The sequence below is a fragment of the Mauremys reevesii genome, linkage group 21, assembly GCF_016161935.1.
Source record: "Mauremys reevesii isolate NIE-2019 linkage group 21, ASM1616193v1, whole genome shotgun sequence".
Taxonomy (NCBI): Eukaryota; Metazoa; Chordata; order Testudines; family Geoemydidae; genus Mauremys; species Mauremys reevesii.
The window spans coordinates 3316040-3445384 of NC_052643.1; the positions used below are offsets into that span (position 1 = coordinate 3316040).

General features: G+C 57.2%; 3 protein-coding genes across 10 annotated transcripts; 1 reads left to right on the plus strand and 2 right to left on the minus strand.

The window, feature by feature from the left end:
* Positions 1-7644: 7644 nt before the first annotated feature.
* HSPB7 (heat shock protein family B (small) member 7) lies at positions 7645-18530 on the minus strand. The gene is made up of 3 exons (XM_039508695.1): positions 18189-18530; positions 14122-14255; positions 7645-8712 (listed from the first exon to the last, which is right to left on the minus strand). The coding sequence occupies exons 1-3, from the start codon at positions 18349-18351 to the stop codon at positions 8527-8529; spliced, it is 483 nt and encodes a 160-aa protein (XP_039364629.1). The 5' UTR covers positions 18352-18530; the 3' UTR covers positions 7645-8526.
* LOC120387696 (chloride channel protein ClC-Kb-like) lies at positions 16376-51971 on the plus strand. Of its 6 annotated transcripts, none has more exons than XM_039508689.1 (20): positions 16376-17941; positions 33122-33292; positions 34569-34697; positions 36866-36994; positions 37983-38122; positions 39570-39647; positions 39839-39917; positions 41906-42031; positions 44052-44136; positions 44534-44635; positions 45155-45239; positions 45763-45936; positions 46664-46733; positions 47103-47213; positions 47765-47978; positions 48377-48510; positions 48977-49077; positions 49845-49928; positions 51053-51139; positions 51325-51971. In XM_039508689.1, the coding sequence occupies exons 2-20, from the start codon at positions 33169-33171 to the stop codon at positions 51370-51372; spliced, it is 2100 nt and encodes a 699-aa protein (XP_039364623.1). In that variant the 5' UTR covers positions 16376-17941; positions 33122-33168; the 3' UTR covers positions 51373-51971. The 6 variants fall into 6 exon arrangements, with proteins under 6 accessions (XP_039364623.1, XP_039364620.1, XP_039364625.1 ...); XM_039508686.1 differs by lacking the exon at positions 16376-17941 and adding an exon at positions 28066-28155; XM_039508690.1 differs by lacking the exon at positions 16376-17941 and adding an exon at positions 29787-29824.
* A 91-nt stretch (positions 51972-52062) lies between these two features.
* FAM131C (family with sequence similarity 131 member C) lies at positions 52063-73627 on the minus strand. 3 transcript variants are annotated; one of them, XM_039508692.1, is made up of 7 exons: positions 73497-73627; positions 62649-62767; positions 60463-60498; positions 59373-59466; positions 55963-56145; positions 54622-54732; positions 52063-54107 (listed from the first exon to the last, which is right to left on the minus strand). In XM_039508692.1, the coding sequence occupies exons 1-7, from the start codon at positions 73519-73521 to the stop codon at positions 53776-53778; spliced, it is 900 nt and encodes a 299-aa protein (XP_039364626.1). In that variant the 5' UTR covers positions 73522-73627; the 3' UTR covers positions 52063-53775. The 3 variants fall into 3 exon arrangements, with proteins under 3 accessions (XP_039364626.1, XP_039364627.1, XP_039364628.1); XM_039508693.1 differs by lacking the exon at positions 73497-73627 and adding an exon at positions 64173-64570; XM_039508694.1 differs by lacking the exon at positions 73497-73627 and adding an exon at positions 64167-64570.
* Between the last annotated feature and the right edge of the window lie 55718 nt (positions 73628-129345).

The following is a 129345-nucleotide window of genomic DNA, read 5'->3' on the forward strand; positions in this document are numbered from 1 at the left end:
AGGTGTATAGAGGGAGGAACCCGTGTGCTGAAGTGCATCCCGGGAGCCAAGCCGCACAGGTGTGCACAGTTGCTCAGCACACGCAGGATGAACCCCTAATAAGGCCGCTGGCTCTGTGCCGCTGCTGCCCCTGTGACCTGTCACACGCCCGAGCCTGCTCTGCCTGCCCCGCTCCCCGGGCCGGTTGTGAAACCGAAGCCCAGGCTGAAATGAGTCAGGCAGCTGGGACTGCGATTAACGCCTGTCTCCATGTGGCTGGCTGCCCTTCTGGCCGCCTGGCTGCTGGCAAAGACTGATTTGCGCAGGAGAAAGGTGGGACCGAGGGCTGATGTTCTAGGGGGTATTTAGGGAGAGGCCACCCACTGTATTCACCTTAGCAAGCAGCAGGGGGCTGATTCTACCCCTGCTCCTGTTCTACACCAGTATGATGCTGCTGACGTCAGTGGCGTCACTCCTGATTTACGGCTGTGTAAGCGAGGTAGGGGTCAGGCCCGGTCTGCCTCACTGCAGGGGGTCGCTGAAGGCGGGGACGCTCGGTCCTGGAACACAGTAGCTGCCGAATTGCAGCGGCGGAGTCCTGTCTGAACTGCACTCAGCCAGCCAGGGATCAAAAAGCCATTTGCTGTCTCGTAGGCTCATGCCTGACTGGAATCCGGGTGGCGTCTCGGGCTGGGAATTGAGGCTGACAAAGGCCAGGACGGTCCCTGCTGGGGGTGGTGGGAAGAGAGACGTGGGGAACACGTGGCAGGAGGCAGAGGCTCTGGGCCTGACTTTCAGCTGCTCGCTCAGAGAGTGAGAAGGGCAGGGCGGGACTGAGGGGCTGCGCTAAAGTCGATGGAGCTGCCCTGCTTTCCACCAGCTGAGGATCTGGCCTAGAGTGTCCGAGTGAAAGAATCACAGAATCTCGGGGTTGGAAGGGACCTCAGCAGGTATTTAGTCCAACCCCCTGCTCAAAGCAGGACCAAAGGCAGAGCGAGGGAGCGGGATGGAGGAAGCAGGAAAGAGAGGCTGATTGTCGCTGTGGCTGGCAGTGGTGTGTAACCAGGCACCAGGGTGCTGGGCAGTCCTGTTGCAGTGCTGGGTGGCCTCCAATCAGCAAGCCAAGAATAGGTCGATGGCCAGGTAGGCCATGGGCAGGGCCGGCTTTAAGCTGAGTCACCCGATTCCCCGGAATCGGGCCCCGCGCCGAAGAGGGCCCCATGCCTGCGCCTAAGCGGGGCCTCACTCCGGGGGGTCTTCAGCAGCATTTCGGCGGCAGGGGCCCCGCTCCGGGGGTCTTTGGTGGCATTTCGGCGGCGGGGGGTCCTTTGGTGCCGCGGAAAACCCGGAGCGGATGGCTCGCCGCTGAGTATTCTAATTGGGCCCCGCGGGTCATAAAGCCGGCCCTGGCCATGGGGTGCGGTTCTGGGAAGGCATTAGCGGACTAGCAGCCCTTGAATGTTGTGTCCAGGTGCTACACTCAGATGTCTGCCCCACACACCGACCTTGCCAGCTGACTCAGGATTGCGGGGCTTTGGTGTCCGGATGTGTGTGGGGGGAGATCTCGGCAACACTCAAGCCCAAACTCAGAGGTGAGAACGCTAGTGCAGAGCAGCTCAGAGATGAAGACGGACCCCGATAGACTCAACAGGACGGAGGGGCAGTGGTATGTGTGGGGAGCCCAAGAGATCGTCACGGGGGCACTGTAGGTCAGGGTGGAGGAGAACCAGCTGAGCTCTGGCTGGTGGGGAGACAGGCCCAGAATAGCCTGGGGCTGCAGGTAAGGAATACGGGGCCGGGGCGGGTCCCAGGGGCTGTGGGTTAGCAGTTCAAGCCTTTGGCCCAGCTATATATGGGATCCGTCACTTGCTTGACTCCAGGGTTGTTAATTCTTCCCTTTCTCGAGCCTTAAAGTTCACTAGGTCTGCTCAGAATTAAACTAGCAAAGCAAAACCAGACGCTTAAGAAAACGCTGTTTGTTGCCTTTTGGTGCTGCGCTGGGGACTGCGCGCCAGGTCAGTTCGGATGGTGAGCAAGGAGTATTGGGGACAAACGCCCGGCTGGAGTCTGATCTCAGCTGGCCCTGGGTAAATCAGGAGCAGCATCAGTGAGATCAGAATCAGGCCCCGTGTCTCCAGGGTGCTGGGCAAACAGCCTCACTTTCTAATTTTAACCCCCACAAGTGGAAATGAAGATAAAACAAAACAAAGGGCTGCCAGGGATCCAGCTTCACCCTTTAAAGAGCTGACGAAAGTCCCGGCAGCCTCCCGACGTGGGTGTATTCTGGCTGCTGCTCTGACACACAGAGGTCACCTTGCCGGCCTGTTGTCAGCTCCGGGAACTCACAGGGGAGCAAACTCAGAACTCTGTCTCCCTCAAGATCCTGGAGAGACTCGCCCGTCCCTGCAAAGGGAATCTGGATCCAAATGGGGAAGTTTGGATCCAGGGTTTGGTTTCACGTCATTATTGAAGGACAAGGTTTGGCTCTGGATAATAAATAGTGATGGGGATTGTGAAGAGCCCCACCGAATCTGGATCCAACCCTCCGCCTCCCAGGTGCTAGTGACCCAAAGCTATTGTTAGCTGATGGCTGTTTGGTGACCTTCGGGAATGAGTTGCACTGGTCCCAGGTCCAGTCTGTCCTGGGGATTTCAGCCATTGATGGCCAACCCCAAATGCAAACAGACAAAGCAGTTTGCACTGATGCTCTTAGCCCTGCTTGAAACCAGTGTGGCCTGTTTACACTAGGGCTTTGTGTAGGGGCTGACACACCAGGGAGGTTCGGGAACCTCCACAGCTGAGAGCACAAACTGCTACAGCTTGAGCTAAAATTCCCTAGCTGGGGCTGTAATGGACTCATCCTTGGGAGACTGAACATGGGGGTGTGGGGCATGTAACAGACTCCCCAGTGGGTTACATTTGCACTGGTGCAACTATACTGGGAGCTGAATCTGCAGAAAAGCCCCTGTGTAGACAAAGCCTGAGTTAGAGCGAGGCAGGGTGTGTGTGTGTGCGTGTGTGTGTGTGAGAGAGAGAAAATCTGGTCTCCAGCCACATGCAAACCCGGTTTGGATGCAGCCAGTTCACTGCCCTGTATTACCCACAGCTTGCCAATCTTCGCGTGGCTGGTGCTGAGTTTGGAGGGACCGTTTGCAAACAGAGAACTTTGCACCCAGAGCTGAGATTCAATTTATCAGGAAACTCACTTCGTTTTGGGTGGAAGCAGTTTGTAAACAAACGACTCATCCATTCAGAGAATAGGAACAACAGTGCTTGACTCAGGTGACCAATCCCAAAGCTTGCCTGGCTCTTGTCTCTACCCTACAGGTATCCACCTCACAAAATGCACCCCGCAGTTGGTACCGACTGGCCCCGTTTGCCCACAGTCTTAGTCAAGAGGCCAAGGACTGAACGGGCCATAGAGCTGGAACTCCCCCCGGAGCTGTAGAAGGGGTCCCTCCAGCGCAGGGCCGGCTGGGCAGGGTGTGTGGGAAGCTGGCTTTGCTCTGTGGTGACATTGCTGTGAGCACCACCAAACTCATTGCACTTGTGACTGAAACCAGAGAGAGGCCCAGCTCCCAGCACTGAGCCTAATGACCCCTCCAGCCCCCCCACTAGCTGCCTGTGAGTAAAATCCCCTGGTCATAAGGCGGAGTGAGCCGTCTGCCCTGGCAGGGGGCCATGCCCTGCGCTCCCTCGGGGTGGGTCCCAGGGCTGCCCACGTCACTGAATGTGCCGTTCGAGTGTCTCACGGCTCTAATCCCCCTGGCTGCGCCTGGGCCGGCTGCGCCTGGGCCGGCTGCTGCCCCTTCCCCTCGCTCGTCGCCCAGGCCTGCAAACTGAGCCCATCTCTGCCTTTCTCCTGGGAGCCCGTCCAGCCCCACGGATTATAAATAACCGACAGGTTTATAGCAGCCTCCTTCCCCTTACATGGCCCGACCCAAACAGCATTGCACGGAGGCCTGGTGCCCACACAGGGAAGCAAATTGTTTCTCTTCCTTCTTTCCCAGTGAGCCCACGGGGCCAGGAGACGGGACGGTTAAAGCTGGGCTCTCTCCCGGGGGGCGGGGGAAGCCCCCTCTCATCACTGCCCAGCTCTCATGGTCTCTTGGCATAGCTCTTTGGTGCTGCTTCCTGCAGTCCCAGGTCAGCCCAGAGCTCAGCTGGGGGTGGGTCTGTGTCCTCCTTAGGACCATGTGTGGAATTAACCCTGATTCTTATACCCCAAGGACTGGTTACAGCCAGCATGGCTAGATCTTGGGGGTCCAGATGCCGTGGTCTGAGGGGGGAGCCCAGACACTGGCTTACTGGGAACCATCTGTCTGTGGGAGGGGGCCAGGTGGAAGAGCTATTTGGCTGGCTAAGACCTCCTATGGGACCAGGCCCTATTTAATTGGCAAGCAGGGCAAACCCTGGGGCAAAGCAAGGTGAAGACCTGGGTTAGCTCGAAGGTCCCTCTCTGGAAGGGGCGAAATCCAAGTAGCCTGTGAGAAAGTGGGATTTGAAGTGGGTTTCCAGCCCTCCCCCCACCAGCCCCTGCTCGTGGGGATGTTCTCATGTCGGGGTTTGGCCATTTCTGGTTGGATCTCGGTTTCCAGCTGGGAGCCATTGCTGTGACATCCTAATCCACCCTATTAAGCATTGGCGGGGGAGGAGGGAAAGATGCCCAGTGTATCAGCTGAAAAGAGACTTGGGGGTTCTCCTGGGAGCCCCACCCGCTTGCTTTACTGATCCCTGCCACTTCATCGCAACTGGCAAGGAGCGCATCTCGCAGAAGAGAAATTCTCAGCACCCACAACATTTCCGATGGTGGTGGTGGGGGACGACACGGGAGTCAGGGGTGAAAGACTCGTCTGCCAGCAGTGAAAGGTCATAGAGGAGCGGTGGGGATGTGGTCGGGGAGGAGATCTCACCAAGGGAATTCAGACTAGTTATCCAGGCTGCTCTGGCTGAATCCGGGAGTTTATTCCCCCCCTCCCCCACTGGCTGCGTCCAAGCATGGAGCTGGGGGCTCTCTGCAGAGGGTGGGGGCAGCGTTACAGCCATTTGCAGTTCCTGGCGCCCCGGCTGCTCCCCTGGGTGAATCGGGTGGGGTTTGACCTTCCAGTGTCTCTGATGGGCCTGCGTCCCAGCCATTCCAACAGCTGAGGTGAAGAGCTCGGAAATAGACCGGCGGGGAAGGAGTGAGTCACCCGCTCTGGGAATAAACTTTTCGACAGGGCACGGCAGCAGGGATGGAGGGCAGCAAGTTGCCCACCCCACCCACAGCAGCAGCGGGCACGACGGGTGCCGTGGCTGCAGCCACCTGAGACTGTCTGATCAGCGAGAGCCCCCCGCCCCCAGCGAGCCAGCCCCAGGCACCGCCGAGAGGCAGAGCATGGCCAGAGATGCGGGGACAGCGACTAGGCAGAAGGTTATGACTCAAGGATGGTACCTGGGGCATCTGAAACCTGAGCCCTGGGACCATCCCTGCACTGATGTCCAGAGCCCAGAGGAGAGCTCTGAGCCAGCAGCTCCGCCCGAGGGCACCATGGTGGGCTGAATTCGAGGCCAGCTTGCACTACGAAGGCCCTCAAGTGGCTTCTCTCCAATGGGAGGGTTCAAGCCTTGCCTGGAGCCCTGCTGCTGCCTGGCCTCGTTCTCTGGTTGTGTTTTTGTGTGGTGTGAGCGTGCGTGTGCAGGGGTGTGTGCTCAGTGAGTTTCGGGGGTGCTGGCTGGATGACTTTGTCCATAAAGCTCAGCCATGGACTCCACGGGCGAGTTCAGTGCTTTGATCTCGGGGGCTCCGTGGGATGCTGGCGAGCTGGCCGGACGCAGTACGTGCCGTGAGGGTGGAGGCTGGCGCTGGGGTACCGCTGGCAAAGGCGGCTCTGTCAAGGTGCAGGCCAGGCTTGTCCAGCTCTGTGGCCATCATCAGCCCCAAACTCGCTGGGGTTCCGCAGCTCCCGGTGATGGTCATGAGAGCCCCGAGCTGGGGGGGTCATCTCAAGGGGATTGTAAGGAACAAGCCACTCCGCCAGTGGCGACCCCCTGACCCTCCTTATGGGCCGGCCAGATCCCTGTACTGTTGCCCCCAACGGCCACAGGAGCGTGTGGCACAGCCGGTTTGTCAGCCCAAACCAAGCCAGCTGCAGAGCCAGCCCTGGCTGCTGATGCCTGCTTAGGGTGTTGACTCCTAACAGGGCCCAGCCCTCCGGCTGCCTGCCCAGGAACGCCCAGGTATGTGGGAAAAGAGGCTATTGAACGATCGATGACTTGCCGGCGCTGGAGACGGACCAGAACAGGGAGAGGCAATGGCAGTGCAGGGTCCCTGCTCTGATGGATGCTCTGCAAGGACCCCACGTTCCAGCTCAATGTCCCATTCGATCTCTAGTCCCTCGGTCGAGGGTGCCCAGGTGGGCGTTTGTGATGGAGGCAGCCCCAGTGGGCTCAGGCTCCCCACACTCCTTGCATGTCGCTCACAGAGCAGTGGCGAGAAGGGGCCCAGCTGTGCCTTGGTGATAGGGAGATCCGGACGCCTCTGTCCTGAGAACAGCTGGATTGACGAGAAAAAGCTTCCAGCGCAGTGTGTGAGAACGGCGGGGGGGGCTGCTCCCCAGCACGGGGTGGCCGAGAGGAGAGGAGCCAGGGAGAAGCTGCGATGGCAGCCACTGGGGGTGTCACGGCTCTGCCCCGTTCCCCAGGCTCTCCGGGGGCAGACGGTAGCAATAGCAATGAACCAAGAGGATGCGGCAATCAGGAGTTACCAATCATTTATAACAAACCAAACCAATCTATATACAGAATAACTCCAGCGTAGGGCCAATGGGAAATGCAGCCCCCTCCCCCCCACCCCCATGTGTGATCGGCTCCATCCCTTTATTCAGTGTGTGTATGGATCACGCTTGACACAGGCCCACTGGGAGGAAGAGTCACCAGGGCTCAGCTGGTCCCGTGGGCTCCTCCCGGCTTTTTGTGTGGGGCCCTGGCTACAGTTGGATTTAGAGCTGCCAAACCTAGACTCTGCCAAATGGTGTCCCTTTCCATGTGTCTGTCCTTGCCCCTCTCTCTTCTCCGCCATCTGTACACATGCTCCATGTTGGACTCCTTCGGTGACCCTGAATCCATTGTTGGGCACTGGGCTGCTGTCTGGTGCTCCTAGGTTCTGTTCCCGGCTCTGACTCTTGTGCCTTGAGGAATGGGATTAACGGTTGTATAAACAGGAATGATTCCCCTCCCAGCACTCACACTACTGGTTCTGGGCAGACTCACCCTCCTGGGATTTGCCCCTCAATTCCTGAGGTGGCACTTGTACTTACAAATATAAATAAATCATAACCCAGACTCCCTCTCAAGCTGTTCCTACAGATTCCCTTCTGCCTCTAGTTTTCTTGGAGCTTTTTATAGTCCTGAACTGTATCTAATGAGACCCACCTGTTCTGGCTGCCATGGTGAGTCAGCTCTGTGCATCTTAAATACAGGGTCTTAAAGCCTGGCACCTGATCACAGTGCTACTTACTGAACTCTCAGGGCTGTAGTGAGGCTTGGTTGGTGTCTGTAAAATCCCCTGCTGCAGAGCTCTGCTGCACCGGGACTTCCTTCTTATCACCCTTCCCAGTGGATTTCCACTTACAGAGCAGCTGATGTCTCCTGGGAAAGGTGGCGAAACCTTATGTGCAGAAACACTTCTGCTCCCATCTCTCTCAGGTAGAGCTCAGTCCGAGGGATGAAACTGGCGAGTTCTTCTCATTAGGCCAAATCCATCCCTGGGGTAAGCTCCGCTGAAGTCAGTGCTCTCGAGTCTCCTCTCACACAGGTGTAGATCAGGAGTAACTCCATTCAGTGGGTCTACAGCAGTGTAAAACCAGGGTCAGAGAAGAATCAGGCCCAGTGAATTTAGTCTTATAAATGAATAAGGTGAATGCCTGGATCTCCCTATACAGAGATTGTTATTTGAACCTCCGGAGGGCTCGGCCCTCGGTCAGCTCAGGACCTCACTGCCTACTTCCCTAGGGTGGGACAACCTGCTACACCTACTAGCCTGGGACAAGGGTTCCAGGTTACACACTGGGGGCTAAACTTCCCTCCCAGTCGCGTCAGCACAAGCCCATCGGGCCAGATCCTGATCTCAGTTACGCTGGTGTAAATCCAGAGGAGCCAGGGCCAAATCCGGCTCTCACTGAAGTTCATGGCAAAACTCCTAAGTGGTGCCAGGGCTAAATCATTCTCTCATCAGAGTCAGGCGCAGGGGCCGATTGGAAGTCAACAGCAGAACTCGCGGGGCCAGCTCCTGAGCTGGTGGAAATGTGCATCGCTCCCCGGACTTCGCTGCAGTCAGATGAAGTCACTGGGGTCAGACTGCTGGATCTGGCCCCCAGTGACTTCAGTGGGACCAGGACTTTGCCCCTATGCCGGTGTAACTGTGATCAGAATTTGGCCCAATGTCCCTTGCTTTTGTTGAAGCTTTGAAAGACGCCCCAGCTGCTCTTTAAAGAGTTGTTTCTAGGGCATCTCAGGCCAGCTGCTTCCCCATATCCCACCCCGCCCCACCCCCCCGGCGCCAGCCACTCAGATTTTGATTTCAGTCCGGAAGGTCTGCTGGACGTGCTCTGTGTGTTTGGCTGGGTGCCGCCTGGCTTTGACGGTGAGGGTGCCATCCACACCCAGGGCAGAGGTGACGGAAGTGGGGTTCACGTCTTCAGGCAGCTGGCACTTGTGGGTGAAGGTGTTCATGACGGTCCCATCTGCGGCTAGCTGGAAGGGAGAAAGAAACAGAGGTGGGTCACGCTGGTGGCTACAGTACGGGCTGGCACGGCGCTCTTTGCCCCAGGCCATGGGTGAAGGAAGGTGGCCCCTGGGCCAAAAGGAGGTTGCTTCTTTAGGGCACAGTGAGAGAAGAGCAGGGAAAGCTGTCGTCTGTTCTGGCTCTGCCATTCCCTGCTTGTGATCTTGTGTGAGTCACTTCCCTGCTCCTTGTGCTTTCTCATCAGATTTACCTGCTCCCCAGGTTTGGCGGGAGGCACCTGAATGGCTTGGAGTGGGTAGGGAGGGAGACAGAGTCATGACCCCTGCACTGAACCAGAGCTGGCATAGAAAAGCCTGGTGCCATAACAACCCTTCGGCAGAGAACAGTCGGGATACCGGTCGTTACTACACAAGGACTGGGCGCCATGAAATATGAACACAGCAAATGCATTTCAGCGCCAGAAGCCTGCTCCGATTCCCCCTCTCCCCTCTGGCCAAGGAGAGCAAAACATGGACTTTCGCTGGCTGCGTTTTCAGTTTGGCTGAAAAGTGCATTCTTGCCCCCTTCCCCTAGATCACACTGAGATGAGGGGAAGCGTTCGTCTTTGTGCTGGACAGAGAAAAGGACCCAGGGGGCCAGTCCCGCAATAACCCCAACAAGGCAGCGGGTATTTAGGACCCTCTTTAAGACACATCACTGAGGGAGGAGGGAGAGGGAGGGAAGAATGTGGGGAGAAGGGGGGATACTGACTCCTCTGAGCTAAACCTCCAGCGGCCCCCCAAAGGTTCCTAAAAAAGTTAAAGACCTTTAACTAAACTCCAATACTGACACAATGACCCCTCCCCCCCCATATACCCACCGGAGGCGAGGATACAGCACATGGTAATCTCAGGGTGTTGGGATCTGGGTGTGGGGCACTGTGGGCTCCTTGTTTCCCCTGGGGAATGAGGGAGAGGGGAGCTGGCTGTAGGCCCAGCAAAGGGGTATGTGTGGTGGGGCGGGTGCAGGCCCGGGAAGGGGGGTGAGGCTCAGAGCCAAGGCGGCCCCACTGGAGGAGCAGGGTGCATGGGGCTTTTGTAGACGCAGGGGCTGGCTGGGGACACAACGGCTCTAGGCTGGGGGGTCAGCGGGGGTCAGCAGTGAGGTGAAATGCTGCTCGCAGCTTGCTCCCTCCACCAAGCAGCAGGGGGAGCCCCTCTACCCAGGGGAGCAGGGATTCTCCTGCCGGGGCTGAGCACGGACCCCCTTCTCCGCGAGCTGCCCCAGACGCTGGGCAGGGGGCACAGCAGGTGTGCAGAGGACGGGGAGGGGTGCCCTGTCCTGGCTACTCACCCATGCAAGGTGGGAGCTGTCGGCGGCGTGCCAGGGTCGCTGTCCGGGGGTCGCCAGAGGCCGCGGGGCAGGAGCAGCAGTGGGAGCGGGTGAGGGGACGGGACAGTGGAGCCTGGGCTGCTCCTGGGCGTGTGCTCTTGCTGCGCATCCCTGGTGCTGCTGCTGCTGCCACTGGAGGCGGCAGCGTGTGAGACGTGAGCACATGCTGGGGGAGCAAAGGAGGAGGGCTCTACGCCACGATCCCCTTGCAGCGCCTGTCTGTGCGCCTGCTTGGCCCCAACTATCCCGGCACCCCTGCAAGCGGCAACCAGACTTCGGCTGTCCGGTCAGTGTTTCTGACCGGACACTGTCAGGTGCCATTTTCGACTGGACTCTCCAGTCGAAAACCAGACACCTGGCAACCCTACATTCATTCCCGGTTGGAGAGCACAGACGGAAGGTGCTGGAGATGAGCAAAGGCCTGTTATTGTGGGGAAGGCCCGTCTGTGCGTCTTCAGAGGCACTGCCGGGCCGGCTCCACACACGCCTCTTGGAGTGGTTGACGTTGCTCTCACAGGTTGTGTGCAGCCTCAATGGTTGCGTATGAGCTCTCGGCCCGGAGGAGCTCACATCTACTCCAGCAACCAGCCTCTCCCAAGAGGTGCCACTGTAGGGAGTGTCAAAGGGGGTAGGGCTGTGGGGCAGCTGTAGCTCTCAGCACCTCCTAGTGGCAGAGGCTAAGACTGGGGTGGTTGTGAGCTCCCCAGACCGCTCTCTACAGCGCCTCCTGCTGTATGGGGCTGATTGTACTCCTGTGCACAGCCACTGCATCCTACCTTACAGCGCCTCCTGCCGGAAGGGGCTCGGGTGGCAGTGGCTGTAATCTCCCCATACCCAGTGCTTGTGCACCAGTCTCTACAGTGTCTCCTGCTGGGAGAGGCCGGGACTGGAGTAGCTGAGAGCTCCTTCCTAGCCAGAGCTCCTGCAACATACACGACAGCGCCTCCTTCTGGAAGAGGCTCCTGCTGCAGTAGCTGTGTATTCCCTTTCTCCCCTCACCCACCCAGGTATTGCATCGGAGGTGTTTCCAAACAAGGAGGCTGGAGCTGCCGTCCAAATGGAAGCACAATAGAGTCTGGGGAAGGTTACATCATTCTGCAGCTCCCACTGGAGTGATTAAGATCACATCGTTAAAGCACAGGGCACCTTATCTCCATGGATACTCTCCAGAACATAGTGTCCCCAGAACCTGGCTTCGGAGCGAGCAGATGTCGGTGCACACGAGCAGCACAGAGCCCTTGAATGGCAGAGAAGATCAGTATGTACCAGCCAGCCTGATAATGAATTTAGCACCAGGGAGAGGTGACAGCGCTGGAGAATGTTGTGCCCATGCCCTGTATATCCCCAGGCCGGGCGCAGCCTGGGCAGTCGCAGGGCAAGTTTCCCGGTATTGTCCCGTTGCCAGTGTGCTTTGATGCTGCCCTAGAGGGCCCTCCTCTGGGGCGGAGAGGGAGCATGCATAGTCTAGGGGTCTAGCCTGTGCTGGTCTCTGCTGCCAGTGCCGGTGGTGTGATTTAGGTCCTTCCCGAGACCCATCAAACTCATGTCACATGATGGCCTCCAAACTGCCCTTTAATCAGTGACACAGCCCTGTACCCGGTGCCTTATGCACACTCCATACCACATGCTCCTTGCCCCGAAGGCAGCTCACAACCGCAGTTAGGACAAAGCCAAGAGAACAGGTGAGGTCAGTTCGGATGTGAGGGCTACTGAGGGTGAGATGGGAAGGGAGCCAGCCGCGAGAAGAAGGGGGAACTCTGAAGAAGTGGAAAGAAGATGCCTAATAGGTGAGAGCAGCCTTCCAAAGGGCTGGATGCTAGAAGACACCAGGCCCAGAGTGGGAAGAGAAGAGAGACGTGAGTGGAGAAGGATCTCCAAGGGGTGGGTGAGGAAACTGAATCTGGTGAGGTGAAAAGGATCAGGTGAAACTAGCGTTCAGCACCCTGCGTCAAGTGCAAACCAGCGACAGGCAAAAGGATCTGGAGCCCAGTAACAGTCCCCTGAGCCAGGCCGGCCTGTTGCTAACTGCACTCTGGAGTGGTCCAGGAGCTCTGCAAAGTGGTGGTCCTGGCAGCTGCTCCAGCGAGCTGCAGTGGGAAGGACGATCCAGGCCTGGGAACGGGGCCCACGTGCCAGGAGGAAAACCCTGGAGCAGCTGGGGAGGGGTTAAAGAAAGGAAAGAACTGATGGCAGGTGGATTCTCCTCTAAATCAGGAGTCACTTCCCTGAAGTCAGCGGCGTGACACTAGCATATGTGAGAGGAGATCCATGCCCAGGTCTTCTGGCACTTCCAAAGCAGGCACAGAGACGCCAGCCTGCGTTCGCTCTGGGACGGCATCTCCCAGCACCCATCGCGCTCTGCCCCAAAGGAGCTGGCGAGGGGGAGGGGGGATGGTAGAGGGTACAGAGAAGGTAGCTGTCATTCCAGCTGCCACAAAAGGGTGGCACTTTGGGGCGGCGGCATAGCCATCACATCTTATCCCAGTGCCACCCCCCTAGAGGAAATGGGGCAGTGTGTGCAGCACAGCTCAGAGCAATCTCGGGCTTCCCAAAGTACCCACAGAGAGAGGGAGCTGTGGGAAGGGAGGGATCTGACCCAGCTTTCCAGTGCTTCCTCTGATGGGTAACATATCAGGCCTGATTCTGGTCTCGCTGACTTGTAAATCGCCAGCCACTCTAGTGAAGTCAATGCAGCCCCACTGGCATAAATGGACCAGAACCGGGCGCGCCTGCTCCGAACACAAGCTCTGTGTCCCAGATGCTGAACAGAACCTGCCCTGCCTGCTGCAGAATCTCCTACAGAGCCCTCACTGAGCACATCGCCCTGCTCCATCCTGGGGCAGCGATCTGTGCTGGGACGTGATGGGGCATGGTGGTGGTGCAGGGGCAGAGGTGTGACCTGACCAACGAAGCCCACAGGATCAGCTGTTAAAAGTGTAAACGAGAAGATTCCACTGGGACAAGCACCCCAAGCCCCAGATACTGAACTGAGCTTAGCCAGACCCGCAGGGTTCAGGTCTAGAGCTTGGCCTGGAAATCCCCCAAGATCAAGATGGTTAAGCCTCAAAAAAGGGCCAGGGCCGGTTTCAGACGGAGGGGCAGAGCTGGGGGTAACAGGCCCATTTAAAGGAACTGGACTCAGGGATCCTGTTCCAGGCCATGTGTTCCCAGCTGGGCCAATGAAGAGAGCGGGGCAGCACCTGGGGGCTATAAAAGACCAATCAGGTGGCTGGCAGGAGACGAGAGCTGTTAGAGAGAGGGTGGTTTCAGGGAGAAGGCAGGAATGCAGCAAGGGGGTCTGAGCCAGGGCGGGAGGCAGGCAGAGTGAGATGCCTGCTGGCTTGGAGCTGGGACTGAGGGCCAAAGACAGGGAGGCAATTGGGACTTACCCACTGATGTCTCCTTGCTGGAGAACTGGACTGAGAGGGCCAGGGGGAGCGAGGGATGCTCCCAGCAGAGAGGCGGTGGGGGGGTTCCCCTGGGAAGACCAGGGTTGCACCCCAGAAAGAAGGGTTGGGGTGAGGGTACTGGCAGAGGGCTGGAGGCGTGGCAGAAGACACTGAAGTCTGGTGAGAATGAAGCCAGGTTTGAAGGGCTGGGGGTGGTCTGGACGGTTTTGGGACTGGGGGTTAGGGATCGTTTGCACTATTGAGGGGCTAGAGGATAAGCTTCTGCCAAGTTGGTCAGGACTCAGAAAGGAAACTGGGGTGAGGGGCCACTTGCAGGGCTGCCCTGGGGGGAGGCCCTTTGTTTACAGCTGGGTTTGAGTTGTGGGGGTGGTGGCGCAGGGTCCGGCTCAGCCTGAGCTCGGGGCTGAGGTCTGGGTGGAGATTTGGGACAGGGTCACTGAATTTTGGATGAACACATGGCCTGGGGCTTGGACTGTACCCCCGTCTTGTCCTGCCCACCGTGCCCACGACTCCGTCAAGGGGACAGCTCCACCCAGGGCAGAGGGAGCGTTATGGGCTGAGGGAGTGGCCAGTGCTGCTGAGGGAGTGGCCTGCTCTCCTGTGCACATGGAAGGCCGCTGTGGTGGAGCCATTCACCTTCTCGGCGTGGACCTCGATCTGGTTGTTGGAGGTGGTGACAATGATGTCCTCGGGGGAGAAGTCGCTGACGTCCACGGCAAACTGGTAGGTGTCCCCCAGGGTCTTAATGTTCCCCATGTTGCCTGGCCGGGCTGCGGGGAGAGGAAAGAACAAAGTGAATCACTCCTGATCCCTGTGCAGGGATTTCTCCCTGTGCCTGGGGTGGATCAGGGCCCATCCCAGGGTGACACAAGAATCCAGCTCTTTATCAGGAGCTGCCGTATGCAGCTGTACAGGTTGGTATGGAAATCTGGGAGGGTTTCTTATCTTTGATTGGAGCAAAGGAAGATGGTTCCCTGCCCCCACCACTAGATATTGGGCATGATCCCAAACCCACTGAAGTCAAAGGGAGTTTTTATGGAGTTTGGATCAGTATTAGTTGACCCCTCTCGCCTTGTCGGTAACCCCAGCCTGGAGCCGTGTACTCACCAGAAAAGGGTTCTGATTGTCAGTACTATTAAAGATGTATGTCTCTTTATGGCAGTGGGGGGAAGAATGGTTGGAAAACCAAGGACTTGACTTTCAAAATTGCTTGTGCAAAGAGACTCATTGAACAGCGCATGTGCAAAATTGCTTGTGCAGTTGTGTGCTTGATTTGTGCACAAAGTTACTGTGATTGCATTTGCACAAGCAAAGGTGGCAGTTATGCATCTAACTGTCCGTCTGCATTTGCAATGACCAGATTCACATAGGAGTAAGGGAACGGCCACAATCAGACCAATGGTCCGTCTGGGCCAGTAGCCTGTCTGACCGTGGCCAGTACAGGATGCTTCAGAGAGGGGTGTAAGACCCTGTATTGGACAATTATGGTGTAACCTATCCATGGAAGTTCTTCCTGAACCAAGTTAGTGGTTGGCAAAGGCCCTGAGCATAAGTGTATTCTTCATATGCATTTTTATCCTCATTAAGGTAGCTGAATGTTCCCAAATCCACAGAAATGTCTAAACCCTTTTTGAATCCTACTGAGCTGTTAGCCGTAATGACAGTCTTGTGGCGGTGAGTTCCATGGGTTAATTATGCATTATTTCCTTGTATTAGTTTTCCATTGCTTGCCTCCTAAAGTCATGAGCTGCAAACCTTCAGATGCAACTATTCCAGGGTAAAGCTGGTGGGTTTTGCCCTTGCTTTGACATCGAAGGTCTCTTCAGCAAGGAGTTGCACATTGAAACGAGCTCACTTTCCTTCTTTCACCAACCCCAGTTTTGCCCAGATTTAGTCTGTTTTTACTCTGGGAACTTCCCTCTAAAAGAAATACCACAGTCCTCCACAGCCGTGGCCCCAGCTGTGCGGCAGGTCCCTGTTGTAAGCTGGGATGTTTAGGATCACCACTACAGAATAGTGCAGTGTAATGGGCCTGATTCTGCTTTCACTTTCCAATGGTGTAAATCTGGAATAAGTCCATTGGAGACAATGGACTTGTATTGGAGTAAGTGGCAGCAGTTCTGTTCCTATGTTGTGCTTTCAAGCTCAGCTTTCAACACCAGGATCTGCCTTATGATGAGTTTGCAGTTCTCAGCTTTGTTTGTCCTTTTTTGTGTGTGTGTGTGTGGGGGGGCAGTGGCATTATTTCGCCACCCCTGGAACTGATGGCTGCCAGGTGGGCCCAGGCTCAGCTGTGATGCTTGTACAAAACCCGTGTGGGACGGTTCTGCTGCAGTCGTTAGCTGGAGTCCCACTGTGCTCAGTTATCTGGTGAGGCAATAGAAAGCTGTGTTTTCCGGGGCTGAGTCTGTCCTCACTCAATCGAACGGCTCCCAGCAAACCACTCATCCCCCCGCTCCTGTCTGTGAATTGCCCACAATCGCACCCCGATTTTTACCAATTTGTCCATTTTATGCAAAAATCACCCAATAAACAGTTTATGGAGAACTTCCAGCCTTCCCTTTGCCTATGAATTGTTCACCTGGACCTGGTGCTGTTCGGTAGTAGGGGTGGACTTCACCCTGGTGCAGGGGGCCCCATCATGCGTCACTTATGCGCTTGAGTCACGCACAGACCCCTGAAGAGAGGTCAGTGTGCCCCAGTGGGATTGGTTGCCTGGGTAAGTCACGTGACATTGGTTCTCTTTCTGTTTCCTCACAACATGGATTTTTTTGGTTTCTTGAACAAAGGACTTTTGGCTCCAAGACTTGCTTTCATTGGCTATCTGGGCGAAGGGAACGTCCCTTGTGCCCAGGCTGGTGAAAACCATCAAAGCCCCTCGGGGACACTTAGCCAGATAAATCTCCCCAAATGCTTTTTCGTAGAGTTGGTCTGTCCTGTCCCTTATGGACTCTCTCTACTGGAACACTGCAGAGGGCCCCTGAGATGGGAGCAGAAGTTTTCCTCTATATTCCTCTGGCTCTGGCTCTTTCTGTTGTCCCCCTTCCCTGTCCATACAGATCCACTGAGAAATCAGGGGCATGAGGGTAAGGCCCCTGCCTGCCGCTGACATGCTGGTGAGGGCACAGAGGTGGTTCCCCAGATACCCTCAGACAACACCCCTTCTCCTCAGACAGCCCCCCTTCTCCTCTGACAGCCCCTATTCTCCATGGAAACCAAGGCTGCCTCAATTCCCGCCATTTCCCAACAGACGTCCCATTGAACACCTGCTCGGGCTGTCCCAAGGCTCTTTACAAGAAACACTGGGAGGTTCCCAGGGTCTGTTGGCCGCCAGCTGCACTCTGACCCAACGGGCATCCCCCCAATGAGTCCCGTACAAACACCCAGCAACCGGGGCCAAGCTCGGATCCCTTGTCTCACTGAGTCCAGCATGGCATGGGCGACGCGGTCTCTTTCCCACATGTAAAGTGGCAAACCAAGGATTAGGAGGCTCTGCAGACACTGTCAAGGCAATCTCTGGGGGAGTGAAGGAGTCGTGTTTCCTCTCCCCCTGAGCCCACCAACTTCTGATGTCCCATTGGGGTCTCCCTCAATGCAGCTGCATGGCCAATGCATTTACACGTAGGTCTGTCCCTCACCAACCTCTCATAGGGTAGCGCCTCCATCAGGACTGGAGTGTCTGGGGGCTCTTCCCCGGTTTGCACTCCTGCCCCACACCCTGCAGCGCAGCCCCATGGCCAGTGCTCCTAGAACATCCGCTGCTGGGGAGCATGGAAAAGTTTCTGCCCATCGTGTGGCTCCGAGTAGCCTCCCCGAGAGCTGGCATTGCCCATTCCTGACTTCCTGTTTTTCCCCTTGAAAATAGGTGGGGAATATGCTGGGAACAAGCAGCCCAGAGGAAACATCCCCCATGCTGGGAGGTCGGGACACTTTCTCCCCCCCCTCCCCCAGCTGACTCCTCCTAGGAGCCCAGGTCTCTGGCTGCAGGAGTCATGACTCCCCAGTTGCTGCTCCATGTTGTTCTGTCCAGCTCCCTGTGCTTGGACAGGCTGGGCTTGCAGCGGCTCTCAGCACCCCTACACTGCCCTACCAATCTCTACAGCACCCCCGGCAGGCCTGGAAAAGTTGGGAGCCCCCCCAGCCAGCACCTTGAGCTGGGATGTGAATGGCCGTGAGCGCCTCCCTATGCCCACGCGCCTGAGCCCTCCCCTAGAGCACCCCCTGCTGGGAGAACCGGAAATAGAGTAGGTGTGAGAGGCCCCCTCGTTCAGCTTGCTCTGTTGTGCCTCTTGCTGGGGGCAGCTGAGGCTGGCGTGTCTGTGAACTCTTCCACACTCAGCCCTCCTGCTCCGCTCCCTACCGCCCGGCCTGCTGGGGGAGGAGAGAACTAGAGGGGCCGGGAGCTTCCCTCCACCAGCCCATGGTCCAGCCTCATGGTGACTCTTCAGGAGCTGGGGTAAGAATGGCGGTGAGGAAAAAGCCCTTTAGTGCTAAGGGACGTGCACAAACTGGGAGACTAGACAGTTGTTCAGTAGAAGCAAGTTTTACCCCTATAGACAGAAGCAACCACCCGATCGCTCTGCCAACGAACACCCTTGATTCCCAGCCACCACCACTGCCGCTTCCCCCACCCACCTTCCCGTCCCACGCGCGATCAACACCACCAGATCTCGGGCCGCGCCCGCTGGCAGGTGCCAACTTGCCTGGGAACACCAGGGGCTCGGTGCGCGGCCTCAGGAAGTTCCCGAAGTCGTCGCCGAACAGCCCGCGGGCTTTCTCCATGTGCTGCTCCCGGGCGGGGGTGGGCGAGGAGTTCTGGTGGAAACTGCGCTCCGAGCGGAAGGCAGAGGAAGATTTCAAGCTCATTCACCTCCAGGGCCTTGTGGAGGGCGGGGGAAGGAGAAACAACCCACCAATCAACCAACCACAGGTGTGTGTGGGGGGGGAATCCTCGTCTCTCCTCCTGGATGAAAATGGGAATCGGAGCTTGTTTTGGGTGTCCCTGCCACTGTCCCCTTTATAGCAGGCTGGGTGGATGGAGCCAGCACGACTCAGAAGCAGCTGATGGGCTTATAAAGCCCCGTTAGGTTCTAGGCTGCCTTCCAGCTCTCTTGAAATCAGGCTAAATTTAGGTGCTTCTGCATCACTCGGGCGGCCGTGGAAACTTTCCCCTCCACCAGGGCTCCAAACAAACACAGCGGGGAGGAATCTGATCTCATTGCTGGCATTCCAGCCTGCCTGGATAATGCAGCTCTCGCTGGCTCCTGGCAGCACCAGGCTGCTGTGGGCTGATGGCCCAAAGAAAGGAAGTGTGTGAGGGAGCGATACGTGTGAGCTCTGATGGGAAAGGGATGTGTATCGCTGTCATAGTGTAATGTCCATTCTGGGGGACGATGGGACACACGGCTGCATTAATAATGCCCTTCTCTGGTCGGAGGGTCTGCAAACACCTCACCTCTCACGGGAGGTAGGTGTGTGCTATCTGTGTTAGACAGGGAAACTGAGGCACAGCAAGGGGACGGGACTGGCCCAAGGTCACCCAGCAAGCCGACAGCAGAGCCAGGAATAGAAGCCAGGCTTTGGCACCGTTTTCCTTGATGACCCGACTTTTCCCATCTGCCAGCCTTTGCTTGTCCCTAAGCACCTGGGAAATGTCCCAGGGTACGGTGCAAGGTGAGGTTAGTATTGTGGAGGGGAGGTCTGGGCTCTGCAGCGGCCCCTTCCAGAGGCAGTGGGTAAACAGGAAGGGCAGGTTACTGGCTGCCTTTTGCTCCTTATTCAACAGGCACAGTTAGGTCATAAATGAACCTGATGATTGTCACAGAGCGACTCAGCCCCCTTCTGAGCTGAGACTCCTTCTCCCAGGATGGGGTTGGGGAAGGAATTGGCATGAGCCGGGGCACAAAAAGGAGGATGGATTAATACTGGGGCGCTATGGAGCAGCTGGAAGGCTTCTGCTCCTGGGGAGGTGTGGCCAGAAGAGAGAATTTAGAGCGGGTAGATAGAGCATAAAGGATCTCGGACAATGGAGCTGCAAGGTAGGGAAGGAGCTAGGGTGGGGAAGAGAGGGGCAGCAGGCCCTGGGAAAGAAATAGTGAGAGCTCCTGAAAGAAGGCCTGAGACTGAAACTGAATCTAGGTCTGCCAAGGGGCTGAGAGTGCGCCAGGCAACAAACCCTGACGGAGAGTTTGGGCTGAAAGCGGGGAAGAGGGTCTGTGCCCCTGAGGCAGTCCCGGGGCCCAGGCATCCGGCGTGAGGAGGTGGACTAAAGATCCCAGCCCCCCGGTGGTGAAAGAACAATAGTTACGATGGTTGCGCTGAGTGCTGAATGACTCGGGAGTGCCAAAAGACTTGGCAGTAGTGATGGGTTCCCCCCGGGGTGCCACCTGGAACTGGGGTACCACTGAGTCCCCCGATCCACCAGCCTGGGCTCCCTTCTGCACTGTACTGCTGGAACAAGCTGCCAAGCCCTCCAGGCTTCAGCCTGCACTTTCACCAGCACACATACAGGTAGGGACGCACCCAGCTGCAGTTACATGCAGACGCTCTGACCAACCCCTGCATAGGAAGGCTTCAGCTATGGCACTTCCCAGCTCCTCCGGCACGCACCCCCTCTGGAGTATAGACCCAAAATTATACCGTCTTGTGCTGCACAGGGAACTGTACAGCGTACGCTCATGAAATCTGCCCCCTCCCTCCGTGTGAAGAGGAATATGCAACAGGTTTCTGCCCCAAGTTATGACTCCCACATACTAGGTTTAGATAAAGCAAAAACAAGTTTATTAACTACAAAAGATGGATTTTCCATGATTATAAGGATAGAAAGTAAAGGATCGTGTTGTAATTAAGTGATCCTTCCGGTGGCCACCTTTCCTGCCTCTCTAGCTGATACTGAGGCCAGTCAACTGTACAGAACGTCTTTAGTTTACTCTTACTCATTGGATCCGAACCAAACACCTTCCAATTCGCTAGAATGCATTCTAGGGGCGTACACCTTGCCCTACCGGCTGTACCCTGTCCCTGCCCCATACCATGGGCATGCCCGTGACCCATTATAGGACGCTTTATCGTCTAACGGGAATTACAACGGCTGGGCGTCCCCAGCCTCGGGCAAAAGTCCACACCACTGGACTGTTCCTACCTTATCCACGGGACCGGCTCCTCACCGTCGCCCACAACTGCTTCTCCACTACTCGAGCGCGTTGCACCGTTGTGTCCTCCAAGGTCGGCCTGACGCGTCTCTGCCGAGGCCCCCGGTAAAGGCACCGGTGCGCGCTGGGCGTCGGCTGTGACCGTCGTCCACCGGCCGTCGGAGGAGTCCGGGCAAGGCTAAATTTCAGCCTCGAGCCCACCCAGGGACGCCAAAACTGTTGCCGGCCCAAAGGGCCCGAGGGGGCAACAGCGGGGTTCGTTGCCCGGTGTGCGTTGCACTAATTAACACACCAGGGTGGAGAAGCAAACCAAGTTTATTTGAGCTTGAAAAAAAGGGTGCAAGGGAGAAATAGCAATTTTAAATTTTGCACACCCGCACGCAGGCGGGGTTTCAGTATTTATACCCCCTTTTGTTTTTTTTTTTATTTGTACTTTTTTACTGTGTGGGGGCTACTTTTTTATGCATATAACTTTAATTACAGCATTTGCTTTTTGCCTATTTTATTTAGTATTGGCTGCATTTAGTGCCAACCGGCCTTGCAGCTGCCAGCAGTTAGCACATAGCACAAAAGGTTACAAAAGTTTAGCAAGGCTAACAAAAGCGCTTTACATAAAAGTACTTTGGTTTACATAGGCCCAAAGCCATTTTTTTAAGTTACCTAAATTTATGCCTAGTAACACCAACAGTGGCATTGCCCTACTTTCTTCACACACAATGTCTTCTTCCCCCATTGTGCAGTACACTGATGGAACCTGACCTTCACCCCAGAGGTGGCTGCATGTCATTGATCTAGGGCTTTGGCATACTGGAGGATTTAGGGCAATCTAGAAATCCAGATTTTTCTTTGGTTGTGTCCCTCTTACTACAAGCCCAATGCTACGATGAGCCAGAAGGTGATGCCCCCCACCCCCCTGCTACAGTGCCATTCTGTTAATCAATGGGGTGTTATCATCTGCAACACTGCATTCAGAGCTGGTCACCCCATCTCCGAAAGGACAGAGCAGGATTACAGGGAGGGAATGAGAATGATTAGAGGCAGGGAAAAATGGCAGAGAAGAGAGTGAAAAGAGTGGGACTGTTTGGTTAAGAGAGGAAACCCAGCAAGAGGGGAAGTGATGGAGGTATGGAAACAGGGAAGAATCTAGAGGAGAGAAACTGGCTGCTTCTATTTACCTCTACTCGTAACTCAAGAACAAGGGGATATTCATTGAAATTGAAAGGTGATACATTTAAAACTGATCAGACACTTGCCTCCACCACATATAATTAATCTGTGGAACTCATTGCTACAAGACATTGCAGACGCTAAGAGTTTAGTGTCAGACATTTCTAGAGATAATGGGCTACAAAAGATAGGATTGTTCTTTAAAACCGTCCTGCTTCAACGCATCGGCCAAACTTAGCTGCCAGGAGTCAGGAAGGACCTTCCTCTAGAGGCAGGTTAATCCATATTCATCCTGCGTTCCTTGAGCCTTCCTCTGAAGCAGCTTGTGCTGGCTACTGACGGAGACAGCTCAAGGGACTAGATGGACCATGGGGTGATCCGGTGAGCCAACTCCTGTGTTCCTACCAGCACGATGAGGCAGGGAAGCTGGAGCGTGACTTGGTGGGAGCAAAGCCTGCTGAGGGACGACGGGCTGGATTCTGCCCTGACTTACAACCTGCCAGCATGGCTGTGGAGTGTCACTTACCCCTGTGCTGAACACAAGGCAGTGGAGAATCAGGCGTATGCCGGGGGGTACGGCCTTGGGCAGCGTTTGGCCCAAGATGTCTGTACTAGCTGGGGCTTTTAGAGAGTTTCCAGCCGTGCAGCTCCCCAGTCGCGGCCAAAGCTGAGCCCCATGGCATCAGGGTGAGAACTCCCATCGGCAGCAGTGGGGCCCGGATCTAGTCAACTCCGAGGGCCAAACCCCTCCTTGGTGAGGGTGGCTCCAGAGACGAATTTGGTCCTAATGCTTCAAAGCAGCGAGTGGGGGAGCTTTGCTATCCTTGCCCTAGCCAAGCGGCTGAGCCTGCTGCCTCACCAAAGGGTCAGCATCGTGCTCTTTGCAGCGGGGAGACTGGCCCTGCTGCGCTGGCTACGGCTGCGGCCTAGCTCCAGCCTTCGGCCTCCACCCCACTGGGTTTGAGACGCTCTCCGGGCTGATGAGTTCTGGCCCAGAAAGGTCAGTGGTGCCCCCAGGACAGACCGTGCAGCTGCCGCCTCGCAGGCCGTGGCTCTCGGCCGCCCTGACCCTCCAGAAGTGTTTCTGGCACTCGTGAAGAAGCCTTTTCCCTTCATGTCAGCGTCCCCTGCTGGCGTCATGAGCCGTCTCCACGGGACGGAGGGCTTGGGAGACTCTCCCTCTCCTGGCATGGCCTGGGGTTGTTCCTAGGAGCTGAGCACCCTGGTTGTCTGGTTTTGGGGGGGGGGGGGGAGTCTATGTAATGGTTGCGCTGGCCACGGGGATGAGGTGCCCCTGCTGTTCGCTGCAGGACATGGTGCTGTGCATTCTCCTGGCCACGCTGACAGGATCCAGTTTAGCCCCAGGGGAAGACTGTCCGGAGCACAAAACTGCCTCCCAAAGTGTCTCTTTATGCTCAAGAGAGACTATGGCTATTTGTGGGGCAGGGTATCCACAAATACCGGGGGGCTGTCATAAGCAGAGCATGGTGGGGGGGCTCAGGGCTGGATTATGAGCAGGAGTTACTGCAGATCAGGCCTGAGGAGCAGCGGCAGGACTGGGGGAGCAGCAGATCAGGACTGGGGTGCACGGGGAGGGTTGTATGGAGAGGGGAGCTTGTGCAGCCCCTGCCCCCACTGCTGTCTGACAGGCTCCCTTTGGGTCTGCCCAGCCCTTCACTCAGCCGATCCTTCAACCATTTAAGGTTTTATTTCTCAGCCTGGTAAAAGGGCTTGCTGACCCACCCTGCGGCCGCTCCAGGAATGCGGCTGATGTCCGTGCTGCTAAAATGTGCGGGCTGGAATGTGCGTCTGCCCCGTGCTGGGACTGTGCATTACCCAGAGCGATGAGCCAGGCCTGGAGGCATGTCACAGCCCAGCTGGGGGAATGCTGAGAGCCCTTAAGCTGGGCAGCAGCAGGGCTGCGGGCTGAGCGCCGAATAGCAGCGCGTGTATCTGGGGGAAGGGGAGACGTAAGGAGATCCAGATGCTGAGTAATTGCAGCGGGGGCCAGAGCCACAGGTTGTCGTGGGTATTTTGCCTGTGTCAGCCCCGGATGAACAATCCGAGGCCAGCATTCACCCCCCCACATGCCCCCCTCCCCTTCCCCTCTGCTCTGCTCTCCTTACGTCTCCCTTCCCCCAGACACACGCGCTGCTATTCGGCGCTCTGCCTCTCCTCCATCTCACCCAGGCCTCAGCGCTGACAGCCCCTGCGGCCTGGCCCAGCCCATCGCCCGTCGCCAGGCCCTGCAGGCTGTGGAGCAGAAAGCCTGTGAGATGGTGTCTGTGTCCGTTCTATGGATTTATAATGGTGATAAATCACGAGTCCTCTCCACTGATGGGCTCGCTTCTGGAGTAGTCCCGGGGTAAGATTTTCAAAAAGGATGAAGGGACTTGGGAGCTTAAGTCCCATTTCAAAAGTCACGTAGAGACTTAGGAGCCTAAATCTCATGGGACTTAGGCGCCAAAGGACCCGAAGGCCAAGTCTGCAAAGGTATTTTTGGGCCTATGGGAATTAGGCACCTGAACTACTTAGGCACTTTTGAAAATCCCACTGGGTGCCTAAGGCATCTCTAGGCACCCAAATACCTTTAAAATTGGCCCTAAATCATTTTTGAAAATTGGACCTGGGCTCCTAAGTCACTTGGGGGTGTTAACCCTGCAGCGGGGAGCGAGCCTCCTAGCCTGGGTCCACAGACTCACACTAGCAGGGGGTGAGCTAGCGTGCTAACCAGAGCGCTGTGGGTATGTGAGCTCAGGCTGGAGCCGGGGCAGTCGACCGGGCTCGAGAGGCTGAGCTGCTGTGTCTGCCCTGCTCTTTGTAGCGTGCGAGCTCAAGCCCTGTTATCGCGCATGTGCAGTGTGGACGTATGTTGGAAAAAGCCTGTATTCCCAGCCCCCCGACGTCATGGGGAAAGGGCGAGGTTTGAGCCGGGCTTTTTGTTCAGCCTGTTACGCAGTTAATGGCCGGCTGTGAAATTCCGATCCCCCAGTGGGTTTGAATCTGGGGTTCTGGTTCAGGCCTGTCCCTTCCCGGGAGCTGAAACCAGGCCCAGCTCCCCCACATCTTGGGTTTCCTTATGGAGCTGAAGGTGAGGCCAGACTTACTGCCTGGTTTGCGGGTGTTTGGGGTGAATCCAGACTGAGGCTGGAGAACATCTGGGGCTGACCAATGGTCTTGCTCCGTGATCAAGTGATGCTGAGATGCAGGCTCCATTTGACCTCCCAAAACACAACCAGTGATGTCTGAACCCACCCAGGTCACCACTGACAGAACCGGCACCAGTCCCCTGAGGAGTAGGATGCATCTGAAAGGCTGGGATAAGGAACGTCCACCATTCCACACTCTGCTTGGCAGCCCCTCGTAAAACGCTGCAGCATTCAGCAGGAGTGGGTGGGGGGGATGCGCCCGGGTGCTGCAGGGTTTCACATCCATTCTGCCAGGCGCTGACGGAATTTATTTCCTAAGGGGCTCAAAATTGTAGGCAGGCTCTTGAGGAAGGCAGGGAGAGAGGTGTGTGTGTGTGTGTGTGTGGGGGGAGAGCGACTCCTGCCCAGGAGCCCCAACCATGGCCCATGTCCCCAGGGGGCTAGGTACTGTACAAACCCAGAACAAAATCCAAGAGATTTTGTCAGGAGGCCCCATTCTGATCTTGCTGTCTCTGGCATTAATCAGGACTAACTGCCCCCACCCGCCAGGGCTGGGTACTGGCCGGAGCGCTGGGGTACAGGGTGGTGTGACGGGTACCGGCCGGAGCGCTGGGGTACAGGGTGGTGTGACGGGTACCGGCCGGAGCGCTGGAGTAGACGGTGGTGTGATGGGTACCGGCCACAGCACTGGGGTACAGGGTGGTGTGACGGGTACCGGCCGGAGCGCTGGGGTACAGGGTGGTGTGATGGGTACCGGCCGGAGCGCTGGGGTACAGGGTGGTGTGATGGGTACCGGCCACAGCACTGGGGTACAGGGTGGTGTGATGGGTACCGGCTGAAGTGCTGGGGTACAGGGTGGTGTGATGGGTACCGGCTGAAGTGCTGGGGTACAGGGTGGTGTGATGGGTACCGGCTGAAGTGCTGGGGTACAGGGTGGTGTGATGGGTACCGGCTGGAGCACCAGGCCAGGGCTGGTGACTGAAGGCTCCAACCAGGTTCTCAGAGGGGAACCATGAGAACATCTTTCTGGGGTGTTTGGAGAAGGCCCATCACCATAGTCTCCAGGCACAAATTGCTGGGGTCCAGAGTCTGCGTCGGCTTTAGAGGTGTCTAGAACAGCGGTTCTCAAACTGTGGTCACAACCCCATTTTAATGGGGTCGCCAGGGCTGGCTTAGACTTGCTGGGACCCAGGGCCAAAGCCCAAGCCTGAGGGCTTCAGCCCGGGGCAGCAGGGCTTGGGTTACAGGCCCCCTGCCTGGGGTGGTGGGGCTTTGGGTCCCCTCTCTCCCCTGCCCCCTCCCTCTCCCCCAGGGTGGCGGGGCTTGGCGGGCTCAGGTTTCAATCCCCCCCCCTGGGATCCTGTAGTAACTTTTGCTGTCTGAAGGGGGTCGTGGTGCAGTGAAGACTGTGAACTCCTGGTCGAGCCTCCCCACACCGCAGGCCCTGTTGGGGCCCAGGGCTGCTGTTGCATTTCAGGGTCAGCTGGTGCTCGGTGTTGACGCCGTATCCTGGGGCCATCTGGTTCCATTCAGGGCTTGGCTGGTGTCCAGATCCCACATCGCTCCCTGGGGTGCACTAGGTGCTGCACGTCTGTGGAGACAGCCGCTCCCGGCTGTGATCAGGGGCAGAACTGCCAGTGGTGCCTGAGCCATCGCTGACCTCCGCCTGTGCGAGGCGGCACTCTCACTCCTCCTGGAGTCAGTCGGCGCCCGCTCATTAAGGGCTGCAGTTCCTCCCATTGGGCTGCTTGCCACTCCTCCCTGCTCACTGGGAAACCCCGAGCCGTCTGCCCGGTGCACTGAGGTTAAGGCGCCCAGAATGCTGGGAGGAGGTGGGAAGAGGTTCATGAGCGACTAGCAACCCTTCCACACCGTAACCCCAAGTTACCAAACCCCCTCAGGACCCCGCTCCCCTCTGGCCAGAATGAGGGGGTGGGGTCGCGAATCCATGAGGAAAGACATGGTGACTGAGACCTGGCCAGGGGAAGAGCCAGGAGCTGGATTCCTGGTGTGCTTTAGGATGACAGCACAGGTGGATTTCCTTTCCCTGGGGTAGACAGGTTAACTCCTGAGCAAGCTCAAAGCATTTGGCAATGCATGAGTGAAGCCTCACAACTCATGAGGTGGATTAGTATTGTGGGGAAACTGAGGCACAGAGTGGTTCGGGCCAATATGTTCGAAAAGAGTCATTGATTTCTGGCTCAGTTTTGGGACCCTGACTTGAGACACCGAAGGCCTGATGTTCACAGGCGCTGAGCCCCTGCAGCGAGCAGACACTGACTAGAGCAGCGACTCCCCAGGCTTTTCATTGCTCCAAGTCGGTTCTTTAATACACCTCGAACGCTGCTCCTGAAGAGACAAGAACAAAGCAAAAACCTCCCTGAGAACTGAGCTGAACTCAGGGGGAGCTGAGCTGTGTCTCTGTGGCAGAACTGCTATGGCATGGCGATCTGTCACATGAGCGTCGCTGAATACATCCGGATTCTTGCCTCCTGGCAGATCCCCTATTGTCAGTCATCCTAGTCACATTGGAAGAAACCCCACCAGAGCCGGGGTCAGGACTGTTCGGTGACCTTGCTTCAGTGGGGGATCTGGATGGGAGGCAATGGGCCACATTACCAAGAGTTTCCCCTGGGATCTTCCTAGCTAGAGCTGGGGGGAAATTATTTTCCCATCTCATAAGAACTTTTGAGATGCCAAAAAATTTCCAATCCCAAAGTGAGATGAAAAAATTCATCTTGAAAATTTTCTCAAACTAAAAATCTGAAACAACAACAACAAAAAATGGAATCAGGTCACCTTCACCTGAAAAACTGGTTTTGAAATGGAAAACACCCCCTCCCCTCAAAGTGTTTGAAATGGGAAATTCGTCAACATTGACCCTTTCCCAGGAACATTTCAGTTTCGATGAGGTGGTGTTTAGAGATGGAAAACCGTATCGTCGAAAAACTCCTGCGCTCCGGGCACTAATGGGACGAACCCTCCCTTGCTACTCCCACTGACTCCAGCCCAGGTGGTTCCGGTTGACTTGTCAAGGACATTTTGAACAGCGACTGTAAATCTTTCCTGTGTTGTTAGGGATAACTGCCTGGGTGGGGCGGGGAGGAGGGACAGCGACTGGTACCGGGCTAGTGCAAGTGCAGAGGCTGGGAGGTAGATTCCTGCAGAACTCCGGAGCAGCAGCTGTCCTGAGACGCACACAGGTGAGTCCTGCAGTGCTCTGAGCAGGGGGCCTTTTTTTTGCAGCATGTAGCAGAGAGAGAGGCTGGTCTGCTGTACAGGGAGCTGGCCCTCAGAGACCTGGGTTCTACTCCCGCCATGGACTTCCTCTCTGACCCCAGGCCAGTGCTTTAAGGACAGAATTTCAAAGGTTTTTAGGCACCCAGAGATGCAGCTTAATATCTAGTGGGGTTTACAAAGCACCAAACCTTCTAAGTGCATTTGAAAATCTCACTAGGTGCCTAAATGCCTTTGAAAATCTGCCTTTAGTCTGTGTGTGCCTCAGTGCCCCACCTGTACAGTGGGGATAACAGCACGGCTCGACCTCGCCGAGGGGCTGGGAGGAGAAATAGGTTAGACATTGTGAGGTGCAGCCTCAGATACTATGCTGATGAAACCACATAAATACCACAGGTAGAGTGGGAACCTCTCTGTACGCTGCTAGCCCTGCCCTGGGTCTGACCCCTTCTTTTCATCTACGCCCCCCAATCTCCCCCTTTTCTGAACGTAACCTGGGCTCAGTGCTTTGCTGTATTTTTTCTGAGCCCCCGGCCCGTATTCTCTCTAAAACAACCCTCCTCCCTCTCCCCCCTGAGAGGATTCCTCTTTTACAGGCTAAACGTCCATACCCTTCATTTAATCACCAGCCCTTTCTTATCTTAATCACCTGGCCTCTGTTTGTAAACAAAATCCTGGCTCCCTGGCCCAGGGGCACCTCTCCTCTCCACTAATTCTGTGCTGTAGTTAAGAGCTCCACCTGGGAGCTTGCCCACCTCCTGTATGAAACTCAGGGGGCTTCTGCCCTCCCCTTCCCCCTCCCAATGGGCACCCTTGCATCTACCCCGAAGCTGGGGTGAGATGCCCAGCTGCCAGACACATGCCCATGCTAGGTCTGATCGAGCTAGCGTGCTAAAACGTAGAAATAGTGGTGGGAGCGGTGGGATGGGTATGAGCCCATCTGAACCCCATAGGCCTGTATTCGGGGCGGCCAGTCCCTCCTGCTGCTTGGACCGCCACGCTTACATTGGCTCAATCAGCGTAGGGCTGTCGCCTTGATCTGGGATTCGCCCTGCCAGCTCCAGTTCAGACACGCTCTGAGTCTGTGGTTTCAATCCCACAGTGGTGATGCTGTCTGTCAGACACTAGCCTAGGGGCCAGCTCCGCAGTTGGTGCAAACTGACACAGCCCCAGGGACTTCAATGGAGTGGCATCAGTTCACACCTGCTGAGAATCTCAGCCCCTTTCCTCTGTGCCACCCATGCTGGGTGGAGATGCTGGCAGCTGGGGGCTCTTTGCCGCTGTAGCCATCGGCCCTGTTAGTTAGTTATTCCAGGAAGCTGGGAGGAAATCAGATTTTCTGTGGTTCGTTCTTCTCTGTCGACTCCCTTCCTCTCTGTGGAGCAAAACTGAGGTTCCTCAGCACGTTAGTGACCAATGCAAGTCAGAGAGGCTTTGGGCTGGATTCTGGCCCGGACCTGGGGGCTCCACTCCAGTGGGTGGCATGAAGCAGCTGGAAAAATGGCATGACTGGCTACCTGGGAATTCTTCCCCAGCTTGAATGGGGCCGGATTGTGCCTAGTCAGCAACCCAGCTCTGCTTTTGAAGGTGCCGTCTTCTATGTGAGGATCTCGGCTTTCATTAAAACAAACAACAGTAAGTCTCTAGCTGTCCTGGATGTGAAGAAAACCTTGAAAGGTGAAGTGAGTATTATCAATGCAGTGATGTCTGAGTCTGCAGAGAGCCTGAAGCAAGAGCCCTTAGAGGGGCAAATTGCCCCATGAATTTCAGGGGGTGTTAACATAGGTGCCCAATAATAAAGCAGCAAAAACTGCTTCGTACCCTAAGCCAACAAAGTGGGTCATGGCTGTGCCCAGAATCTGGGCCAACAACGCTGGCAGACAGCCACTTTTGCCCCTGTCCTGCCCAGAAAGGAGCACAGCCCATACTAGTGCCGAATCTAGGCCTCTGAACATCTGCTGAATCAGAAAGTGCTGTTACATGGGAGTGCACTGAAATGCTCACGGCAGAATGCGGGGAAGCTGTTTTGAGTTCCTGGGACGGAATCCCATTCCTGCATCTCCAAGGGCCACCAGCTGGTCCCCCCCAACTCCTATGCAGGATGGGCTTGGAGAAGACGGCAGTGCTGAAAGCAGGCACCTGTAGGGCTCCCTGTTCTTTTAACGGACAGGTATCATCTGTCTTTGGTGCCGTCTGCTGGTTCCTTGCCCTGGCCCATCCAAGAAAGACTCATCTTTAGGGTACGAATGAGCAATGGGCAAACCATGAAAAGTGCAGAGGTCCAGCTCAGCATGGAAAAGGTTGGGGAGAGAGGGCGGGTTCGGAGAGGAGTCTGTGCACGGTGAAAGGGCTGGAAGACATTCACTTCCCCACATTGGACTCTCTGAGAATCTCCATGTGGCCTGGCCCAGTGAGATCCCCTGTCACAAGGCTTGTGATCACAGCTTGTTGGGAAAAGATGTTTCTTCCCCCACGAAAAATTTTGACACAGCTGCAAAATGTTTCTCTTTTTTCTGTCAAAACAAATTTCCTCGTAGAAACTGAAACCTGAAAAAAAGTTCAGTTTTCAGCAACCCCAAACTCTGAAATTTTTGGGGTTTTTTTGGTTGCAGGAAACAAAAACTAATCAGATTTCAGTTTTTTGGTGAAAATATTTGATGAACACAGAAGCTTTTGCTGAAAAATTCCCATTTGGTCACAGTCAGTTGACACCAAACGCGTTCCATCAAAATGTTTTTTCTATCAGCTCTAGCTAGACTCCTCTCTACTCCCTCCCATTCCCGCTCTGATCCCCATTCCCATGCCCATCAGAGCCCCAAACCAACCACCACCCTGCTAGCCACGAAGCCCCCTTCCCTCCTCACTCCTGCAGCCACTGCCCCTGCTTTCAAGCCTGGGGCCCGGCAGGAGTGAAGGGCCTGGCTGCTGGGTCGCAGCGTGGCACACGCTGTACATTTCCCCGCCGCGCCGAGGCTTCACTGTTAGTGCACCCTTGTTGGTGCAAGTCCTTGCACGTGCGGATTCTGTGCCGGGAAACTACAGGGGCTGAATCCTCAGGGATGGCTCGAGTGGTCTGAATTAGGTGAACCCAGTTTGGCTGATGCAAGAGCCAGGCCCTCCTGGAACGCAACCCGAAACAGGATGGTTTCTAGCCAGGTACTTCTGTCCCTGTCATAAAGGTTCATTAAGGGCTGGATTCTGCCAGCCCTGCTCACCTTTATCATGACCTTACATTGTGTCGATTTCAGGGGGGGCTCTGCGTGAGTGGGGGGCAGGGGATGGGCAGGATCCAGCCCTAAATGCCTTTTGGTTTCATTTGATCTTAGAACTGGGTTGAGACCATAGACCCCCCCTTGGGCATGGCAGGGCTACCCGGCTGGCTCAGAGGGAAGAGTCCCTCCTCCTGACACATCAGCCACGCTTATTGTTTTGATGCCCCTGCTCACCCGCTTCCTGGGACAGTAGGCAGGAAAGGGGTAGAGGTTTGGCTCCAGCCTCCATCCCCAGGTGGTCCGGGCAGCTGAGCCAGGGGCGGGATGCCTGGAGGGAATCGTGTCTCTTTGCCACGGGGCCTCTCCTGGGATCCAAACCTAGCTGTGAGCTGAGCGTGAGTTGTCTGATAACCTCCTGTCCTACACTTGACCTTCTTGGCCTCCCGTGAACAACACGTGGATGCCCTGAGGCCTCACGGGCCTGGTGCGCAGGGGGGAGAATTTATTCCTTGTTGTTGGGTCTCACTCCATTAGCAGCTCAAGGTCACCCACTCAGTCAACACATTAATCACCCGCTCACTCCAGCTGGATGCCAAACATCAGCTATTATTAGCACAGTGCGGCTTTACCTGGTGCGGGATCTTTCCTATAAACTGCTTCCCGGTGCGCAGCAGAGCTAAATCACCCCTCGCTCTCCAGCGAGATTCTGGACCAGACACTCACCCCTGGGCATTAGGCCACTCCAAGGAGGACCGAAGTCCCACTGACTTTGTCTCAAGAGATCCAGGCAGGGCCAATGCCGTCTTCAGGCGTGATACGAAAGGAGAGGGTGAGTCAGTGAGTTGGCAGCCATCCAGGGAGTCTGTTCTGGATTCTGGGAGGGCCAGAGGAGAAGCTTTCACCACAACAGAGGCAAGACAGATGGAGGAGGGGAGAGGGGACTAGGCAAGCTTGGGGAGCAGGGAGGGGAGGGGAGCGACCAGGGCTTAGTGTCCCTGGTGTAAGTGAACGGATTTGCAGCCATGTAACATCAAATTCCAGCCCAGGGTCCATGAGGAGGCTGTTTCTGACCCAGCAAAGAAGTACCCCACGGCTGGGTTATTGGGGAAGCAGCAGCTGGTGGGAGGTAGGTGTCCCCACCACACATGCAGACCAGGACAGCTGAGCCTGTCATTTGCCAAAGCTGTACGGTCGCCAGGGCCACCCAGTGGCGGGGCAAGTGAGGCCATTTGCCCCAGGCCCTGCAGGGGCCCCGCGAGCCGCTCCGGGTATTTGGCAGCACTTCGGCGGCAGGCCCTTCACTCGCTCCTGGTTTTCGGCGGTGGGTCCTTCAGTGCAGCAGAAGACTTGGAGCGAGTGAAGCACCCGCCGCTGAAGTGCTGCCGAAGCCTCGGAGTGCCGCCCGGTGAGTACAAGCGCTGCAAGCGGCAAGGGAAAAAAAAAAGCCGCAATTGGTGGCACTTAGGCTGCTGTACCGTCGCCGCTTCGTTCTTCAGTGGATCCTTCCCTCCGAGAGGGACCCGCCGCTGAATTGCCGCCGAAGACCCGGCCCTGCCCCAGGCCCCCTGAATCTTCTGGGCGGCCCTGATGGTCGCTGCTAGTGAAATGGTCTCTGGTTAGCGCCGTCCTTTGTAAGGTGGGCCTCTCTGTAGCCCAGAACCCCCTACGGTGAGGCAGCCCGGACCCGCCTCTTACCACCAAGCTGCTCCCATTTGCACAGGGACCAGCAGTGACCTGCTACTCCTGGCCCGGAGCCATCGCTGGCCCATGGCGACGGCAGGGTCCTGGAGGGGGCGGAGGGAGCACCATGCTGCCCAGGAGGAGGCGGAGAGGATTCTAGTGCTAGAAGAAAGCTGGAGGCCCTGGCCCAGAACACGCAGGACAATCCGAGGTAAGAGCCGAAATGGATGGAAATGTTCCTACTCCAGCGCGGGTGGCAGAGCTGTCGAAGGCCTCCTGGGTCATCTAATCCAGATGGCGCATAAGCAGCATCCTCCCCTGCCAGCAGGCCCTCAAGTGTGACACCTACACCCCTCTGGGGTGGGGGCTGGGGCCACAGGCACCTCCCCAGCTGGAGCCTTGCAGTTCCTAAACCCCCCAACTCTACGGTGTGTCGTTAATAACAGGAGGACTTGTGGCACCTTAGAGACTAACATTTATTTGAGCATAAGCTTTCGTGGGCTACAGCCCACTTCATCGGACGCACAGAATGGAACATAGAGTGAGGAGAGAGAGACACATACAGAGAACATGAAAAGGTGGGAGTTGCCCGACCAACTCTAAGAGGCTAATTAATTAAGATGAACTGTTGTCAGCAGGAGAAAAAAAACTTTTGCAGTGGTCCTCAAGATGGCCCATTTCAGACAGTTTGACAAGAAGCTGTGAGGATACTTAACATGGGGGAAATAGATTCAATGGGTGTAATGGCCCAGCCATGTTAAGTATCCACTGGGCTTGGATTTCAAATGGCTGCCCCCGAATCACTGCACCGGGTTTGATCCACCACGGCTGCAGGTCAGCTGTATTTAATAACATCCAGCTGGTATGTCTAAGGTGCCCCTTCAGTCTGTCCTGCCTTTCCCCTGACATTTGCCTGCATAGAGAGCTGCGGAAGAACAAAACCCAGCTGCTGGGTGGGTCTCGCTGGCAGTAGCTGGTCTGAAAATGAATCTCGGAATGAACTCGTGGACTATTTCAGCCTTAACGAAGCTGCCCCCGCAGGGGAACTTTGTTTCCTGGTTGATAACTGAGCTGGTTGAAAAGTGTCTTTGTGCTTCTCCCATCCTCCGGGAACCTGTTCCTCCGAGTGCAGAACAAACGATCACTTTCTGCTTCAGTGCCAGACCCTGCGCTACTGACCAGCTCTGCTCACTTTCCTCCTGTGAGGGATGTGCAGCCTCTGTCTACAAGGGGGCTGAAAAGAGCGACCCCCGCAAATCCTTCCCCAGGAGCCCAAGCAGGAGGAAATTCTCCTGGTGCCTGGGCCCTGATCTGGGGCCAGTGTTTTTACTGGGTTAGCCACAGTCCCTCGGCAAAAGGAACGAGTTGCCGTGCAACAATCAAACTCATGCCCTGTGGGGTGTAGCTGACCCTCCTTGTAACATGTGATTTACCTGGCCCCAGCGGAGTGTGTCTGACTCGCCCTGTCCCACTGGTGCCCCCTGCAGGCTGCCTGGAGTGTGTGAAGCGCCAGCTGTTCCGTGTCGGTGATGACTGGTACTTCCTCTTTTTCCTGGGGGTGATAATGGCGCTGATCAGTTTCGCCATGGATTTCACAGTCTCCAGGCTATCGAACGGTAACTATTGGCCAGTTGTGATCGCTTTCTCTCAGCTGAATACTACGAAGCACCCCAGCCTCTACAGTGAGTAGGGCAGAATGATTATCCGCCTGGGGAAACTGAGGCAGGGAGAGGGGCTGTGACTTGCCCAGTGCCACAGGAGGAGGTAGGATCAGAGATGGGATTAGTACTCAGGTGCTCCTGGCCAGGCCTTGGCTTGCACTGTTCCACTGGACGCCTCTCCTGAATGCCCCATAGTCCTTGCAGCCAAAGCTGCTCAGTGGGGGCTTTCTGGACATGGAGGGAATTCCCTCTGCGCTGCTCCTGGCCTCTGCTTACTCAGCACGTAGGAGCCCCAAGGCAATGGCCTGTCCTAGGAGTGCATGGGGTGTTCTGCAAGACTCTACTGCAGCATCAGTTGAGAGGAAGCTCCTGGCCTGGCTGGTCTCTGTGGGGTTCACTGCCTGTGCCATGGGGATGCTGGACCATGGGGATGATGGCAGAATTCAGTGCAGGGTATCACTGGCTGAGCAAACAGCATAAGCTTAGGGAAAGGAGTTGGGTGGGTAGGGCACTGAACTAGGAATCAAGAGCATCCGGTTCTATTTCTGCCACCGACTCTCTGCATAACCCTGGGCAAGTTACCCCCTCCCTCCCCTCCACCGCATGTGAACAGCAACACCCCCCCCCCCTCACCACTGGGATCTGTGGCTGGAAAGCAGTCGAGAATTGCCCTGTTCCGTCGGACGCTCCAGTCCGAGGGGATTTGCAGCAGTACCCTAGCAGCCCACTGTCAGGTAAATACACAAAGCCAGAGTCCAGGCCCAGAGGGAAAACTTAGGTTACATTGACACCTAGTGGAGTTCGCATTAGATCAGGCAGCATCCTGGGAGCTCCTCTGTGTAGCTCCGTTAATTACTGTCATGCCCAGAGTGCGCTCAGGACGATCCACTCCAGGTGGGCACAGAAATCTAAAAGAGGCTTTTATCCTCCCCAAGGAATCCATTCCAGGTGGAGACAGAAATCCACGTTGTTCTCGTTCTTCCACGTGAAGAAGGGGACAGAGAGTGGGAGAGGGATCCCAGACTGAATTTCTGTGCCCGTCTGGAGCGGATTCCAGCAACGCTGGCTATGCAAATGATGGCACAAACCAACTCCAGGTGGCGCGGTGACTTGCTTACTTCAGCTGCCTGTTCAGTGCAGCCCCCGTCTGTTTTCTGGAAGGCAGCAGCTGGGCAGAGCGCTGAGGAGAGAGGGATTTGGGTTTTAGAGAGGAGAATGGAATGTGGTCCCAAGAAAGGGCAATAGAAAGAGGGTTCAGATGAAGGATGCCCCATGTATACGACGTATTTCCACAGACCCTGTCGCGCCACTGACATTGATTTTAACATGAAAAGCTTAGAGCACGTCGGCCACAAGAAACCCTGCGGCCGAACCCATCACAGAGACTGTTCCCACCCCACCCTTTGCCGGTCCTTCTTCCCCTCCCCCTCGACTGTCCTGTCACAACCCACCCCCGTTTGTTTTGGTGTCATGTTTTTTATGTAGGGTAATGTTCCGGGAACGTAGAGTTGGAGGCTGTGGTGAATGAAAGGCGGGAAGAGCATTCAGAGAATCAAAGAGTTAGACACTGTGTAATAAACCCATGGAACTCACTGCCATAGGGTATTAGTGGTGCAAACAACTTAGTAAGATTCACTATTGCACTGGACACACATAAATTAGAATGGAATCTGAAGTTTACACTAGCTGGGGTAAAAACCCAAGCACTGCCAATCCTCATGCTTCTGGGCATAGGAAGATTGTCAGACGGGGGTCAGGAAGAATCTCCCCGTCTTACTCCACGGGCTGTTATTGTACAATTAGATGTTCGAATGGGATTAACATCTTCCCTCGGCCACTGAGCACTGTTGGAGAGAGTGGACTGGAATAGCTGGACCAATGATCTGTTATGGTGCGGCAGGAGATGGGATCCCAGAATAGATGGGCCATTGGTATGAACTGGAATGGTGGGAAGTTGGAATAGTTGGACCGTCGCTCTGTTCTGGTGTGTCGTATGTGGGCTATCAGAACAGATGCACAACTGGTCTGTTGTGTTGTGGACGGAGGCAAGATATTGCACTCGCTAGGCCACTGGTCCATTTTGCTGCATCACTTCCTTCGTCTCTGCTGTACTCATTTTCTAGCACACACGTGGCTTTACCAAGAGCTCGGGGATCACTTACTGCTGAAGTACCTGTCCTGGACTATGTACCCGATTGCCCTGTCCGCCTTCTCCACTGGCTTCTCTCAGAGCATCACTCCACACTCGGGAGGTGAGTCTGACGTGCTCAGACACGAGGCTCACAGGTCACAGAGGAGCCATCCTATTAATAAGAATCATCCCTTTGTCCCATAGCTCCTTACCAGCCTGATGTCTCTTCTGGAGTCAAGCCCCAGGCTATTGACTACCCAACCTGATATCAAGTGCTTCAGGGGTGGCCCTTCTGTTGCACCGCGGGCTCATGCTGACCAACATCATGATGGGGAAAGTGCAGCCCAGTGGGCAGTAGATGCAATGGTTCTTCCACTTTGGGTGGGAGGGTCTTCAGAATGAAACCTTCTGAGAGCTAAGCAGTGGGGGGTTGGGGTGATGGTTTGGGAGATGGTCCATCAGAAGGTCTATCTCCTAGAGAGTGGCCTGCAGAGTGGAGAAAGCTGGAGACAGATGTGCACATCACAAAAATCCCACGACGGTCAGTACTAAGTGGGTCCCTTGTTGGCCATCACAGCAGACAGGTCAAGGACTGGAAGGGCCTGGAGAGTGAACTCTCCTCTCGCGCCCCAGGTCAGATGCATTGAAGGGCATTGGCCGGGTGGTGCATGAGAAGTTTGTGCTGCCGCTTCCCACATTGTATGGGCTTGGTGGATAAACAGAGGAGTTCTGTCTCCACGGCTGACCACAGGGAACCTTTCACTGGCTCTCAATGTCAAGTGTGCACAAAGGTCTTTGCCCTATAGCAAGCAACAGATGGCTTTTTTTTTATCCCTGGAACCCAACAAATGTGGAAGACACCTTGGGTAGAAGCAGAGCATCTCTCTGCTTTTGGATGATCTAGTGGCATCTGGTTTGAATTGCAAGTACCCAACTCAGAGTACACCCCCTTGGCCTTGCTGATACTGGATTCCTGGTTGGAGACTCAGTGGAATCCCAGAACTGGAGATCCAGACATTGCTACCAAATGCCTTCACCTCTGTTAACTCTTGGCTCACCAAGTGGTTTGCTGGCATTCTGGCATGTCCTACTTTTCTGTGTTTCTCCAGGCTCTGGCATCCCGGAGCTCAAGACCATTCTCACCGGAGTCATGCTGGAGGAGTACCTGGCCATTAAAAACTTTGGAGCCAAAGTGGTGGGGCTGACCTGCACCCTCGCGTGTGGGAGCACCATATTCCTCGGCAAAGTCGTAAGTGTCCCCCGCTCGGTCTCGTGGCTGAATGAGGCTGAGGAGACATTTTGGTTGCTGGTTCCTCTTGAGGGACCAGGCTGGTGTAGGCCATCGGGGATAGTATAGAAAGTACAGGAAGGAGACTGGGTGAGAGCCCCATGCTCCCTACAAGGGACTCTTCCAAATCTTGGGAGGGAGATGAAGTCAAAAGGTGCTGGGGTGTCCCAAGCAGGGCTAGCTCCATAGCTGGTGCAAATCCATTGACATCAGTGGGATGATTCTGATGTACTGAGAATCTGACCCTGATTCAGGGCACCGGAGCGATCTTTAGCCGTCTGATATCTGAGGGCATGTTTCAGTCAGGTTGCGTCAACAGATTCCAAGTCCAGCGAGAGACGGGAATCTCCAGATACACATACAAAGAACCCGAGGGCCATTCTGGGTCTGAGAATGGGTGTGTCTGTAACATGCTCAAGAGCCTCTTCTCTCTGAGTTGCAAATAAACAGAGATTGAAACCGTCCAGGGGCTGAGCAGCAATGGTGGGCGGGTGGGAATTAGCCCATATCAGAGTGGGGCAGTGGCACTGAAGGTTGAGACCAGCTTGCTGTTTAACAGCTGATTTTTCCAAGTGATCTAAAATCTACCTGTTTACTTGGGTTGACCTGAAAATTGCTGTACCTGGGGGTTTGGCTAGTGGTCCAGATCTGAGGTCAGCTGAGCAAGGATTGAGAGACAGCCCCCACATCTCCCCCTAGAAAATGAAATGAAAATGATCAACTATAAGGTTTAGTATCAGAGGGGTAGCCATGTTAGTCTGGATCTATAAAAGCAGCAAAGAATCCTGTGGCACCTTATAGACTAACAGACGTTTTGCAGCATGAGCTTTTGTGGGTGAATCCCCACTTCGTCGGATGCAAGGTTTAGAAACTCGAATGATGTTTTGCTACTGGCTTCATGAGACCTCCAGCGTGTCTCCTAAACTGAAATCCCCTGTAACAACACAAGTTTTCCTTCCACACATTAAAGACAATGGTGCCGTCTAGTGGCTGGAATGCACAGAGGCGAGTGCTTCTCCGTCAGCTCAAGCAGCAGAGGTCTGTGCCTTTTGGGCTGGAAGGAGCAGGGTTCTAGACCTGGTTCCTCAGGTAACTGCCTGTTGTTGGCAGATGTGAACTGAACGCTGATCTGTGCGGCAGTAGGGGGATCGGATAGGTCATGGCCGCAGGAGGTAATCTCTTGAGACCGTCTGATCTCATGGGCTTTCCAGCCTGTGTTCTCATCCCAAGCAATTCAGGTGACCAGCTGGGGCCAGATCCACACCTCGTGCTGTCACTGCACCGATGTCAGCAGGTTACACCTCGCTCAGCCGGGCTGTGGCGTTTCTCTCCAAGGAAGCCACTGCTCTTTGGCGAGTCTCTGCTCTTCATGCAAACCACTGAGCACCCAACTCCTCCTCTCCTCCAGGGCCCCTTCGTGCACCTCTCCAGCATGATCGCAGCGTATTTAGGAAAGATCCGAACGTCTGTCGTTGGGGAGTATGAGGTAAGGCGGCGAATGGGGCGGCCGCCCGCTGGTGAGAGGAGAGGGGACTCGGCGGGTGGGGTCAGACACCCCGATTCCGTCTCCCTGGGGTTGCCCTTATCGACTGGTCCCCGCTGGCAGCGTAGTGGGGCTCCCTGCGAGTGCTAGAGTCTGAGGCAAACCACCCTGCTCCGCGTGTGTCTCCGTTCCAGAACAAGAGCAAGCAGACGGAGATGCTGGTGGCAGCCGCTGCTGTTGGAGTCGCGACCGTCTTCGGGGCTCCCATTAGCGGTAAGAGTGCAACTGGCCCGGCCCGGGGGGCGGCAGGGGTGAGGGCCGTGTCACATGCTGGTGGAGTGTGTGGTGCCTCCCCCCGCCAGCTGGGTCACAGAGCAGAGGTTCCCAAACTTTTCTTATTGTGTTCTACCGCCCGCTGGAGCTACCCCCAGCTGCCCCGCTACCGCCTGCCGGAGCTACCCCCAGCTGCCCCGCTACCGCCTGCCGGAGCTACCCCCGGCTGCCCCGCTACCGCCTGCTGGAGCTACCCCCGGCTGCCCCCCTACCGCCTGCCGGAGCTACCCCCGGCTGCCCCCCTACCGCCTGCCGGAGCTACCCCCGGCTGCCCCGCTACCGCCCGCCGGAGCTACCCCCAGCTGCCTGCTTCCCCTTCCCCTTCTCATCACTGATACTTTGTGTGTTCTTCTTAACACCACCTGTCTTTAGCCACCTGTCCATAATTCACTGTTACAAACAGAGATAGTTACAGTGTGACGTATACAACTGAACCCCCCCCACCCCAAGTTCTGAGCTCAGTTAGGACTGGACTGTTGCTGGGCAACTGAACCCGCGCTGCATGGTGATTGGAGGGGAGGGCTCTATACGTCAGTGTCGCTGTGTATCTGTGTTCTCAGTGGTACATCTCGAAATAAATTACCTACCGTGTTTTATATAACAAATTGGCACCGGGTATTAAAGCTCCTGCGTACCCCCAGGGGTATGCGGACCAGCGTTTGGGAACCCCTGACATAGAGGATAACAGCCTTCTATTGGTGCTAGCTAATAGAGGATCTCACATGGTCAAAATCTGTTCTTTGGGGCTGAAAACCTTGTCTTGCCGAATAATACAACAGCCCTCGCTCCAACGGGCTCTGCTCTGCCCCCTCTGTTCCCATTTGTGCTCCTTGCCCCCACCCCACCTTGCCAATTTCCCTCCTACCTTTCCTATAAGGCTGATGCTTTTGGACCCAGCAGGGAGGTAGGAATTCACCTCCTGCTGTCTTCACACCCTTTCTGCTATTGCTCAATGAATAGCAATTGATCCTGTTACCGTGGCGAGTCCGTAACTCAGAACAAAATGGCACCTGGCGGAAGCTGGGTGCACAGAAAGGCATTGGGATGTCTGCCCTGAACTGCGTATGGGAATGCCCAGAAGAGAACTCCCAGGAAGGTGAGAGGTCCCCTAAGAAGGAAAACCAGGTGGCAAAACCATGATGACCCTACCTGGAAAACCAGGGAAATGTTTCTATGCATATTAGCTTTTGTGAAACCCCTTTTAAAATTCAACAGGACAAATGTTAATGTGGGTCCTTTGAGGAGAAAAGCTCAGAACTGAGCTCTCCAGCAGCAGCAGGCGGAAACAATGTCCCCGCTGGAATTTCTGTCACTAGATGCAGGGTGGATTCGGAGCTATCCCAGGGCCTGCTCCAAAGGCCTCTGATGTCAATGGAATGACTCTCCATGGAGCTTTAAATCAAGCCCGTCTCGCATTGCTATGTCGCCAGTGCTGTGTTTTCCCCCTACGCTGACAGCAGCTATGTATTGCTCAGCCTAAGGCACTTTATGACAAAGAAAGAACAAATATAAAGTCTCCAAGGGTCAGCGCGCACAGGGCCTTGCTCTGTAACATCAGCACTGAGCCGTGAAATTGGCAGTGGCCTCACAGCAGCAGGTTGGGGGACTCTTCTGCACTTCAAAGATCAGCATCTCCTCTCCTTCATGTAACACTGTCGTTTGTGATGCTGGAGGTGGAGGAGTCTAAGTGGCCTCTTTGTGAATGGCCCAGAATCCTGGTGTGAGGATCTGGGCCCTTGGTGCTGTACGTTTTCCCCAGGGCATAATGTTTAACAAGCACTTGAGAGTTTGTCAGGAGATGAGGCACAAGCACCTGGCTCATTCTGGGTCTGCTCTGGCATCCAGCTCCCCCAGGGCCTGCTCAGATGCCTAAGGCGAGTTCTCGCCTCTCATTTGCCACCCTAGTAACCTGAGACCTCTTTCCCCAGGGGTCCTGTTCAGCATTGAGGTGATGTCATCCCACTTCGCGGTCAGGGACTATTGGAGGGGCTTCTTCTCTGCCACCTGCGGAGCCTTCATGTTCCGCCTGCTCGCCGTCTTCAACAGTGAACAAGGTACAGGGACCAGCGCTAGCTGAGCGATCGGAGAGGGGCACAAGGAGTGGTGGGATAGCCCATGAGTAAAGAGAAGGTCAAACCACACATGGGTATCCGTGTGCACAGCTGGGCTGCCCCATCACTGAAATAGCCCTCCTCCAGTCCTACCGCCTTGTGCTGGGAGCCTATGAGATATGCAGCATCCGGCTGGGTCAGAACTTGGAGGTGAGACCTTAGCTGGGAGGTTGCATCAGGAGCTACAGATACTTAGTGCAGAGTTATTCTGCTGATTCACACTGGCAGTCAGATCGGGTGGATCCTATTAGTTCCAGCTCCGCAATATCTAAGGGACGAGGGTCCTCTTTAAAACGGAACAAGGGGAAGGGACTGTAGAGAACTCATAAGGACAAACCTGATATTCTGGCTCAAATCCATCTCAGCTAGTTACATTCTATCTTACTATATACCTCCTGCACTTTGCATACAGTATTCTCCTCTTCCTACCCAAAAGTGTTGTGTGCGCTTTTGTCACGTGCTGTTAAACAACTGCTGGGCCCAACCCCAGAAGTAGCTGCATTTTAATGGTGGTTGAAAGATTCCTTTGTAAAGCAGTCTGTAGTTGGCAGAGTGCTTGCTATCCTTCGGGATGAAAGGTGCTCTGTTCCGGCAGAACGGCATTTCTTTTTTCTTTTTTTAAACAAAACCCTGGACCAGAAAATAATTCATCTTTCCCCTGACTGAGGTCAGAACAACCCAGCAAAAGACACTGATCTTTGAAAGCAGACTGGCAGGCTCTAGGCTGAGTTTTGGTCCCGTATCCTGCTAAAATCAGCTCATTAATAGCGCATGATGCATCTTTTATGTCCTGGATGCGGCTGACAGAACCATGGTCTGGTCCCCGGCGGTGCGATTTCAGACATGGCCCTGCTTGAAAACAAAATTGATAAAGCCACCTGCAGTGCTGGCCAAAAGCATTCCAGGCAGATCGAATGAGGCTCATATTTGCAGCACTGAAACTGAAATGACTCTGCCAGCCCAGGCTCTAACGGCTGTTTGTTCGCAACATAAAAGCACCAGCCATTTGGCACGACTGGCTGCTGTTGGTGCCACCACAGCTCAGGGCTGAGCTGCATCGGCAGAGCCGTGTCTGTGGACTGGAACAGGGGGCTGAGATGGGGGGGCTGCAGGTCACGGCTAAGGTGCCTGGGAAGAGGAGTGTGTGGCAGACTGCAGAGCCCCAGATGTGTTTCTGTCTCCCGCAGTTTTATGAGCATCAAACGTCACCTCATTTCTCCCCTTGCCTTTAAACCGTCAAAGAAAAGGCCAGAGTCTGAGTCACACCGAAACAATCGGGGGGGATGGGGAAGTGCCGGGCGCTGCTAGCATGTCTTGGGAGGCTGTGAGATGCCAGCTCCACCTGGAAATCCAAAGCAGCCAGCCAGGCTAACCCCCAACACTGCTGGCTGGCTTGGGCGGGTGAACCCATCCGTGGGCTGGGGGCATCCCCCCGACATGTGGCTGGGAATCATCTTCCACGGGTGGGGCGGGCTCTTCCGGGCTGTGGGTCAGCAGGTACCGTTCTCCGCTGCACAGGTGGGGATGTAAATATCATGTCACCATGGGGGCTGGGCTCTGGTTTGCCCCCATCCCAGCACCACTCGGGCCAGTCCGCTGGCACAGGCCGGCTGCTGCCGCCTCTGACGGAATCTGTGATATACACTCAGCTCCCTATTGGCTAATCAGGGGCACCAGAACAGGGGGGGCCAGTGGCCATGGCCCCCCCTTCTTACCAGCTGTAAGAGCGAGCGATGGGGAAGAGAGGGCAGAGAAGAGCCAGAGGGTGGCGGGGCCTCGGGGGGAGAGGTGGCGTGAGCGTGGGGGCTCGGGGGGAAGGGGCAAGGCAGGGATGGGGTCACGGTCCGGACGCCTATGGTCCCCCCCACTTTTAGGGCGCTTCCACCGCTCCCGTGGCTAATGCTAATAGAACTGGAGGGTGCCTGGGGTGTCCGTGGTCATGACTTCCGACTCTTTCTCCCAGAAACCATCACTGCTCTGTTCAAGACCAATTTTAAGATTGATTTCCCATTTGATCTCCCAGAGACCTTCTTCTTCATGGTGCTCGGGTAAGAGCAGGTCCTTTTGTTCGGTGCAGAGGTGTCACTTTCCAAGGAAGGGGGGCCAGCCCAGGGGAGAGCTTGCTGCCCTGGGGCCTGGCAAACGGCCGCTGTGAGCAAGTTACCGAGGCAACACTCTGCCATCGGTACAACGGACACGCTAGCAGCGCCCTACCGCACCAGGGGGGTGAGGATGAAATCTATTAAGAGCTGGGAGGTGCTATAGCTAAAGTCACTAGCCAAACCTGGGAATTGCTACATTCATGGTCTCTTTATGCCACGGCATGAATATGTCTGGCGATGACCTCAGCACGTGCGCAGACCTCCGGCTGCCTTGGAGGACGCAGGCTGCTCTCGGGGGAGGAGTGGGGGGTAATTCCTGCTTTTCGGTCTCTTCTCTCGGCAGGGGGATCTGTGGGATTCTAAGCTGTGCGTATCTCTTCTGTCAGCGCTGGCTCCTGGGCTACGTCCGGAGGAACACGGTCACCGCCAAGCTGCTGGCTACAGAGTAGGCGTTCTGGAGGGAGGGGCGCTCTCAGGAGGGGGGGCTGTTCCCAGAGTGCAGCAGGACGGGAGGCGTCTGCCCTGGCCCCGTCGTCTTGTCCCTCCAGCCTCCGCCCCCTCCGTGCTGCGCTGGATGTCATCTCCCACCGGATCCGTCCTGGTTCCTTGGCTCAGTCCCCAAGAGGCACCGGCACCTGCCTGCCTATTTGTTCCCTCTAACCAACCATTGGCAGCGAAGGCTCCATGTTGGAGCGTTCTTGGCATGCTCGGCTTCTGCGCTGCCCACAAGGGGATGGTTTGTCTCCTCCTCCTCCTCTGCTGCAGGAGGGAAAGGAAACCTCCCTCCTGCTCCAGAACCTTTGCTGGCTTTTCACCCTAGGGAGAATTCATGGGCCCATTGCAACTTGGCAACCCAGCCTGTGTGACCTGCCATCTCCCTGCCCCTCCCTTTCCCCTGTCGTTCAGAGAGCCCCACTCCAGGGTCGCTGTGTGATGTTACATGTCACTGATCTGCCTTTTTCAGCAAGCCCATTTATTCCTCCCTGGTGGCCCTCCTGCTCGCCTCCATCACATTCCCTCCCAGCCTGGGGCACTTCATGGCATCCAGGGTAAGTACTGGCCTATCGTGGGATCCCCTCGCCTGTTCTCTGACCAGTGGGGATCTAAGTGCACACTCCAGGGTGGAGAGCAGGGGCCTTTCCCAACCAGCTCTGAAAGACGGGCCACACTGTGGAGAGACAAACTCCCCCCTTCCCAGGGTCTGGCTTTACTAACAAAGTAAACTGTTATCTTCTCACTAAAGTCCAGCTCCAACCTTCTCCCCAGGCTTGGCTGCACCTATGGCTCCTCTCTCCAGACTCCTCAGCCCACACCCTACATCCTCTCTGCCTCCCACCCAAGATCCCTCTAGCAGGGCAGCAGTCCCCTGAAGCCTGTATTTTCCCTCAGTCTGGTCTTCCAGGCTTAATACAGCTGGTAGGTGTAGCAGGCTGGGGCCATCTATGGAGCTACTCCTGATTTACACCAGTGCGGGTGACAAGAGAGTCAGACTGTGTCTGAACACAATAGTGATTCACAGCATCTTCTCCTCCTGTGCAGGGAAGTGCTTAGACCTGTCTCCTCCTTTCCCAGCTCAGCATGAAGGAGCACCTCACCTCCCTCTTCGACAACCAGACGTGGGGCCTTCTGTCCCAGAACGCATCGCTGGCCAGGCCTCCTCAAGTCGACCCTGAAAACCTGTGGATTGAGTGGTGGGAGCCCAGCATCACCATCTATGGCAGCCTGGTGCTCTTCCTGGTGATGAAGGTATTGGCCCCGTTGAGGTCTCCGAGAGATTGGGTACCATGGGTCTGATTCTACAGGAACCTCAGTGCTCTGAGGAGTCGGGAGCCCCTTGCTGGATCACCCCCTGGGTCCTTCAGGGAGAGCCAAGAACATGCAGCCTCATGGAGCAGAGATGGGAGAGGAAAGTCAAGGACCCAGTGGAGTCTGATAGGGGATACAAGGTGGCAGCACCTGTGCATAAACCAGAGGGCTCCAAGGTTGTGCCATGTGCACTGGTTGGAGGGGAAGTGCCCTCGTGAAGGGCCTAGGAGGAGAAGTCTCTGGTTCCTGTTGGGGAAATGTCCCGGTTACTCTTGTGTGATTCAAGGGGAAGCGTAGCCAGCAACTCCTGTGCTCCCTCTCTGCGTCTTCTGGCAAGGACCCGAGGGCCAGAAGAACCAGATCTCCCATGTAATATTTGGCCAGGTCAGCTGAGACCAGCTCAGCACAGCTCCTCCGAGCCAGTCCAGGGGAAGGCTTCCTTATGGGTCCTCCAGCAGAGCTGTCACCTCTGGGCGATGAGGGTCTGGCTGTGACCGCTGACGTGGCAATGTGCAGGGTGTATGCGCAGAGCAGGACCTACTGCTGGATGGAGGACTCTGCAAACTGGTTTGGTGGCTGGACCCCCACCACCATCGCGGGCTAGGGATGGCTGGAGTGGGTGCACGTGGGTGGATCTCACTCGCTCCTGCTCTCTCGTTCGTTCAAGTTCTGGATGCTGATCTTGGCCACCACCATGCCGATGCCAGCTGGGTACTTCATGCCGCTCTTTGTATACGGTGAGACCGCTTCACCCTGCCCTTGCACCCATTTCTGATTGTCCTTATTACCATACCAGGGAATAAGGGCTGCCCATTGGACCAGCCCTTTATCACTCAGAGCTCAGAGGAGGCTGCTGGGATCTCTCGACACGCAGAGCCCTGGCTCTGCAGAAGGGTCATGGAGAGAGGGGAAAGCAGCGAGTGCTTAGACCAGCAAGATCCACCCCTGGCTCCTGGGAACTTTGGTTCCTGCTCCGGTGGCACGTACACTCGACAAGTCCTGGGCATTTGCGCTTCTGTCCCAGAGGGGCCCACTGGGGGGTGGGAACGTGAGTCCCTGACCTTTAGATCAGAGCAGCTGGATTCCAGCGGTGAACGTTTTTCCAGGTGCTGCAATCGGGCGTTTGGTGGGGGAAGTGGTCGCCTTTCTCTTCCCCCATGGTATCCAGTCGGACGGCGTAGTTAACACCATCACTCCGGGAGGCTACGCACTGGCTGGTAAGTCTCTAGCACATGACCTCAACTCAGGAGCCTGGCTCCAGGCAGGGCCGGCTCCAGGCACCAGCTCAGCAAGCAGGTGCTTGGGGCGGCCAAGGGGAAGGGGTGGCACGTCGGGCTCTTTGGCGGCAATTCGGCAGTGGGTCCCTCGGTCCCTCTCGGAGGGAAGGACCTGCCACCGAAGAAGAAAGTGGCGCGGTGGAGCTGCCGCCAAGCGCGATCGCTGACTACAGGCTTCGAATAACGAATGAGGCTGCAGCGGTAGGTGCCTTTGCAGGGTGGCTCCAGAATTTAGTGTATCACCCCATGTTTCTGGGGTGGTCTCCAGGATCCTTCTGTCTCCCCCCATTCCTTTCCCTTTCCAAGGCTCCGGTGTGCTGCGAGCTGGACCCAGCTCCGCTCCACCATGGCTTGCATGGCCTGACAACCAGCGAGAATGACGCAGGAGGATGCGGGAGCTGGACACGAGCACCCTGGCAGACCCACCCCTCCCGCCCCGGGTGCTGGGCAGCAGCGGGAGGTAATTGCCCTTTGTATTGTCCTTCTGGCAGGGGCGGCAGCGTTTTCGGGCTCGGTCACCCACACCCTGTCCACTGCCCTGCTGGCCTTTGAAGTGACCGGGCAGATCGCCCATATCCTGCCCGTCATCCTGGCCGTGCTGGTTGCCAACGCTATAGCCCAGAAGTTCCAGCCCTCCTTCTACGACGGCACCATCATCGTGAAGAAACTGCCCTATCTGCCCCGGATCAGGAGCCGACACATCGGGTGAGCCCCTGGGGAGATGCTGCTGCCACCTGCTGCCCTTCGGAGGGGCGTCTCCGCTGGCCTGGCGCTGGGTTGGCGCAGGTGCAAGAGGGGCAGGGTAAGCAGCCAGCTAGAGCCGGAGAGGATGGAGCCCCACACCACCGCTGCTGGGTAGCGAATGCAGCGCCTGGCACAGAGGCAGAGCTGAGGCAGGAGAGGGGCCCTGGCGTACCGTGGGTTAACAACAGATCAACCACAGGGTCCTCAACTCCCATGGCCATCCCCGTCGGTCTTTGGTTCCTGGCTCTGGCTTCCCCCGGCCCCCCCGGTGGTGATGGTTGTCCAGAGGCCTCGGCGCTGGGTCAGAGGAGAGCGCTCTCCCCTTTGCCCTGGCTGACGCTCGGCCCTTCCACCCCCAGCTCCTACAGCGTGACCACTCGCCAGTTCATGAACACCCACTTTGCAGTCCTGGCCAAGGGCGCCAGCTTTGAGGAGGTCCTCAGCGTCGTGACCTCTACCGACGACCTGGAGTACCCCATTGTGGAGAGCACAGGTACCGCGCCCGGAGACGGGGCCACGGGTCCTGCTGGCCCTTCCACGTCCCTCTGTCCCCCAGGCCCATGGCCATCTCTGTTTCTCCTTCCTTCCCCTCGCCCCTCTCCCTTTCCCCCGGAGCTGGGCCCTGCTGCCCTGGGCAGCGAGAGACAGACCCGCTTCCTAGCCTGGCAGGGATGGAGCACCTGGAGCGGTTCCCTTTATTGATGTGGCTGGCGTTTCTCCTTGCTGCCCCGGGCCAGAAAGGTGGGAGCGAGCCGGTGACTTGAGCAGCTTTACCTTGGCAGAAGAGCATCCGTGGCTTAACAGAGCCTGTGGCATGGAGCTGCCTCCCTGGATGCAGCCCCCATGGTGGGCAGAGATGTTCCATCAGCCTGGGCCTAGGACCATGAAGTGGTCAACCGGTGCCAGGGATCTGACCTACCCTTCCAGCTCCTCCCATCTCCTGTCTCCTTCCCCCCTAGAGTCTTTGATGCTGGTGGGCATGGTGCAAAGAACTGAGCTGGTCAGGTACCTCCAGACCCACGATGAAGCCAAGCCATCCCCCCAGGAGCCAGGGGAGAAGGTAGGTTCAGAGCACTCATCCCCCTGCTGCGCATACGGCCCCGGGAGAGCCCCTCCAGCCAGCAGCTCTTAGCACAGAGCGGGTGTGGGTGTTGGGGAACCAGTGTCTGGCCAGACCTGGGAGGGAACTGGTGAGATCCCTGGGCTAGAGGCTGCAGGTTGCCCCCTCTGTCCGGTCAGCCCCACCTTAGAGCCTCTTCCCTTCTCATCGCTTCAGCCCACAAGTGATGGGAGAGGCTCTTCGGTCCCGGCAGCCCGGGCTGGATTGTTCAGTGCAGTCCATTAGAGCGCTCGCCCAGTCTAGCGAGGGCAGGGCAGGGGGGCACCATGGGTCAGTCCCAGTTTCCTTCCGAGACAATTGGGTGGCTCCATGTCGCACCTGTGGCCCTCCCGGAGCTGTACCCCCTCGGAGAGCCCCTTCTGCAAAGCGGGGTTCAGTCCCTCAGGCTGCCATGTGCTGACACCGAGGCCACATCCCCAGAGACGCCGGCCCAGGCAAGAGGCTTGCGGGGGCGTTCGACCCTACCCCAATATCACCGCTGTTGCCCTGCTGAGACCACGCCCACTGCTGAGGCTCCACCCTCTTAAAGGGGCAGCACCTGGCAATCCATAAGGTATCCGACCGCAAAGGCACTTCGCCGAGTCCTGTCCCCGTGGGAGGCAGCGTGTGGGTGGGACATGCCCCCGAGAGCCCTCTACGAAAGCGGGGCCACTGCCATGGCCTCCTCCAGCCTGTCAGTGCCCACCCCCCGCTGTCTTCCCCGACAGCCTCGCTCCAGCGGGACGCTGGGGGACGACTGCGCCATCGAGCCAATAACTCTCCAGCTGTCACCTTGGACATCTCTGCACCAGGTAACTGGGCGGGAGGAAGGGCTCTGGGGAGAGGCCAGGCCTGGCAGGAGAGACGGGGCTAACTAGGATCAGACTGATTGCTGGGAGCCGCCTGCCTTGCCCGAACCTGCTGAGCAGAGGCAGCAGCTGACAAACCATCCAGGGGTGCCAAAGGCTATCAAAATACAGCCCCAGGCCATGCTTGTGCCTGCCAGGGCCACTCGGGGGGGGGAAAGTGGGGCAATTTGCCCCAGGCCCTGCAGGGGCCCCCACGAGAGTTTTTCGGGGCCCCTGGAGCGGGGTCCTTCACTCGCTTCGAGGGCCCCGGAAAACTCTCACGGGGCCCGGGCCCACGGAGCTTCTTCCACTCCGGGTCTTTGGCGGCGGGGGGTCCTTCGGGTCCCGCTTCAGCAGTAATTCGGCGGCAGGGGGCCCCCGCCGTGGGTGTTCGGGGCAGTTCGGCGGCGGGTCCCGGAGCGGAAGGACCCCCCGCCGCCGAATTACCGCCGAAGCGGGGGCCCCCTGCCGCCGAAGAGCCCAGGCCCCCTGAATCCTCTGGGTGGCCCTGGTGCCTGCCCCCTACCTGTCCTCCTGCTGTCAGGCCTTTGTACTAGCCCCGTCTATCCAAGAGCCTCTGTTCAGGCGGAGATGAGCACCAGCCACGTGCTAAGACCTGGTGCATTGGTTGCTTGGAGAGCTTGTCTGTTTCATGTGCAGATGATTGTCCGTGTGAGCTTGGGTCACCATGGCATGAATGTGGTATAAAGACCCAGCTAGATGGATCGGCTGCAGCGAGAGAGACAGGAAGGCTGTGGGCCAGCTGCCAACATGCCCCCCACTGTTACAAAGTTCTGAGTCCAGCCGGGATTTGTTTTATTACATGGGCTCCGTGTCCTCTGCAGGGGCCGCTCCCTGCACGGTTCTCAGCAGAGGCGGCTGGACGCCCTGAACTCGCCTGGGGCGGGTACACAAGGGCGCAATAGGGGAAGCCCAGGGCCCTGCTACCCTGGGCAGCTCCAGGCTTGTGTGGCCCTGCCAGCTCCACGTGAAGAGGGAACCGTTGGGCGCAGGGGGGCAGGAGGGCTCTGCTGAGAACTGGGCGGCGCTGCCCTGCCACGTCACACTCGCCGCTCCTTCCCTTCCAGGCTCACAACCTGTTTGAACTGCTGAACCTGCAGCGGGTCTTCGTCACGTCCCTGGGACAGGTCGTCGGGGCCGTCTCTCGGAGCGAGGTAGGGGCTGGGGCCAGCTGGGACTCGGGGCTGGGGGAGAGCTGCCTGCGGGGGATGGCCAGGGGCCCCAGGACCCATCCTGGGCATGGAGGAGGTGACTGAATGGCTATCGAGTCCCCAGGGCGGGGAGGAGCATGGAGCTAGGCGGGGGCACGGCCTTGCCCACCTGCCGCTTTCTCTTCCAGATGAAGAAGGCGATTGAAGACCTGGCAAATCCGAAGACATTGAAGTGAGCGATTTGGAGCCTGGGAGAGCAGCCCCTTCCCCCTTCTGTGCAGCGGAGCGTGGGACAGGGGGATCTCGCTGGGGCCCTGAGATCTCAGCAGCAGGGGGGTGGTGCTGGCAGGCGTCTCCCCACTTATTTTTTGTAAATGGAAATGGATTTGAAAACTCCTCCACCCTTCCTGCTCCCCCCGCAAGGAGCCACGGTTGTGAGAGCAGAGGCAACACCTGGACCTCTCTGGCCTGGGGACCCTGCCAGCCGCTGGCAGCCCTCGCCCACCCTGGAGACACGATAACACAGAGCTACCCAGGGACAAACACCTTGGCCCACAGACTGTCAGCGGAGAGGGCAGGCCCAGGCTGCAGGGTCTATTGCACTGTGAAATGTGCATGCGCCATCCTGAATTTAGTGCCTGCTGCCCTCTCGGGGCTGGGCCCAGCGGCCCAGGAGTCTGCTACTTAGCAAGCCCTAGGGGAGATGCTCCTTGAGCTCAAGGGGTCGGGGCTTGTGCTTCGGGCAGCGAAAGGGCCTGGCTCCTGCCGTGTACATCTGGGTTTAGACCTGCCTGTGTTGAATTCTCCTGTAACATGACGTGCTGCCCTTACTGTGCAATTGCTCCCTAACTGCAAGGGTGCAGGGTAAGCCAGGAACAAGGTCGCACGAGCCCCGAGGAGCCGGACCACCCCTTGCCTGTCCCCAGAGCAGCCAGGCTGTTGTGGCCTACACAGCGGGGGGGAGGGCCTCCTTTGAAATCCCTTGTTCCCAGTCACGGCGCGCAGTAAATCAGAGACGAGGGCCGGCAGGGGCGGAGCTCTTGATCCTTTGTATTTCTCTGGGGACAGGGAACGCGGCGGGGAAAAGGCGTCACAGCCATTGCAGCCCTCGGGGGACCCGCTCCCCTTGCCCCTGCTGATGCAGGAAGCGTTGCCAAGGTGCACACAGTCTCCACGCAACAGTAGGAACCCGCTAGGTGACAAAACACACAGTGCCAGGCGTGATGCCCGCTCTGCTGGCTGGGCAGCGGCTGGCTGAAGGGAGGTGCGCTTAGAAGCAGCCCTAAGGGGAGGCAGCAGCACCCAGCAGCAATAGTCATTGCACGTGCCAGCCGCCTGCTTTACAGAAGCCCCCTGCACGGGAGGAGATCCCGTGGGATGCAGCCCCCGCCCTGAGCGATGGGCGGGAACCTGCCAAAGGTGCCAGGCGTAGCGGTGCCAACATACAAAGTCTTTTAAATTAAAATATAACATTTACCTGTCCCCCCTTCCCCCTCCCCCCAGTGGGCTAGCTGAGATTTTTCTCATTTGTATCATTCCCCCTCCCCACACAAAATGGTGGTATGTGCCCTGGGGGGGCGGGCAGCCGTAGGGCCTGGGCATTGAGGTCAGAGAACCAAAGGCAGCTGCGCACAGCAAGGGTGTGGGGTGGGGCTGGCTGGAGGAAGGGCCTGGCGTGTAGTCGAGGTTGACCCCGTTGTCACCACGGTCCCCGAAGCGCGCTGTGGCCCGGCCCTACCCAAGGCTGCAGCGCAGTGAGGGGGCATGGCTGTGGCTGAGGGACGTAACCAGCATCCACACGGCAGTTGGGCCCTGCAATCAGCTACGGTCCTGTAGAGAGGAAGGACCAAACTGACTGGGTTTGTAGCATTTCCGCCTTTAGGAGCTTATGGGAATTAGACATCCCCACCCCCCTGCCTCGATGGAATTTGGGTACCTAACCTCCTTAGGCGCCTTTGAAACACCCAGCCTGAGACCAGGATGACTTCCTAGTACAAGCCTGCTGCTCGCTAGCCAAACACCAAAGCCCCTGGCCCTGAGTGGCTTGAGAACGCAGCTCTGCAGTGAGCTGGAATTGCAGGGGGGAGCGCAGAGACGCGCCCCTGTTAAACCAGCCGGGAGCTCGTCTGAACTACGTGGAGACAAGAAGCCAAAGCGGCGGGTGCCGGCTTGCACACAGACCACACGCCCACGTGGCTGGCTGGGAGTGCTGCGGGTGGCCGGCTGCTGGCTGAAGCACAGACACTGAACACGCGCGGATGCGGATGCTTCCCCTGCTCCCCCGCTGTCCCAGCCCTCGGGGACCCACCAGGGGACGGAACGGGTCTTGGTCTTGCAGTGATTCTCTCAACGCAGCTCAGCAGCCTTGGCCGAAGGAAAATCAATCCAAGCCCCAGACTTGGTGCAAACGGCGCCAGTCCAGCGAATGCCGCCTCTAAAGAGCCCAGCAGCCCCAGCCCTCCAGGCTGCCCCAGCGGTCACCGTTCGGAGGGATGCTGTTGGTGTCAAACCAGTAGGTGGCTTCTAATCCCTGCTCCCAGCAGCATCCAGAGCTGGAACCAGCCACCTCGGCAGGGCCCCTCGCTCCATCCTCAGGGCGGCCCCGTCCCCCCTTCCTGTCCCAGGGTGGGGCGGGGGACCTAGTTATAAAACACTTCGTCCTCCGAGAGGGAGCTGCTGTCCACGTAGTGCAGGGAGTTGCTGAGCCGCGTGCTCTCCTGCTCTCTCCCCGCGCAGGCCTGCTCCTTCTCCGAGCTGTCTGCCTGGGAGCTCCCGGTCCGGGGGGAGCCGCAGGGGAGAGCTCCGGGGAAGGGGTGGGTCGAGTTCCACCTGTCCGCTCCGGCGTGCCCCCAGGGGATGGGGGAGGTGTGTGTGGAGGAGGAGCAGGCGGGCAGGCTGCCTTCCAGGTTGGGGCTACTTATCACCTGGGGCCTCAGCAGCAGTTTCTCCTGCAGGTAGATGCTCTCCAGGTCTGAAAGCAAAGCCGGGGAGGGGAAGAGCGTGTTAGGGACTCAGCAGGGCAGGCGACTGTCTGCTGGCAGGGCCCAGAGAATGGGCAAGGACAGTACTTTCGGGAGTGGCCACCAATCCTGGGTGCCCAGCTTGAGTCACCCGATTCCTTGAGGCGCTCATCACCCGTGGCTCCAGCTGGAGTTGCTGGGTCCTCGGTCCATCCAGGGCCCCAGTCCTGCCCTCAGCTCTGGGTGTCACCCGGGGCTTGCGGAAGGGGATCCCCCAGGGATGCAGCATTGGCCTAGTGCAGGGGGGTGGCCAGGCTGCCCCTGTGCTCCATGGCCCCCAGCTGCCAAAACACCCCCCTTGGAACAAGATGACAGACATGGAGCCAGGTACCCACCCCTGACTGATACAGGACACCAGCAAGGATGGCCCCGAGGGACCCTCCTGAATCTGTTACATGCAGGGCGGGCTGGGGAGCATCAGGAGCCCTGCAGGGCTGCTCATGGCAGAAAGGAGGGGGAAGGTACCTTGAAGCTGTACGATCTCCTGGGAGCTGTCCCCATAATTCATTTCTTCGTCGTCTAGTGAGGACCAGGCGCTCAGGGTGGCCTCGGTGATGGCGAATTGTTCAGCAACCCCTGGGCAGGAGCGTGGGAAACCAAACACAGGTTACAAAGGGAGGGGATTGATACTGGGCTGTGTCCTGAACCTGGCTACACCAAGGTAAATCTGGAGTGACAGCACTGAAATCAGAGCGAATCTGGATGCACACCAGTGTTCCCAGAAGAGTCTGGCTCGTCCCCGGCAAACCAGCAGAATTCTATCGCCAGGACATAGGAGGTTCCAGAGTGGATCCAGCCACGCTCCATCCAGTCCAGTGCCCCGTCTCCAGCCGGGACCAGCACCCTGCTCGGGGGGAAGGTGTGATGGGGGATCACGGTATGGAAAACGCTGAGATCCTCTGGATGGCAGTGAGGCTGAGGGAGCTCTAGCTGGGTCAGGCCCAGGAGTCCTCTGCATGGGTTACCATTTGGCTGACAGCTAAGGGACATGCCAAATGCATGGGTGTCACGGAGTCCCCGGGTGATGCTCTGGAACTGCTCCCCACCAAGCCAGGCAGGACTCTGGGAAGCCTCCTCTCCCTTGGAGCAGACTGTCTTCAGGGCAAGAAGCTCCCACGGCTTCACCTCCTGGGTCTCTCCTTGGAGCATTCAGCATATGCCCCTCCGTGCGCTTCCCACAGCGAATCTGCCGAGGCGGGGTCCTGGGGAAGCCAGAGGGTCCTGCACCCCCATTTCACAGTCAGACGTGGCTCTTAGCCAGCCAGTAAAACAGAGGTTTATTAGATGACAGGAACATGGTCTAAACCAGACCTTGTAGGTACAGAGAACGGGACCCCTCAGCTGGGTCCATTCTGGAGCCCAGCGAGCCAGATCCCCACATCTGCCCTCACTCCTTGTTCCCAGCCAGCTCCCAACTGAAACCTCATCCAGCCCCTCCTCCTCTGCTGAGTTCCCTTCCTGGGCCAGGAGGTCACCTGACCTCTTTGTTCTCCCCCACCTTTAGCATCCCCTAGCAGGGGGAAGGGCCCCGGCCATTAGTTGCCAGGAGACAGAGTGTTGGCCAGAAACTGAGGCCCCCACACAGTATTCAGAGGAAACATTAAGAACAGTCCCACTTCATCACAACGGGCACTGCTCCCTGCCATTCTCCCCAAGGGATGCCCCAGTGCCCAGCTATTTGCAGTGCTCTGTCACACCGCTGCACAAGCAGAGTCGCTGCTGGTGCATTCACTGCCCGCCCCTTTCCCCAGCACAGATTATCCCCTGCAGCCTCATTGGCCTGGCAGCTCCCCGCTGCCCACCCACCTGCTGCAAAGCGTGCCTCCCTCAGCTCGTCCGTGAGGTAGGAATAGTGCTCTTCCTCCGTCAGCCACGGCTCGCAGCCCACCTGGGGGGCGCTCCAGCCTTTCCATTCGATGAGGTGGGCCACCCGGCCGCGAGCCATGGCGGTGGGCTTGGTGATGTGGTCCTTTATGGTCTGGACTAACCCTAAAGCAGAGACGGGAGGAGCTGGATTGAAGCGGGCGGGATTCAGACCAGTGGGATCAATGCACCAAGACATGGTGCTGAAGGAATGTCCTGCATGACTGATCTTGCCCATGCATCTGCACTGCAGTAGCCAGCCCCCAGCCAGCCAGCCCCACTCACCACAATCCTCTCCTACAGCAGCTGGCTTGGATTTCTGCTGGGGCGTCCCTAAGGAGCTGGTCAGGAATCTAGAGGGGTCATTTATAAGATGTTGTCTGGTTTGGGATTGAGGGGCATTGACAGAGCTGTGGGTGGGACCTGAGGTGGAGGAGCGGGGGCTGTGGGTCAGGATTGAGGGGCACTGGCAGAGCTGTGGGTGGGACCCACGGCTGGCCCCAGTCAGCTGACACAGGCTTATAGCCCCACAAAAGTGCCATGCAGACATTCCCAGGGCTAGAGCCTGAGCTCTGGGCCCCCATGAGGAGGGAGGCCAGCCACGGGTGTCTAACGGCCGTGTGGACGTACCCTGTCATTTCGTGCCAGCAGGTGCTACCTTGCACTACACAGAATTTCTCTTCTCAAGAGTGAAGTTAGCATTGACCCCAGTTCAGCTACAGCACAAACAGCAGCAGCACCATACACCTCCGCCCTGTCCTGGAGGATCTGCCTCTGGGGCCAGAGGGATAGTCAGGCTCCAAGGCTCATCCATTCAATGGCCTTTTTGCTGAGTGCCAGCTGGGATGATGGTCACCAGTTCACTAGGAACTGGACTGAGACCCCTCAAACTCATCATTACATATGGGCCAGTCTTCAGATATTCACGGCTCTTAATGACCTGGGTTGGATCCCAATTTACTGGTGCTAACATTTTGGACAGCTCACCCAGGGGTGATTCCAAAGCCAAGTGAAGCCCCCGAGGGAATGTCTACATTGCAGTTAGACACTCGGGGCTGGTCTGTGCCAGCTGACTTGGTCTCACAGGGCTCGGACTAGGCAGCTGTTTAACTGGTTTTCCAGGCCTTTCGGACTCTGCCGGGAGCTCTTGCAGCAGGGGAAACAGGAAGAGCTGCCCCTCATATGCAGGCATGGCTGAGAAAGCAGCCACTTTTATAAATCCGAGGAAGGGGCGTGGCTAAAGCATTGGCCACGCCTCTGAATGGCCCTAGCCCCACCCAGAATTGGGGAGCGGATAATAAAAGCCTCCAGCTGCTCTCTCTCTAGCGTGACGTGGTTGTTTAAGAGACCTGCTGGCCCAGCCCTAAGTGGATAGAGGAAGAGGCGAAGCGTCTCCTGTGCTCTCCAGCTCCTGGTGCCTTGCTAAAAATCACCATTTCTGTTATTTCACCATTTTTATCATAAACTTCATGGTGGTTTTTCCCCTTGCTAAGCCAATAGGAAGCTCCCCACGGTCTCATGGGATTTCCAGGGGCTCTGGGTCCTGAAGACCTGACCCCTGGTCACAGCGCTGCCCCCTGCATCGCCCCGGCTGTGAGCCGTGTTCCCCCAAATCTGTCTGCCCTGGGTCGCCTCCTGAGCAGGTTCTGTCTGTTGTGCTAATTGATGACGGAGAAACACAGCCGTGGCGGGAGGCCATGGCAGGCGGGGCGTCTCCCAGGGAGCCAGAGCCAGTCCCATGGAGGGCTCTGGAGACCCTGAACCAGACTCTGTGTTCGGGAGGGAGACGGGCTGCTGTATTTTGTATCATCTGGGGCTTTGACGGGCCGTGTGGCTCCATTCCTAGATACAATGAATTGCAGAGCTCAGGCCTAGAGGTCGGGAATGTAGGGGTCCCTGGGGCCGTGTGTGTGTCTGGTGGGATGGGGCATCATCTCCTGGCCAGCTGCAGATGGGGGCGGGGTTCTGACAGCATCCAGGGGAGCTGTGCAATCACCTGAGGCCAGGTGTCCCCAGCAGTGGGGGATGACAGAGAAGATGCTAGATTCCCCCTTCCCACTAGCATCCCTCAGTCACTTGGGCCAGCTTCACCCACCGCTCGCCATCCAGGCGCTGCCCTTGGCTGGGCACGGAGAGAGCTGGGTGTTGTGTCCGGGCTGCCCTACCAGCTCCCCGAATGGCTCCATGTAGCCGTTGAGTAGGATGGGGAGGTGGGTTGGGACTGAGGGGCACCAGCAGCGCTGGGTGGGAGCCTGGACAGGGCTTTGGAGGCAAACAAATGGTTACTCGTGATGCTCTGAGGGGATGGACCGGAGCCACGTCTGCCCCTTCTACCCCACATGCTGTGCTCCGAGCAGAATCGTCCTGCTCCGGCACTGGGGCCCTTTCTCCGCGGCGGCTCTGGGAGCCGGGCCCTGGGCAGGCAGCCTCGGGCATTATTCCAGCACCACCGGCCTTGTGGAGAAAAGGGAATCAGGCCAGCAGGGCCAGCCGGCTGGCGGTTTCCATGGAAACAAACACCTTATTAATCTCCACCACACACAATTAATTACGCCCGAGCTGGTGTGTGTGGGGGGATGGTGGACGGACGTGGCTGCTGCTGGAAGCAGATAAACTCCCTTCCCTCCTCTTCCCACTCCAGGACCAAGGCAATTAGAGCCGCTCAGCCTGGCCTGTGGGGTCCCGCTGGTCTCTGGCCTGGCGGGGGAGGCTGCTTGTTGTCATGGGCAGCGCTAGCTTCTTGCAGATCTGAGATGTGACAGGCGTGATGGCATTGACCAGAGGATTTGGCTGGCTCTACCCCTAGGCCGAGCAGCAGCCCTACCCCTACCAGAACTAAAGACCCGTTAGTCTCGTCAGCCTTCGATCAGGACTTAGGGACTCCCCATGTGGTGACGAGGCAGGGCGGGCTGTGTTAGCCCATCTGGGACTCAGAGAGGCTGTGTTTGTCCTGAAGCCTCGCTAAAGAATCCCCTTTCTGTTCCCTGGAGCTGAGGCATGGCTCTTGTCCACCCCAAGGCCCGATCTGGCGGGAGGATGGGCGCCCCTGGACATCCCCTCAGTGGGGGTGGGATCAGGCCCCTGCTCCATTTGAACGAAGAATGAGGAGACCCCTTCAGGCGAACCTGAATCACCATGACTGCTCCGTCAGAAAGCCGAGATTCACCCCTGCCAACAACACGGGGGGGGGGCAGAGAAGCCCCCGCTGGGATCTCGGCTGGAAATCTGGCCTGGCTGCCCAGTCCTGCATCTTTGCACCAGTGCTCCTCTGGGAGGCTGTGCTAGGCTGTCGTGCCAACCCGGGGCTCAGGGGTGACGGAGCCTGGCGGGAGGGAGGGATGGTCTTTACCTACCCACCAGAGAGGAGGTCGCCAGGGCCGTGACGTTGTAACCGCTGGAGCCGGATTTGGAATCGGAGAGGATCCCACTGGATGTCTTGAAACATTTCTGCAGAGGAAGGAGAGACGCAAAGGCTGGCAAGATGGGCTGGGTCAGCGGGGAGAGAGCCGAGTACCCTCAGCCAGCCCCACGTCTAAGAGAGGGGACCCATGCAGGCCAGGGGTGGGGGCCTCCAGGGTGGGGGAGCCCCCAGAGGACCCAGCAGCCCATGGGCACTCAGGACTCATGATACGAGATGCAACGGCTGGGTGGCATTTTGCTGTGGACTCGTGAGGGGGGCTCGTGGGACCATGTCTAGTGTGCTCTGCTGCTGCAAAGGTGGTTGCAGAAGTTCCCGTGATGGTAACTCCAGGGGCAACTGTAGTTAAGTGGCTATCATGGGGTTAACTGAGTTGCACAGAGTATTATGGGATGGAGCCATGCTCCATGCCTCCCTTCCTTTCCGATTTAGTCTGGCTTAGCTCCCCCCTGCCCCTCCCCCCCCATGCTCTGGTACGATGCAGTTAAATAAAGCAGCAAGTTCCCAGCCTGCAAGCGGGTGAGTAGACTGATCTTTGTTGCTGAGCCAATCCTACAAAACTCATGGAGATGTGCGCTGGGAGGGGGGACATGCTCAGTGTCTGCCAGGTACCTCCCAGCTCTGCCCAGTCTGCAGGGCTGGTTCTACACCCGCTGGCACAGAGTCCCGAGATGGCAAGGGTCCGCAGGACCTCACTGTCCCACGGAAGCCCACTGGTCCCATTCAGTGTGAGGACCCTGTGCCGGCCTTGTGGCCCACCACAGCCTCCCCATCCCCGCTGGAGCTGAGCAAAGGCCAGCTGATGTGATCACCTTGAACCTACCCCCTCCACTTGCCACAATTTTCGAGGGACTTCCAACCTGGCCAACCCCCCCGCCCCCAAAAGCACAGCTTCTTGCATAGCAACCACCACATGCATCCACTAGGGGGCACCACTTCAGCCACACCTGCCCTGCATTCTCCCAGGAGCTCAGCGTAGGTTCCCAGGCTGTAGAAGTGCAATGGGCCACCCAACCCACACTGACCTGCAGAGGGTCCCAGCAGAAATCCATCTGGTTTTCCTAAAACACAGGGGAGGAAACGAATTAAAACCGGTGCCAAACCCAGGGCTCCCCAGTCACAGCCCCCCTTTTGCTGCAGATTGGTCATGGGGTGGAGGGGAAACTGAGATTCCTGTAGCCCAAGGCAGCTCTCTGGGGTGGGGCCTGTCTTCTCTGTACAGCACCTAGCACAGTGGCTCCTTCTTCTGTCTTCCTTCCTCCTGGCTCGTTTTATTCATTCATTCCCCTCCTTTCCCCATTCCCTTCTTCTCCACTCCAGCAAGTCACTGCTTTTGTCTTGTTTCCCCCCTTAACCTTGACTGGGGTTTGTAGGTGGATAATTCTTTATTCAGACAGCTTGTCTGAAAGACACAAAGCTACAGAATTCTCTAAGTGCGGGGGACAGCAGTGCGGCCTAGTGAGCAGGGTGCGGGAATGAGGGTATGCCTGCACTTCGAGCAGGAGATGTGCGTTCCAGCTGGAGGAGACATCATTCTGGATGATACTAGCTTGTTCTCTCCCTCAGAGAGGGGCAGCTGGACCCCCAGCTCTTTCCAAAGGAGCTCAGTGTCATTGTCTCTGTTTTGCTCATGGGAAACTGAGGCACAAATATATTTTTTTAAATTCCTAAAACATATAAACGGATGTGGGGTTGCCCGCTGTGGAGGTTAGATTGGAGGCTGTTTGGAACAATCTGCACAGTGCCCTAAACACTGGCCAATGAAAGCTTTATAACATTCCCGCTGTTCAACCTGCAGCACCATCTTCCCTGGCACAGAGAGACTGTACTGAGCGGTAGTTACAACATCCAGCTCTGATATAGTGCTTGACTCCTTGAATGCAGGTCAGGGTCATTAACAGATGGGGAAACTGAGGCATGGAGCAGGGCAGTGACTTGCCCGCGGTCACGCAGCAGGTTAGTGGCAGAGTGAGGAATAGAATCCAGGTGTCCTGATTCCTAGGCAGGGGCCCTAGCTGCTAGACAACACTACCTCTCTAACCCCCCCTTCATGGTTGTTTATAGAATTGTGTTGGATGGACAGCCCTGAACCCGGCACTGGGCTGGCCAGGTAGCAGCAGCTTCCCCCGCCACACACACAAGGTAACATTGTGCTGTTGGTGCTGACCTGGGGGAGGGCTCCATGGCTTAGCTTGTCAGCTCCTTAGGACAGGGCCTGTCATTGTGTCCTGGGTTTGTACAGAGCCTTGCACAATGGGGTCTTGGATGTTATAATAATAACAACATGCAGGGGCGGCTCTAGACATTTCGCTGCCCCAAGCACGGCGTCATGCAGCAGGGGGCGCTCTGCTGCTTGCCGGTCCCGTGGCTCCGGTGGACCTCCCACAGGCGTGCCTACGGCGGGTCCACCGAAGCCGCGGGACCAGCGGACCCTCTGCAGGCATGCCGCCAAAGGCACCCTGCCTGCCGCCCTCCCGGCAACCGGCAGAGCGCCCCCCGCGGCATGCTGCCCCAAGCACGCACTTGGTGTGCTGGGGCCTGGAGCCGCCCCTGATAACATGGCCCATTCGGTGCTTGGCCTCACTGGAGAGGCTGCCAATAAGCACAGGCAATACGGATCCCTGGCCACTTGGCCTTTGTCTGAGCCACCAAGCTGCTGTTACACGGCCCCCTGAACAGCCTATAATAGCTGATATTCCCTCATGAACGGGTGAGCGGCTCCCCCGCCTGTTTCCCATCCCTGAGTCATCCGCACTCCTTGCCAGGGGAACTCTCAAAGTGACCTTTCGGGCTGCAGGAAATGTTTAAATCCCCCTGCCCGGGGTGACCAGACAGCAAGTGTGAAAAATCGGGACGGGGGTGGGTGGTAATAGGCGCCTATATAAATAAAAGCCCCAAATATTGGCACAGTCCCTATAAAATCAGGACATCTGGTCACCCTACCAGACCATTACAAGCCTCAAGGTTTGTTTGCCAAACAGCAACTAGAAGTCAGTTATAACAGTCACCCTCACAGGTCATGAACCCAGGTCCTTCAGCAGCAAGTACAGTTCTTTGGAGCTAGTAAGCAAACTCCATTAGGTGGCAGCAGCAGCAGCTGCTGCCTGTTCATCTCACTGAGGCCAAGCTGCGGGAAGGGGCCATAACACACACATTGCATATCCCTGTAGCACTTGTGATGATTGTCCTGGGGTCCTGACTCTTTGGTTACCTTGCTGTTGTCCTTCTCCAGGGCAGCTGCGGGCACTTGCTGACTGTCATGGCGGGTGGAAGGAGGGCACTGTGGGTGGCTGGCGATGGAATATTCCTTCTGAGCACTTGTGAAGAATTCTGCAACCGAAGGAGAAAAGAGATGGGTGAGAGAGAGACGGGCTGGGCCTGGTAACCTTACTTTGCTGTCTATTTACAGGGCAGTTATAAAAGAGAGGCTTGGAAAATTGGGGATGGGAGAGATGGAAAATTTCAACTTTTTGGCCCAGAATTGAACCCCAAAACTTTCAGTTTGGAAATAGTGCTGCGGTGCCTCACGGGAGTTGTAGTTCAGCTGCCTCATGTCCCCATTCTCCTCTATAGGACAAGCTCTTCAGCCAGACTACATCTCCCATGATGCACTGTGGTCTCACCTGCTGTGCCACCACAGCACATCAGGGGAGTCCATGGCTCTGGTGCCTCATGGGATATGTAGTCTGATGGGGAACTTGGCCCACAGAGGTGAATGAGGGCATGAAATAACCAAACTACAACTCCCATAGGGTACTGGGGCAGTATTTCCAAATAGAAATATTTTGATTTTCAGGTGTTCAGCTTTTTGATGAAATGTCACCATTTTTCAAGGAAAGCAGACACTTTTTGTGAAAAATTTTGTTTAGTTGAAGACCTAATTTTCCATCAAAAACAGCTTACATGGAAAATTTTCCACTAAGTGTGACAGCGTGCTAGGAGCCGAGAGCAGACCAGCGTTCTGCTCGCTGAGGCACTAGCTAGTCCCCACTGGACTGGCTTTAACTGGGGGGATGGGTGCTCAATGGTTTGATTAGGTACAAGGCTGATGAGCTAAAGAGAGCAATCAACATACGAGCTGCCAACAGGTAAAGGCGAGGAAGGAAGTGCAAGGGGGGTGGCTGGCAGAAGCTGTGGGAGACAGGATCCTGAGATCTCTGGAGAGAGGGTGAAGGAGGCTGCTTACTTCCCTGGCATGTTGCTGGACTGGTGGAGGAGATCCAACAAATAACACACAGGTGCTTATAAACTTGGAAGCATCCAGCCTCTTTGGGTAATCCCGAGGGTGGAGAAGGGAGCCTGTTACACAGGCCTAAGTTATGGATCAAAATATGCCATTGTGGGCATCCAGAGTCTCTCTCAGTGGCTTCTATGCCACTTAATACTGTGTCTATCTATTCCCTCTGCTCCTCTCTGGCCCCTTCCACCTGACAGCCACACAGTGCTCCACAAACATTAATGGTTCGGCCTCGCAGTATTTGGGGAAACTGAGGCCCAACCTGCCAGGAGTGTCCCTTGGCAGGAATGGCCACCTCCCCCCCTCCTGCAGCAGTGCTCTTTAGTAATCCCAGCCCTTGGCCAGGCGGTTTGTACTTTGGCTTGTTCTGTGTTTGTACTGCACCTAGCACCATGGGGCTGGACCCCTAGGTGCTGCCTCAGTGCTGATAATCAATAATTATTCCAATTGATAGGCTTATTGTATTTAATTAGGCTTGAAAACCATTAATACATGTACTTATCTGGGCGGCATCGTTCCTGGTGATTGCATGCTTGATGGAAAGACCGGAATAAGTCAAGCAAGTGAAAAACTCAGCACAGGTGGAAGTTCAATGCAATTAGCAAAAATGCCAAACACAAGATCCTTAGAACCAACGTCCTACATGTCCTGTATGGAGCAAAAGCCTGGAAAAATAATAAGTCCCTGTAGTGCAAACTGAACAGCTTTCCGTGCAGGTGACAGAATCAGCAACGAAGAGATCCCAGACCAGGCACAACTATCTACATCAACGCGAATGCGGCAGAAAAAAGGGTGGATGTGTTTGGAACACAGCACGATAATGGCTGAAGGAGAGTTACTGCATCCAAATATAAAAATGGTGGGGAAATGAGAGCAGGATGGGGGTAATTGGGCTGTTTGCCTGATGCACCTAATAGCGTGTGCAGACTGGTGATGATGAGAAAACACCTGCCCTTAAAGCTCTGGGAGCTAGGGCAGCAATTGACACACCTGGGCCATACAACAGATACATCAGATACAACTCCCACCTGTGTAGCCACACGCCAGGGCAATCAAATAGAGGAGAATTACCCGAGCCCACTTAGCCCCTAGCCATCGCTAATTCCATCCCCAAAAGCAAGAAAGCCCATGCACGCTACAGTGTCCCCCCCCGCACATCAATGCATTTGGAGTCGTTTGGACCAAGAGGAGAACACATTTAAAGTCGAGGGCCCTTCATGGGAAATGCCAGGCACAGCGGTGTTTGTGGCCCACAAAATAAATTGCGCGGCCAGGCAAGCAGCAGGAAAAGATCAGGAAGACAGGCAGGGAGGTGAAGTGTAACAGAGACGAGCAAGAGCCCCTGTGCTGGGGCTGTCTCTTCTAGGTGACCTGCATTAGGAAATATAATTGGGCCCTGGGCCCTTTCATGTTGGGATGGACACACAAGGCCCGGAAGGCAGCTTTGGATTTTTTCTCTTTGGTGCTTACTTTGCATTCAAAATTCAGGTCTTGTCCTCTCTGGGTTTCCAGGGCAACACTAGGTTGGAGACCTGGTCAGATCCTAGCCTCAGGAGTGTCATGCGAGTAAAAGCTGATTAACTGTGCGGGGGGTGAGGGGGAGAGGTGATTTTGTTCAGACTCTTTAAACCTCTTGGGTTTGCGTTGTGTTAAACAGGCATTTGAGTCAAACACGTGGTAAACGCTTGGGAACAAAAGTGTCTTTGCTAAAGCTCTGACACCTTCTCTGCTGGAATTTAAGACTGAAGAGCGGTGACACCCTCCATCTCTAGGATCTCCAAGGAGTTCTCCAGCAGAACCAGAGACGAGCAGACATTTCAAAGGGACAGAGTTAGGAAATGGACCTTTTCCAGCCTTCTTTATCCATCCTCAGGAAGCAAAAAGGCCACAACCATTTCCCCTTCTCTCTTCACAAGGCCCCTTGGAGCCGTCTGGGTTCAGCATTAGCATGGAGCTGCCTTGTCCTTCCCCAGCAGTGCTCATCAACGTCTGAGTGCACAACCAGTTTTTCCTCTGTCCCCACCGGCCGTGCCCTCCCAGGGGTTTGCTAGGGAGAGGATCGGCTAAGGAGATACTGTCCCCTCCTAGCCCGTGTGGCATGTTCAGAGAGTGTTGTGGGGCCACAGCTACCCAGCAGGGGAAACTAGCAGAGCTGCTGATGGAGCCGGCTGACCATGCTGAGTCTGGAAAAGGGAGCCCACGGCCCGGTTCTCTTCCACCCTCATCCACCTGCTTGGGGAAGGTGTCCCCTACTCCACCCCAGCCTGCTCAGATGGCACCTTCTCCACATCTGCCTCCATTATGATCTCTATCTCACCACCGCCATGCCTGGTGCTCTGCAGGCAAATGGAAGATGACAAGCTCCCTGCTCTGATGAACTTCAGATCTGTGGGGCCTTGCAAAATTCCTACACCCCCATCACATGACTTCCTACTGGGAACAGCCCCGTAAGAAAGTTTCTAGCCCTCATGCAGGAGCGTCGGCAGCCTTTTTGGCGTCCTAGGCGGTGGAAAGTCCCACCCTCAAAATGGCGCCCCCGACAGAGGCAGCGGAAGGTCCCGCCCCCGAAATACCACCAACGACCGCAGCGGCCAGATGTTCGGCCGACATGGTCGCCGCCCCCCAAATGTCAGCGCCCTAGGCGACTGCCTAGGTCGCCTAATGGGTTGTGCCGGCCCTGCCCTCATGGCTGTGGAAAAAGCTTCAAAATGTGACCCCTAAAGGTTCAAAAAGCAGAAGGCAAATAAGAAGAGCCCCAAATCTATTATTTTTATATAATCTCATGATTTTAAAGCCAATCTCATGATTTCTGGTGAGCTTGACTCCTGATTTTTCAACCTTTGGGGTTGGCCCTGCCGTAGGAGGAGGCATACCTGCCCTAGTTTTGTGATCTAGCCAGCATGGGCCTGAAATGTGAGGATGTATCCAGGGTTCCGACAGGCTGGTACAGCCTGCGCCAAGGCCCTCCTGCATTTAGGAATTAATAACAAGAACTATTGTTATGAGCTGGGGACACATCAGTTGGAAGTAACAGAGGAGGAGAAGGACCTCGGAGTATTGGTTGATCACAGGATGACTATGAGCCGCCAATGTGATATGGCCGTGAAAAAAGCTAATGCGGTCTTGGGATGCATCAGGTGAGGTATTTCCAGTAGAGATAAGGAGGTGTTAGTACCATTATTTAAGCTCAGTACCAATGTGGACACAAGAACAAATGGATATAAACTGACCATCAGGAAGTTTAGACTTGAAATTAGAGGAAGGTTTCTAACCATCAGAGGAGTGAAGTTCTGGAGCAGCCTCCCAAGGGGAGTAGTGGAGGCAAAAGACATATCTGGCTTCAAGACTAAGGGCGCTGCAGGTACTCCACCTCCCCATGGGGATTAGCTTAGCGCCGGGAGCCCAGCGCTGGGGCAATGTTCACACTGGCGCTTTGCAGCGCTGGAACTTGCTGCGCTCGGGGGGTGTGTGTTTTTTTCACACCCTTGAGCGAGAAAGTTGCAGCGCTGTAAAGCGCCAGTGTAGCCAAGGCCTAAGCTTGATAAGTTTATGTCGGGGATGGTATGATGGGATAGCCTAATTTTGGCAATTAATTGATCTTTGACTATTAGCAGTAAATATGCCCAATGGTCTGTGATGGGATGTTAGATGTGGTGGGATCTGAGTTACTACAGAGAATTCTTTCCTGGGTGCTGGCTGGTGAGTCTTGCCCACATGCTCAGGGTTTAGCTGATCGCCATATTTGGGGTCAGGAAGGAATTTTCCTTCAGGGCAGATTGGCAGAGGCCCTGGGGGTTTTTCGCCTTCCTCTGCAGCGTGGGGCACGGGTCACTTGCTGGAGGATTCTTTGCACCTTGAAGTCTTTAAATCATGATTTGAGGACTTCAGTGGCTCAGACACAGGTTTGATACAGGAGTGGGTGGGTGAGATTCTGTTGCCTGCATTGTGCAGGAGGTCAGACTAGATGATCATAATGGTCCCTTCTGACCTTAAAGTCTATGAGTCTATGATCTTCGTGGCTATTTTCAGCCATGATGGGCAGATCAAAGCTAGCGCGTGTACGTCTACCTACACTGCATTCACACCTCAGATTGTGGGGTCGACATACCCTAAGTTTGACAACACTTTCCGTGTGCATGACACACACCAGGGCCAGGAGCTCATGGGTGCAACAGTGAAGGCCTTGGCTTGTCTAGACGTGGGTCTGGAAGGCGTTAGCTCACGCCGGGTAGGCTTTAACCCAGCCCGTTTAACACATGTTGAAGGCACATTGCTTTGTCTACATTAGGCTGTTAACACATTAGCTAACACCTTCCAGACCCTAGTCTAGACAGGGCCTCGGTCTGTATGAGAACCTGTATGTCCCTTCCACACAGGGAATGTAGGCAGGCTTAGAACAACTCTCCACGCTGGGGTCTGGCCAGGGCACGGGGGTCCAGGCTACAATGACGCGTGAAGCCACCTAGAGTCACCAAGACATTGGTCAGAGCAAACCCTGCCCTGCAGCCCTCTGTGTTTTCCATCTGATTTCAACATCTGCCTCATAGGCTGACCAGATGTGCCATATTTAAAGGGACAGTCCCGTTTTTTGGGACTTTTTCTTATATAGGCACCTATTACCCCCCACCCCCTGCCCCGTTTTTTCACAGTTGCTATCTGGTAACCCTACCTCGGACCCTTAAAAATCTCATCCCCTTTGAGAACCCGACGGGCGGCCGCGTTGCCTTTCACAGCTGATTTTATGAATTTTATCCCCAGTTCCTGACAAGCCATTGGCACTTCCTTCTGGAAACCATGTTCTCACGCCCCGCTCCCCCTCGGTTCCTGCTTTCAACTCAGGGCCCTCTCCTGCCTCGCTGCAACCCTGCAAGCTTCCTCAGCGGGAAGCCCTTGTCCTCCCTCAGACAAGGCAGCCCTTTCACAGCTTTGGCTCTGATGCCCCCGGCTGCCTGACAGTGGGGAGGAATATAATGGATGCAGGAAATTAGCTTTCAAGTGGGATTCTGCTCAGAGATGTGCCCTGATATAAAGGGTTTTGTGAGGCGCCATGTTCATTTGTCCTTGAAGGTACTTCGGCAAATCCTCTATTGATTTCAGGCACCTCAATACCTTTCTAGCTCCTGGACCTGCAAACTCCTCCAGGCTCTGAGGGTCACGCTGGGGGTTCTCATCCTTCTCCCCAACCACTGCCAGTTGCAAAGGATCAGCTGGCAAATTCTACACCCAGGCAGCCCCCTCGTCTTCATGGGTTTGCACAGATGGGGCGGATGGGAACAGAGTGGCCAGCTCTGGCGATGATGCAGGAAGCAGGATTGAATCCAGCTCACCCCGTGCTGGCTCGTGCAGGGCGAACGGGAGCCGAACGTGGTTGTGTCCCTGAAGCGAACAGGGCGGGATTCTCGATCGCCCTACGCCTTGTGCAGCCGTCGACGCTGGAGCAAAGCGGTTGTGAACGGCTCCCGCATGCAAATGGTCAAAACCACCTTGGTCCTGAAAGCGGTTCAGTCCTCTGGAAACTGGTGAAGTCTGAACAGATCAGGGCTCTTTGAATCACCACAAACAGGGTCCACGCGAGGACTCTCTAAGCAGCTTAGCTGAATTCGTTTTTTATTAGTTTTTATTATTTGTATTTTCACAGTAGGTGGAAACTCCTGCTATGGAACAGGGCCCCACTGTGCTAAGCACTCTACAAACACAGGAAATCTCCCCCCTGGAGACGGGCTCTGAGCAGAGTATCCTGGGATAACGTCACCCACTCTGGAAAGCGAAGGGGAGAATTTCTCAACCGTTTGGCCTGGGAGCATGAACTCAGGACTGGGCTTTTGGACACACCTGGGCCCTAGTCCACACTCTGCTGCTGGGTGACCTTGGGTAAGTCCCAGCCCTGCTCTGTGCCTCAGTTTCCCCATCTGTAAAATGGGATGCCGAGACTGCCCTCCTGTGTGCGGTGCCTGGAGCTCTATTGGTGAAAAGTGCTAGCTAAGAAGTGGGCGTTATGACTCTATATTTACATTTTATGCCAAATCTCTTTTCCAGCTTCAGGCCCCTGCATAGCCTGGCTCCTGGTGGCAGAGCTGAGAACACCATGCTGGGGGTAGCACCCTTCCCTTTTCAGGGCTCCTTTGCAAGCAGCGCCTTGCAGCAGGTGATAACGAGACCGCTCGAGCTCTCCCTTTCCACATCCTTCTCCCCAGCAACTAATTTCCCCCGGGGCTCCCAGCGGGCAGAGCCCTAGTGCAAGGCACACGTCGGCATCCTCCACCTAACAGGCTCTGCAGACAGTAATATTATGGAGTGTAACCGACGGTTCTGGGTGGTGAATCATAGACACAAGTACAGCGTGACAGTCCTGCCCAGCCTCACAAGGCCACATCTAGGGAAGGATGCCACAGGCTGATGCTCAGGCCCTTGGAGAATAAAATTCCTCTTCTCTACAGATATGTATAGTGAGTGTATAGGGGGTGTATATGCACAGTGCCATGGGGTCTGGGGCAAACCTAGGGCATTTCAAAGGCTTTGCTTTTCCATAAGCAGTCTCTCCTCTGCAGGTTCCGGCAGCACTGAAGGCTTTTAAGTGTGTGTGTACAAGGTCTTTGTGTACACACACACACACATACCCCTATATAAAGTGTGCCTGGATCTAGTTAAAAGAGAAACCGGAGCTTTCCAAATGGAGTGGAAGCATTTAAATATCCAGCTCCCCCCCCAGGAGTTGAACCGCACCAGATCTAATCCGTCTGCTCTGATGTGGGTGGGTGTGAAATTAGAAGCGTCTGTAACAACCACCCACTATGAGGAACTGCAAAATGTTGGTGTTTTGGGATAATGTAAAAGCAAAATTGGGTGGGCTTTTTTTTCCTTCTTCAGGCCAGTGTTGATTTGGGTGGATTTGTATTTTCTGAAATCCTGTAGTAACTGAAAAAGTGGATTATTTCGACGAGGCTGGTTTTTGTCTTCAACTCCTGTGAGTCTGACCTGAGATTGGGGCTTTGAGGGGTGTCCCACCCCAGGCAACTTGACAGAGCACAAGAAATGTGGATCTCAAAGGAGATCAGTAGCATTGCCCCCATTTTGCAGGCAGGGAAACTGAGGTACGATAAGTGGCAATGACTTGCCACAGGTCACCCAGCAGAGCCAGGATTAGAACACTGGTATTCTGAAGTGCACTCTGGCCACTAGGCCACACTGCCTCCCTTAAACTTACACCACTTAAGTGCCACACAGATATTTACAGATTTCCCCTCATGAAGCTCCTGGGAGGCTCTGTGCGAGTGTGGTTCCCTTTGTCCTTGTCACCTGGGCCCACCTGGAGCTGAGGCCCTATCAAGAACCCTGGTGTGACAGCGCCATGCCAGCAGCCAACAGCAAGCTGTCCCCTCGCTGCTCTGAAAGCAAAGGAAGGACCGAGACATACAGCCATGGAAAAGCCCTGCCCTGCGGACTGTTTGTACCTGCCCCGTTTGGCTGTGAAGATCCCGAGCGATTCACCAAACATACGTGACTCAAGGGAAACTGACGATGGCTCCCGGGGAGGCATGGCTGACTTCTGTGTCACTCTCAAGGCTAGACCGATATCGACGTGCAGCCTTCGCGGTGTAAGGTGACATGTGTCGTGACAAGGGTCTGCCTAGGCCCAGCTGTGCACGCGGGGCCATGTTTTCAAAAGAACTCCACATGCTTGGAGAATCTGGCCGATGGTGCTCCCCGGAGAATCTGGCCCTGGTCTGTTTTGGCCCTAGTGTCTCCTGGACTTTGTAACAGGCCTTTCATCTCTAGTTTGAATTCAGATCAAGTCAGTCCTGACTTAAAAGCTGGTGCTATCTCAGGGCTGGCGTGGCGTGAGTTTTCCCATGAGACTGATTTCCACATCCTAAATTATCACCTGCACACCCAGCAGTCTCCAGGAGAGAAGCCAAGACCCTGAGTGGTCCCTGCCCTCACCAGCGGTTGTCTCTGGCTTGGCAAGGGAGTGTTGGCAGAGGATGCAGGGTGTTGTGGTGCAGGTGTTGTAGCTAAGCAGAATTCCCAACTGGTACAGGCCTGTCACCTGTCCTGGCTGCTTTTCCCCCCACGCCTCTTCCTCTAAGCCCTTCCCATCCCAGTACCACAAGGGCCCAAGACCTCCCCATCAACCTCCCCGTGATTGTCCATTGGTCCAGGAGCAGGGAGCTGGACAGGGGGCATCTCTGCCAGTGGGAGCCTTTTTCCAGTCCCTCGTCCATCCAGGCGGGGTTCCTATGCGCAGCATCCACTATCTCCTTGGCCTCCTTCTCGGCATGGTGGGTGCTAGTGTCCTCAGCTCTGTTTCCCCCATCCTGGTTTGTTTATTTGTTGTCCCCAGTATTCAGTTGATTTCTGGGGCCCGGGGCCCCTCCCTCACCCAAGGGCCTTCTGTTGCTTTGATGGGCTCTGCCCACCAGTCCCAATCACCAAATAGGCTCCAACCTTTCACCAACACCCAACTCACTTTAAAAAGCAGCCCAGTAACACATGGGGAAAACCTGCCAACACCGGCTTTCCTTGTGCGTTATGGAGTCCCAAAGCCCCAAGGTCTTCACCACTGGCTCTTACTGGCACAGGGAGGCTAGTCCCAGCGTGCAGCTGGCTATAGTCCCCTCCTCCATGGTGATGCGCACTGCACCCCAGAGGTGGCTGCATTTTGGCATGGGATGAAACGACCATTACAAATTGCTTTGCAATGCAGCTTTTAGGATGAAAGCCTCTGTTATAAGGGAAAATACGACTCTCTGGGTGAATTCAATACAAGTTCCCCGTGGAAGCTGAGGACTGGCCAGGGTTTTGGGACTAGAACCCAAAACGCTGCCATCTCTGCCCAGGTTGCTTCAGGGCTGTTTTACCAAATGAAATCACCCTGGGGCAATGCCTGGGAAAGATTCTGGGCCCCATTCTGATCCTGTGTATGCGGGCGTAAATCAGGAGTAATACCACCGATCTCAGCGGACTCACACAGGTGCAAACAATTGGGACCTTTAATGCTCGCTTCCCCCAGGCTTCCCACCTAGCACCAAATGCCTCCCTTTATTGCCTGCTCCTCCTGGAGTGACTGTCCCAGAGACGTGGCAAGTTGTCACTGCCCCGGGGTTGGAAGACAGGTACCTGGCTGTCTGCATGCAGCAAGCCAGGACCTGCCGTGGCAGAGTCTCTGTCTCATCCTGGCTGTGCAGGGCAGATGCTGCTCTGGGACCAGGGCTGACGCGAAGGGGCTTGACCGAGATGCAGGAGGCTGGGGTTCGGAAGCGGGAGATTGGGAATATTATGCCACTCAGATCAGGGCTCCCTCCAGACAGTGGCTGGAAACAGCTGTTTCAGACAAAGGTGCAAGAAACCCCCTAGTGGACACAGATGGAATAACCTGCCTTTAGGGGCAGTTTCTGCCTGACCCGCCTCAGTTAGTGTCCTGTTTGTGCCCTGGAGCATGGGGACTTTTACCCAGTGCACGAGTGAAGCTCCAGCCAGTGTCCCAGGGGAGCCTTGTAGCAAAGGCAAAAGCTAAATGCCCCCGCCCAGATCTGCCCCTGCCCTCCCCCCCCAGCCAACAGCCCTCGGCTAGCAGGGAATAAAACCATTCCCTGACTCCTTGTCCTGAGTCTTATATTCAGTAACACCCCCCCCCACACACACACGCGCGTCCGAGGGGCTGGCTGGCAAGGCGGGGAATGGGCAGACACCCCATGGGGGGGGCAGACACTAAGTAAACAACCCTTGGGCTAGGGAGCAGCTGCCTTTGGGTGGCAGGTGCGAGTCGCCTTCTCTCTCCCCTCCCCCAGCCCCAGCCCTCCCTCCGCGCTGGATGGCTCTCACCTTGGGACACGCAGGAGCCCATCATGGGGGGCTTCTCTTCATCCACCTCTTGGACAGCTGGGGGCTCATCTCTTCTCTCCCCGGCTCGTCTGCTCCCAAGCCGGCTCCGCCGCCCGCCCGAGGTGCGGCCAGAAGACCCAGCTCCCCCTCCCAAGCCCCCACCCCCCGTTTTATTATTTTTTTCCTCCTCGGCGCTCGGTTACTCCCCCTGCCCCGCTCCCCCCTTCCCCAAGTTCGCAGGCGCCCGTGGCAATGTCTCCGGGAGCCGCAGGGGAAGAGGCAGGCGGCGCGGCGCGGAGGAGGAGGAGAGCCGGACGGACGTGCACACACACGGGAAGAAAAGGCAGCTCTGCCAGGCAGGGCTCCTGGGGGGATTAGCCGGGCTTTAGCCACCGCCCCTCTCGCCTGGCTGCTCTCCCCGCCAGCGCTCGCTGGAGCTGGGAAGCCGGGGGGGGCTTTGTCCTTCCCTGCCCGTGGAGAGGAGCCCACTTGTTGGGCTCCCTGACTGCACGGCCGGCCTGTCTCTCCTCGCCCTGACCCCCGAGTCGGCGGTGATGCTGCCTGAGGGGGGTTACAAACAGGCTCCTGACAATGTAACACCAGCCCCCCCCCCCAGCTGTGACTGAAGCACTTTGCAGGGCCCCAGAACTAACACGTGTCTCCGCCGGCTGCAGGCGGGGTGGGAGGCTTGAGTGACCAGGGCCAGGGGGCAGGGGCGTCTCAGCGGGGGGGGGCTTGATGCTGGAGTTTGCTTCCCACTCCCCCCACTTGCCCAGTGAGCTGCACTTTGCTGCTTCCAGGGCAAAGAGGGCAGATCACCCAGGGCCGCCCCTAGCTATTTTGGTGCCCTACGCAGCCCCCAGGGCTCCACAAAGTGTGTGTGTGTGTGGGGGGGGGGGTTGACCTGCAGCGGTGAGCCAGGGGAGCGGAGCAGGCTGGGGCCGGGTTGCTCCACTTACCATGCGGTGAGTGCAGGATCGGGCCTGGCTGCAATCCAGGGGAGTGGGAGCGGGGCTGGGGGAGGCCTGGGGAAGAGCTGGAGCAGGGGCTGCAGCAGCACGCAGCTGCGCAGGGCACCAAGAAATATGGATGCCCCAAATTTCCTGCTGCCCGACACAGCTGCCTACTTTGCCCATGGGTAAGGACGGCCTTGGGATCACCCCTCGGCTCTGGCATTCGCTTGGGGGCAGGGATTGTGGTGGTGATGGTGGGGCGGCTTTGCTGAATTTGATGGCTCTTAGGGAAGGCAGAGGGGGTTGTTTGCTTGTACCAAGGTCTCTCTGTAAAGACAGGACTAAACAACCAGCCCGCTCCCCGCCCCTCAGTTTGGATTATGGGCAGCCCCCTGGAAGCAGCCAGCACTGGAGATTTTCAGGCTTAGTCTGTGCTTATGATATTTCTGGTCTAAATCACCTGACCCAAGAGGTTGGGAGAAATTCCCTTTACAGTACTGCGAGTCTTGTGATATGTGGTGTTTTTCTGAAAGCCCCAGCTCCCGGAGCCAGGGGAATCTCAGCTTTCCTTTGTTCCCAGTAAGCTTCCAGCCTGCCTGGTTGCGGAGGAAAACATGGAAATGTGACCCCAATGTACCCTAAAAGCTCCAGAGGGAGAAGGCAAAGATAAAGAATGTCACATTTATTTTTAAAAAATCATTATTTTTAACCCAAGCTTGTGGTTTTGGGGGGGCCTGGACTCACGAGGCTGGCGGCACTGCTTTGGGGGCTGAAGAATCGCAAAGCACCAGCTTGTCTTCTCCTTAACAAAATACTTAGATCCTCAGCTGGTGAAAATCCCCGGTGACTCCAGCGGAGCTGTGCCAGTTTAGAGCAGCTGGGGATCTGGCCCACTGACTTAAATGGAGCGATGCGGATTTGCGCCAGATGAGGATCTGCCTCTTAAGTTTTGTAGACTAGAAACTCCAGCAAGTGCAATCTCGAGGTTGGTCAAAGCGGGTTAGAAGCTCCCACTCTGCACTAGCAGCTGCCCTGCCCAGCTTTGTCTCCAGGCCAGTCAATGACAGGCAGGCACTGAGTAGAACAGCAGTTGCAACAATGTGCGTTCATTTTACTGCTGCCAGGCACGCCTGGCCAGTAGGGACATGGCAGACCGCCGGTGTGCTGACCGATAATAGAATTTGCTCTTTCTCTCTCGAAGCGTTTTAGAAACATAAACCCCAGCATGACCAGGGGGAAGTGGATGAGGTCCATGGCTGAATGGAAGGAGAGACGCTTTCTACCCAAGTGCAGCTGGAAAACAAATTCTTGGGCCCAGCTCCTCAAAGGTGCATGATTTCAATGGGAGTTAGGTATCTTTGAAGATCTGGGCTTTTAAGGCTGCTGCTGCTTTGGGCATCTGGGAGCAGCCGGGGTCCGTCGTCGGGACAGCCAGGTTACAAAGCCCAGTGACAAGCAGCAGATAAACGTCCGCTTTGGGCCGTCCGTTTTTTACCCACAAACGCTTATGCCCAAATCCATTTGTTAGTCTATAAGCTGCCTTGTTGTTTTCATTCTCTTTGGGAGCCGCCCTGATCTCTGCCATCTCTCCTGAACCCTTCCCCACCTCAGCTCGCTGGCTCTGCCCTGCCGGCGTCTCAGGGCGGGATGAAGAGGCTGCTTTTGCCCCCTCCGGATGTGACTCTGCCCTCCCGGAAGCAGAGGGAGGGAATGTCCCTGCGGGCCTGGTGATGGGGCGTGCACTCCGCACTGGCAGAGAAAGAGTTAACTGGAGCAGGAGGGCAATGAGTGCACCTGGAGGGTGGGCCAGGCCCAGCGGAGGGGAGCTGCTGGCTAATACAGGAAGGATTCCAAGGGACTAGGGGGAGGTAGGAGGTGAGTTGGTCTGAGGACTCTCTGCTGATGGGAGTGCTGGCGAATGGCAGGTGGACAGACGTGGACACGCCGACAGTCTGGGGAGAGGCAGACAGGAGCTGGCCCTCCAGGGAGAAAGCCCTGACAGGCAGCGTGTGGGCCAAGAGCAGGAAGGGGCTCTGGGAAGGAGTGAAGGGTCTGTGGAGGAGGGGGCCCAGGCAGGCGCTGGGGAAAAGGGCCTAGAGACAGGGTAAGGTTGGAAGTGGTCCAGGGAGGCAGCCAGGACCCTGAGGGAGCAGACTTGCTACAGGGTCCCTGGCCTAGAACTGGCCCCGGAGGAAGGTTGTGCGACCCACGGTCCCATATTCAAGGGGTGTAAGGAACTGAGCCCAGAACTGGGCCGAAGATCTGGCAGGAGGTTATTGGATTGCTGGGTGGTGGAACCTGTCCCCCCCGGAACGCGGGGGCTGTACGTTTGCTGGCCGGAGGGAGAAGCAGCTGGCTCAATGCAGGGCTGGAGCAACTGTCGTGAAGGGATGTCAGCAGAGGACATCCTGGAATGCCAGGCCCAGCCGTGAGGGGGGTGAGTCACTGCTCTGCATGCCCCCATGTGCCCATTTATGGGGCCCCTTCCCTCCAGATGACCCTCTGGCTGCACTGTGTTAAACAACCATGCGACGTAAAACCACTATCCTACAAATACACTAACAAAACTCTGCTGAGGCCCAAATGTCGGACGCCACATGTGACCAGGACCCAAGAAAGTTATTTGTGCCGGGAAACTGGATTGGGGATGGATCCCTTCCTTCAGTGCAGATAGTTCTGCCCAGCCCTACTTGAGATCTCCACCCTAGGAGGGTGGGGGATTAGCTTTGCTAGTTGACTTTAGCAGCAGCTCATTGTGGCAGGACAGAGGGAGGAATGATGGGCTTGTGGCTAAGGCAGAGAAACCATCTCAAGGGAAACCGCCCCAAGACTTCAGTGTGGGTTGGGGAGAGGGAGTTAACTGAGATGCTGCGAAGGGGTTAGACTTCAAAGGGGTTGGACTAGTGGAATGCTGCCGTACTGTGTATCCCTGGAGAGGAGACGGGCTGAAACACTGGGAAAGAGACCCAGGAAAATGTGGCTGGATTTGGGATTTGTAACTGGCCTGTTTTAAACACAGCTCCTTCGATGGCTTCTTCTAAGCAACTGATTTAAACATTGGCTTCAATGTCATAGGATGCCGTTAAGACTGCTTACCTTGCCACTTCTAATCTGGCTGGGTAGTTATTAATCACCAGCAGGTCCACCGGCCCTGAAACAAAATTCGGTTGCCCATCAGTGAACATTCTTGGTTGGCTGACGATACACGAAAGAATGGATTCGCGATAACAGACTTGGGCGTTCTCTTACCAAGAGAGACGCACCCCCAGAGGCCGTGACTTGCGCACTGTAATCGCTGTTAAGCTCTCCTCAGAGAGACGGCTGCGATTGTAACGGAAGTCGCCAGTTCAGTGCCTGTATTCTGTCGGCTTGAGTTTGATTGGGTATGTGAAGTAACTCCTGTGACCGAATATTGAAAGCTGCACCCGCACTTGGCAGCGAGGGAGAGCCGGTTAAAGCCAGCCTATCATTTCTTGTTTCGCTAAATATTTTTAGTAACTTTTAAAATAAAATTACTTGGTGTCTGTAGCGGGGCGGCTGCCCCACTCCGGGAGAGCAGGGGTTAAAAGCAGCCCTTGGAGAGGGCTGGGGCAGGGACCCAATTAGAAAAGGGATTAAGAGCAGCTGAGGGAGGCTGGCTGGGTAGCTGGCCCCAGGTGTGGCTAGCTCAATCAGGGCACCGCTGGCCCTGATATAAGGGCTGTGAGCCAGGAGACAGAGTTTCACTCCAGCCCTGCAGCGAGAAGGACCTAGCTGCCTGGGCACACAGGGTATCTGGAACAGAGCAGTGCTGGGGAGCTCTGGCCTGGCGAGTCCCCAGGCTGAGGCCTTGCTGAAGGCCAAAGGAGGTACTGGGGCTGCAGGGAGATATCTGGGCCAAGAAAAGCAGCAGGTCCAACCAGGGGCGGCTCTAGCAATTTCGCCGCCCCAAGCACGGCGGCGCGCGATGGGGGGCGCTCTGCCGGTCGCCGGTCCTGCGGCTCCGGTGGACCTCCTGCAGACGTGCCTGCGGAGGGTCCGCTGGTCCCGCGGCTCCGGTGGACCTCCCGCAGGCATGCCTGTGGATGCTCCACCGGAGCCGCCTGCCGCCCTCCCAGCGACCGGCAGAGCGCCCCCCACGGCATGCCGCCCCAAGCATGCGTTTGGCGTGCTGGGGCCTGGAGCCGCCCCTGGGTCCAACCCCCTTGCCAGTGACGAGTGGCCATTGCAGGCTTCCCCAGTGAGCGAGGGCTAGATGATGACTGGCAGTAGCCACTGAGGCAAGATGGGCTTAGAGGGTTGAGGGCTCCCCTGGGGGGGAGATCCAGAGTGTGGGGGTACTGCTGGGGCAGAACCCCAAGGTAAAGGGTATTGGGGTCTGGGAGGGACACAGGGCCTGAGGCAGGAGAGACACCAGCCAGCAGGGGGTGCGCCACATGCTGGAATCGAGCTAATTCCCGGATGACCAGCAGGAGGCGCCGCGGTGGTGAGTCTGTGACCTGTTACAGTGTCCAGCAACTTAAAACTCCTGCTTTCAGCCCCACGCTGGCTAGGTGTGCTCTGGGCTGGGGAAAGTTTGAGATCCCCTGAGCTACTCTGCAAGACTGGATCTGGATCCAGCATGGTTTAGAGGCAATATGGCCTAGTGAACAGAGCACATGTTGGCAGGAGGGGACGTGGAGTTTATTCCTTGCTCTGCTCTGGGACCTCCTCAGGCAAGTTACTTCTCCAGCCTGTGCACGTTTCCCTCCTGCAGCCTGTGTTCTCCAGGGGACGGCGTCTTTCTCACTGTCTGTGTAGAGTGACTCCCCGTCACCAGCGGCTCCCTCTTTCCCAGAATCACTGGGCTTAGACTTAGGGAGGGGGCTGAGGCTGGGACACTGAGGGTCCCAAAGGTGAGGGGTTTGTCTGGGGCCTGGCTTTGGCAGGTAGGGTGAGGGAGGGGCCATCTCCTGCGTCACGTCAAGCTGGGTTGGAGGCCGCCCCAGAAACCAGAGGCAGCCCTAGGCCCCGGGCATGTGCGCATCCCATCGCGAAGCCCTCTGTGTGGCCTGGCAATGGAAGTGGAGCTGCTAGGCCGCAGGTTCAGATCCAGCCCTGGTCATGACCAAAAGTTGTTGGGGTCTAGTGGCTACCGGACAGAACCCCTATCCCCACTGGCGGTAACTAGCCCCCTTGCTGGCAGCGCCAGGAAAGAGATCAAGGGGTGACTGGGCCATAGAGCTTGATCTCCCATCATGCCTCAGGGGTCGGGGGGCATACCCACAGAACAGGGGCACCAATGGAAATTGAGGTCTCTGCTCTCTAGGGTGGGCTGGCTGGTGGGCACCTTCCGCCTGTGTTAAAATCACACTGAAGTACAAAACTCTCCAGGGACAAGCCGGGTCCAGGCAGTGCATTGGCATGAAGACGAGGCGTTTCTACAACGTGCTCATGAGTTCCTCCATGTGGTGAGAAGCAGGGTCTGTCCCAGGTCTCCTGCAGTGGGAAGTTTATGGCATTTATCTCATTCACAAGCAGAGAGATGCACACGCTCTCAGGGCAAACTCGCACAAACAGCCATCAGAGCACACAGATCTAAGCACCCCGTCTCCCACAAACAGATGCACAAATACACAGTGAGAAATGCACTCGCTCCTATATATGCAGACAGCCTGAGACACGACCGTTCCCACAGCCTACTCTGTACCTAGGCTTGGCAGGATTAGATTTGTGTCGGTAAACTTTGATTTCACCACGCACACATACGATGAAAAAATAGTTCCAGCGATGATTGAAATTTACAGAAAGGCAAAGTAAGAAAACTGATGCTTGAGAACTCATTAGAACTTGATTTCAGGATATTGACTTTGTATATTTTGACCTGTGCTGCTGACAATTTGTGTTTTTTAGAGCGACAAGGTGGGCGAGGTAATCCCTTACCGTTCTTACTTACCATGTTCTGTTGGTGAGAGAGACTAGCTTACCCAGAGCTCTGCGGCAGGGTCTCCTGACCGCTCTGACAGTGGGACCAACACGGCTACAGTGCCACTGCCTGCAATTTGGGTTTAATGGTTACAGAGCTTTAACTCTTTGAATATCAATCTCTACTGTCAATAAGTCTGAATTCTGTCATCCCCCTCTGCCCCCCACCATGGTATGACCCCCACATAATTTACCACAACTGTGAAAATACAAGTTGATTTTTTAAAAAAAAAAAAACCTTAAAAATAAACACTGACATTAGCCTAGGCAGGAAGTGGCCAGAAACCCTGGTTGTAGCCCGGGCAGTGGCTCCGCTGGCCCGGGGTGTCACCTTGCAGGTGTACGTCAGGGAAAAACCAGCCTCTCCTCGGTTGGGCCTGAGTAAGTGGCTGACTGAAGTGTTAGGGAAATAAGTGTCGTGTTCCTTTCTTAGCACCAGTTGTGCCACACCTAGGCAGCCGGCCAAGCACGCACCCACACAGACCCCAGCTGAATCATCGTCAGTCTGGGAAGAGAAGATGGCGCTGGCTTGGAAGCCTGTTTACTAGAGAAAATGCTCCTGCCCTGGAGTCTTTGGGAGCGAATAGACACGGGCTCTTTCCAGCATAGTCTTCCGCACGTGTCCTTGTGTCACCTCAGGCTGCGGCCCTGATCCAGCAATCAAGGGTCACAGGGGCCTGGGCTATTAGGTCTGGTTGCAGGATTGGGGCTTTAGGTGATTAGCTGCGAGGGCCAAGCCTCGTGTCTTTTATATACCTGCAAAGCCCCAGCTCACCCAAGGGGTAATGACACAGGAGCAGAGTGATGCCAAGAAAGTGGGAACTACTTGCACGCCCCTTGCTCGGCACTTCTCTGGAGCCAGCACCTCCCCTGGTGTCGGGGGCACGCCAGGGTGGAGAGAGGGCGTGGTTGGAGCACAGCTGGCAAATCCTCACCACGGGACCATAAGCAGCTGAGGCCCCTGGCTGTTTTAACCCGCTCTGGGGCTGAGGCAGAGAATCCAGGAGCTGTAACCAGCTTCCCGCAGGTCCCCTCCTGATGCACCTGAGAATCTGCCCTGCAGCGTTTGCTGGAGGTGGATGTTCTCACTAAGGTCAGAACCTGCTTTCTGCTCTAGCCCTGCTGCAGTCAGCTGATTGTGTCATGGGGGCTGTAAGTTTCCAAGGCTCTGTTCTGACCCCCAGCAAACCTGAGCTTGGCCCTTTCTGAGATCTCTGAGCATGATGCAAAACTCGCCTTTGCCCATCTGTTCCACTGCAACCCTGCCCTCCTCTCCGAGGCAGGAACCTTCCAGCCAGGTGGCCAAGCCAGACCTACACACGCAGTGATGGGACATAGTGACAGGGCCCAGGCCCTAACTGCTGGGGCACAGGCTGTAGGAAAGACTCCTGCACTGACGTAGCAACTCTCCCTTGACAGTCATTAATGGGTTAACGCTCAGCCTGCGTGGGCAGGATTCCCCTAACCCCTTACACAGGTGAGGAAACCTGCACCTTGAGCAAGTGGCTTCCTCTGGTCCTGTCTCAGTGTCTGAGCCAGGAGGAGAACCCAGGTGTCCTGCTCTAGCTGCTAGATAACACTGCCCTCGCCTCTGGCCTTTGGGACTTGCAAAACTCAGTCTCTTTGCAACCTTCTCCTGACCCAGCCTCGCCAAGGGGAGTGCCCCTGAATGCCAACCAGTCCTGGATTTCACCAGCAGGGGGCGCTGCCGCACTAAAGAAATGACCCTTGTGGAAAAGGTTTTGCTGTGACCGCCTCGGCAGCCTTTATTCCTGGGGGGCGACTGCTCAACCCCACTGCTGCCTCGAGTCCCCAAGGGGCGCAGGCCAGGCTGGAGAGGCAAAGAACGTGTGCGTTAGTGTGTGAGATGATCAGCCCCAAACCAGCTTGTGTCCAGAGCGCTGGGATTCCGGGCCCCAGTCTGGCCCCCAGTAAATTCGCTTCTCTGCCTTAGTCCATTGAGAGCATCCTTCCTTTCTGTATTGCCCAGATACCGTGCGGCTGGCTGGTTATTCCTGGGCTCTGTCCTTCAGAAGGTTTACCAGAGGGACGGGAGAAAGGAAAGTGAGATTAGGGCCTCAGGAGTGGATGCTACCAAGTCACAGGGTTCAGATCCCAGCAGCGTCCTTGCAGCTTTCCAGGGGAGAGAAACTGAGTCACGGACAGTTTCTGTTCTGCAGCAGAGCTGTGCCAATAGCTGATTTTTTCAGGTTGCTGGCAAAGCCAAAACATCGGGGGGGGGGGAATAGTTTTGGGTTGCCCCCCAAGGAGCATTTTTTTGGCTAATCAGAAAGTCCCCATCTGTCCTAAGGTGACACCATTTCACAGCTTGAGTTGTGGCTTATTTAGGGCTGCCCAGGGGGGGAGGGCAAGTGGGGCAATTTGCCCCAGGCCCCGCAGGGGCCCCCACGAGAATATAGTATTCTATAGGATTGCAACTTTTTTTTATGGAAGGGGCCTCTGAAATTGCTTTGCCCCAGGCCCCCTGAATCCTCTGGGCAGCCCTGGGCTTATTTCATTAGCGTTTGTATAGTCCTTTGCAATTCCATTGTAGACTAGTCCAGGCGCACAGTTGTACCAGCTGAGCTGAAGGTGAGATTTTTATAATTGGTGCAGCTTTGTAGGTGGATTCTCTTATCACATTAGCTTGCACTGGGAGAAAACCGGTTTTAAACCAGCAGGAGAGTTTGCACACACATGTTGCACTGAATTAACTAAACTGATTTAAATCAAGCCAGTGCATCTGCTCTGTTTTACCAGCCGTTATTTCGAGCTCATTGCCGTAAGGCTGAAGTGCTAATGATCCTCTGCTAGAAGGTGCCGTGGGAATGCCACAGAGTGCGACACCCAGAGCTGCAAAACTCCTGCGGAATGTGGAAGCCAGTGGCTGGTGGTAGGGGCTTAGTCAGATTTACCAATGTGCAAAATTCTCCACTCCCCCTCTTTGCCTAGCTGAGGTGCCAAATTCACATTCACAGCAGAAGAGCAAATGCTAAGGAGCACCGCGTCCCATTTCTGGCCTCGCTGATTCACAATGGGATTTGATTTTGTTTTAAGCCATTTCAGGTCTGATTTTAATTGGCACTGTCTCTGCCTGACACTGGCCGCTTGGCTGGGAGGCTGGGCCAACTAGAGGTGGGTCCCAATGAAGATTCAGCTGCTCTTTCTTTTCCTGGTGGGTGGGAGATTCCCCCCTCCGCGCTGCCTTCCCCCTGTTACCCAAAGCTTTACCTTGTCTTGACTCAAGAGACTCAGGCCTGGGACTCTGCTTCAGCTGTGCTCCCGCTAGGCCTGAAACCAGAGATGAGTCTGAGCCAACATCTCAAACCGAAACAACTCCGACTCTAGGGTCCAGACTGCTGCAACATAGGTCTAAAACCCATTTAGAAATGGGAGCCTTTGGGTGGCATTTTCAATGGTGCCTAAGGGAGTTGGGAACCCAGATCCTATTAAATGCCAGTGGGAGTTGGGCATCTAACTCCTTGAGGAGCTTCTGAAAGCCCCATCCTAGGGCTGGATTGTGATACACCTTAGTTCATTGATGTCAGTAGGGCCATCTGTGCACTAAGATATTCTTCATCTCTAGTAAGGGTCTGGCCCTTAACCAAGACAGGGACTGCGCTCTGCTCTCCTCCAGAGCAGCTGCCCAGGGACCCACTGGTGGTCAGTGTGTTCTAGGTATAAACCGTGGTGCATGTGTTACCAATCCCCACCTGGGTCAGCAGCTGGGCCTCAACCCTGGGATCATTGCCATAGACCTCTCCTGTTTGAGCTACGGGAGTAACTCCATTAACCAGCTGCAATAGTAAGCTGCTCTCTTCCGGCGGCCAGACACTAAATTGGAATGTAACGCACATGTTGCCGGTATGTTACATAGGCACGTTAAAAGAAAAATGGAGGAGGGACCAGGAATCCGGTGGTGGGAGGGACTTTGGGGGTATCATCTCCTGGGGACCATAGTGCTGGAGGAAAGACTACAGGTGGAAGGCTCTGGGGCAGGCTAGAGGCAGTCTAGTGAATCCATGCAAGAGGAGCTTGCAGTGATGGCAGACAGGGCGGGTCTGTGGACTGCTGGTGCTGGTATGTGTCCAGGGGTGGCTGTGTAAGGACAGGGAGGGCTGGCTAATAGGGTAATTATGCCGTCTGGGCCCAGCGAGATGTAAACAGGGATACTATTAACTGGCTCGGGTTGCAACATCAAAGCCTGGAGATGGGCCTTGTGAGCTGATCCTTGGTGAGGAATGCAAGCGATGCTGACAGGGCTCTTTGGAAAGGGGGAGGACGATGGCAGCTGGATAGCGGCCCATGGAAAAGGAGCCCAGCGTAACCGACCCTTATGCAGCTGCCAGGACATGGTGCAGATTGTTGTGCCAGCACATGAGTGCGAATGCTGCTGGGAGGGGAGAGGAGGACGGCGAACGGGCTGGAGTGGCAGGGGGTCGCGGGGCAGGACCGAGGGGCATTGGCGGAGCTGTGATGGTGAGGGGGCTGTGGGCGGGAGTGAGGGGCATTGGCGGAGCTGTGATGGTGAGGGGGCCGAGGGACGCTGGCGGAGCTGTGAGGCGAGGGGGCTGTGGGGCGTGGCCAAGGGGCACGGGTGGAGCTGTGATGGCAAGGGGGCTGCGGGACGGGAGCGAGGGGCACTGGCAAAGCCTTGAAGGTGAGGGGCTGTGGGGCGGGGCCAAGGGGTGCTGGCGGAGCTGTGATGGCGAGGGAGCTGCGGGGCGGGGCCGAAGGGCGCTGGTGGAGCTGTGAGGGGGCTGCGGGGTGGAGCCAAGGGGTTCTGGAGGAGCTGTGAGGGCAGGAGCGGCGCCAGAGTTTCTGGTGCTCTAGGCAGAATTTGGGGGGTGGCATTTTGAGCACTCCCCACGGGAGCTGCTCAATTGCCTGACGCTGTTTTCCGCGGCACGTCGGCAGAAGGTCCTTCTTTGGCGGCGCGACGGGAGCGGAACCGGAAGCTCCCGTGCGCCCCGTGGGGAGCACACAAAATGCCGCCCCCCGAATCCTGGCGCCCTAGGCGGCCGCCTAGGGTCGCCTAATGGAAGCCCCGGCCCTGTGTGAGGGCAAGGGGGCCGGGAGCGAGGGGCGCTGGCAGAGTTGTGATGGCGAGGGGACCAAGGGGCGCTGGTGGAACTGTGAGGGTGCTGTGGGGCAGGGCCGAGGGGAGCGAGGGGCGCTGGCAGGGGTATGTGGGTGAGGGTCCCAGGGCTGGAATGACCGGTATCCTGCAGGCCAGGGCAGGGTGGGCGAGTTCTCAGCTGGCTAGGAAAGGATTCTGGGAAAGAGCCTGGCCTGGCTGTAGCATCTGGAGAGCGGCTCAGCCCACTGGGTCTTTCCTAGCCTGGCTTCTCCCTCCCCAGCCCGCTCTTTGCCGGAGCTCTTTGGCCCTTTGCCCTTTTCGTCTCTGAGAGAGCAGCTTCGACGGGCCGGCCTCAGGCTGGAGCGCTCCCCCCGGTCTGCGGCGGGAGACGGCATTGATCTGCAGCGAGCCCACCCTGCCGTCCCCCGGGCACTCTGAACTCCGGCTGGCCTGCGGGCCGGGGACACGGCACACGGGTATGCGCGCTTCATGCTTTAGGTCGCCTGAGCTCTCAGCAAGGTCTAGGGGTGCCAGTGCTGACCCACAGCCCCTGCTACTACAGTCTGGGGACCCCACCATGCCCGCCCTGCCCCTGTCCCTCAGTCCCAACCCACAGCCCCTGCTGTTCAGGAGATGGCCCGTCTCTTGCGTGCTAGCAGTGCCATGCTGTATGGTGATTCGGTGCCAGGCAGGTGCAGCAGTAGCCACCAGCTCTCCTGCAGCGTTTGGGAAGGAAGTGGAGGAGTGCAGAGTTCCTCAGCGGGACCCACTGCCACCGGCTCAGGGGTTCAGGCCAGGGCAGCCTGGTACTCTGTGGGGCTTCCTAGCCGCCCAGCTGAGTACCTTTACCTCCCAAGGGAAGCCAGCCCCACCGCTGGGGACGCCTTTGCCTGCAGGCACTGCCATGGGGTGGTCTGTCTGTCCCGGTGCCCAGGGCGGCCGGAACCTTAGGCCAGATCCCCTCCAATGCTCTGTCCTGAGAATCTGAGCTGAGACCGTAACACTCATTGCACGAGTGTTTCATGCAGACTCCGGAGTTTGTTAGCAAAGGGACGGCCCCACCAGCCCCACCCCTGAGTAGGAAGCCCCTGCAGATGCTGAGAACATTCCCTTCCAGAGCCAAAACACTGTCTCCTGGGCCCCTCTCTCGTGGGGTCCAGGTTCACTCTGAGCTGGGACCCTTGGCCTTCCTGGGGCTGAAGCAGCTGCAACGGGCAAACCTCCCCCACACCCTTTGCCCTGGAGCGTGCCCATCTCGCGGCACGCCGGAATGCAGCGTGCATGCTTCCAGGCCCAGCATTCTTCTCATACTTAGCAATTAACATGTCACTGTCCTGGGCGAGCCGGTGATCACTTACATTAGCCAGCTGGAAAACAACGTAGGTACAGTATGGGGGCAGCTGGCGATTGGGGGAGGGGGGGAAGAGCTCCGTTAATGGGTCACGGTGATGCTGGGGTCTCGGGTGGTACAAAGAGAGAATCCCAAACAGCCCCCCCACCCCCACCCCCAGTGATCAACTGGGGAGAATCCCCTGGTTTTCATAGGTAGAAGCCATGTGGCCAGCCTGGCTTTCATGCAGACCAAATTGCGTTTCTGTCACTCACATCACCTAAGTGTGTGGTTCACATGACAACACATGAGGTGTGTATGTGGCTCTTACGTTCTTAGTGTGGCTAACATGAGTGTCTGATGGGAAATGTGTGTTGGTTGTATGGCCTTAGCATGACTCCTGGACTTACATGGGGTTCACATGACAAGGCTATGCTTCTACAGAGCCGTGGTTCTCAACCAGGGGCCCTTGGCGGGGGGAGTGAGTAGGGTTCATGGGGTCCATCAAGCAGATTCAGCATTAGTCTTGCTCAGGCCCAGGGCAGAAAGCCAGAGCCCCACTGCATGGGGCTGAAGCCCCACCTCCCTGGGGCTGAAGCCGAAGCCTGAGCAACACAGCTTCGTGGGGGCCCCTGTGGCGAGCGGTCCCCGGGCAGCTGCCCTGCTCGCTACCCCCTAACGCCGGCTCTCGCTTTTATATGCAGAAAACCAGTTCTTGTGGCACAGGTGGGCTGTGGAACAGGAGCAGCAGAAGCACCCTGAAGGTGGGGGGCTACAGGACCCAAACCGTGGCCCCTTCCCCTCTCCACACCACCCATTCCCCCCCCATGGTGCTGCCCCTTTTCCCCAAGCCCCCGCACCTCCTCTTTCCCTGAGGCCCTGCTCTCGCGCCACCTCTTTCCGCCCCCCACCCGTTCACTCTGCTCTGCCCCCTCCCCTTGTCCCTCACCCTTATGGCCAGTAAAAAGTGGGGGGGTGCAGGGGGGGGGACATGGCCTCCTGGCCCAGCACCCCTGCCATGGAGTTTTGCTAGCATGTTGGGGGGGAGGGGGTCAGAAAGAAAAAGGTTGAGAACCCCTGCTATAGAGGATCACTCTTTTAGCATGTCAGCGGGACAGTATAGTGTGTGTGTGTGTGTGTGTGTGTGTGTGTGTGTGTGTTTCTACAGGACAGTATAGCTGGGGGGGGGGGTGTGTGTGTGTGGCATAGGACAGGGAGTCAATGAGTATATAATAAATATTTTTGTCTGTTCATTCTCAAAATATCCTGAAACACTTGGCTTGAGTCCTTTTTCTCATCCACAGTTCACTGCAGCTAATTCAAGGGGGTGTGGGTGTGGGTGTGTTTGTTTTGCGACACAGTTTGAGGAAGGGATTAGACGCTGCTGCTGTTTCCCCCTCAGGAGGGACACTTCTCAGACAGCTACAAGGAAGGATGTGTCATGATCGTTTCATGACCGATCCCCGCAGGGTGGCTGCCACCCAGGGGTAGCGGAGGGTGAGCCCCGGACAGACTTGCATGGCTCGATCAATCCGTTCCCTAAAACCCGTTCTTGCGGTGCAGGCTTGGACGGGCATGCACCTATTTTGCAATCAAAGGGTACATTTACACTGAGCCTGGGTCAGCTGACGGGGGCCAGTCGCGGGCGTTTCATTGCAGTGTAGACGTCCCCTCGGTGGCTGAAGTCAAGTCAGCTGAAGAAACCGATTTAGCTGACTCGACTTTAGGGTTTACGGCTCGACTTTAGTGGGGACTTGGGACTCTGCCGCTAATACAACCATTGGAGCGTTATTTCACAGCGTGCTCTCACGGGAGCTGGGCTAACTCGAGAGGAGTTATTTCGAGTGTAGGTAGCTGGTGTTATAAGGTGTGTGGGTCTGAGGCCTGGTCTACACTAAGAATTAGGTCGGTATAGCTGTGTTGCTCTGGGCGGGTGGTGGGGTGAAAAACCTAACTCCTGGGGTAGGCAGCACCGGATCGCTGGGAGAATTCTCCTGTCAGCCTAGCTACTGCTGCAGCGGTCGAAGTGCAGACCAGACACACGGTGTGTGTGCCAACGCGTGTGTCTGCGGGGTGCAGCTGTGAGGACGAGTGTGTCAGTACAACCCAAAACGAGACGGGGAGCGGCTGGTTTGGGGCCTGGCTGAGGTGGTGGCCCTGGTCTTTCCCCTGCAGGTGGAGATGCTCCTCAAAACAAGAGACAACCCCACACGCTGCAGTGGACAGAGTTAGAGGGAGGGGTTCGCCCCAGAGCTGGGCTGAGCCACCGCAAACAGCTGAGCGCAACGGACTGAGCGGGTTAGATTTGTTTGCTGTGTTGTTGTAGCCGCGTGGGGCCCAGGAGATTAGAGAGACAAGGTCGTATCTTTATTTGGACCCACTTCTGTTGGGGAGACAGACCAGCTTCTGAACCATAGGGAGCTCTTCTGAACTACTTACGCTAAGCGATCGTCCCTCCCCCCTTGCATTTCGCTGGGAGCCCCTTTCCTCGACCTGAAGCCGAGCTCCGGGGGGCTCGAAAGCTCGTCTCTCTCCCCACCAGAAGTGGGTCCCATAAAAGCTCACCCACCCTGACCTTTTGGGAGCGAACACACCTCTGCAGGAAGATGCTGGGTTGCTGGACTATATTGATGTGATATTTAAGATCCCGAAGAAAAGAAAACACTGAACCAACGGCTGCATCAGCATTTCAACTCAAAAACCAATGTTAAATGTTTTCATTTTTGAAAATATTAATTCTGATGGAGGCTTATGAAAAGGGCTCCCAGGGAGTATTTTAATATCAAAAATATACCAGTATACCATATATCCTAGGCTCCCCTGCCTACAGCCCGGCGGGGAGCCTAGGATCAGGCCCATCAAGGCAGCGGCACCCACGTTGCCCTGCAAAGGAGGTGCAGTGCTGCCCTGTGGGAAAGGCCTCCGGAGGCTTGTGGGGGGCATGTGGGGGGGCTCAGCCCCTAGACTCATTTCACACAGGAGCCACTGACCCGTGATTGGAAAATGGCCTCGCTGGGCTGCCGTGGCCGGCAAGCCTGGGCTGTGATGAGCCCCACTTCCAAAGCCCGGCAGGAGCAAATCGGCTCCCGACAAATGGAAACGCTCCGGGCCAGCGAGAAAGCACTCCGGGGAGCGAGGGGGATTTTAGACCCCTCGCTGAGCGCCATGCGGAGCCTCAGCAGCTCCCTGCCGGGGTGGACACGCTTCCCAGGCCGCCCAGCACAGGGCGCCACCAGACGGTTGCTTCTCAGTTCATGTCTCTTGTTTTCTCTCCGGCGCTGGAATGTGCCGGTTGCGGTGCAGCGTGGCTCGGTCTGTGGAATCAGCTGGGAGGGAACCTGGGTGGGCGTTTGGAACCCACGGGTGGGCTAGAGGCCCCCTTCGTGGCCCATCCATGAGACTCTTCCCGCCCCCAGCTAGGAAGCTGCGACTCGAGCTTTAGCAGCTTGTGCTTTTAGCACCGGAGGGGAGTCGGCCAAGAGGGCGACTTCTCCAGACCTGCTGCCTGCGTTCTGCAGCCCTTTCCCTCTGGAGGGGAGCGGAGGGGTGTACAGAGGGGGAGCCTAGCGAGAGGCTAAGCTCAGGAGGGGGGTGCTCTAGTGAGCAGAGCTGGGCCGTGGGCCGCTGGCTGTGTAGGTTCTGCACCCAGCTCTCCCATTTACTCTCTTACATGGCCATAGGCAGGTCATGGCCCCACTCTGTGCCTCACTTTCCCCATTCGTAAAAAAGGGGCTGATGATCCTGCCTTCCTTTGAGATCGACTGGGGAGAAGCTGTGTACGTGAGAGCTCGTTCTTCTCCTCGGCACCAGCCTCAGCCACCGGCAGAGCCGAGCGAAATGCTGTTTGAGTGCCCCCCGCCCCCGCCCCGCACTGGGCAAACCTGTGGCAAGGCAAAGGGCAGCAGGAGCAAATACCACGGGTTTGCCGGGGCCCTAAACTAACGCGCCCTCCCCTGAAATGGCAGGGGCCTCGGCAGCAAAGGGCTGGGTAATCGCAGGTGCCTCTTTCTTCCTGGTGAGATCAGTGACCCCCACTCCCCTCCCTCTGCATCGCCACCTCCTCCCGGCCCCGTTGCCTAGCAATGGTGTTTGCTGTCACCAACAACCATGGAACAAGCAGAGGGCTGGGAAGCAGCCGCTGGCTGATAAACGGGTATCGGTTCGTGAGTCACCCCGCAGGGAAGGGAGGGGAACCAGCGACAGCCCCGGGAGGGATCCGTGGACTCTGGCATCCTAGAGCTCCGATCCAGGCCTCAGATGGTGCTGCCGGGTGTTGAGATCCCGGGCGGGGGTGGGGGGAGGAGGGAGGGTTGTGCTGGGCCAATCTCTGGTTATAGACACAGGCCTCACCCCTGGATCTGACCAGCCATCGGCTCTGCTCGGGTGTGGAGCCGCACCCTGCCCATGTGGCAAACAGGGGATCCGGCCCAGGGCTAACCACCGGAGCCAACGGTGTCCTGGCAAACCCCAGCCTGAAGCAGCCTGTGCAACCTGGGCACGGCCGGCCAAATGGCAAGCGGCTGCTGCTCATGGGGTCAAGGCCGAGGCCCATGAATCACCTGGGATTTCACCCCAGCCTCTTGTTTGTTTATGTCCCTGGGAGTTGGCTTGATTCATGTCTCCATCATGGGGCAATGGTGCAAGGTGGAGCCAGGGCACCAGTTCCCGGTAATTACCTGGCAGCGGCGTCCTGAGCCGTGGCACGGAGCTGGCTCCTCGGAAGAGGCTTGATGCTGCACAAGAGCTCGGGCTGGGGGTTCCTCTGCTCGTGCTTCGTTCCTTTCCTAGGACGTGTGTGTTCGTGTCTCCCCCTACCGGCCAGCCCCAGTGGCATAAGAACCTGCTACTGGCTCCCAGCTGCTGGAGTTACTCCTTTAGCTCCAGGAGTCTGGTACCAGGGCCCCCGGGTCCAATCACAGAAGATCAGGGTTGGAAGGGACCTCAGGAGGTATCTGCCCATTAACAATGGCTGCGTACAAAGCCACCTAGGAGAGGACTGGCCGACATTCCCCCCCCAGGCTCCCCACCAATCTGTGCCGTCTCATCCCGTCTGCGTGGCCTGGGTTGGAGTTGTGCCATGGGGCTGAGGGCAGAGGGTCTGAACACCACCTGCTCGTCCCATTCACTTGTCTCTAGAATCAGGTCCAGACACCTGAGGACAAACCCCTTCCACTCTGGGGCCTTATGAAGGATAATTAATTAATTAGGGTCCAGCTGGGATTCAGACCAGACGGGAGCTGAGCCAGAGATCACACCCTGGATGGACTTCCTCCGTTGTCCTCCACATCTCCGTCCTTCACCCTCATCGAGGGGACAGCTCAGCTCACTGGAGGCTGAAGCTATGGTAATGAAGAGGCTAACATGCTGGTGTCCCCTCTGCTGGATGAAATCAGAATGGTGTCAAAGACCCTGTACTGCTGTTGGCAAATGGAGATTCTCCTGTCGCTCAAACGCTGAGGGTCTAAGTTCTATCCCTGCTGCTGCTGGGAAGGGCCAGGTGGCTGTGGTCCCTAGCGTGGATTTCTAAGGCCTGCTCGGCCATTTCAGTACTCCAGCCTCTGGGCCTCCCAGCCTGTCTCCCCTCCACTGGGATTCAAAGGCCCAAAGCTGCTCCCTGCAGCTTGCTGCCCGGTGGGTGCTGGTGGAGCCTGGGAGGTGGCTGGCTGGGGATGGATTCTATGGGCCAGTCGGCTAGTGGGCACACGACCTGAGAGCAGTGATTCCAGCTGAGCCAAGCCCAGCTTATGCTTACTTCTCCCATCCCACCAGGCGACCTCTGGGAGACTGGAAGAGAGGAGCTGCCGGGCCCTGCTGGTGGGCCGCGGGTGCCCTGTTGGTGGGCCTGGGGTAGTCATTGACAGGTGTTAAGGAAGTATCTCAGGGTACCCTTTGGTGATTAGGGTTTATCTGCTGTCATGTGCCAAGAGGGCACCCACTGAGGGCTCTCCATATGAGGGGAGCACTCTCTGGGGAGCAGGGGTCCAGCCAGAGCTGTTCCCCTCAGTAACCCACCTCAGGTCAGCGCAGGGGCTCCTGGGCCCCGTGATTTGGGGAGGTGCTGCCAGCAGGGCTAGGGCACGTGCCACCCACCCAGAACCTGGCAGTGCCAGGAAGCCCTAGCGGGCCCTGCCTGCTGCCAAGCGGCACCGAGTCTGCAGGAGCGCTGGCCTTCTGCTAGCTGCCTATGGACAGGGTTTAATTCCAGCAGGCAGAGGCAGGACACCTTGGTTACATGCCAGCCTGGCGGAGAGAGGTGACAGCAGACGCCTCCAGCTCTGTCCATCTCAGCTCGGCCCTTGACGCTGGCCTTCGTGGGCTCAGGGAATGCCGGGACTGGGGGTGGGGGGCAGGGGAAAGGGTAGGCCAGGGCAGGCGGGGGTCTCTGCCCCCCACTCTGCAATCTGCATTTCTAACAGTCGCTGCCAGCGTGTCTGGCCACACAGAGGCAGAGCCCAGCGCTGCGGGATTCCTGCTGCTCCATGACTGGGGCCTGTGGGATGTTTTTGCCCGGCACAGCAACCAGGCACTGCCAGGGAGCTCATCTATCCGGCAGCCTGTGCCCGGGCAGTTGAGAACTCTCCCATGGCTGCTCCTGTAGGGGGCGCTGTGATCCGGTCTAGCTTAGCAGCCTTCGCTTGCTAAAACAGCGTCCTCTGTGCTGTGAGTGCCCCAGCCACTTTGTTATTGTAGGGTTGCTGGTTTGTTATGGTAAGGGCTGCTGGGTTGTCTGAACGGGGTTCTTCTTTGCCAGTGTCGGGTTGCTGCGTCTTGTCAGCAGGACAATGGCACCGCAGGCCTGAAGCGAGATGTGTGCGGTACAAGCACATAGCAAGAGACAGCCCCTGCCCCAAAGGGCCGCCAGTCTGAATCCCCAACACGGCCCAAAGGCGGGGAACGGAAGGGTTAATGAACCGAGGGCCAGAGAGACACCGTGAGGTCACGCGGGGCGTCTGCGGGAGGGACAAGACGTTTCTAGCTCCTTGGGCTTTAGCTTATTAAGGTAGAATTGCCGGCTTGTTGATATAGGATTGCTGGGCTCTTGCTGTAAGGCCTGGCTGCTACCGTCAGGATTTTTTCGTGGCTGGCTTGTTGTTAGGGTGACCAGACAGCAAGTGTGAAAAATCGGGACAAGGAGTGGGGGGTAATAGGAGCCTATATAAGAAAAAGCCCCCCAAAATTGGGACTGTCCGTATAAAATCGGGACATCTGGTCACCCTACTTGTTGTGGGCTTGCTCCTGAGAGCCAGGCAGCGGCTGCTTTGGCTATTTCGTTAGCGGGACTGAAAACCTCCTGGAGCTAATTGCACTTTGGGTTGGCTTGTTTCTTGGGGAGGGAAGGGGGAACGAGCAAACGGGTCTCAGGGAACGGACACTTAGGCCGGCGGGTGGCTCCCCCGCTTGCCGTGTTCCTTGCACTAGCTGGTGAATGCCGGGGGGCTGCTGCCCTTGCCGTGCGCCGCTCCCTGATGCGGTGTCTCTGGCCTGCACGCGAAGGGGGCATTGGTGCTGCTGGATAATCCCTTCTGTTCCACCCCTGAGGGCCCAGCCGCTGGCTCGGCTCGAGCTGGGTTCTGCCTGCAGAGGGAGCTGCCGTGACAGCAGAGGGCTGAGCGCTGAGCAGGGCTATGGGGCACGTGGTGGGGAAAGCCCAGCAGCACTGACCCCCTGTCTGGAAATCCCCCACAGCGGGGATGCCTCAGCCGGTGTCCGCCCTGACCCAGGCGAGAGGCCAGGGCAGGCAGCCAGGCCCCAGCCCAGGGACCACAGGAACCACACCCTGCCCCCTGCCGGGGATGCCGGCCATGTGGGTGACTGGCGCAGGAGGGAGGGTCATGAGAGTGTGGGGCTTGTGGGGGGCACCAGGGATCTTAGCAGCCACATAAGGACTGGTTTGTAAGCCAGCAGGAGCCCCCCCCACCCAACCCCCTGAGTGGCTCAGTTAAAGGGGCTGAGGCAGGGCAGCTCCCAGGAGGCCAGCCATTCCTAGGGTAATTGTAGGTTACTCAGCAATCCCTTTGCCGCTGGGATTCAGTCCCTTTTAATCTTGCTGCCGTGGGGGCTTCTCATCTCGCAGGGATCCGGACTGAGAGACGGGGCGGGGGTGGGGGTGAGGGGATGGACTCTGAGCTGTCCCCTGCGATGCCACGGTCCGGGTTGGGCTGTGGTGGGCACTGAGCCTGGCACCTCTGCTGCCTGAGCTGCGAGGCCCAGCCCTGCTCGCCGAGGCTCCTCTGCGTGGGGCGGGCGGTGCCAGAGCCCCACAGTGAGGGAGATGTGGATTCTGCCAGCTAGGAGGTGCTCTCGAGGGGGCGGATCCCAGAGGGGGCGATGGGGCTGAGCTTGACTAGCTGTGAGGACATAAAAAGTACCCGTGCCCGGGCGCTGCTCTCGCCACGTCAGACACCCGCCTTGGTCTGCGGAGAGGACAGAGCCCGTGACCAGGTGTCCTGCTTTTAACGGCACGTTGCCATTCAGCAGAACGAGGGGGCAGCGTACTGCCATGTGCCAGTCCCATCCGAGCCCTGGGCAGGGGGGGAGAGAGCGGGCAGCGCCCAGGGGTTTGGCAGTGCTTGTGGGGCTGGCTCTTGGAGGGAGAGCGGGCACTGCGCCCGTCGCCAGGAGAGGCGGGGGGGGGGGCTGGCAGGCTAGGAAGGGGGCATGTGGTTGGTCAGGGGGCTGCAGGCGTCGCAGCAGGAACTGGCCAGGGCGTCTCAGCATGGGTTAGTAACACCCGGCCAAGTCCCAGGCTTGTGAGCAGCTGGGAAAGACCCAGCCACCTCCAGTGCCCTGCTGGGGAGGAGGGTTCTGTGCTGGGACTCCCCTGCCAGCCACTGTGGGAGCCTCCCTCCATCACTGCCCTCTCCCCTGCCTGGCCCTGCCCCGCTCTGCCTGCTTGGGGTTACCCTTGGCCCCCTGCCTGTGAGGCCCTGAGGCGGGGTGAGGGGCCAGGTTCAGAGCTGGCAGGGCGAGGGGCTGCTCCCTCCCCTGGAGAAGCCAGAGAGCTCAGCTCCTGCTTGTCACCCCTATGGCCCCCACCCTGGGGAGAGCTGTGCCAAGAGCCACCCCATGCCAGCCAGCCAGGGTGGGTCAGTATCCGGGGGCACCCAGCCCTGCAGTGTCCAGCTGGGCCCCTGCAGCCACCTGTGACTGGCTGGGAGCCGGGCACTGCTGGGCTGCCTCACAGCTCTGGCATGTGCTGAGCGCCCTGTGCTGGCGCGTCGCTGGGCTGACCGGCCGGCAGATGGGGCAGACACAGGGCCTGGAGCCTCGGCAGCGCCCTGGGCTGCACCTGCACTCTGCTCTCCGCGCCTCTCCGGCCTTTCCTTCCTGGGCCCAGAAACACTGGAGCTTTCAGGCTCCTGCTGAGAAGACGGGATTTGCTGGTTACTTTGCTAGGACTGGAGTTGCCGGAAGCCCCTTCCCCGCCAGAACTTCTGCCCCACTCCTGACAGCGCCCCCTGCTGGGGAGGCTGGGACTGGAGTTGCTGGAAGTACTCTGACAGGCCTCTCATCAGCACTGCTCCTTCCCATCCTCCTGATGGCAGGATCGGAGCCTTAGTGATTATGGAGCTCTCTGACAGAGATGGGGCAGAGGCGACCCTCTATGGATACAGTCTTTTCCCAGAGGAGGAGCCCCCAGCCCCTCCTCGAAGGGGTTTATACCTAGCTCTGTATTGGGGCAGAGGATCAGTAACTCTATGGACACCACAGGAGGGCGCGAGCCCCACCCGCGTAGACACACTGATGCTAGCAGGGCTCGCGCTAGTGCACTAAAAGCAGCAGCGTGGATGTCGCAGCACCAGCCGCGGCTCGGCCTAGTCATCTACGTTCAGCCACCCCTGCGCCCCGGGTCTGAGCTCAGCCAAGTCTCGCTCGCTCCCAGCTGCAGTACAGCCGGACGGACCCAGAGGGCCTGATACTGAACCATGCAAGTGCTCAGCACCCCTCACGTGCCTGGCTTAGGCAGCCTCGCTTGAAACCGTTGGGCTATGGGAGTTGTGGAAGGTCAGCCAGCAGCAGAGCTGGGGAAGCCCCCAGGAGTCTGAACAGCCAGCTCTCTGCTGTAACTGCTAAGCCACTTCCCCTCTTGGAGAGATCCTGGTGCTGGATCTCCTGGAAGGACTAGCCTGTAGGAACCGCCAGACCGAACCAGCTCCGGCGTCCATCCAGCGCAACCGCCAGCAGGGGCCAGCAGTAGAGGGCAGTACAAGAAACCCACTAACCGGAAGTTAGGAGATAACCTACCCCCAGGAGAAGTTTCTTCCTGACCCTGATGAGGTAGAGGTTAGCGGATGCCCTGAAGCATGAGGGTGTATAGCCCTCATGGGCATCATCCCACTTCCCTGCCTGCCCAGGGCACTGTGAGCCTGAGTATCTTGTAAAGCACTGGGAGATCTCCAGCAGGAGCATGTTGTGGCCTTTTTTTCTCCTTCTACAATTCCAGGCAGGGCGTGGGGCCGAGGCCCTGGCACCCCCATGCCTTGCCATGCTGAGGGGGAGGATAGAAGCTGATCTGGATATTTTACAATCCCGAGGTGGGGCGGAGTCTGATTTGCCCTAAGGGGCCGAGCCCCAGAGACCCAAGGGGCAGCTGCTGCTGGCAGTGAGTGACACTGTCACTGCGTAGGGGAGCTTGGCAGAACTGGAGTCTGAGGGCAGAGCGGGGGGGTAGGGCAGAGGTTATTCACCTGGTCTCCCCATGGGCCGGGGAGCTTGGGTTGCCTGGGCTCAGCCTCCTGGGGAAGCCACATGGTTTTCTCTGCCCCCACTTAGCAGCGGAAAGTTAACTCTTGGGCTGCTGCTGCGCTGCCCTCACCTCTCCATAGCCCGCTGAAGCAGACGGTCCGATAGGCTGCCCAGCAGGGTGGGTTGGCTCCATTTCCGCCCGGCAGCCCCTCTCTCACAGCCAGGGCACCCCATTTCCAGCCCCCCCCATGGGGTGTGGATTGCTGCTGCTCTCCTCCCTTAGGCCCTGATCCTGCTGTTGGATCCGCTAGCACGGACCCCTGGGACCATGCAAAGCCCGAGTGCCACCCCCCTCCAATGAGAGTCCCCCTGCATCCTCCTGATGGCAGGATCGGAGCCTTATTGATTATGGGCTTGATTTTAATCTTCTGCTGATTTGACATCCCCCTGGCTTCCAGGGAGTGCGTCCTGATTTACACTGGTGGGGGTGAGCCCAGGGTCGGGCCCATCTCTGTATTAACGCATCTTTGCCTGCGCTAGCTGATTAACCGTGTTAATCCCCTGCACTTCACCTGCGTTCCTGGCCTTGTGAAAGCCCTGGGGGCAGTGCCGGGCTGAGGCGGACACATTCCTGGGGCCTGGCTCCCACGGTCCCGCAGTGCTGCCTCCCGCCTGCCGACACCGACCTGGTCTTAGGCGCTGTCTCGAGAAGAGCGAAAATTGCCAAAGGACAAAAAAAAATCCACCCAGCTCGCTAGGCGCGAACGCCCCTCCTCGCCCCAGAGCACCGTCCCACCACCTCTCTGCTGCCAGAGGGACCTGCTCCTCGCCCACTTGCTGTGGTTAGCAGCAGCGGGCCAGGCGAACCGGGAGGCTCAGTAGAGGCGGGGAGGAGGGTGGTCGAGCAGAGGCAGTGTGGTTTAGTGGTTAGGGCGCTGGGAGTCGGGAGACCTGGCTTCTGTTCCTGCTCCTGTTGTGTGGGCCGGGCCTCTCCTTTCCCACCACTCTGACTAGCTGCGCTGCAAGCTCTCAGGGGCAGTCTCTCTCGCCCTATGTGAACGTACAGCGCCTAGCGCCATGGGGCTGGGAGCTTGGGTGGAGCCTCGTTACTGTAATAATCCCAGACGTTCTTTCTGTGAGATCAGAGGCCAGGCCAGGACTTCGGGAGACACGAAGTAGCCCAGGCAGGGAGAGTCTGGGAGCCAGCAAGAACCCCAGGGTCCATCAGCCTCATCCTCCTTTTATATTCCTTCCAGCTGAGTACTGACTCTGACCTGCCACATGAGCCCCTCCAGAGGCTGATCTGGGGCATAACAGGGGATGGTCTCCCCCCACCGCCCCGCCGGCTGACTCATGCCTGCTGGTATGGCTGGCATGTGCGTTTCCAAGTGCAGATGACAAGCAGAAATAATTGCCCGTACACAGCGCCAGTTCCCGACTGTGCTGGGATTTAAGGGGCCCTGTGGAGCACCTGTTTGGGAGGCTGGATTTTCCTTTTGTTAATCAGAGTTTGTGGCGCTCGGTTTTTTATTCTTCTCCATGGGGCAGAAAAGGAGAGAAGTTATTTCCGGCTGGGCTCGGGAGTGAACCCTGACTCCTTCCTTCCCAAGAGAACAAATCTGTGTAACGTGCACTTTGCATGATGGGAGGATCACAGAGCACTTTATACATAAGTGTGAACCCCATAGCCCTGGAGGTGGGTATCATCCCCCTTTGGCTGATGGGGAAACAAGCATGACAAAGGGAAGTGATTTGGCCAGGGTCACACACTGAGTCACTGGGTAGAGAACTAAGGAATCTTGATGCACAATTCCCTGCTCTAGCCATTAGCTGATGCTGTCCCAGCAGAGCTCTGTTATTCCCCAGGACACTGGCTGTTTCCAGACTGCCAGTCAAATGGGTGCTGTAGGAGGACATCTCTGCCTAAACGACATTGTCTCTAATAGAGTGTATTAAGCTAGTGTGGATGTGCACCACTGCTTTCTGCTGCATGGAATCAGAACTGCTTGGTTGTGTGTCATAGGCTCTATACAGCTGAGAGCAGAAGGGGATTCTCCTGGTCAGACAGAAAATTGTCAGGCCTGGGAGGAGGGTCTCAGATCTAGTCTTGACGGGGTTGTGAAATGAATGACCAGCATATGTGACATAGTGACAATGAAGGAGTCTGAGGTGTCCTTGGACTTGTTCTGGTTGATGGGCTGAACAGACGGCTATATTAGAGAGAGGTGGTGGCAAATGGATGTCTAGATAGAAGGAGATGGGGTGAGTGGATGGATAGACAGATACTGATAATCTCCAACGACTTAGCTGCTGCCAAGATAGCGACCGGGGAGAGTTTCCGCACATCAGTTTTGGTAGGTCCTGCTAAAACTGGTGACAGAGTAAATAGACTTTCAGAAACCAAAGCAGCTGGACTGAAGATCCCCATCAGGCTAGGCTGGGGGCTCCCGCCTTGGGGCCCAAAGGATCCATAGCCTGGGAACCCACGTGGTGGGAGACCAGGGATATGGGGTCCGTGGCAGGGGCCCGCGGGCTGGTTCACTGCTGAACGACGGGGAAAGGGAGCTGCGGTCAGAGTGTGTGGAAAAGCCGTTGCTCTGCTCTCTCCATAAGCCCCCCAGCCTCCGCTCCAGATGTTCCTCTCGCCTTTCCCGAGGCTGATGAAAGGCATTCGGCAGAGCTGCGACCCCGCTGGGGCTGGGCTCTGCCACCCAGCCGCAGAGCTGTCAACACGTGGGGATTTATGGCCAGGGAAGCATCTTTGAGCGGCTGCCCTCTGAGCGTCAGCCTTCTCCTCGCAGCCCTTCCTGGGGGAGCAAAGCCGGTTCTAATCAGTGTCTGGCCTGCATCCCCCCAGGGCGCGTCTCCTTCACCGCTCTGCTGCTGGGAAAGCTTCCCGGCGGATTCTTTTCTGCCCTGTGGAACGCTGTCTGGGCAGGATCCCAAGCCTGGCACGGCGCTCCGCTGAGCCTCTGGCCACAGGAGCAATGGCCCCAGCCTAGGCTCACTCCTCATCCCCATCCCCAGCCTCAAACTCAGAGCCCTCAGCACTGCACAGCCAGCTTCTGCTGCTGGAGCTAAAGGAGCAGCTCTGTTAGCTGGCACCAGCAGTAGGCTGCTATCCTCATGTACCAGCCACGAAAGTGACATGATGCACCCCCACCTGGCTCAGCCCCTGCCTCCGCCCCACTCACTCTCTTCTCAAGCCTCTCTCCCAATGGTCTCTTTCACAGCCTTCCCCCTTGCTGCCTGTTAAATATGGCTCATCCCTCCCTGTCCTGGGAGGCTGGCAAAACGTGGCCCTTAGAGCCAAGCGGCTGGAGTGAGGGCAGTACAGGGTTAATGTCGCACGGGGTGAGCGGAGACAGTAATAAACTTGAGCAGACTGTAGCGGGGGGCGGGGGGGGGGGATCATGCAGGGCATGATGCATCTGGGGATTGTGAGCTCCCTGCAGCAGAGGGCCGGGGGGGCACATGCTCCTCTCCACTGTGCATGCTGCTGGGGCCAGGGAAATCAAGTCATAACAGAACCAAGCCTGGGGGTGGCAGCGCTTTTCAGGCCAGCTCTGCCCATCGCCGGCCAGAAGCCCAGGGCTCTGAGAAGAACGGGCCGCCTGTTAGGGCCACGGGCCCCTGCAGCGCAGCCCATGTGAATCGAAAGCACCAGCAGCTCACTGCTGACCAACCGACCAGGACACCCCGCTCCCCGCAGCAGTGGGTGAGTCGGCTCCAGGCATTGCTTCACCCTCAAAGCTCTTGGTCGCTCTCCCCCTGCTCCCCCTGGTCTCCTGGACGCCTGCTCCCTCCACTGCTTTTCCAGAGTCTTCCCGCTTCGTGCCTGCTTAGGCAGGGACAGAGCCTTCCCCTTAACAGGCACCAACGCTCGCTGTCTGCTCCCCGTCAGAGAGCGCCCTGCAAAGCTAAGTGGCTCCGGCTTCTGCTTCAGCCCTGCATCTGGCCTGGGCCCCAGTGAGTCTGACGCTGCTTCTGCTTGGCGGCCCCCCTGCAACCTGCTCGTGGCCCCCCAGGAGGCCCTGGGCTCCTGGTTGGAAGCCACTGGACTAGACAAAGGATGGGAGGAGAAGGGACTTGCCCAGTGTCACCCCGCAGGCCAGGGTGTGAGCCAGGCCGCTGTCCCTCCCATACACTAGACCCTGCGACCTCCCTAATCATTGTAGCCCTGCTCTGCTACGTTCTGCAGCTTACGGTTGTCTCACTGCAGGATGCCCTCGCGGTTCCTTTACTGGGGGCTGGCACTGAAGGGGATGGAGTGGAGCCCCTTCTGTTCAATGTTCCAGGATCCCCCCACGGAGCTCTCGAGCCGCCTGGGCTGCCGTGGTGCCTTGGTCTAGTCAAGAGAGCTGGAAAAGACCCATTGCAGGGAGAGGGGGAGAGAGGAACTGACCCACTGGTGACAGCGGTTACTCGCACGGCACTCGGCTCCTAAGGGGAACAAGAGCACGTCTGGAACCGAGGTACGGACCCCAGCAAGGCGGGGTCTCGCTACGCTACCTGGAGGCTCTCTGTTGCCCCAGGATCCGAGCGCGCCACGCTCGTTAGCAGATTTATCCCATGCCCCCCTGCGTGTGCACAGATGGAGAACTGAAGCCCAAAGAGACCAAGGCCTGGTCTACACTGCAGCGGCTCGGCTATGGTGCTGCTCCCGTGCCACCGCTGCGCCATAGGTTAGAAGCTTCCTGCTTCGATGGAAGGGGATTTTCCAGCAATGGCATGAATCCTCCTCTCGGCGAGGTGGTAGCCACGTCCTTGGAAGGCTTGGTCTGTTGATCTAGCCGTGTCTCTGCTGGGGGTAGTTCAACACAACTACGGCTCTCGGGGCGTGACATTTTTACAGCCCTGAGCCACGTACCGAGGTCGACCTGATTTTTAAGCTTAGCCCAGGCCTGTCACTTTTGAAACTGAAACTCAGTTGCTGAAATCAGCTAGGTGTTGTAACCCTGAGCAGAGCAGCTTTGCAAATCTGACCATACAGCACCATGGGGAGTCCGGGGTAGAGCGAGGACCTGTCCCTGCCCCTCCTCAGGCAGGGTCCCTGACCACTGGCCCATCCGTCCTCTTGGTGTGGATGAGACACAAACGAGACCTGCTGACAGTTGGATTCAGGTCCATGCACACAAAGCACAATGCCTCACCTTATCCACTCATCTAGGAGATTGGAGCCACCAGCCCTGGACAGTCAAATCTCATGAGTCAGACCCCAATAAATCATGAGGTTGGCTTAAAAATCATGAGATTTAAAAATAAATAAATAAATGTCAGGTTCTGTTTCTTTGCCTTGGGGTCTCTGTGCTGCTCAGATACACTCGGGAAACCTGGTCAAGTTTTTCTGTGCATCCCAAACAGCCTTGTAAAACAAAAGCTGAGATGCTGCCAAAATCACGTGACTCCAGGAGCTGGGGCTTTAAGGGAAAAAAACCACCACGTGTGGTGAGACTCCCCATAAACTAGGGGGATGCAGCCCAACCCAATGGAGGAGGTATCAGATATTACCCAGATCTCCTGCTTGTCCTTAACATGCTCCCTGCAGGTCATGTGGAACATCACCTGACAAAGAGGAGGGATGGGAGTGAGGTTAAGGCCAGGGCTAGCAGTTAAGCGGTGAGGCTGGTCTTTCTATACTAGCTGTGTGACTGTGGCTAAGTCACCCCCACTAGATCGCACTGTGCCTCAGTTTCCCAATCTGTAAGGTAGCAGGGCTGAACAATGAATTATTCCTGTAATAAACTCACCAAGGGGTTGCAAGGCTTAATTAATGAATGTTTGTAAATTTCTTGAAGACCCTTGGGCTGACGGTGCAACAATATGTAGAAAACGCGTGGCATTATTAGCTACAACCTTTTAGGAGAACGTAACCCATTTTTCCGTCGTCTGCAGCCCTGTTTGGGTTATAGGCCCCATAAAATATACGACCTGTTGTGTTTGAAATATATTGGACAATAAATAAAATCTATTTAAAAATTTTACAACACAAGTTTTTATGATCTTTAAAGCCTGAGGAATGATGCAAGCTGTGTGTTATCTAGATTGCCGGGCCAGGTGTGCTGATGGGATCAGAGACTACAGCCAAGTGGGCTGGCTACTGCGGCGACCTTGGGCTTTGGCAAGGGTGGAGGACGGGAGGTTGGCCCAAGAAAACTCTTAGCCCCATTGTACTGTCAGACCAAAGATAGTATTTCTAGAGCCAGATGGGGATTTTTCTATTCCAATTTCGATGCCAACTTGTTGCAACCAAAACGTCTCAAAAAAGGGTGGGTTTAGCGCATCTCCCGTGTCAAAGGGGGCTGAAATTGTCAAAATGTTTCATTCTGACATTTTCCAAATGAAAAATGCCAGTTTTGAACGGACTTTTTCATTGGCGATGTATTCGCGACCTAGACTAACGAGAGGTTTTTTAAAAAAGCAAAGGAAAAAGAGGTTGAAATGAAATGGTTCGAGCTGATTGAAAAAAAACCCCAGTGCAGTTGGCCAGAGCTGACGTTTTATTTTTTTCAGTTTGTGAAAACTGTCAAGCTTTCGACAGTTCACCCTGATGTGGGGCACATTCCCCCATGCCACAGGGAGAGCTGAAAATAGTCTGCTAGCGGAGAGGCTGTGTGGTCTAGTGGATGGAGCATGAGACTAGGTGGTGGAGGTGGGGTCTATTCTGAGCTCTGCTGCTGACCTGCTGTATGGACTGGGGCAAGTCATTTCACCGCTCCCTGACTCAGTTTCCCTACCTGTACAATGGGGACAGCGAGCCCGTCACATGGCACGTTTGAATGGATGGGCTGCATATCAACCCCTTCCTTACTAGAAAAGGAAATGGCTTTAAATGAACGAGATGCCGTTTTATATGCTTGAACCAGGGCTCAGCATCCGTCCTGGTAGCAGTAGAGTCGCCCAGCTGCCCAGACTGCGTGGGCGGGGGGTGGGGGGGTGTCCCAGATTAGAGGCTAGCATTGACCCTGGGTGCAGCCAGCCGCCATCCCAGTAAAGCCCAGAGTTATTTCCTGTGCAAAATGGTAGCGCAGAGCCTGAGCCGCTGAAAGAGCTGGGCTTGGCACGGTGCCTCACGAGCGCCACTGAAAGAGCTGGGCGTGGCACGGTGCCTCACGAGCGCCACTGAAAGAGCTGGGCTTGGCCTCCCCTCCCAGCCCTGACCGGGGGCTAGGTGAGCTGGGCAAACCACTGTCTGCCCCCCATTGCTCAGCGGCGACCCCTCTGGCTGACTGACAGCGCCCGCCCTGGCCCCCTCAGCTGGGAAAGAGCGAGGGGGTGACCCCAGCCTGTCTGCCCCACAAGTGCCTGCCTTAGGCCAGCCCCCCCAGTGAAGGAGCTGAGGTGCTGGGAGCAGGTGGGGTTTGAAGGTCGGAGCAGGGTTACACACTGTGATAATAATTCAAATGCTGGGGGTTGCACGGAGCCCTGTCTACACTAGGCCTCCCTCCATTGCTACCACCTGGAGCTGGGGGCCGGGGAGCTGAACCAGCACAGGCAGTGATGGCAAACTTTAGGGGCCAAAGTCTGGGGTAGGTGGAGCCCTAGAGGCTGCATAACTAACCCTCCCCCCCCCCACAAAGCTTAGGAGAAACCCCAAGTGTGGGGTGAGAGAGATGGGGGAGTGAAAGAGGAAGAGGAGGGAGCTATAAACTGGACACTAGGAAGTTTAGACTTGAAATTAGACGAAGGTTTCTAACCATTAGAGGAGTGAAGTTCTGTAGCAGCCTCCCAAGGGGAGTAGTGGGGGCAAAAGACATATCTGGCTTCAAGACTAAGCTTGATAAGTTTATGGAGGGGATGGGATGATGGGATAGCCTTAATTTGGCAATTGATCTCTGATTATCAGCTGGTAAGTATGCCCAGTGGTCTGTGATGGGACGTTAGGTGGGGGGGGATCTGAGTTACTGCAGAGAATTCTTTCCTGGGTGCTGGCTGGAGAGTCTTGCCCACATGCTCAGGGTTTAACTGATCGTGGCATTTGGGGTCGGGAAGGAATTTTCCTCCAGGGCAGATTGGCAGAGGCCCTGGAGGTTTTTCGCCTTCCTCTGCAGCATGGTGCATGGGTCACTTGCTGGAGGATTCTCTGCAGCTTGAGGTCTTCAAACCACGATTTGAGGACTTCAATAACTCAGCCATAGGTTAGGGGTTTGTTACAGGAGTGGGTGGGTGAGAGTCTGTGGCCTGCGTTGTGCAGGGGGTCGGACTAGATGATCATAATGGTCCCTTCTGATCTTAGAGTCTATGAGTCTATGAGCTGGGCAGGGACAGGAGAAGAGGAAGAAGAACTGGAGAGTGAGGGGAAGAGGGGAGCGAATGACAGACGAGAGGGGTTAGGATGGGCAGTGCCTGTTTCCCCTCATCCTTCCTCCGTCTCCCTCCATCTGCAGAGTCTGTCTGTCTGTCCGTCTCCCCCGACCCCCTTTCTTTGCAGGGAAGGTGGCTGTGCCCCCCACAGCCTCTCAGGGGGCCAGTCCCCCCCACCCCTTCCGGACAGCTCCCCTCCCGTTGAGGTCATGAGGCCTGGGCCAGTTCTGCTGGACTGGCAGCCTCCTGCTCTTTCCGAGGGCAACCTCAAGCCAAGGCAGCAGCGGGCGGCCCCCACCCACCCCGCGGTCGGTCGCTGGCTGCAGCCCTCGTGTCCCCGCCGTGCCACCCCCCCCACCCCCCCGCCGGGGCGCTGTCTTCAGGGACGCCCAGCCCAGGGCTGACGCTGCGCCAGGGCCCAGGCCTGCTGGAACCGGTCACACTGGGGGTGGTGGGGGGCACCTCTAGGGCTCATGGGGCCCTCCTCTGCAGGAGCCCTGCCCTGATCGTCCACCCAGCTCCCCGCAGCCGCGTGGGAACGTTCCACAGCTCTGAGCCAAAACAGACGCTCCACGCGCTGGGTCTGAGCCTGACGGGGGCTGGGCACCACACTTCCCTGGTCGGGGGGGGGAGGGGGGTGAGTGCTCACCACCTCACAGGATTGGGCCCAGCCCCAGCACTGCTTGAGCTGAGTGTCTGAGGGGCTGGACTCAGGTCATGGGTTCGAGTCTCACGTGATCTCACACTGATAGGACACTTCCTGCTACCCCCAGCTGCAAAATGGGTGCTTGGTCCATGGGGTTAGGGCGGTCAGACGAGACGCTGGCCGTGTCCCTCTGCTCTGTACCGTTGGCTACGAAGCTGCTGTGCCTTCACTGTGTCAGCCTGACGTGCCGTTGGCTGGGGGGAGCTTTCTGACGCCATCACTCAAGGGTCTCTCTTGAATTCTGGGCTTCTCCTCTTGGCTGCATTGGGCTGGGAGGCGGATGCAGCGGATCACGGCAGGAGCTGGCTGCACACTGACCAGGGTGGCTCGGTTGGAGAGATGGACGTAGCCACTGGCCTGAGATGCTTCCAAGCCATCTGGGTATCCATCTGCCCCACCGCTCTCCCAGCATATCTTCGCTCTCCTTCTCCAGCACTGCTTCCTCCGCCCACTCTCCCACTAGCATGTCTCGGGCCGTCTCTTTCTCTCTCCGTCTGTTCACCCCTTTGCGCCACTGCTTATCACTCGGCATTTGTATCTCTTTATTTATTTCTCGCTCCATAAACACGCACTTACCTGTCTGGCCCTTAATCCTCGTGTTTATCTGCTCATCCCCCAACACATCCACCCTTTCCCTCGTCTTATCTGTCCTTTAATCCTTCTAGTCTTCCATCTAGCCACCCCCCGGGCCCTGCCTCGCTCCCAGCAGAGGAGCCACCCACCGGGAGCAGATCAAGGGGAGGATGGGCGCAGATAGCAGGTGGCTGGTAGAAGGCCCTGAGCTGGGAGACAGCATGGTCAGATAAGAGGCGGGGGAGGAAGAAAGGCAGGTGGTAGCGTGGCAAAGGCAGAGAGATTGCCCTGAAATGCCTCTAGGTTAAGGCCAGGAAAGCAATGGGAGGCTCCAGACTCAACCTGCATCTAACTGAGGCCTGGAGGGGACGGGACACTGTGTGTTACTTCAGCAGTGACGAAGGACGAGCAAGCGCCCCACAAATCCCACTGGGAGACCGAGGATGAGGGGCCAGGGCTGGGGAAGGCTCCCCTGCAGCAGGCTGAGCCTGGAGCCGAATTCGGGGCTAGGTTCTGCACTGGGTTTGCCTGGAGCTGGACGGATCCCCGCTGCAGTGCGGCTGGACGCCTCGGGGTACGCGTCAGCCAGGCGAAATAGCTGGAGGGAGCGGGGAGGGCTATCAGGGGCTTCCCCGCCACCTGCGTGTTGTCTCTGCGGCAGCTTTGGCCCGTGGAGCGGCGGGGGCGCTGGCAGGGTGTGCGCTTGGCAAAGGGACGGTGCCGGTGGGCTCTTTGAACTCCTGGGAGCAAAGCGAAAGGATGTAGCTGTCCCCAGAGGAGCTGCGAGCAAGGGGGCGGCTTCCGAACCGTGCCTCTTTGTGGGTGAGGTGCCTGCCAGGGGACCCCTGGGAACTAACATGCCTGGAGTGGGGACGAGCACTCATGGGCAGGAGTTGCAAAGGGCCACTGGGAGCTAAGCCCTGGGCCTGAGCACAGCCCTGGCAGCCACGGCTCCTGAGTTCTAATCCCCCTCTCACACTAGCCATGTCCCGTCCCTGCTCTGTGCCTCAGTTTCCCCATGTGTAATATGGGGGTGATGCTACCGCCTGGCCTGCCCAGGGGCTTTGCAGGTGAGAGGTGTAGTTCTGTGCTGTGCACAGAGGAGCCAGGGGGTGCATGCAGGGTCAGGCTAACGTGTTCAGCTTTGGGCAGTTCCTGTTCAAAACCATGCGGGCTCCTGGCAGGCGAGGCCTCCTCCCATTGTGCTGAGCCTGCAGCGCCTTCCCTCCAGGAAACCAGGCGCTTGAGGCAGGAACAATGCACACCGGGAGGAAAAACAAGTTTTTGCTACGTGACCAGGAGAAGCCATGTGACTCGGGAGGGCTCCTGGCTGCTGCCATTGGCTGGGATTCTGACTCTGCCAGCCTGTGCCACCAATGCCCCTCCTATCCCTCCCCCTCCACAACCGGGGTGATGCAAACCTGCTCCATCTGGATAGGGCCCTACAGACCGCTGACTGCCTGGGCTCAGAGAGGTGCTCGGCCAGTCCGCCTAGGGGCAAGGGATTCCTTCACTGTCCAGTAGGGGGCGATACATGCACCTGTCCCTGAGGGCAGGATGCTGGGCAGGGTGGTCCCTGGTCTGCCCGTCTAGGGCAATTCCCAGGTTGTTACGATCCCACGTCTAACAATGTCTCTCGGCTCCCCGGTGTCAGCCAAACGGCCCCTCGACACGCCGTGACTGGGTCTCGTTGCACCGGTGTAAATTGGGAGGGACTCCGCTGACTGCAGGTCTCTCCCTGCTGCATCCGAGCAGCCCAGTGCCACGGCTCGGGCAGTGCCCAGCACCAGCTGCTTCAGAGGAAGGGGCAAGAAGCCCTGCATTTCCAGGCTGGCCTGCGCCCTGCACCTTTCCTCCCGAACCCCAGCGCTAGAGGTTGGGTTAGAGCCTTCCCCAGCTCTAGCATTCCCGGTTCTAACTCTGGTTGCTAGCCTTTGGGCAGCGCCCTAAGCTCTTGGCCTCAGTGACATCATGTGGCAGTGAGTCCCACTGGCTGCGGGTATTTCGGAAAAAGCCGTTCCTTGGAGTGGTTTGGAATGCGCCACTTCTCAGGGTCCTTGTGCAGTGAGACAGGAGGGTTTCTGATCTTTAGACCGTCTGGGTGTCTTTGTCCTGGCCGGCGTCTCCTCCTCGCTAAGCAGTGACTGCGACCGGCTGTGATTGTGACCAGAAACTGGTCCCCGGGTCTGACTGTGTGTATCCCAGCAGCACTTTGAGGCGCCAGCTGCGATCCAGGCCTCACTGTGCTAGGCACTGCACAGAGAATGGCTGTGTCTACACTGGCGCCGGAGCGGGGTGGGGGTGAGTCACAACTCAAGGAAACTTACCCTCGCTAGCGACCGCACTAAAACCAGAGTGTGGCCACGGGCATGCGTGGCAAGTTTGTAAAAATTTTGGTGGGGCCCAGAACCCACCTGCCTACGGCTCTGGGTGGGGGCTCGGCGGGGGTGGTCTGGGGTGCAGATCCTGGGCTGGGGATTAGGGTGCAGGATGGGTGCTGGGTGCAGGCTCTGGGCTGGGGCAGGGGGTGGGTGTGCAGGAGGGGGTGAAGGGTGCAGGCTTTGGGATGGAGTTTGGGGTTGGGAAGGGTGTGTGGGAAGGGGAGGAGTTTGGGGATAGGAGGGAGTGCAGGGTGAGGACTGTGGGGCTGAGGATGAGGGGTACATGATGCAGGAGGGGGCTCAGGGCTAGGGAAGAGGGTTGGGCTGTGGGGTGAGGGCTGTGGATGAGGGGTTCATGATGCGAGGGGGATCAGGGCTAGGGAAGAGGGTTGGGGTGTGGGTGGGGGCTGTGGATGAGGGGTTCATGATGCAGGAGGGCTCAGGGCTAGGGCAGAGGTTTGGAGTGTGGGGTGAGGGCTGTGGATGAGGTTCATGATGTGGGGATGCTCAGGGCTGGGGCAGAGGATTAGGTGCGGGGAATGAGGGCTCTGGCTGGGGCTGAGGGTTTGGGGTTGAGAGGCTCAGGGTAGGGCAGCCTGCCTTGCCAGTACTGGCAGAGGGCAGGCACTAGGAGCAGACAGCAAATCTGCTGGGAGCCCTCCGGGCAGCAGGCAGGGAGAGGCGCGCTGCGTTCTGCCAGGCAGGGACGCAACACAACGCGGCGGAGGAACACGCGGAGGGGGTGGCAGGCGGGGCTGGGACCTGCTCCAGGCAGATCCAGGCAGGACCGGGGGGCGGGAAGAGACCCAGCTCCAACTATTGCTGGAGCAGGGCGCCCAGCCATGAATATTGCTGGGGCCCGGGCCCCACACAAATATATAACCTGCCGCCCATGGCCACGGGGATGGGAAAGGCCAGCAGCCCTGAGCGCGTACCCATCCGAGACGCTAGGCGCGTCCTTGGGGCAGCTGGCGCCTCATTCTGCTCGCACTGCTGCTGGGGGGTGTGCTCTGTTTTTAGTGTGTTGGCTCGATCAGAGCTGGCCGGGCGGGGATCTCCTGGAGAAGGGAGCCTGGATTATAAACGTGCCCAAGAGACAGTCCCTGCCCAACACAGCTCACAGTCTAAATACAGAAAGAATGGGAAGGGAAACTGAGGCACAGAGCAGTGACTTGTCCGAGGTTACCCAGCAGGGCCAAGAACAGAACCCAGCTCTCCTGCGTCCCAGTCTAGAACTGCTGCCTTAGCTACCCGGTCAGTCAGCACTGCAAGGGTTAACAGTATCTCCGGGTGCTTTGGTAACAGTGGGTGACCTTCCAGGTTCTGACAATTAATATCAGCAACTGGCAACCCCCCAACCCCTGGGCAAACTCTCACACGGCTCTCTAAACCCAGGGCCTTTATTTCCATCACCATCCAATTCCCTAATTATTGCAATTAAATCAGTGAGGTGTTTTGCAACACACAGTATGAAAGCTGCTCCCCACCTCCACCCCTGTTTTACGCTGTGTTCACGCCATTAACTCCAGTCACTCCCAACTGCCTGGCAAGAGGCGAATCAGGCCCTAGACCAATCAAGGGGTTTATTGTTAGAGGGTTTCACCCACCACAAAAAAGCAGCCACCTCTGGGGCAGAAGGCGGCAGCCTTTAAAAATATCAGGCTGGAAAACGCACAGGATCCAGTTACAACCCGAGGGGGATTTCAGGTCGATGGAACGTAATTACCTGGCCTGGAAGCCAGCCAGGAGATTGTGGATAACTCCCCAGCACTGTGTTGTTAGAAGGAATTAACCAGCTTTGGGAGCATGGTCGAGTTTGCAAAGTGCTCCTAACAGAGAGGTGTGTCCCACCAGGGCAGGATTCAGGCCCTGTCTGCAGCTCCCCCCACCCCCTTGTATCAAGACAGGAGTCCCAGACCCCTCTGTGGCAGCGGCAGTGCGGGGGGGACGGCTGGTAACTCCCGAGGAGCAGCCCAAGTGCCAAACATCAGCTGCGCCGCTCCCAGTGCAAATCAGGGGGAATGAAACATCTGCCACATTCATAAAACACCTTTGAAACCATCTGGCTGGATTTCCCAGCTGTGTCTCCCACACCGAGGCCAAAACAAACTCCTTCCCCGCCTCCCAGAATCCCACTCGCTGCAGGCTGCCGCAGTGGATCCCTGCTGCCGGGGGGAGCCGGTCAGGGCAGCACTGGCGGTCAGGGCAGCAGGCTTTTCCTCCCCGCGCTGTCCCAGCTTTGCCGGGTGACCTTGGTGAAGCGACTGCTCTCTGCCTCAGTTTCCCAGACATCAAGGCCCAGATCTTCAAAGGTACCCGGGCTCTTACCGTCCTGGGCCAAAGTGCTTTGAGATCTATGAGCGAAACGCGCTACAGCACTGCAAGACAGTTCACCGTGTGCCGTGGAAGCCCACCACATCTGGACCGGCCATTTCAGCTCACAGCACCCAGCCATTTCCAGCAGGAACTCGAGTAATTCCTGATGACTAGGGCCCAGGACCTTTTACTGAGAGTCACTCCAGCCGCCCCCTGCATTTGAACCAGTGCCCTAGCGTGTGGGTGCAGCACTGCTGGGTTTGATCACAAGGGCGCTCCTTAGCTCAGGAAGGTGGTGCCAGCTTGCCTGGGAGCCTGGGTATTACCCAGGCTGTGGCCTAGCGGCCAGAGCACTAGCGTGAGGTCAAGGAACCCTGGGTTCTCTGCCTGGCCGGGGCCATGGGCAAGTTCTCTGCCTCTGTCTCCCCTCCTTTCCTGGAAGCTGTCGGGCCAGGACTGTCCTTTGCTGTGTGTTTGTAGGGCTCTCACCCCCTAGGCTGGGGTGGGCAATAGTTCTCGTAGGGGGGCCACTCCATGAATTTTGGTGAGTCGTCATGGGCCGCACATTTCTACTATATCAATGGCGGGGGTGTGGGGTCGGGAGGGGGCTCTGGGCTGGAGCAGGGGGTTGGGGTGCAGGAGGGGCTCTGGGCTGGAGCAGGGGGTTGGGGTGCAGGAGGGGCTCTGGGCTGGAGCTGGGGGTTGGGGTGCAGGAGGGGGTGCGGGGTCTGGGAGGGAGTTTGGGTGGAGGAGGGGCGCTGGGCTGGAGCTGGGGGTTGGGGTGCAGGAGTGGGTGCGGGATCTGGGAGGGAGTTTGGGTGCAGGAGGGGGCTCCGGGCTGGAGCAAGGGGTTGGGGTGCGGGAGGGGGCTCCGGGCTGGAGCAGGGGGTTGGGGTGCGGGAGGGGGCTCCGGGCTGGAGCAGGGGGTTGGGGTGCGGGAGGGGCTCCGGGCTGGAGCGGGGGGGTGGGGTGCGGGAGGGGCTGCGGGCTGGAGCCGGGGGTAGGGGTGCGGGAGGGGCTCCGGGCTGGAGCAGGGGGTTGGGGTGCGGGAGGGGGCTCCGGGCTGGAGCAGGGGGTGGGGGTGCGGGAGGGGGCTCCGGGCTGGAGCAGGGGGTTGGGGTGCAGGAGGGGCTCCGGGCTGGAGCAGGGGGTTGGGGTGTGGGAGGGGGTGCGAGGTGCAGGCTCCGGCCGGGAGGCGCTTACCACAGGCGGTTCCTGGCTGGCGGTGCAGCAGGGCTCAGGCAGGCTGCCTGCCTGCCATGGCCCCATGCCGCTCCCAGAAGCAGCTGCGGCCAGCTGCTGCTGGCAGTTCTCTGTGTGCCCTTTGGGGGGAGCCAGGCAGCAGGTCTCAGTGTGCTGCCCGCGCCCGCAAGCACCGTCCCCGTAGCTCCCATTGGCCGCTTCTGGGAGCGGCGTGGGGCCATGGCAGGCAGCCTGCCTGAGCCCTGCTGCACCGTGGGACTTTTAGTGGCCCGGACTCAGAGATCGCGAGGGGGCAGAGGAGGCCAGACAGGAATGTTAGTCATGGCAGGCTGGAGAGAAATGTTAGACGGGCTGGATCCGGCCTGCGGGTTGTATTTTGCCCACCCCTGCCCTAGGCCCTGCTCCCTGCGGTTGCTTTTTGGCTCTAAGATCAACAGTCTGGACAGATGCTCGCCGGGCGTGAGATGAAAAGCGTCTGGGCTCTCGGTGCCATTTCCCCCAGGCACTAGCAGGACGCAGAGCCCCAGGGCCAGGGGAGGGAGCTCCTCCCAGCCCCACGTGCCTGCTCTGGGCGAGTTAGGACTGGCACTGATGCAACCCAGCTGGCATCCCGGGGTCTGGTTCCGCTCTGGTGCACGCCCCATGCAATCCACTGGCTGAATTCAGCCTCCCGGGTGTGAGCTGCAGCTGGTTGGTAACTTGGCTAAGCACTGGCCACATCTCACTCCACGGATCCCTCCCACCTTGTGTCGCGACCTGTCAGCTCCCCACCCATCACCTGGACACTCCATCCAGCCTCTGTGCCCCTGGATTTATGGGATCTCCGGGTGACAGAGGCCCTGGCAGCTGGGCTCTATCAGGTGAACCAGCCAAACTCAGCCTGCTACCAGGAGACCATCGTGAGCAACCAGAGCGGGGGAAGCTTGGGGCAGGGATGGTCTTTCTGTGCTGGGTTTGCGCAGTGGACTATGACTAGAGCTCCGAGGTGCCACTACAATACAAATAACAACAAACCCAGGGTTTCAGCTTGGGGTTCTCTCCACTTCTTCCACCTTCCCCTCTTCCCTCATCAGTGTTTAATTGTCTCCACCTACTTATTCAGCCAGGCCACACACCCCTTAGTGTCTCTAGCCATCAAACAGTGATGCTTCTTCTTTCCTGCATATTGCACCTTTCAATTTCTAAGCACCGTCCACATCTATTGAGTTCAGCCACCATTTTGTTCTCCACGCTGCTGCAGACTGTTAGGGAAGAGACACACACACTGTGCTCTCTCCTGCATACTTGACTTTTGTTTTTTCTTGTCTGTCCCTAATCTAAAATGAAAGTCACCTTAACCTGAATGCACTGTTGTAGGGAGACGTCACCCAGATGGTGAGAGCATGGCATTGTTTCCAGCCCTGCCCCTCCACAAAGGACATCGGTGGGTCTCGAAAAGGTGCCACCGGTGGAACGATTCTCTTAAATGAACGCCAGAGCCCTGGAGTTGGCCTGCAGTTCCCCTCCTGTCTCTGTACACTGGCTGAGGCTCAGTGGGTTGGAGCAGTGGTTTTCAACCAGGGGTACGTGTACCCTTGGGGGTACGCAGAGATCTTCTAGGGGTACATCAACTCGTTTAGATATTTGCCGAGTTTTACAACAGGCTACATAAAAAGCACCAGCGAAGTCCGTACAAACTAAAATTTCATACGGACAATGACCTTTTTGATATTGCTCTTTAACTCTGCACTGAAATGTAAGTACAACAATTATATTCCAATTGATTTATAATGATATGGTAAAAATGAGAACATGCACAATTTTTCAGTAACAGTGCGTTGTGACACTTTCGTGTTTTCATGTCTGACTTTGTAAGCAAGCAGTTTTTAAGTGAGGTGTAAGTTGGGGTTACGCCAGGCAAACCAGACTCCAGAACGGGGTACAGACATCTGGAAAGGCTGAGAACCATGGGGTTAGGGAGTCCCTTTTCCCCTTCTTGGTCCAGGGTGCAAGTCCATCATGGAATGAGTTTGACGGACCTCAGCTCAGCTCCCGATGGAGCGACATCCAACGTGACTGACTCACCAACCATAGGTGCCAACTTCTCCTGGCGCCGGTGGGCGCTCGACCCCCCCCCCGCCCCATCCTGACTCCACCCCTGCCCCACCCCATTCCAACCCCTTCCCCAAAGTCCCCGCCCCCTCCTTGCCCCTATTGGATCCCTTCCCCAAATTCCTGCCCCGGCCCCACCTCCTCCCCTGAGCGTGCTGCGTTCCCGCTCCTCCCACAGCTTGTTATGCCGTGAAACAGCTGTTTCATGGTGGCAAGTGCTGGGAGGAGAAGGGGGGACGCGGCGCGCTGAGGGGAGGAGGCGGAGGCGAGCTGGGGCGGGGCGGAGAGCTTGGCTGCCGGTGGGTGCAGAGCACCCACCAGTTTTTCCCCGTGGGTGCTCCACCCCTGGCGTCAGCGCCTATGTCACCAACCACAACTGGCAAGCCGGACTCAGGAGGTGCCCTGCCCTGAGCTGGTCTTGTAGGATTTTCACAGCTGTGTCCCCTCCAAGGGGATGGTCATGGGGAAGGTTAGTAAGGAGGCCATGTTGTTATTAACAATAATAATAATAATTCTTATTATTAGTGTAGGGTCTATGAGGCTGTTATGGCCCAGGACCCCATTGTGCCAGGCCCTGTACAATCTCAGAGCACAAAGGTAGTCCATGCCCAAGGAGCTTACGAGGTAGGTATGAGACAAGGGACGACAGGCAGCAGACAGACGGGGGAGTCCAAGGAATGAACCAGCCCTGGTCAGTGGGACAGGCTGTGGTCTCAGCACACCAGCAGCCCAACCGATGTCCAGTTTGCTGTAGGCCTCAGGGCAGAGGAGGAGCCTGAGGTGTGATCTGCAGGAGGACAATGAGCGGCTGTGTGGACGTCCATGAGGAGCTCCTCCCAAGCATGAGGGGCAGCCTGGCAGGAAGCACCAAGGTGATGAAAGGACAGGACCAGGAGAGCTGCGTTCTAATGCTGGCGGTGACACTGATGCACTGTGTGGCTTCAAGCCAATCACAGAGCTCTTCCGTGCCTCAGTTTCCCCATCTGTACAATGGGGCTGCTGGCACTGCCCTCCCTTCCCAGGGGCATGGTGCAAGGATTACTGTTTGTGAAGCGCTTGGAGATCCTTGGGAGGCACCAGAGAAGCAGTAAGTGTTATCAGCCAGACAGTGTGGTGAGCTGGGCCCTGAATCCAGAATAAAAAAGTCTAGGACTTTCATTTCCAGCAGCTCCAGACCCTTACCATTCTCTGTAAAGCTCCGCTCTGTACAGCTCCCTGCACGAAGACTGTCCCTGCCTTGAAGAGCTGTTCATCTAAACAGGACTGACCCCTTATGCATCTGCACAGCGCCCAGCACCATGGGGCCCTGATCCTTGATTGGTGACCCACAGCCCTAATTAATGACAGTAATTAAGAGGCTGATGACAACCGAATCACTAGCCCTCAGGCACCCAGGAGGCCAGTTAAAAAATCCATGTGCATGAACCAAATCCGAAGGCAGTGTCAGTGCTAGGAGGCGGGAATGAAAGGGTTAACAGGCTTTGCTGGGTTCTCCTGGGCCAGGGGCGACTTGGGGATGTCACAGGCCGTGGGGAGAGCTCACTTTACCTGGGCTCTGATAACAGCACAGAGGTGGCCTTGTCAGCGACAGCCCAGGCATGCTGGGATACCTCGGTGGGCAAACATAGCCGCCCCCGGTCAGATCAAACACAGGAGCGGCTAGGACAGTCAGGGGCCTCCAGCGGGGGGACCGGCTGGCCATTTCCAGGGGCCAACCATCCACCATCACATCAGGCAGCTGCTCTGTATCTGACTGGTCACCACTGACAAACGGCTGCCTGATTTCCGCAGGGTCGTGTAGCTGCAGGATAGGAGCAGGTGCCAGGACACCTGGGTTCTATCCCTGGATCTGCTCTGCTGCGTGACTTTCTGGCAAGACGCTGCCCCTTCCCGTGCCTCAGTTTCCCCATCTGGGAACTAGGGATAATGACCCTGACCTCTGTTGTAAAGAGCTGTCTGATCTGAGGAGGGAGCGTGCTAGGGATTAGTATTAATATTGACCTGCCTCGTGAGTGGGTTGTGAGGCTTAACTTACTAGTGTGTGTAGTGCTTGGAGATCCTTGGGTAGGAGGAGCTAGAGTTAGGCAGAGGATTGTGAGCCCCAGGTCATTAGTTAGAGGTGGATGGTTGTGTCGGAGAAGCTGGAAAATCCCATCTGGCTGGAGCCCAAAGGGATCAGTTCTCTAAAATAAGAAGCAAAGGCTCATTCCTCGGCACTAGTAACATTTCTGTGGGGCAAGGTGTGATGTATTGAGGACTGGGTTGGAATCACAAGCTATCACTTTAAGAGTGGGAAGGGGGGTGGCTGGTCCTGCTTGCAGGTGGAGGGGAGGGCTCTGTAGCAAAGGTTGCTGCGATCGGAGTCAGTCTGCAGACTGCAAGCCTAGAGCAAGGGTGCGAAGCCTTGCTGCCTTAGAGAGCAGCCTGCTTTGTCTCACCCTGGTTTGGGTTACTGGGTGTTATCGTTCTGAATGCTGCAAAACGCAGCTGGAATTCTGATGGCTCTATCGACGTTCTGGTGGGTATGTTGTGAGCAGAACCCACGGGACGTGGGGAAGAGAGAGAAGGAAACTCCTTTAAGCGCAGGGCGGAGGGGCAGTTTTCTGGCTCTCAGACTAGGGACCGTGTTTGGACCCGGATTAGCAGCTGTCTCGCTCGGTGTGGACACCTTTGGAGCTGCTGCTGCGGCAGCACCTGTCCCCGTCAGAGGGCTGGACTTTCAGTGCAGGCCCGGGGAGGAGCAGGGCCACACCTTGGCTTGGCGGAGGCTTGGGCAGCATTGCTGGCATCCCGGAGAAAGTGCCCTGTCCCCTCCCTTGTGCTGGCCGAGGAAAGCCTGGAAGGTGAGAGGGAGCCTCGGATGGGCCTTGGCAGCAGCCTGGACTAGCCGGGGGCCCGTGTACTCCCCACCTGCCTTCCGTCCCCAGCCGTGCCTGTACACCAGGGGCTGCCCAGAGGAGAGGGGGAGGACTGTCCGCTGGCACCAGGGGCTTCCCCAGGATGGGGTGGGGGAATCTGTCACTCTGCCCCCCATTTATGCAATGGCTAAATAGACTGAAACAAGAGGGGAGGCTCTCAGCGTCCCAGGAGAACGGGGAGCTGGAGCCAGGCGAGGGGCTGCTGCCCTCTCCCAGGGGGGAGACACTGAGCTCCCTTTGGCCCTTAGCAGAGAAGGCAGAACATCCCCCCGTGGCTACAGGCTGGCAGAGCTGCTGTCTAGCGTACAGGGGCTGCCTGGCGAGATTGCAGGCCGACGAGCTCTCTAGTCCTCCACGGAGCCGGCCAAGGGAAACACAGGAGACCGGCATTTTTTTAAAGTAACAAACAAGCAGAGAAACCAACCAACCAGACCAACCCCTTCCAGGCCTTCTTCATGTTTAGTGCAGATCTCCCTTCATGCTCCGGATCTGCCAGACACGCAGGGGGACGCCAGCTGAGATCCACCGAGCGGTCTGATTGTTTGTGGTGCCGAGGAGCCCAAGCCACGGACCAGACCCCCCACTGCGCTAGGCGCTGTACAAACAGAGACAGAAAAACAGTCCCGACCCCAAAGTGCTGACGACAACGTCTAAGCAGCCTGTCGGGAAATCATTTTGTGAGATTCTCTGACACTTCAAAGTTGGTTTGGTTTCCCTTATTCCAGTTGGGGTTGGGTTTTTTTTATGAAATTCTCTCCTGGATGTTTCTGATCAAAACCGGGTCTGAAACGGTCGCTGTTTCCTGAAAAAAACAAAACCACACGTTCCAATGAGTGGAAAGTGTCAGCCCCCATTTCAGTCAAGTTTTAATGAAAACGGCAATTGCAAACAGGCTGACATTTGTTGTTACCAAATGTCAGTCACTTGGATTTCAAGCAGCATTCCAGCGTCGGAGAGTCACTGCAGCGCGGGTAGGGGCTTCTCCGGCTGGGAAAGCTAGACTGAGATAAGCAAAGGGGTGAATTTAAACCAAGGTCTGAGGGAGCCTTTTTTCAGATTAGCTTATGTCACTTGGAAAGGAGTTTGAGCTAAGCACCAATCTTAGAGCAGCATAATAGTGTCCACGGGGCTGGGAGGGGGCTATACTGGTGCAACTGGTAAAACTTTCCCATGTAGACAAGCTCCAGGCAAATGTTTCCATCTTGTTCTCAAAGCACCTGTAGCTCCCAGCTCCAGGGGAACAACACACTAATGACTAATGAGTGACTGGCAGCTAGTGAGTGTCTCTCCAGCCCCTACTGCCTTGTGCTGGGTGAGTTGGCCCTAGCAAGCCCACGTGAAATGGGTTGAAGCAAGCCAGGTTAACACTCAAATGGGAGCGCTCCAAGGAACACCCAGGTGATGCAAGAAAGGGAGTTGGTAAGTCAGTTATCTGCTCTCTTCCTCCTGAGATACGGGAAGAGGGGGAACTGAGCCATCTTTCGCACAAGGCAGAAAGCCAAGTTTGTGATCACTGCAAATCCCATTGCACTTTTCAGAAAGTGAACCGGTGTCCCTGAGCTGGTGAATTACTTCCTCCTGCAGTTTCAGTTGGACGTAATATTCTTTTTTGCTGCCTTGATGCGTAGCTGTTTAAACAGCCGCTGGGTTCCACCTCAGAGGTGGCTGCATGTTAGTGAAAGAGAGAAAGGTTTTTCACTAATCCATCTCACAGGGTGCATTCCAATCTTAATTCACCAATTAAGGTGTGTTGAGAGCTTTCTATGAGAGAGACTGGGGAAAGGCAACGGATCAATCATAAAAGGCAAATGTCCCTTTCCCCCCTCCACTCCAGAGCTGCTACCTCCTGGTTCCAATTAAAACTAGATCTAAGAGCAAGAGCAGGAAGGAGTGAAAGACAAAGAACCATTAAAGGGGAGAAATAAATCTGAAGGGATTGAAAGTTACAGGCAGAGAGAAAGAGACAGAAAACAGAAAAGCAAACAGAGCCAGGAGTAACATTTTTACAGCCGATTATGGGCCAGTCTGAAACCCTGTTATATAAATCCTGTGTCATCACCTAGTGGAACCTGATGCTGTTCAGGGGATTATTTCCAAAGCTCCTAAACAAACTCTAGATAGCAGAGTCTGATTGCGACAGATTTACAGCGGGTGCTTAATACCTGTTGCTATGCAGGGCGAGGGCAGGTTCCTGATATGGATTAAGATCGTCTGTTACCTTGGGAGGGGCGTTTCATGGATACAACATTGATGAGAGCCGTGGAAACAGCGAGAGCACTGACCTCCGGCATTGGGGGTAGGGGGGAATGTCCCACTTGTCGTTTGCTGGATTTGCGCGGGATTTAGTAAAAGAAAAGGGAGCCGAGTGGCGTAGCTGTGGAAATCCGGTGGAAAATAAGGAGCAGAGAGAAACCCATGTACAGAGGTGGGGGGAACAGGGAAGGGGAGAGTTTGAATGAAAATATACACCCCCTCAGCTGGATTCTTCACCGCCTCCCACTGTGTGGAGGTCTTGCTGCCCCAGCAGTTAGAGCACGATTGTTGTCCCCACTTTCCAGATGGGGAAACTGAGGCACAGAGCAGTTAAGCCAACATTTGCCAAAGTGGCCACGAATTCTAGGTGCCCAGACATCCAGGACCTGATTTTCTGACCTGCTTCCACCTGAAATGGATGGCAGCTGAAGTGGGGGCTCAGCATCTCTGGGAACCAGGGCTAGATGTTCAGAAAGACTCAATGGCACCCACAAGTGGGGCCAGATGTTCAAAGGAGCGCAGCGAGCCCATCGGGTGCACGTTGAGTGCTAAGCTCTCTTCAAAATCAGGCCAGGGACATCCCAGTGGGGAGCTGCTGGGCACTTGTAAACTTGGCCACACAAGTCTCAAATGAAGCTCCCGGAAAATTGTGGTTCCCAGAATCAGGGGCCACTTTTGAAACTGCTGGCCACGGTGGTTGGTCACTCACTGACTCAGCAGCAGAACAAGGTCTGGTCTGCGTGGGAAGATTGCATCTGTGCAACTGCTATGTGTAGACCAAGCCTTAAACTGATATAGTTTCACTGGTGCAAACCCCTGCCTGTGTGGGTATTCTTATTCTGGTTTAACAGTGGCTTATTCAATTTAAGAACTGCAGTGTGGTTGAACAAAATACTGCACTGATACTCAGGAGACCTAGGTACTAGTCCCAGCTTTTGCTACTGGATGACTGCCTCTCTATGTCTCAGTTTTCCCATCTGTAAAATGGGCATAAAGTGCTTTGCGCTCTAGAGATTATTCTTATATTGGTTTATCTTAAACCTTTTCTCAGTCAATTTAAGCTAAACTGAAATAGGCCTCTCTTAATCTGAAATGAGAGCATCCACAAAGGGCTTTACACTGGTTTAACTAACTCAATTTAAATTCACCCTTTAAAGCAGGGCAGGTCTCCCTGTAGAAGCAGAAGCCAGGAATCCTGGTTCCCAGCCCCTGCTTTAACCACCAACCCACACGCCCTGCTCGGGGTCTGTGCCTCATTGGGCTCACTCGATAACATGCAGCCCAGCTCAGGCGCTTCCAGGAAAACAAACAAAGAAACAAACACAAAAAAAAGAAATTAGCCAAAAAAAAGAACAATAACCCCCCAACCCACCCAAATCCACGTGGCTGCTTTGAAGTGCCTCGTGGTGCAGAAACGGCCACTGAGAGCTGCAGATTGCAGGCGCGTCTCTGCTCTCTGACGCTGCGTTGCAAAAGGCCTCACCTGCATTATTCCAGCCCCTGGCCCATAGGGTCCTAGAGTTTAAGGCCAAACAGAACCATTAACTCATCGAGTCCGATCTCCCTGGTAGTGCAGGCCAGAGAATTCCACCCACTGGCCCTGTACTGAGCCCAAGCACTTGTGTTTGGCTAACGCATTATCTGGTCTAGTCTGAAGACCTGGAGAACCCCCACTCCCCTGGGTGGCTTGTTCCAGTGGTTAATCGCCCTCCCACTTAGACATCTGTGCCGAATGTCTGATGTGAAGGTGTCTGGCTTTAATTTCCAGCCATTGATCTGGTTCTGCTGCTCGTCAGACAGCCGGGACTCTGGGCAGTATCCTAACATGGAGAACATGGGAATCGCCAGAATGGATCAGAGCCAGGGGCTGGTCAGCACCGGATGCATCAGAGGAAGGTGCCAGACCTCCCCCCTCCCCGCGGACAATAATGTGATAACTTGCCCCTAAAGGACGTTTCGGAAGTTCTGACAAGACCGAAAGACCCATTAAAATGCATCATCAGGTTAGTGAAACCCTCTGTGTGCTCCCGCAGCCCCACCCAGGGCACTCACGGCAGACATACACCTGCGAGTATGACAAGGGATTAAGTACACACAGCCAAGGAGATCGTGTACTACACACACACACACACACAGATCATGTACTATACACACATGCAAACAGCAGAAGGGGGAGGGAGGGGCCAGGCTAGTTCTGGCAAGTTCCCCTCTTCCCCAGGGCTTGTTAAAGGCTCAGAATATCAATTACAGGATTACAGCCTAGGCGCTGACTCATCCCCTTTCTTCTTGGTGTCGTTCCACAGCCGTGGCCACCAGGCCAGGTGAGGATGTCGGGCCCCCTCCCAGCTGGAGAGAGGACCAGCACCTCCCCGCAGTACTCCCTGGCTATGCGTGGCCGGGTACCACGGACCTATGGGAGCCTGCAGCAGGGCTGGTGTCCTCATGCCACCAGAAGCCCACGCGTGACGTGCAAAGCATGGTGGTAGCATGTAGCATGAGGAAGGCTTTGCCACTGGTTCTGGCACCAGCCCAGAAGAGCTGCGTTCTAATCTCTGCTCCGCCATGACACTGCGCAAGTCACTTCGGCCCAGACGTTCAAAGGGCTCCTGCAGTGAACTAGGGGTCTGAATCCCTTTGGGTCTTCGCCTCTCTGTGCCTGAGCACCCTGCCCTGCCTCACAGGGCATGAGGATAAATTATCTAGCATGAGGCGCCCGGATACAGTGGGGAGGGTGCTGCGTAGGGACTGAGCCAGAGAGGAAAACCCCAATGGCTCACTGGGGAGAAGTCATGTGCCTCAGTTTCCCCATTTTTAAAGTGGGGGGTCATGACAGTGCCCCATCCCGGGAAGGCGAGCTGTGAGGCCGTTGTGAAGCACTTGGGGAACCTCGTGCTGTGTCAAAGCTCCCTGGCAGGAGGGTCCATGTTCAATCTGTCTCCGCCCAAGGCCAGACCCCGCGCTCTGCGCCAGCCCATGGCCTTGCCCGCCCCGAGAACACCAAGAGCGGGCACACCTTCCCCCTCGATGCCGTGTGCCATGCGCGGCTGTGGATCAGAGGGCAGGGGCCGGGCTGGGATTTTTCTCAATGACAAATGACTGAGCGATGGGCAAAGACACCCAGGTGTGGTGGTGATTAAAGCCCCGGGACTAGCCCGGCCAGGGGTGAGGTGATCTAATCCCAGGGGACCTGCCCAGCCTCCCATACAGGGCATTTCCTGGCACACATAGCTGGCATCAGCCCCTTTGAACTCCACCGTGGGCACCGCTGGCTCCTGCCCTTGACTAATCTCTGGGGAGTTTCCTTCCTCTCCCTTATCGGCACTGGGGCTCCGCCAACCGGGAGGCACGTCCTGCAAGCGGCTGCCTCACCTGGCGGAAGAGGTGAATGGCTGAGGGCCCCCCCACCCCAGCACGTTGCTATCAGAGAGCGCCGGGGGCCCCTCCCAGGAATGCAAGGCCGGGCGCGCCAGCCCCACTCTGCAAACACAGGCCAGATAAGGCGCAGGATCTGACTCAGCTCTGGCAGCGTGCCCGACCTGTAACCCCAGCTTTGGACCTTGGCCGGGCACAGCCCGAGCTGCCTCGCTCTGCAGAGGATTCCCCAGTGGGTGGCTGCTAGCCCGAGGGAAGCTGTGGGGTCCAGGCAGGCAGTGCGGCCTAGTGGATAGGACACTGGGGAAAGTCTGGACTCTCTGCCGACTTGCTGTGCGTCCCCTATCCATGCCTCAACTTCCCCATCTGTACGTGAGGTTTATGCACTGGACCCAGCGTGGTGAGGTGCTCAAGAGCCTCCGATTATTCTGTTACCCGTAATGCAGCCATTGCTGGTGTATCCGGCCTGGGCTGCAATGAACAGAATGGAGGGTGGCTGGGTACGGACAGATGTGAGGCTCTATCTCTCCAGCGCTCCCGGCTGGGCTGCCAGATGGCACCACAAACAAGAACACTCCTGAGCTCTTTTCCGCAGTCGATGTCAGCTGTACCTGGGATAATTACTCCCATTTCACAGATGGGGAAACTGAGGCCCAGAAAGGGGAAGTGACTCACTCAAGCTCACCCAGCAGGCCGGTTGCAGAGCTGGCACTAGAACCCTGATTCCCAGAGCAGTGCACTCACCCTTACACCACGCTGCCCTCAGGCTTGGGCTGGGTCAGCCTGGTGACTACATGGCAGAGGGGAACTAGTTTGTCTCTGGGGGGAATGGAAACCTTCCAAAAAGAAGCCAAGGCCCCTGTTAATAGTTGATCCTGCTTCCAGGAGAAGAAGCCTCTGGCAGGGGCTTTCCCACCTCTATGCTGCTCCTGCTGGAGCCATGACACAGGGACCTGCCTGCCTCCTGAGTGTTCCCCACCCTTGGCACGCGGATGGCATTACACCAGCGACGGGCACTGGTCCCTCTCTCCTCCTGAGCCTCTTCCCACCAGGGATTTACAGAACGCACTGGAGCCGATGGCAGCTCTGGCTGCTTTCACAAGGACGAACCAAGCCGGCCCCAGGGCAGTTCATCCCCTGCAGATAATGTTCAATCTCCTCTGACTGGCTGCTTCTGAGACCGCGCTGGCACCCAGGGGCATCGCCCTGTGGCGCTCGTCAGTGGCTTGCTGGGAGGGGGACACTGCTGCGGCTGGAGCTGGGGTGGGGAGGGGCAGCGCCTCTGACAATCACCTGCTGTGTGGCCAGCCCGGGCTGGGTTCTGCAGCACAGGGCTCTGCGCTGCTCCGTGGGCACCGTGGGCATTGGGGATCATAGGCTGGGGGAGGCTGGGCCTCCCCAAACAGCCAGGTGTGGCCCCATCCACGCTCCGCCCCCAGGTCCCCTTCTGCGGCTCCCCGTGTGCGGTGGCCCTGGCTCGGGCTGGGGCCATGCTGCCCCCCCTTCCAGTGCTCCGGGGCTGGGGGGGCAATGGGGCCATGCTGCCCCCCTTCCAGTGCTCTGGGGCTAGGGGGGCAATGGGGCCATGCTGCCCCCCTTCCAGTGCTCTGGGGCTGGGGGGGCAATGGGGCCATGCTGTCCCCCTTCCAGTGCTCTGGGACTGGGGGGGGCAATGGGGCCATGCTGCCCCCCCTTCCAGTGCTCTGGGGCTGGGGGGGCAATGGGACCACGCTGCCCCCCCTTCCAGTGCTCCAGGGCTGGGGGGGGCAATGGGGCCACGCTGCCCCCCTTCCAGTGCTCTGGGGCTAGGGGGGCAATGGGGCCATGCTGCCCCCCTTCCAGTGCTCTGGGGCTGGGGGGGCAATGGGGCCATGCTGTCCCCCTTCCAGTGCTCTGGGACTGGGGGGGGCAATGGGGCCATGCTGCCCCCACTTCCAGTGCTCTGGGGCTGGGGGGGCAATGGGATCACGCTGCCCCCCCTTCCAGTGCTCCAGGGCTGGGGGGGGCAATGGGGCCACGCTGCCCCCATTCCAGTGCTCTGGGGCTGGGGGGGGCAATGGGACCACGCTGCCCCCCCTTTCAGTGCTCCGGGGCTGGGGGGGCAATGGGGCCACGCTTCTCGCCCTCCTGGGGTGCTCCGGGGCTGAGAGGGGCCAGGCTGGGGCAGGGGCTGGTGGCCGCGGGGGGGACTTTGGTGGGGGGATGGAAGGGGTGGGGCCTCGGGTGGAAGGGGTGGAGCCTTCCCCAGCTGGCGGTTCACGCGGTGCCCAGGGTGGGCACGTCCAGAGGGTTAACACTCAATAGCACCTCAGCAGCGGGGCGAGGACCCCCTGCCGGTGCCACCAGCCCAGCCCAGGCCGGTTAGCTCGGCGCTGGGGAGTGACCGAGCCGGAGGGTGCCATGGGAAGCGATTGCCCAAGGCCGTGTGCTCCCGTGCGCCATCTAATCCGCTCACCCAGCCCTTGTGTGTTTGTCTTCGGCATCTAAATGAAATGGCAGCAGCAGCGAGACCGGGGCGGCCCTGGGCCTGGTTTCCAAATTCCTGCAGGGCCTGGCCCAGCCTCCGGATTCCCCTCCCCTGGGCTGGGGATGGAACAGCCTCAGGCCCCCCCCGTCCCATCACCCCTGAGGTCGCCCCCAGCCGTGCAGGGTCACCAAGGTGCACCTGGGAGCTGCCTGCCCCAGCCCCTCAGCATGGCGCAGGCCTCGGCCCCTGCCCAGCACGGAAACCAGCTCTCGAAGGGTTAATCACCTGCCTGGCTGGTGTGCACAGCTCCCCCCTCACATTCCTTTGCACTTATTCACATGGCATCTGCTGGGGTTTCTCCTCATTCCCCCGGGCTCCATGCCAGCTGCCAGCCAGCCGGGGCAGGGGCCAGTCTGCCTCTAGGAGCCTCCTCCCTGCATGTGGAGATAGCCCCCCCCCACCCCGTCAGAGCAGAGCAGGGTCCCCTCCCACTTCACTGAGCAGCTTAGATCCACCTAGGGTGACCAGGCAGCAAGTGTGAAAAATCAGGACGGGGGTGGGGGATAATAGGAGCCTATATAAGAAAAAGCCCCCAAAAATCGGGACTGTCCCTATAAAATCGGGAGATCTGGTCACTCTAGATCCACCCTCGCTGTGTGGAGGAACCAGCCGGAGGTGAGCCAAGCAACGGGAGGGCAGATGGGCACGGGGCTCCGTGCTAGCCATGGTAGGTGGCTGTGCCATGCAGGGCTGGATCCCGCCCAGAACTGGGCCCCACTGCACGAGGTGCTGGACACTGGATAAGAGACAGTCCCTGCCCCCACGAGCTTACGGTCTAAACAGACAAGGGGCAGGGCCAAGGGCTTGAACATACAAACCGAGCTTTGTCCAGCGAGCCCCAGACTGGCCGGGGAGGGGCCTGGGGGTCACCAGCAGGGTGGTTGGGGGAACCCCAGGCGTTGCAGCCGAGCAGGGCTGGAGCACGGCAGAGCTCTGTGACTCCCCAGCCCCGGAGAAGAGCTCTGCGGAGCTCAACGGCTCGGCTCTGTCACCGCCAGGGAAAGATCTCACCTCACCTGCCCTGTCTCTCTGAATCCCAAACAGGCATTCGAGCCAAGGCCGTGTTAACAAAACCCAGCTAAAGGCAAAGGACCGGCTCAGAACTCAGCACGGCTCCATGGGATGGCAATGGAGCGAGGCCTGTTTACACCAGCCGAGGATCTGGGCCAAAGGGTTTGAACCAGACTGAGCAAAAATCACTCCCCCTCTCCGGAGAGGCCGGTGAATTGCGTCACATTTCCTGGGTCAGGATCCAGCTGGCTCTGCAGCGAGCCTTCTAGGGAAAACAGGGGAGACCAACCTGAATATCTAATGGAGACGCTGTCTTTAAAAATCCCACGCAATCAATAGCAGTGATGAGTTCCCAGTGGATTTCTTGGAGTTTCTGGTGCTTTTTCCTTTGTGGCCCGGGGGAGAATGGGTTGGGGGGAGGGGGTTTGGGACTGGAAAGGGGTGTTTGCACTGTAAGCTTCACTGCCTTCGCACACTGCCTTTGCCACTGACTCTGTAGCACTGCCGGGGGGAGCACAGGGGTTTATGGCCACTGAGGTACAAGTAGCACCTCATGGGGGTCGGGGGGTCACGAGCACCAGACAGCCCGTCCTTTTGCACCACCCCTCGGGACCTGCTCGGCAGCCCACATGCAGGCCACGGCAGATCGGTAGCGCTGGGTTGCAGTTACAGACCCGGGGGAGACAGAACCCCCCCCAGCCCGCCAGTCCCCAGCGCACAGGGCTGCAGGGATTTCTACACCAAGGTGGCATTCCTCCTCTATAGCCCCCACCCACGGCCCCGTGCCAAGGCAGGCGTCTGGCCTCCTTACGGCCACAAGCCCCGGCATGCGCTGCTAGGAATGCCGGGAGCCGGCAGCGTGTGAACGGCAAATCGGTGAGGGAGCAAGAAAGGAATGTGACTCCTCCGAGCTGGTAGAGGCCGGGCTCCGAGGTGGGTTAGGAGGAGAGCCAGACCGCGCTAGCTCAGGCTGCTGTGAAGTGCTCCGAGCCCAGCGGTTGTTCCTGCTGCCCAGGGGCAGCTGCCAGTGCCAGGGCTTAGGACCCACAGCCTGTCCTTACAGAAGGTCGCCGCTGGCAGGGTTGCCAAGGAATCTGTTCTTGGAGAGCACACGGCTCATTAACTGGGGGGTTGGGCATGAGGGGTCCCTCCTGGCCTTGATTGGGACCATGATTCCGATGGGGGTGGGTAGGGTCCCAGGAGTTACCCCCCCCCCCAGGGAGATCTGCGCCCAGGCAGGGCTCCGGGGAAGACATGCAGGAGCAGGCCGCAGGCAGGGCATGGTCCCTCTCCCCTCCCACCCCGCTTTGGACAGGCTTTGGGAGGCGGCGGCTGCTTCATTCTCTGGCTCTGATGTTGCTCTCAGCCCCGGCCTTGCAGGGGGAGTCGGGCCGCTCAATACCCTCCTGTCACGCACTCCCGTCAAGCTGGCACCAGAGCCCTGTAATCCAGCCTGGAAAATACGGGGCCATCCGTGGCGTGGAGCGACCGTGCGTCGCACCTCCCGGCTGGGAATGGGCTCTGCGAGGCAGCCCCGGGCCCGCGCCGCAGCCCCAGCCGCTGGTGGCCGAGCGTTCTCCGCTCCGGCCCCCCCAGCCGAAGAGCCACGTGGGGCTGGCCTTTCGCCTGCCTTCTCATTTAGCTGCCTGGCTTTAATGGCAGGAAGCACGCGCAGTAATTAACAAAAGAACGCGGCTCTTTGGGAGGCAGCGCTGGCTCCCCTTTCAAGGGAGACTCATAATCATCCAGCCCACAAAATACCCGCCAGCCTGGGGGAGACCACAGCCAGCCCCCACAGACTGGCTCTCCACTCCCGGCGGGCCCAGGAGCGGCTCCGGCCCCGCTCTGCCCTCAGCGATACCCACGGACACCTTCTGCCCTAGAGACACAGACTGGTCTTCTACCAGCTTTCACTCCTGGGACCGCGCAGCAAAGGGGTGGGGGAGGGATAGCTCAGTGGTTTGAGCATTGGCCTGCTAAACCCAGGGCTGTGAGTTCAATCCTTGAGGGGGCCACTTAGGGATCAGGGCAAAAATCTGTCTGGGGATTGGTCCTGCTTTGGGCAGGGGGTTGGACTAGATACCTCCTGAGGTCCCTTCCACCCCTGCAATTCTATGATGCCATGTAATGGTGGTGGGAGCAATCCAGGCTTAGAGACTCTTTCCGAACGGGCTCTGTGCCTGCCTGGCTGCAGACCAGTTG

What these genes read in the sequence shown, in the direction of transcription:
- HSPB7 (XM_039508695.1), bottom strand. Translation starts at nt 18,351, where the DNA reads ATGAGCTTGAAATCTTCCTCTGCCTTCCGCTCGGAGCGCAGTTTCCAC. An exon ending in CGAGCCCCTGGTGTTCCCAG is followed by an intron (nt 14,256 to 18,188) that starts GCAAGTTGGCAC and finishes CTCTCCCCGCAG; the next exon opens with CCCGGCCAGGCAACATGGGG. An exon ending in TCGAGGTCCACGCCGAGAAG is followed by an intron (nt 8,713 to 14,121) that starts GTGAATGGCTCC and finishes TCTCCCTTCCAG; the next exon opens with CTAGCCGCAGATGGGACCGT.
- LOC120387696 (XM_039508689.1), top strand. Translation starts at nt 33,169, where the DNA reads ATGGCGACGGCAGGGTCCTGGAGGGGGCGGAGGGAGCACCATGCTGCC. An exon ending in CATCACTCCACACTCGGGAG is followed by an intron (nt 36,995 to 37,982) that starts GTGAGTCTGACG and finishes GTGTTTCTCCAG; the next exon opens with GCTCTGGCATCCCGGAGCTC. An exon ending in CTTGGACATCTCTGCACCAG is followed by an intron (nt 49,929 to 51,052) that starts GTAACTGGGCGG and finishes CTTCCCTTCCAG; the next exon opens with GCTCACAACCTGTTTGAACT.
- FAM131C (XM_039508692.1), bottom strand. Translation starts at nt 73,521, where the DNA reads ATGATGGGCTCCTGCGTGTCCCAAG. An exon ending in GGCGACCTCCTCTCTGGTGG is followed by an intron (nt 56,146 to 59,372) that starts GTAGGTAAAGAC and finishes TCTCTGCTTTAG; the next exon opens with GGTTAGTCCAGACCATAAAG. An exon ending in GGAGATCGTACAGCTTCAAG is followed by an intron (nt 54,108 to 54,621) that starts GTACCTTCCCCC and finishes CTTTGCTTTCAG; the next exon opens with ACCTGGAGAGCATCTACCTG.